The following is a 144,179-nucleotide window of genomic DNA, read 5'->3' as shown; positions in this document are numbered from 1 at the left end:
CCTTCATGGTTTCTTGCATCGGGGCCCTGAAGGTTCTAGTTACGCCACTGGCCCACATCATTAAAAAAAATAAAAAAAAAAAAAAAACTATCAAATGGTGCATTTACATGCTGTTCATACTCACTGAGGTACATTTTCTGTATTCTGCATAAAAAACAAAAAGAAAAACTGGTTGATCCTGCTGCTCTCTGTTCCCCTTCTGTTCATGTACCCAATGACAACTTTGCACATGCTCAGTTTTCAGTGCATTTTCTACCCTGAGCATTTCCTTCCTATCACATCTGAGCAGCCCGTGTGACTATAGAGTCACACATGTGGGCATATACACAGTGGTAAATGACAGTCCCTATCCCCTCCTCCCTGCTTAATAACCAGCTAAAACACATTGGGCGTGGGATATTACATGTCGATTAATAGAGGCTTTACCTCCCTGTTATTTTAAGACACAGGCTGCAGGGGCGTGATACAGCCCATGGTAGAAATTCCCACACACCATGTTATTACCAAAAATAATAAAGATTGGATTTCAAATATAGATTTGTATGCCAATTTAAAAAACAGTTTATGGATAGAAATTATTTTTTACTCTGTATTCCAAAGGCTGCATTTTCTTTATTTTGAACATGTGACCAGCAGCAGAGGACTGGAAGCTCCTCCTGTTTACCTTTCCCTGCAGACAAGCCGGGTCATGTGACAGCTGTAAATCAATTAGGAAAATGGTACTTTGATTTTTTTTTTTTTTTTTTATTAAAATAATTATAGTGCCATCATCCACACACAGAAATAGAAGGTACAAGGTACAATGGTTGTAAACCCTCCAGCATCACTTTTACCTATAGGCAAGCCTAGAATAAGGCTTACCTAGAGGTAGTGGAAATCTCTCCTAAATGTGTTACTGTTAGGAGATATTTACCCTGTAGTGCGCTGATTATGTCACCGGCGCATACGCTGTGAAGAAACGAGCCTCTGTGCCGTTTCTTCACTCGTATGTGCCGTAAATGATGGCCTGTCATGGAGTCGGCGGCCCCCGGAAGGACGAGGGCAGAAGATGGATTCTTCCACCAGTGGGGACAGCGCGGACTTCGATTGCAGGCAAGTGCCACATAATGAGCTAGTATGTGATGCATACTAGCCCATTATGCTTTTACATTGCAGGTGTAGCCAAGCGTTTGCTACTATAGTTATTACAGTTGATGTTATTTTAAATGAGTTTGGCTCCCTCTAGTGACTGTTGGGCTCTGTTAGGATTTGTTTCTTTATTCTTGAGAAGGAATGCAAGGTATTGTGGGAGATTTAGTTTGGAGGAGGAAGTGACTATTAGCTGGATCAGCCCTGAACTACAATACAGACAATGCAAATCGCACAGCAGGCGGTCTGTGTGTGACTAGGAGTGAGAGACTGCGGCCTATACAGCGGAGAGCCAGATCGCCCTACTCTGAGGGATCTTGGAGGACAGCCTTGCTATTCTAGCAAGCGGACCGGCCTTCGCTTCAGTTGCAACTGGAAGCCACCTGCACTTCAGCTCATTGGGATTTGCAGCACCGTGTGGCAGCGTCATCTTCACCAGACGGAGACACCAGGAGGGGATTCTGCACGGAGCCATTGAGGTCCATTGTGGTGAGAGGGCACCTGCCCATTTTAGTAGAGAATACAGTATTACTGAGTGAGTTCTTTCTACAGACTGCTGGTGAGACTTGTAGTTTCACAGAGGTGAATCTACTTTTCCACAGGCATCATACAGCTGGACTTTGGGACCTTGTCTTTCTTCCCTGCGCAGTAAGGTCAGTACTGTATTGCACTCACACATAAAGAGGAATCTACAAGTGGTGACATTTCTTCAGTTAAGCCATCTTCAGCATATCTTTTGCCCTACAGTCATATATTTTCCTTTGTCTTTGTGGATTACAAATACTGCAGCTTAAACATCAGGCTAGCTGAAGATATCCGGAGTTGAAAGAACTTTTACCATCTTCCTCTTTTCCTAAGCATTGCTGTTACACTCAAACTTAACTCTGAAATACAACCTAGGGCAGGGGTAGGGAACCTTTTTGGCTGACAGAGCCATGAACGCCACATATTTTAAAATGTAATTCCACGAGAGCCATACAATATCTTTAAAACTCATTTTTTTTTTTTAATCGATTAATCGACTAATTTCAGTTATAACTGTAATATCCACTTCATCTCCCGCACTGTTCCACATGTCCCCTACAATTGTCTGCTTGCTTAGCACTACACAGGCAGGCAGATCCACAAGCAGTTTAGGCGGGTGACGATGACATCAGCGCGCCGCTCAGCTAGGCCGCTGCTGGATGTACCAAGATGGCTGCAGCTCCGGAGCTAGGCCGAAGCTGCGGCCTTTCCTATGGGCTCAATCCACGGATCGGCACACCACGCAATCCGCAGATTGGGAGGTGAGAGCCAGATGCAGCCATCAAAAGAGGCACATCTGTCTCGAGAGCCATAGGTTCCCTACCCTTGACCTAGGGGGAGCCATCGAGTATATGCTAGACTTTATACTGTGTTTCTGAATGTAAAGATTATATAGTGCATTTTGATCTGTGTGTTGAGCCTCAGTGGGAAGGTATTTAATATATGTTTGAAGATATTGGGTACTTATCCCTCTGTACACCTGTTCACATGTACTCCTGAAAAGTGAATATAAGGTTTTAAGTTCTGTATATCTGCATTAAGTGTTAACGGTTGTCAATTACAATTTTGTGTTTATTCATGCTTTTCATTGTGTTCCCTTATTTACTTTAGTAAACATTCTTAGTGGTTCAGTGACATTGTGTGAGTTTCTCATTGCTAACATCACATTGCAAAATGGAACCCAAGGTGTCAGAGGTAAGAGGATCTGCAGTAGCCAGTGGGGTATAGAGTCAATCAGCCCTCATGGGGGTACCGCTACACGGGGAACGACAGAGGAAGTAAAACCCATCAGGGTTTACTTCCTATATAAGGGGTGGGGATGTCTTGTTACCTGAACTGCACAGGACAAACAGTAGCTGGCAGTTCCCGTTGGCCAAGTGTGATTCACCTTTTCCAGCCCCCAGTGCAGCATGGTAAAATGGGGTTGATATGGGCAAAACAGACCTTTTTTTCTCAGATACCTTGATAGAAGAGAGACACTCAAGATTTCAGCACATGTGGGCACTTGGTTGACAGGGGTTCCAGTTTGGACTTTTTCCATTCTTATACTTGGCCAGCCCTGGGCAGACTCCTGGCAAAGGGCCATTTACATCACCAGGGCTTTTTTGCTCAGTGAATTGGTACAGGAACACCCCCTCTGTCGGTGTTTCCCTGAAAATAAGCCCTACCCTGAAAATAAGACCTACAAGGACTCACCGACAATCACACTAGGTCTTATTTTCTGGGAAACAGGGTAACCAGGACTTTTGCAGTGGGAACATGAGGAAACGTAGTTCCGCCACCACCAGCACTGAATGCATGTAATGGCAAGGGGTGCTGAGGTGTCATGGAGGGTCCATTGATTCTGGCTGCTGGGAGGATCTATTGTTGCCGGGGAGGGTATCTACTGTTGAGGGAGGGGTCTATTGTTGCTGGGGGGATCTATTGTTGAGGGAGGGGTCTATTGTTGCTAGGATGAATCTATTGATGCTGGTGGGAGTCTATTGTTCCAGGGATGGATTTGTTGTTGTTAGGGGCCATTTTGTTCCAGGGGGGTCTATTGTTGCCGGAAGGATCTATTGTTGCTTGGGGGCTATGTTGATGGTTGCAGGGGATGTATTTTACTGCTTTTTATATTATCCTTTAAAAAATTGCATACAAACTACTTGGCACCACAAAATGTTACCTGGTTCTGTTTTCTCTAAAAGGGGTGGTATTGGGAGGTGAGTAGGGTGAGGACCAAGGGTCCATGTTCGGAGGTGGGTAGGGGGTAGAGGCAAGGGATAACTTGGAAGAGTAGAGTACCTGTACCTGTTTTCTGAGAAAAAAGCCATGTAAACAACAGACCAAAAATGAAGCAAACAAGAGATGTTTGCTCTAGGGTTTAAAGGGTTAGTTCACCTTTACTGCATCCCCCTTCTCTGTGCTGCAGATGGCGGGACATACCTTACCTAGCTTTACAGGTTGGTCCTCTACCTGTACATGCGCAGTCTGCTTTTACTCTCGCAGAACACCGAGCTGTAAGAGAGAACGGCTGAGCATGCATGGTTCAGGGCCACACATCCAGCTCTTGGTACGTCTTGCCATCTCCAGGACAGGTAGGGGAGGACAATGAAATGAGAAACGAAAAAAGCATTAAATGTGTATTAGAGGAGTCTGGATTCTTTAAATAGTTTTTTTTTTTTTTTTGATGGTACCAAATCTTAATAAAAATTATAAAGAAAAAAGTAAGTCTTCTAAAAAAATAAATGGAGCAATGCATAGTAATGTGCTAAGGACATTCTAATGCTTGGGGAAGTATTTGACAAACAGTAAAAGGTGAACTCCAAGTACACTTTTAGTTCACTTACTGCCGATTGACTCACTATCGTGTGTTGCAAGTCTGTTCCTTGTATCTACCACTCTTCCAGTAACATACCATTTGCTAACATTACTCGAGTCTTCCTCCTCCTAGGTTTGGGGACATGTCCTCATATCCTGCCCTCTGCAGACCCCCATTTATAGAGCGGACAGCAAAACTGGAGAGGTGTACTTGTAGGTTATTGCGTTATGTCTCCAATAAAAATAGTTCAGCAACAGGTATGTGTAGAGACAGTTTAGGTAGAGGCTGTACACGAGGCCCAATCATTAATCTGTGCCCAGGCAATACAGGCCCTATGCATGGCACGTGATGCTCAATTTAGTCACCGTAAGATAATGGAGCTGCAATGGTTCTAAGGTCACCTTGATTCGCTGGACACATTATAATGGCATTCTTACTCCAACTGAGAATATAAAATAAATATAAAAAAGGTTAACACACCCTTCTAAAGCGACACATGTTTGAGACCCACAGATGTGTTATTTGGTGCTCACAGCTGGGACAGTTGTGATAAACAGCAGACGGCGGTGACATCACAGACAGCTGAGAGACCTCAAAAAAAAAAAAACACGGACACACCCAATGTCTACTGAGGATATGGCATAATACAGATCATCAAAACAAACCTATCAAGCTAGCAATCTCATTAAGCTCAGATCCCCTACCACAATCCAAAAAATATACTGGTAAGTGAACTGGTGGATCATAAGAATGGCAAGAGTGTGCAGATGTACATAATACTTCGCTTTGGACATTAGCCTGAAAGCTCCTCTAGGGCGGGGATGGATGTGGTTGTGTATGTACTCTGCAGAGCACTGGTCAACGTATGCATTTCAGAAGTACTGAAAATAACAAAACCATTACATTATATGTGTAGTTACAACTCTGAAAATGGTGCATAAAATTTTACGTTTAGTTGAATATCTTGTAGATTTTGCAAAATGCTTTGCAGTGCAAAATTCTAAATAAAAATAATGGACTAAGGCTATCCGTTCTCCAAACCGCACCATAAAATTGGCGTTTGCAACTTAAATGAAGACTATGGACAAAACCTCAAGTTTAATACAAGCTCCAAGGCGAACCTTCAAGCGTGCTTTCCCAGTGTCATGATCAACCTTATGAGAAATGGAAAAATGGCTCTGGGACCGTAGGATTATCTTATTGCCTAGAGCAGTTGTAACCGTGTTTGGACCTGGTATCTGCATTCTGGGTTGGAAGCTTTTCCATGCCAAAGGATATATACACCATCTCCTTTGTAACAGAAAAGGTTCCCACTGAAAGTTTGACCATCCAGACACAAATTTATTCTAAGCCCTTGTTCACACGGTCGGACATTCCGACGTAAAATGTCCGATCGGACAATGTTGTTGGATAATCTGACCATGTGTGGGAGTCTCAAGTTTGAGAGTTGGATATAAAATTTTCCGACAACATGATCCGATCGGACTTTGTCCGATTGTTTGTAGAGAATTCCGATCGGACAAAGTGCCACGCATGCTCAGATCAAATTCCTAGACCAAAGCTATTGGCTACTAGCCTGAACGTAGTCCCGTCGTAACTAAATAACGTCATCACGTTCCGAATGATCGGATTTTCTGACAACTTTGTCCGACCGTGTGTATGCAACACCAGTTTTGGTCAAATCCGGCCGGAAAAAATCTGACGAATTTTGTTGTCGGAATGTCCGACCGTGTGTACAAGGGCTTTAACAGGATAAAAAAATTATATTACAAAGACAACACAGTTTGGGGGACATAACAAGCCCCTTTATCAGGGCTGCACCTGGTTGGTAAAAATGCGCATCTATCAGCAACTGGTTTAACCACTTCTCACCCGTCCAATGCATATATACGGCCGGGTGGGAGCCGTCTACTCCTGATAGGCCGTTCAGGAACGTCCTTCAGGAGTAGCGGGATCGCGCTCGCGCAGCGGCGCGATCCCGATGTGCTCGTGTCACCCGGACACGGCACATCTCAGATCGGCAGGAGGGCTCTGTGATTGGCCCTCCTGATCACATGACGGCCTTGTCCAATCACGGCCGTCATGTGATGTAAACAAACAGCCGGTTGCTAGGCAATCGGCTCTCCTCTCCTCACACGGAAGTCACCGCTGAGGAGAGGAGAGCAGAACGCTGCAGCCGGCTGATGATCAGTGAGTATGGGCTGCTTTTTACAGCTTTTTACTCACTGATCATCAGTGTAGTGTAAACACACAACACACCACACAGTACAAACACAGTCCCCACATATGTCCCCAAAACACACATATCCCCAAATAATAAAAACACATGTCCCCTAATAATAAAAACATGTCCCCCACATATGTCCCACTAAAATCACATGTCCCAATGATTATCTGCACACATATGTACGTGATCACCTGCACACATATGTACATGATCATTTGCGTACATATGTCCGTGATCACACAAACCAATTATTATACACTTAACGGAATTTTTTTTACCAAAAACATGTAGCAGAATACATTTTGGCTTAAATTTATGACAAAATTTGATTTTATTGGATTTCTTTTCAAATAGAAAAAAGAAAATATTGTTTTTTTTCCAAATTTCCGCTATTTTTGCGCTTATATCGCAAAAAAAAAAAACGGAGTCGTGAATAAATAACACCAAAATAAAGCTCTATTTGTGCGAACAAAATGATAACAATTTCATTTGGGTACAGTGTAGCATGACCGCGCAATTGTCACTGAAAGCGCTAGAGCGCTGAAAGCTGAAAATTGGGCTGGGAAGGAAGGGGGTGAAAGTGCCCTGTATTGTAGTGGTTAAGGCAAGATGCCTACATAAAGGACAAGCAGCAATGTGGACACCCAATGGAGGACCTTCCTCCTAGATAGTAGAAGATAATAGACTCAGGACCTGGCACAACCATGGATTTTGTTTAGTAAAATTGGGTTAATTAATCCTAGCAACTCATCACAGTGAGTTGGGGGTTGGAAAGGGGGGGGGGGGGTCTGGGGGGAGCTTTGAGTTGCAATGACATCAGAAAGTCACGAAATCCTTAATGACTCATGCTTGGGTGATATCACGCTGGTCAACCGATAGGCAGATGTCTTGAAGTGATGCAATAACCACTTCCTCTATGTACACTGCCAGGCATATAGGGCCATACTGGACAGTAAACATTGATGTATTTAAAATAAAATGACAGCCATTTTAAACAAATTAAAATTTTAGACCATACTAGAATGTCTACTTCAAACCAAAAAGATTAAGATAAGTGGTCCATGTAGGGATGCTACCCCCAAAGGGTATACAAAAAAATATATATATATACATCTCAAAAGTCTGTATTTAACACATAATAAGTAATGTTGGAGGGAAAAAAAAAAAAAAGCGCTTTCACTTGATTGAACATTCAAGCTCGAAACAGCCTCAATTCATTCACAAAATTTCTCTGAAAAAGGTGAACATTCCCTTTCCCAATTGAACAGCCTCTATGCCATCTCCAAAAAGTTCCTTGTGGAATTGGAACAGTGCTATCCGTTCAAAGTATATAAACGGCCAAAACATTTTTGGACTTTAGAGTAGGGACTGGTTAGTTAGGTTTTTGATGTTTCCCCATTGGGAGATTTCCCTTCAAAATTCCTGTTCTGGAGACACTTCATGATAATCTTTCCTGGGACAGTTTTCACCAGAACCGATCCCCCAATGGAAGATTTCTAGTGACAGTCATTACCTGGACAAATGTAAAAAACAAAAAACTTTATTTTGTAGCAAGGTCCCAGGCCTCCTTTGATCTAATGAGAACCTCAAGGGCCAGGTATAGCTGACATCCTTCTGTATGTAGTGGGTTGTGAGGCATGGTGGGTGCAGAGTAGTTAAAGTTATTGGGCGCCAGACACTTCTTGAATGCAAAAAAGTTTGTCTTAAGCTTTTTTGGGGGAGAGAGGGTTGGGGCCAGGACACCCTTAGGTAGATTATTTGTCATACTCCGAGACTTCAATAGGACGACAGCCATGCAGGGAAAATGCTGTCTATGGCAACAGTCTTTAACAGTTCTTAACAGTTCCTTTCTATTCCACTACAATCATTCCTTGTAGTTCTTCAGCCCACTGAGCTCCCGGTCTCTCACTAGACCTGCTGATTCATTGCCACTAAATCCCTTGAGCTCCTTCAATCTTCACAGTGGTATTGTCCTCAAGCGTCACCCCCACTTCTCTGCTGGGTCCCTAGCTTGGCACTCAAGATACCTCTCAAGTTTCACCCCCACTGGCCCGCTCAGTCCCTGGCTTGACACACAAGGCTCCTCTGTAAGCATCACCTCTGCTGGCTGGGTCCCTGGCTTGATACCCACTGAAGTGCCCTGATTCTTCACCGTCCCCAGTTGGTGGGAATGCTGCTCCTGTACTTGCTTCAGTTACTCACTGTGGTCCCTGGCAATTAGGAGGATAGTACCTTACTGGCGGTAGCTTCCTCTCTATCTCCAACCACTGACAGGTTCTCCGGCCTGCAGAACAGTCACTTTTGGTTGGACTGCAAGCTGCAGTCCCAACCCCGTGCTGCTCTCTTGCTTCTGAATAGGCCCTCAGACAGCCTAGCAGGCAGCCCGGGCAGTACAAAACAGGTCCACCCAGACAGCCGTCGAGATGGCACAGAAAACAGATCACCTGACTCCACCCGAATATATAGGCTAACCCAACAGGATAAGGGATTCAAGAAAACCCCTACCTATTGGCCGAGATACCCCATATACCCATAACCTAACCTTACGTTGCCCTTCTCATATCTAGTACCACCAAGTCACCTAGTGGTAGAAGAGAAAAGTGCAACAAGGCCAAACTTAGGGAGAAATCAATAGATCTCTAACAATCAACCAGCATAACTATTCCTGGCAAGTAAATTTGTGAGGAACAACCCTGCCTAAATTCCAGGGTGCTAAATTTTTAGACTTAACATTTTTTTTTTTTATCCTTACTTCGAGACAGCTTGTCATAAAGTATGCATATTGTACGTTATTATTATTATACAGGATTAAGGATGAGCTACGGCGTGTTCGCACACTGCACGTGCAGAGCCCACCAGAGGTAATAACTGTGGGGGATGAGCTGATGGAGAAAAATGTACAGTTGTTAGGTGGGGCCAGATAGGCTTTTCTGAAGAGATGAGTTTTCAGGGATCGTCTGAAAGTAGACAAAGTAGGAGAAAGTCTGACAGATTGGGGTAGAACATTCCAGAGGATGGGTGAGGCTCTGGAGAAGTCCTGGAGGCGAGCATGGGATGAGGTCTCTGTATAATCTGTAAAACACTGTAGTAGTCCCAGGAACTGCAGAGATAGCGCTAGACTTCTGGTCACCGTGTCAAGTGGGTGCCCCTCTACATAGTAACCAAATGGCTGACATTCTGAGACCGCCTTGCATTTTTTCTCAAGGAATGCAAAGTATTCCCTGATTGGACTAAATGGGAATGATATCACCACGCCTCCTCTGAACCTAGTCCAGTCAGAGAATGCTTTGTATTCATTGAGAAAACACAAAGCATTCTCTGAATGGCAGCTGTGCCAAGTGAGCAACCGCCCCCCCCCCCCCCCCCCCCCGTGGTTACTATGCAGAAGGGCAGCTACTTGGGCTGATACAGTGCCAACTTCCACAGAGGCCGATCAGGTAGCCAAGCAGGCCCAATTAAGTATGGAAAATATATAAAATCGCCGGAGTTCAGCTTTAGTGGGGTGAAGCTTTTAGTGGAAGTAAACTCCAGCGGACAATTTTTACCTAAAACGTGCAAGATTTAGGAAATATTTACTTGTGAAACGACTGGCGCCTGCGCTCTGAAGGAACGGCATACCGTGCCATTCCTTCAGAGCCCTGTGCCATGAACAGTGACTACCGTGCTCTTGCGTGGGAGTGACGTCATCATGGCTAGTCCACTCAAAAGGACCGGAGCCCGCCAACCTGGAAGGAAGACCAGGTGAAGATGTATGCGCTGTTAGCGGTGACAGCACACTGCTGGAGGGCTTAATTTTAAAGGTAAGTTTCACATAATGTGCTAGTATGCGATCCATGCTAGCACATTATGACTTTGCCTTTCGGGTTTAAAAAAATAAAAGATAAACGCCGGTTTACTGCCAGTTTTAATCACTTAAGCCCCGGACCATTTGGCTGCCCCAAAGACCAGAGCACTTTTTGCAATTCGGCACTGCATCGCTTTAACAATTGCGTGGTTGTGCGAGGTGGCTCCCAAACAAAATTGACGTCCTTTTTCCCCCCACAAATAGAGCTTTCTTTTGGTGGTATTTGATCACCTCTGCGTTTTTTATTTTTTGCGCTATAAAACAAAAAAATTGTGACAATTTTGAAAAAAATCAAATTTTTTGCTATAATAAATATCCCCAAAAAATACATTAAAAAATATTTTTTTTCCCCTCAGTATAGGCCAATACGTATTCTTCTACATATTTTTGGTAAAAAATGTAAATAAATAAAAATCGAAATAAGCGTTCATTGATTGTTTTTGCGCAAAAGTTATAGCTTCTACAAAATCGGGGATAGTTTTATGGCATTTTTATTAACCTTTTTTTTTTTTTTTTTACACTAGTAAAAGGTGGTGATCAGCGATTTTTATCGTGACTGCGACATTATGGCGGACAGATTGGACACTTCTGGTGGGATTTTGGGACCGTTTCACATTTATACAACAATCAGTGCAATTAAAAATGCATTGATTACTGTGTAAATATGATTGGCAGTGAAGGGGTTAACCACTAGGTGGCACTGTAGGGGTCAAGTACGTCCTAGGGAGCGATTCTAACTGTGGGGGGGAGGGGCTACGCGTGACACGACACTGATGACCGTTCCCGATTACAGGGAGCTGTGGTCAGTGTCATTAGGCAAAACGGAGAAATGCTTGTTTGCATCAGCATTTCCCCGTTCTTCCTCTCCGCGAGACGATTGCGGTTATCCCCGCAGACATCAAGTCTGCGATCACACTCACGGAGCGCCTGGCGGGCACGCGTCCACAAACTGCTTCTTAAAAGGCAACATACAGGTATGTTAATCTACCTGTACGTGCCCCTCTGACGATGTATATCGGCGTGAGCGAGTCACCAAGCTGTTAAAGGCGGTCACACACATATTACAATCTGGTTGTAAAAATCTCTATCCAGCCTTAGATCAACCATTGAATATGGGGTGCACGTGCCAGTGTTTAGGCAGACAGATTATACAACCAGTCTAAGGTTTTGGTTTGGTGTCACTGTCCCTAAATCAGCACACTTAAGTGACTGTTACATGTAATATGGCACCCCCACATTTAGCCAATCTTTACCGGTAAATAGATGAGCTGGCAACTCGATGACTCAGCAGGAAACAGCCATCTTTATTATCGTCTATAACACGGGTATGCCAACCAGCATACAAAAGTGCCAACGCATTTCAGCCCACAAGGGTCTTGTTTCGTAGCTTAGGTAAAAATCTTTCATCTCTGACATTTAAAGGGGTACCCAGAATGTTCCTCATTACACTGTAGCCGATCATGTGAGCATCAAAAAATTAGAACCCTCCAAACCTAGAACTTTGGGGAAACAAGGACCAACAAAAACAAACAAGTGGATTTGGATTGGTCAATAAGAAAATCTGCAAGGAATTACAGTACTGTTTGCTATGTTCCTTGCAAAGTAAAAAGTTAAACTACATGGGATTGTCCTCCCTCCCCCTTCATCACTGAAACCGAAGGTTCACTTTCATTTCTCATTGTTCCAGCTAGCACATTGATGCATTGGGTAAAAGCATATCTGTGTCAACAAAGCTGTGGGCTGCACAAAAAAAAAAAAAAGACACAACGTACAAGTATGTTAATCTACCTGTACATGCCCTTCTGAAGACGTAGATCGGCGTGAGCGAGTCACCAAAAAAAATAAAAAATAAAAAATGTATGACTAAAAAGTCTGAAAGCTCAGACCCCTAGTTAATGATAATAAAAGGATCTACAGTCTTTTTAAAGGCCCGTACACACGGTCGGACTTTTTGACAACAAACATGCAAATTAGCTGTTTTGGAACAACATCCGACTGTGTGTACGCTCCATCGGACAAACTTTTTCTGTTTTCATCGGACTTTTGTTGGCTGTGCGAACAGACAAACTTTCTGGCTACAAAAGTCCGATGGAGCAAAGTCCGACCGTGTGTATGCAAAAGCATCGGACTTTTGTACAAGGTACAAACACGCATGCTCAGAACCAATGCAAAAGATCAGACTACAATACAGAAGTTGACCAAAGGTGGCGCTGGAGTCATTGAACGTCCTCTTTTGAAGTGGCGTCAGTACGTTGTGACGTCACTACGTTCGTGTTTGTTGTCAAAAAGTCCGATCGTGTGTATGCAATACAAACTTGTGGACCACGCCCTTTGTACAAAAGTCCACGGGAAAGTTTGTACAAAGTCCGATCGTGTGTATGAGGCTTTAGAGTGTTTAGCAATTTTGGATTTTAGGTGGAGCCCGGTTGACAGCTCTTGGCTTCTTAACGGTCTTAAATACTTCCAACAGTGATTGTTTTCTGCTTTAATTCTGGACTCTGTTCCTGTCCACTCAAGATATTAAGTATTCCTGCCCACCTCCTCCATAATATAATACCCATCAAGGAGAGTGGCACCCCCTCCTAAAGGGTACAGTAGGTGTGCAGACAAATTTAGATCTTACCAACAGAGTCACAAAAGGTACAGGGACCTGTCAGTTTTCCGCTACCTAAAACGGAAAAATCAATTTTTGATAGACTGATCCTCAAAGCTTTGTACGCCCTGATGCATTTCAGGCAACTTTTACACGTCTTGCTATTTATTCATGTCAAAAGATGCAATGCAGCAAGTACTTTTTCCAACACACCGCAAAGGTAGTAGCCGCTGTCAGAATACAATGTTCTGGCAAGGGGAATATGTGTGGATGGGGTAATCGGTTAAGTTAGCCCTAGATGGATCCAAATTCAGCCCAAAAAAAACCCCCAACTCTGGTTGATCGGCGGCTGCAGCTGCTGATCCGGGTATTCTGAAAGAGGAGTCCCCTTGTCTGAATACAATGCCACAGTGGGGGAGGGCTCTTTCATCCACCTTGCTTATGTGGATAGGGTTTTTTTTTTCCCCCCCTCGCTTGTCCTGCTGGCTGAAAAAAAAAAAAAAAAAAAGGGATTAAAGTTATGGGCAGCTTTAGTTATGTCTATGCTAAAAGCACCTTTAGGAGCATGTTATACTCATATTTAGGGTGTAACATGCTCCTATGCATCCTTCAGCGCTCCCCACTCAGCAGCCAGCAGTAGATCTGCTCCCCGCACCCGCTGTCACCTTTTCAAAACCGGTCGGCTGTGCAGGGCTCCACCCACACACCCCTGTCGTTCATTTACAGGGATGTGTAGATGAATAAACTACAAGTACCATCTTCCACCATGGCGGACGGACTTGTAGTTTGGACGGGCTACAAACACGCTGCTCAGCACGCTTGTAGTTCATTCATTCTTCCTCTAGCTTTGTAACTGAAAGCCTGTATGGGGAAATAGGCACAAAGCTAGAGTAAGACTGTTAAAAAGAGTCTGATCTGCTGATCGCAGGGGCAATACTCTGCAGGCTCCAGTAAAAAAATAAATAAAATAAATAAACAAAGGAATAAGTTAAATGCACATATTTTTACCTGTACACAATATGTGCATTTATTTATAAAATTGACAAAAAAAAATGTTATATATATAATATATATATATATATATATATATATATATATATATATATATATATATATATATATATATATATATATATATATATATATATATATATATATATATATATATATATATATATATATCTCCTTAGGTGAATGCATCCTTTAAAAACAAAAAAAATAAAAAAACAAAAATAAAATAAAAATCTAGCCATCTATGGTTGGTCTTGCTGCAGACTCTCACTGACAGACTTTGTGCAGCCCCTAATGGGATCAAACACCCATAATGCACTCAGTAAACAAAGATTGCCCAGTCCTGGTATGAAGCTCAGAATGGAGCTTATTTTACTCATGGCAAGAATGATTTCATTCCAAAAATATATATATATATATTTTAACTTAAAACCTGCTATTTGTTAATGCCCCATTGATTCACAGAAAAGTGTGATTTTTAATGAGGAAAAGAAAGCCTTGGGACATGCTGCGTTTTGCTTTTCCAGAGGCTCTGAATGGTTATCTGTGCTATTCTTAAAGCCACAAAGTTTAAATAGAAGGTGTAACTGCCCCATTTTGTACACTTGCATAGTTCCATTGCTAAAATTGTATACGGCATGGCTAATTGTTCCGTGTGACTCACAAGTCTAAGGCGTACGTTCTGACCTTTCCCCATATACGATTCTAATTACAACACATCAGTTCACGAAGCGTGACAATGATCTTTGGTTTGTTTTCTTATAAAGTAACTTTTTTTTAGCTTCGTCCAATGAGATTTGAAAGTTAGTCACATGGCCAAAAAAAAAAAAAAGAAAATCTTTATCTTTGTGATATCCTTATCAACTAAGCCTACAGACAGATCTACGTGGATATTGGGTTCAGTTATAACACTTGCAGATTCAATGTATTTTTTCATAGAAGTGGGAGAACTGCATAATGAAGTCCACAACAACAATCATAATTTATGTCTCTAGACTTCATCTTCAAGACAATCCCACTCGACAGCCTGAACTAAATTAAAACCAAAATGCCTTCTTTTTACCATTTCTGCCTGGATAACCAATCCATAGCCAAGTCACAGTGGCAGTTGCATGGTTTGTTGTGCCTAAATTGACCCCCCACCCATTGAAGCATGTCCTTACCAGTACTACGTTGAATCTCTCCTCCAGCTCTCCCGAACTTGGTCTTGGAACTTTTGAAGTGGAGCCATCTTTCGGCTTTGGTGGGGTAGTCCCTGTTGGCGGTTGTGTCTTTGAATCACGGGCCTGGAACATTTCCAGGGTCCCCGCTGCATTCCCCATGATCCAGGCAGCTCCTCGTTTCCACTGTCCTAAATCCAGGCTTGACGCTTTAGCGTAGAACGTAAGACAGAGAGGGAAAGACAAAAAAAACTGGCAGACTATCGAATCAGAGCAATGTATCAGTAAAGTTTGATAGGAACACGCCCAACTTCCGATTACGTCTTGGAGATCTCAACATCACACATTACCGCAAAAGCCACGGGGTGCACGCAGAAAGGAAGGTGTGGCCATATATCATTTGCAGGTCTGAAATAAGATGATTTAGCAGTGGCAGAACAGGCGTCTCCAACTGTCCCTTCTCCTTTTTTTTACCTTTGAGATGAGTTTCTCCTTGATGACTTACTCTGCAGTTCCCCGATTCACTTCTCGTCCACTTGCAGCAGAAAGTGTTTCGCAGCTGACCTTGCAATGGACATTAGCTGCAAACTTGCTAAGATACAAAAACCACAAATGCAAAAAGGAAGTTAGGTTTCAAAATCGGATGGTAGATGGTGTGTGGAGGAGGGAGTTCATACTGTGCGGAAACAAGAGTTCTGAGTACAAAACGTATCAACCCTCTCAACTGACAGCCACAAAAACAGGGGGACCCAGCATATTAATTGCATGTTGCACGCTGTTGTTGTTTGAGAGGTGGAGGATGACAGAATGGCAAGGTGCACTGAATGAAACTAGAAACCATGACAGGTTATAGGATCCTTGGCTCTTCTATGTGCAGGATCTGTTAACCTTCACAATGCACTATTCTGGAGGCGGAAAGGTACTTACTACTACAGAATCACAGTCTACAGTTTGGCTCACTCAATACCAGACAATAATAGTTTTTAAAAGCATAGCTAAACCTAAAGACAAAATTATACACTACTGTGTTAAAGTTTTAGGCAGGTGTGAAAAAAAATGCGGTAAATTAAGAATGCTTTCAGAAATGGAAGTGTTCGTAGTTTAATTTCATCAATTAACAAAATGGAAAAGTAAATAAACAGAAGAGAAGTCCAAATCAAAATATGATGTGACCACCCTTTGCCTTCAAAGCAGCATCACATTTTCTAGGTACACTTGCACAGTTTTTGAAGGAACTCAGCAGGTAGGTAGTTCCAAACATCTTAGAGAACTATAGGGGTGCAACAGATCGGCACCGATCCACGATCCGAACGGGTCACCCCGCTCAGATCGGCACACGTCGCGATCTCGGCCTTAGGAAAGGCCGCAGCTTCGGCCTAGTTCCGGAGCGGCAGTCATCTGGGTACACCCGTCGGCGTTTACAATGTGATCGCTCCGTGACGGAGCGATCACCTGTAAACAAACCGGCGTCATGATGACGCCAGTTCCTCTCTCCCCTCTCTGTACAGTGGAGGGAAGAAATCGGATGGCAGCCACAGCCATCCCAGCAATACCCTGCCAATACTCTGCAATACCCAGCAATAATCTGCAATACCCTGCCAATACCCAGCAATAATCTGCAATACCCTGCCAATACCCAGCAATAATCTGCAATACCCTGCCAATACCCAGCAATAATCTGCAATATCCTGCCAATACTTACCCTGCCAATACCCAGACAATATTACAGTAGGGGAGATGACGTGGATATTACAGTGGGGGAGATGTATATTGCAGTGGGGACTATATGGTGGTGGCATTTTCACAGGTTTTTGCAAATTCAATTATTATTTGCTGATCTGAGGAACGATCCGATCCGTGAGTTTTTTGATCCGTTGCACCCCTAAAGAACTAACCACAGATCTTCTGTGGCTGCACCTCAAATCCTTCTGTTTGTTCATGTAATCCCAGACTCAATGAGACCAAGACTCTGTTGGGGCCAAACCATCACCTCCAGGACTCCTTGATCTTATTTACACTGAATATAGATTCTAATGACATTGGCTTTATGTTTGGGGTAGTTGTCCTGCTGCAGAATAAATTTGGGGCCAATCACACGCTTCCTTGTTATGGCATGAGTATCTGCCTGTATTTCTCAGTATTGAGGACACCATTGATCTGAACCAAATCTCCAACTCCATTTGCAGAAATGCAGTCCCAAACTTGTAAGGAACCTCCACCATGCTTTACTGGTGCCTGCAGACACTCATTGTACCACTCTCCAGTCCTTCACCAACAAACTGCCTCCTGCTGCAGCCAAATATTTCACATTTTGACTTCAGTCCAGAGCACTTGCTGCCATTTCTCTGCACCCCTGTTTTCATGTTTTTTTTGAATAGTTGAGTCACCTGGTCTTGTTTCCACCTTGGAGGTATGGCTTTTTGGCAATTCTTCAATGAAGACCACTTGTGGCCAGACTTCTCTGGACAATAGATAGGTTCTCTGTAAACTGTAAAAATTCTCTGTAAACCCTAGAGATGGTTGTGTGTGAAAATCCCAGTAGATCAGCAGTTTTTGAAATACTTGGACCAGCCCATCTGGCACCAACAACCACTCCACATTCAAATCACTTAAATCCCCATTCTTCCCCATTTTGATGCTTGGTTTGAACTTCAGCAAGTCAACTTCACCTCGTCTAGATGCATTCAGCTTCTGCCATGCGATTAGCTGATTAGTAATTTGTGTTACCAAGCAATTGAACAGGTATACCTAATAACATGGCCAGTGAGCGTATATTTGAAATTAAATCTTTATTATTTTGTGGTAATAACATGGGGTGGGTAGATTTCTACTAGTCACAGGCTGCGTCACGCCCCTCCAGGCTGTGTCTAAGAATAAGAGGGAGGTGAAGCCACCATTAATCTACATGTAATATCACACCCCCATTGTGTTTAGCTGGTTAGTGGGCATAGAGAAGTGAGGGCAGTCATTTATCACTGTGTATACATACACCTACATGTGCGACTTTATAGTCACATGGGCTGCTCAGATGTGATAGGGAATAGACGCTCAGCATAGAAACTCACTGAAAACGGAGCATGCCAACACTGCTCTGCAAAATCCCAAGCTGAATTGGGGACATATACACAATGTGGAGAATGAGAGCAGCAGGATCAACCAGTTTTTTTTCAGAATACAGAAAATGAATCTCATAACGATGGAGGGAGTATGAACAGCATAAATTAGAACATTTATTGATTGTTTATGATGAGGGTTTACTTAAAGTTTCCTTGGCCGACCACTGCATCTCCAGTTCTTAAGAGTTGCCCTTTGTGCTTCTTCAAAAGAGCTTGAACAGCACATCTTGAAACCCCAGTTTGCTTTGAAATCTTTGCTCGGAAGAGACCTTGCTGATGCAGTATAACTTACCTTGTGTCTTGTTGCTGTGCTCAGTCATGGTGTTTGACCTGTGATGGATGAATGAATGAAATACTTGTATAGCGCACAATGCAAACTGAATCGCCTCTAGGCCCTGTGGCGAGCTTTGATCATCTGCTAAAAGAGGAAGGTCTTGAGTTTTTTCCTAAAAGCCAGGTGATTTTCTTCCAGGCGGATGTTGATTGGTAGAGCATTCCATAGCCGGTGCCCTTGGACAGCGAATCTCCGATCCCCCTTGGATTTATACCGGGCTTTGGGCACGAGGAGGAGGTTTTTGTTGGCTGATCAAAGACTGAGGTTTGGTGTGTAATGATTTTTCTCCATTAGGTATTGCGGAGCTTCTCTATGCACGCATTTGTGGGTGAGGCAAAGGGTCTTGAATGTGATCTGATTTTTTTTACGGTTAGCCAATGTAAGCTCCTCAGTGAAGGAGAGATGGACCATGAAATGGTCTTCCAAAACCTCACCTTAGTAGCAGAGTTTGGCTGTTCCTCACCCAGTTTTAAGCCTTCTACACAGCTGTTTGTTTTAATGACCCTTTCAACCTACATATGAAAGTGATCATACACCAGACTCTAATCCCATGAATCTCCTGACTTTGTGCAAGTGTAAAAATTGATGCTGGTTTGAAGCCAAAAGGGTAGCCACACCAAATTATTGATGAGATTTAACCAATGTTCGCTGACTTTTGTAAATCGATTAGAAAACTAAAATATATATTTTGGAAAACATTCTTACTTTACAGAATTTCTTCCCACCTGCCTAAAACACAGTATTTTCACTTATTAGTCCTTCAGATCAGAGTAACTGCATTCGTTTTCTTTTTGAAAACTTTTCTGTCCTGTGTTTTCACCAGTGGATCCTGCAAATAATACACTCCCCGTCCCTGGTCTATGGTTTATTTTTATTTTTTTTCCTCCACTGAATTATGGAGGAACCATGGTTGCCACCCAGGCTGGACTTCAAACATGTTAGTCTTCATCTCCACTACATGGCAGATAGGTGGTACTAGGACAGTGATGGTGAACGGTGGCACTACAGATGTTTTTGAACTACATTTCCCATGATGCTCATGCACCCTGCAGTGTAGCCGATCATGGGAAATTTAGTTCCAAAACATCTGGGGTGCCAAGGCTCGCCATCACTGTACTAGGACAACTCTGTATTTCAACAGGTATTTACTGGATGCGTTGAAAATATCTTGAAAAAAAATAAAAATCAGTTAATCCCTAGCCGCATATATTCACCTATCTCTTTTGTTCCCCACTGCTTCAGTCAGCTCTGGAAAATATTGTGTACTTCCGGGTATAGGGGAGCATGTGACAGTACCGGGCCAATCAGCCTTGTTACTTTAAAGTCAATATCCCGGACTAGGTTAGGACTATGGCGACTTATAGACTACACAGGGTTTTCCTTTCACTGCTGAACAGTGTGAGCATTAAAGCGGAGTTCCACCCACATTTTTCACTCCTCACCATGCATCACTAATCTGCACCCTTAAAAATGAATTGGATTTTTTTTGGTTCAATTAGTTTGTTTCCACATATATAACATTTTCCAGTTCCTCCTTCAGTGGCCATGGCAACATATGTCATTTCTGGCTTTGCACTGGCTTCTGGGAGATGCGTGTCCTCAATCCCAGGAGGCAATGGGCAGCGCTGGCTCATAGAATCGTGTTATTTACAAACTCAGCGCCATTATTAAAAAGGGTTCCTGGAGGGGGGGAGAAGCGGTTTCCATAGCAAAAGGGGTGGTACAGTTGCTATGGAAACCCAACCTACAATCCATTGTGCTTGCATCGCACATGCGCAAGATGCATGCTGGGTAGCTAGCATGCATGGAGTCCAGGGAGGACACTGCAGCTTTGGCTGCCCACACTGGGAGATGGCTGTGCTGTGCAGGAACTTTACAAAGAAAACGAGGCTGCACAAATAGAAATAAAAACTGACCATAGGTTACATTGGGATCTGCAACCGGTCAATCGCGGTCCACCTGTTGACCGCGAACAGGTCCCTGCGCCACCAACCCCTGCCTTCTATGTGCTGGTCCAGGTCTTCCCTCCCAGCCTCCTCCACAACATCTATGTCTCTCTTTCTCCCTCCCGCCTCCACCCTCCTCCGCTGCGGTGATCAGTTAACAGCGGAGACCGGGAGGAAGTACAGCTGAGGATGTAGACGGGAGGAGGAGCCAGCCAAATAAACTTTTTAATGTTAAACCGCTGATGATTGGAAGCTAGGACACAGGGTGGTCCTAAGCAAACAATCACCAGCTTGCTAATAAGACACTGTCAGCTCCCACCGTCTGTCCAGAACTGTGCTGCCTCCCGGTCCCGGCTGTGGAAACAGGTAGGACACCTTGCTATGGGAGGGGAGAGGTTACTGCTATGGGGGAAAAAGTGTGGGGGGGTGATGTGAAGGGAGGCAGTGGACACCCCTAAACCCTGCATTCTGAGCGCAACACCCCCCCCCTAAACCCTGCATTCTGAACACTATGCCTGGGGATCTTTGACTTCAAGTAGATCTCCATCTCTCGAAGGTTGCCTACCCCTGGTTTATAGCATACCTTTATTGCACTGCACAAGTATTCTAGGGGTATTTTTATGTGGAAAAAAAAAAAAAAAAATCACATTTTGGCTGCAACACCACACTGATCAACTTTTCTTCCATGTTTGCCTTCGCAAAAGCGGGAAAAAAATGACCATTATTCTATGGAACCTTTGACACCAGTCAGTTGTGTTTTTAAAAGAGCCTACTGCATTTTTGGTGTGTAAAACAAAAAACACACCAAAAACAAAAAAAACACACACACACACACACACACACACTTCCCTATTAGAATGAATATCGAAAATGTATCAAAAACACACCCACAGTTGCATTTGAGTCACATGTTCCTTTTTCACAAGTGCAAAATTCACCAGAAACATGGAACAAAAAAAAAAAACACATATGCGTTTTTTGCAATGGAGCAGTGTGAAAGTGGCCCAAGTGTCTGGAGGTCCACATTAAAGAGAACCTATTGCTTTGTGCTGCATGGGCAAAATACTGGCTCACTTATGAGAGAAATACATGGGCCTTCATTGCCCAAAATGGGTTGCTCCTTGGTTACAATACGTTTGAGTTACAGACCTGAAATACCTGCATAGATGAGGACATCTCAGTTTTTATTTACTGCATGCTTGCTTCAGATCACCAACTTAAAACTATTGAGCCCAGGGTATCAATGAGAATACCATTAGCAGCCCCTATATTTCACTCATGTAAGTTAATTTAAAAAGGGCCAGTCCAGCCAAACTTGCACTTTAGCCTTAGAGGTAAGCATTTGCGCCTTGCAGCACCAGGGTCCTTCAGTTCCTAAGCAGGACACTACCTGGAGTTCACATGTTATCCTAGTGCTTGCATGGGTTTCTTCCCTCACTACATACATACATACATAGAATAATATTAAATAACCTTGCAGTAAAATTTAATAATCTAACATTCTAATTTTGGTCGCTTTAGAAGGCTTCTTTCGTCACTGGAAAATGTGTACAGTTGACAAACCCCAAGAATGACACAGACAACATAAAACTAAAAAACCATAAAAAACACAGCACTTCAAAATAATTTTATTAAATTTACAGTCACAACATCCACATGGATTTTTAAGGCTGCCAGAGTCACTTTGGGGCCAATTAATAAAGCAGCAATATGGCCCAACTATGGCCATTCTGTTGCTTAAAAAAAAAAAAAAAAAAAAAAAAAAAAAACACCTCTAGCACAATTATAAAGCAGAGTTGTGCATTATAAACAGGTATTTCCCTTTGCATGCTTTGGGTCTCTAAAACAAACTGGAAACCCAACACAACACAGGAATTTGGCGAGTCATGCCACAAGGCTGTCCTAGCCCGGGGTGTTCTCTGCAGTGTTATGCAGGGAACACTCATGTCAGGTTTACACCATCGCCTGCATTTTGCCAGCTAAACATAAAATGTGACATCTGATGAATGGATAGCAGATTCAGCTAGAAATTGGTCACCCTCCCTCATACAATGAGCCCATATATACTTTTTTCAGTGTATCCTTAATTTGTATTTCTATCATCTGACATATGTATACCCAAGGGTACCCTTTAGACTAGCACACATTTGGATTTTTTTTATTTTTTATACATGTACACAGGCATGTATATAGCACTATCAATTTACACACTGTACATTCATATCAGGCCCTGTCCTCAAGCAGCTTACAATCTAAGGTCCCTATGACACATACACTAGGGGGCAATAGAGATAGGAGCCAATGAACCTACCAGCAAGTCTTAGGAGTTTAGGAGACCAATGCAAGGAGAGCATACAAACTCCATGCAGATAGCACTCTGTCCAGAATTCGTTTTTTTTTTTTTTTTTTACAAAGTATTGATTTTTTCCAAGTTTAGAATAAAGTGAAATAAACAGCAATCAAAAGGCACATTGAAATAGTACAAACAGTGTGGCTAAGAAAGGCACATCTCATTGGGGACTAGAGTGTCTCCGTCACATGTATTAACGAGGATGAGTCAAAATGGTTACCTAGGTTTGCACAGGAAGACAAGAACCAAAATGGAACAATGCAGTGGAAGAGTCAATGAAGAATACTTTTTTGGCATTATTAGCCAGCACTGTAAAATATGCTATAGAGAGGGGAGGGGGGGGGGGGGGGCAGGGGAGAAAAAAACCACACAAAAAAATTTAAAATTTGCTGAGGCAGAAAGGAAAGGAAAGGAAAGGAAAGAAAGCAAAAGAAGAAGGAAGCAAAGGAAAGAAAGCAAAAGAAGAAGGAAGCAAAGGAAAGAAAGCAAAAGAAGAAGGAAGCAAAGGAAAGAAAGCAAAAGAAGAAGGAAGCAAAGGAAAGAAAGCAAAAGAAGAAGGAAGCAAAGGAAAGAAAGCAAAAGAAGAAGGAAGCAAAGGAAAGAAAGCAAAAGAAGGAAGCAAAGAAAGGAAAAGGAGGAAGGAAGCAAAGAAAGGAAAAGGAGGAAGGAAAAGGAGGAAGGAAAAAAAGGAAAAAAAGGAGGAAGGAAAAGGAGGAAGGAAAGAAAGAAAGGAAAAAGGAAAGAAAAAGGAAAAGAAAGAAGGAAAGAAAGGAAAAGAAAGAAGGAAAGAAAGGAAAAGAAAGAAGGAAAGATTGAGGAACAAAGCTCCCTCTCATACGCTAGTCTCCAACTTTGGTGAAGATTTGAACCAAGGACTTTCACGCTGGAGGGCAGAAGTGCTGACCACTAAGGCCAGCCATACACTGAGCATTTTTTTTCCTGCATCCACAATGGTGATGTGGGAATCCCTCCTGCTGGGCCATTGTCTTCTCCCGGTGGGGGGGAGGGTTAAGCTGTCCCCGCTGGGCGAAAACAACGATTATTGCGATAATCGTAAGAGAATCCAGCAAGCTGGCTGTACCAAAGCTTATCAACTTGGTACATTCAGCCTGCCCATTAATGGTTCAAAACACAGGTCACCAGTAATTCAAACAGTGTGTGGCCAGCCTAGGCCACTATGGTTTATGGCCAACAGTATATAAAATCCCTTTAAAATACTAACCGAGCCTCAATCTATATAAAAGTGGAAATCTACTTAAAACCTACTTGAGACTGATCCCTATTCTACACCACTCAAAACAGGAAGAAAACCTTTATGGGTGGAGTTCTGCTTTACCTTCTTAATGAAGACTTATAACTCGATTATCTGGTCACCTGATTATAGCTATGAAGACAATCTCTCTGCAGCCTGTTAGAAACTCCTGTGCATGGATTAGCAGGCAGATGGCTAAATGGGTAAAGAAAACAGAGACAGTCATTCCTTTGTCAGTTTTATTATTTTCCACAGTTTATACAATGAATATTAAGCAATACAAAAAAACACCTTTAAAAAGTCAGTAGTATTAGAAGCTACCAGGTTTTCAGAATCTGGCAGCCAGTATACAAAAACAGACGTGGCATAAAAAAATGCATTGTTTAAAAATTGGCAGTCATTCATAACTTGGGTTTCCTTTGCTGGAAGAGAATGTTGTGTCACTCTACTGCCCTCTACTGGCAAAATTACATACTGCCAGTATTGCCAACTCTAGTAGTTAGAATTGGCCATTGCAGCTGGTTCATCAAGGGCTCAGCTATACGAGCGACTTTATCCTCGGGTCATGGAGCTCCAGTTGTTGGCAATAACTGCGTTTTTCAATATGGATTTCAGTGCTTTGAAAAGGGGCTATTACCAACAAAAGGTTAAATTACGCAACAGCCTAGAATTGTCTATTAAAGCATAACCTCAGACAAACTTTTTTTCATTTAGTGCGGGGTAGGGTTAGAACCTCTGTCAGGATTTAAATGCAGTCTAAGATTTCACATTACTTTCTGTCCCAGTGACCATGTCATCTGGACAGGAATTGAGAAAAAAAAAAAAAAAAAAAAAAAAGGGGTTTTCTTGAGATGGATTTTCATTTCTAAAGGGCCTGTTCTTTAAAAAACTTCTTTTTTTCCCCGCAGTGTTGAATATGTGTTCTGAAATAAGTGCCTTGTGTCAATCCTATTATTCTACATCAACTCCGAGTAGATACAAATATGGATTACTCTCCCCCGTCACCCAAGTAGGAAGGAATCCTTAGCCAGTTTATAGGAGTATATTGCCCTCGCCCTAGTCTTGTGTCTCAGGGAGAGCCAATCACATTTTATCTTAGCTACCATCAGCTCAGCAATAATCACAAGGTTCCAGATCCCATCTGACACAGACAGAACAACCCCGGCAATTTGACTGGGGACTATTGCCAACAGAAGTTTTCCCCAAAGTCAAGTCCACCTACAAGACCGTCTCAAACATCTCAATTTAGGTGGGGCAAATAGGACTTTGTGCGTCATGCCTGCACCATTGGCATGACAGAGCTTGACTGCCAGTGTCACCATCTTTACCTCTCCCACCTTACATTTTAAAAACCATAAAAGGTCATAACAGTAGTTCAGCTCAACAGCCAAGCTCCTGACCTAGTACAATCTTGCTGAGGTAGTGGAAGATCTCGCTTCTAGGGCCTCAGGATGCATGGAAACCTGCTGGGGGATCAAAAACTCGCCCTCTTCAAAAAAAATACTGCCCAAATTTAACGTTTTTTCTTTTCTTTTTCAAACAAACACACACAAACATGAAAATAATGGCACTTTGCTGCAGTGTAATCCACAAGTTTTGTCACATCTTTTACTTGGGAACCCAAGAGTGAAAGACTTCAGTAGCGCATGAAATGAACCTGTCATGAGTAGCACGTTCTTCAGAGCTCAGTTTGATATTTCAGAAGCTGGATCACCGACTGGCTTCTAATATCTCTCAGGTTCTTAAGTCTACTCAGCCAACATCTTGAGAACCCATGTCCCCCTGCTGGGCTTTCTGGACTCTTCTGTTACATTGCAAAAGTCTTCAGGGCAGAGCCTAGACCAGTGATGATGAACCTTGGCACCCCAGATGTTTTGGAACTACATTTCCCATGATGCTCATGCACTCTGCAGTGTAGTTGAGCATCATGGGAAATGTAGTTCCAAAACATCTGGGGTGCCAAGGTTCACCATCGCTGGCCTAGACCACTCCTGGAAAATCTCCCAATATATAGATATACATTGTCATTGGTTGATTCACTCTAGCCTGTAAAATGAAAGTCAGTTTGGGGGGGGGGGGGGATCTGACTAAATTGACAGGCTAGAACTCATGGGTGCTCAACCTGTGGCCCTACAGCTGTTGCTATAGTACAAGTCCCATGAGGCATTGCAAGGCTGACAGTTACACGCATGACTCCCCATAAGGCAGAGGCACGATGGTACTTTTAGTTCCTCAACAGTTGGAGGGCCACAGGTTGAGCGCCCATGGGCTAGGTCTTAGTAAGTGGCATTATTCAGCTAGTGAATTATTACAAAAGAAAAGTTAACCATGTTCTGAATACAACGGCAGGTTGCCATAGAACCACATTTGAAGAGTTAGCACTGGATGTCGACCAATACGAGAACCTGGCTTCTGTTTACCAATGTGTTTGCACCATGTTAATATATAAAAACGTATGACATTCCACGATTAGTTTTAAAATGGGGAATGTAAAACCAATGGCGATGTACAATACTCAAAATGTCAGCGACCAAGCGGACCTCAAAGTCCAGTTGTCAAATCAGTGAAACCAATTCAATGGGGATAATGCTTTCTGCCTTAAATCAAGCCCAGATCATGTGTAGTAGGACAGCCCTGGGATTAAATCTGCCATCTAACAAAAAACAAACAGGTTATATACAGACTAGAAGACTTTACAAAAAGAAGCTCATGCTGTTCCCCCCATACAATGCAGTCAGGTGGTCTTCTCAGTCCACTCCCTTGAATGTCGCTGTGCTCGTAATTGGTGAACAGTTAGTCTAGCTGAGGTCTCAGCATGTCCATGGGCATTTGAGGCCTGGCAAGAGTATAACCCAACGTCGCTCAGAGACACGTCCGATATCACCAACGTGCAGCTACCAGAATCCTCATACTCAATCTGAAACTTCTTGGACTCCTGGATCGCCTGTCCAGAGAAAAACCACAGCACTTCAGGGTCTGGGAAACCTGTTGAAAAGAAGAAAAACTTGAACTCCAGAAGAAATATGTAAAATATATATAGCTCTAGTTCACCATTTTATCCAGTGTGGGGAATTTACAAGTCGTTCCAATGAATGTGTTGGAGATGTCATGGTACTGTACACTCAGAAAAGGTTATAGGAAGTGTTATAACAATATGTACAGTTCTGCAAAAAAGGTTTTAGAAACTGCAGATAAATATAATGAATGTACAGTAATGGGGGTGGTATTTCCCCTGGATTTCTGGCAGGATCACAGGTATTTTTCTGTACCTGCAGCATATTTAATGAGAAAAAAACATGGGGAAATATGCATGGTTTGCAGAGATGTACTTTTTTTATTTACTTTTGCCCAGGCAAGGGAGAATAACAGATGATCAAACAAAAATAAAATTACTAAAATATTAGTGTTACTTTTATGACAAATTTACGAAAGCATTTGTGGTTCGACTATGAACTCAATTGTTGGGTACTTTTGGCAAATGTGGAATGCAGGGTCTAAATATTCCAATATGTCCACATACAATACCTAATATGCCCACATACAATGGGCCAGTAGAAGGGGTGGGCAGGAGGGGTGGCTGCCCTGGGCACAGCAAAACAAGGGGACAGAATGGACACAAGGCAGTATACCCATTCTATAGCATGCATTAATAATGGAGAGGGAACACAGTTCTGCATCCTTGCCTGGGTGCTGGATGAACCCTGTCCCAATACTGCTTACAATAGCCCTTGAACTTATTTTTACAAAAGCTGGCAACCAGAACCATCAATGTTGCATGTGAACATTTTTTTCTTCTTCACATAATAGACCCGTCTATGTAAACCTATACTTTTTAAAGAAAGTCATTAGCCGTAACCACCAAGCTTTATTTGCAAGGTGCTTCCACCCAGTCCTGAGAGTTGCACAGTTCTGCTCTTGGATCTTAAATCTGAGCTCCTAGCAATGCAAAGGTTAAATGCTCATTTAGTCTAGGGGTGCTATATACAGCCCTCAAATTTTCCACTCTCCTACTCGTGTTTTGCGAGTGGAAAATGATGGCTGGCGAGTATGGGCTGCCTGGCGGGGGGGGGGGGGGGGTGGCGGGAGCACCGCTGAAAAGGCGGGTTGAATGGGAGCTGTTCTCCCAGTGATGGCCGAGAGGGAAGAGAGGGCAGCAGGATAATCAGAGAGCAGGGAACATCGCTATAACAGCTTTCATTTGCAATGCCATGTGTTCCCTCTGCTTGCCGCCACATACAGCCTGCCTCTTGGCTCAGGTACTTTGATAGACAGATCACCCATCCAATGCTGGGACATGTGGCGTATATCAAAGTACCCAGGCCAGGAGGCAGGGCAGTATGCGACAGCGAGCAGCGTGAAAACATGGCAATTCATTTAATTGGGACCGCGACATTATGGCAGACATTTGACATTTTTGGGACCATTGGCATTTATACAGCGATCAGTGCTATAAATATGCACAGATTACCATAAAAATGTCACTGGCAGGGAAGGGATTAACACTAGGGGGCGATCAAGGGGTTAACTGTGTTCCCTGTGTGTCCTAACTGAAGGGGGAGGGGACTGACCCAGAGGAAATGACAGACCGCGATTCCTAGCTATTAGGAACTCACGATCTGTCTCTCCTCACAGAACAGAGATTTGTCCGTTTATACACACAAGTCCCTGTTCTGCCTCTCGTGCTTGCAGCCATGAGCATCGGCACCCCCCCCCCCTGCAGTGCAGCGGGCACGTGCCTCTGGCGGCATGCGCACCTGCTATCCCGCTTAAAGGAGCCGACGTATAGCTACGACGGCTTGAGGGATTGTGCTGACCGGCTGCAGTATAATGGAGGCGGCTGATCTGCAAGTGGTTAAAAAAAAAATAAAAAAAAATGCAAAATGCACTTGCAATATGCAAACTGCAACCTGCATAACTGTGAACCAGGCCTAAAAGTTATTTTTCACACACCAACAATAAATCTATTGGTGCTCTTAGTGACCTTTACCAGTTTCTGAGGACCCTAGGCAAGGGATGGGAAAGTTCAGATACAAGACTTCCCTTAAGAAAATCATTCTTTAGTGTAGAACTCATTTGTACCTTTTGTTATTAGTTTTTTTTTTTTCCCCCCTTAAAGCGGGAGTCCGCCGGGACTCCGCGTTTTTTTTTTTTTTAAGTCAGCAGCTACAAATACTGCAGCTGCTGACTTTTAAAATAGTGACACTTACCTGTCCAGGGCGCCCGCGATGTCGGCACCCGAAGCCGATCTCTAGATAGACACTCGAGTGCTGCCGCCGCCATCTTGGGTATGGGAATCAGGAAATGGAGCCTTTTGGCTTCATTTCCCGGTTCCCTACTGCGCATGCACGAGCCGCGCTGCGCAACGAGGACGGTCCCCGCTGCCTCTGGGATCTGTGTGTTTCCCAGCAGGCAGCGGGGCACTTGCGGAAAGGGACGTAATGTACGCCCCTTTCCGCAGAGAGCTAGCCCGGAAGTGGGTGCAGTTACCTGGATTATCCAGGTAACTGCACCCCCCTCCCCCCTGAAAGGTGCCAATTGTGGCGCCGGAGGGGGGGAGGAATCCGATGAGCGGAAGGTCCATTTTAGGGTGGACCTCCGCTTTAACTTCAGGATGTGAATACATTTACCCCGACACAGGAAAGCTTCCCATTTCTTCATTAATGACACAACCTTCTCTGAATCCTCCTAGGTCTTGCCTCTAAAAAAAAAAAAAAGTGCCTGAAAGCAGAACTATGCTGCTTACAGCCAATCTGTTTCTAGTGCGCAGTTTAAAAAAAAAAAAAAAAAAAAGAAGGATTTCACAACTTGACAATAGCGAGTCAAACAACCTAAATTGTAATTCCACTTTTTTGTTTTCTCAAAACATTCCCCTCTGAGTCATCTAGGTCGATTGCAATGACTAACACTCTGTAGCAGAGTCCTACCTTTTTCTGTAGCAGTTTGCTTTACTATGGGGGTTATTTACTAAAGGCAAATCCACTTTGCACTGCAAGTGCACTTGGAAGTAAAGTCTCTGTAGATCCGAGGGGGACATGCAAAGGAAAAAAAAAAAAAAAACAGCACTTTTGCTTGTACATGAATGGATGATAAAATCAGCAGAGCTTCCACTCATTTCAGAGCTTCCTCTCAGATCTACAGCGACTGCACTTACAAGTGTCAAGTCACTTGTAAGTCGTGTAGTGCAGAGTGGATTTGCCTTTAGTAAATCAACCCCTATGTCCTGTGAAAACTGATTCTGAATAGAAGGGTCTGGTTTATTATAATCACCTGGTGCACTTTCAATGTCCTGGTGAGAAAGGCTGTAGTGCAAGATTCTCTTTAGAAGTATTTAACCCTTGGCGAACCAAAACTAATTCCTATTGCAGCAGATGCCAAAGATTTGACTTCTGGAAAAATCTGTGAACTAAAAATCACACAAGAAGAAAATGACACTTCTATGGGCGTTCTGTACACCAATGATATACAGAAAACAGGCTGCCATATTGCTTTTAATTTTACAGAAAATTATAGGAGGCTACAGAGTGAAAAAGAACATTTTATTAACATTGAATTACAATATGGCTTGTCTAGCAAATTATATATATCTATAGTTACGTCATGGATTGTGGAAACTAGTGTCGGGGGATTGTATACCACATTTACCACTGACTAATGCAGAGTTGCTCTGCAAGGAAATCAGGTAAAAGTGGTTGGATCTGTATGTGCGTTATATAGAATAAATAATAATAATAATAATAATAATAATAATAATAATAATAATAATAATATATAGCTGTTCAGTCAAAAGCTACATTCTGCAACCTATTGGCATTCAATTTAACCAGTTCAGCCCTTTGAACATACTTTGCACATTCAAAGAGATAACTGTTAATCACAAGCTGATGGCTGCAGTATCTTGTGCTTGATGCCTGCTTGTGATCCATTTGTTCAGCAGGCTGTGGGCTTGAAAGTTAATGTGACGCAACAGCTCCAACGCAACAGGCGGTGGGGTCCCCCACCCCCCCTGGCCAGCCCCTTCGTGATTCTAGAGTTCTCCAGGAGCCTGGGACCACATCTGCCAGTTTCTGGAGGAAGAAACTTGTGAAAGCGAGGTATATCCAAACCGGAGATTATGAATGATGGCTAAAGAGCTGGATAGGTGGCTATAGAGCTGGATAGGTGGCTATAGAGCTGGATAGGTGGCTATAGAGCTGGATAGGTGGCTATAGAGCTGGATAGGTGGCTATAGAGCTGGATAGGTGGCTATAGAGCTGGATAGGTGGCTATAGAGCTGGATAGGTGGCTATAGAGCTGGATAGGTGGCTATAGAGCTGGATAGGTGGCTATAGAGCTGGATAGGTGGCTATAGAGCTGGATAGGTGGCTATAGAGCTGGATAGGTGGCTATAGAGCTGGATAGATGGCTATAGAGCTGGATAGATGGCTAAAGAGCTGGATAGATGGCTAAAGAGCTGGATAGATGGCTAAAGAGCTGGATAGATAAATGAATGGGGATGATGATGGATAATGGATGGATGATAAATGGCATCACTTCTGGTTTCATTTTCTGGCCCGTACATCAGGAGACACATGTAAACAAGCAGATCTGTGCTTGGTTAGATACTGTGAAGGACTGGGGAGGCATTGAGGTCTATTAGTCCATGAAAAGATCTTAAAAAAAAAAAAAAATTGCCATAACCCACGTTGCCTCATGCACAAACAGTACGCACGCCCAGAATGCACATGCGTATGTAAACTGCACATCAAACATGTGACACATCAGAATGAGAATATTTCTAGCACAAGAGCTCCTGTTTAATAAATGAGCTATAAAAGCTTTTTCCAAGTCATCTCTGGAGATTTTTGATTGTCGTTTTTTGCGATGTCACGGGCACAACCTTATCTTATATTTTAGCCAAACAATGGGCAGTATATATATATATTGCATGTGCCTGCCCTAAAATTCATTATATTTTTTCCTGAAAATTTGCTTTATACCACAAGGAACTGGCCCTCAAACACTGAAGGTCTCATAGCTCAGAAAGAACATAGTAAAGAGGTTCAATCGAAAAGTGGACAGCCCTTTAAACTTGTACCAGAAAAGATGACAGAGATCTGGGGGTATGCATGATGCGAGGACCCCACTGGCAGCTTCTTACCTTCTATGTGACAATGGAAGCGAGCAGAACTGCCCACCACCTCGACTTGGTCCTTCAGCTCAGAAGAGAAGACAGGAGGCCTCTGGAGCTGTTCCTGCAGGAAACTGAACACCTCCTGACTTTCACCAACCTCTACAATAAGACAGCAGATGTACAATTATGGAAAGTCGGAATTCACCGATAATAAATGCTCAGACATTCATGCATCTGGTTCGTTTTACACTGAAGATAATTGCATTATTCCCAGGATACCAACACCACAATAGAGAGAAATGTGATCCCTCAACACACAAAGGATTCATATATGGAACCAGCACAGGCAATGTAGTCCATTTCATTTTCAGTTCCTTTTTAGCTTTGGGGCACAAGGTGGAACCATGTGCTTTTTTTTTTTTTTTTTTTTTTTTTTTTATATTGTGAAATAAAAAACATTTAAAATTGAACTCTAGGTTAATGGGTATAGGAAAATTATCAGCATTCTAAAGGGTAATGGTAAAAGGCCACTATAATATTAGAAGGTTGCTGCCATCAATCTTTAACCACTTGCTTACTGTGCACTTAAACCCCCCTCCTGTCCAGACCAAATTTTCAGCTTTCGGCACTATCGCACTTTAAATGACAATTGCGCGGTCATACAACACTACGCAAATTCAATTTTTATGTTTTTTTTCCCACAAATTGAGCTTTTTTTGGTGGTACTTGACCACCTCTGTGGTTTTTATTTTTTGTTAAGAAAAATGTAAAAGACCGAATTTTTTAAAACGTTTTATATATTTTTTTTATATTTTGTTATAAAATTTTGCAAACGGGTAATTTTTCTCCTTCATTGATGTATGCTGATGAGGTGGGACTGAAGGGAATTGATAGGTGGAAGTGATGGGCACTGATGGGTGGCAATAATGGGCACTGATCAGCACTGGTTGGTTACACTGATAGGCAGCACTGCTAGATGGCACCCAGGGCACTGGCAGGTGGCATAGATGAGGCAGAATTGCCTCTTCCTCTTTGGGACTGATGTCCCTTGCACATAAGCCGGCGATCGGCTTTTTTCTCCTCACGCTGACCGTGTGCGGAAAAAAAACCAAAAAACACGACGATTACCGAGCTTGTTTACATCATGTGATCAGCTGTCATTGGCTGACAGTTGACCATGTGGTAAGGGGTCGGGAGCAGCCCCTTACTCGGATCTGTGATTACCCGAGTCTCAGTGACTCTGATCACAGCGTGTGCCACGCATGCCCTGCAGGGGGAGGCAGTCATATGACGGCCTCACGGAAATTCAGGTCCACACTGTGGCCATCATTCAGCTATAGCGCGGGAGCCAAGAGGTTAAACGCTAGAACACCCTCTTATATTCACACTGGGGTACTGGGCAGCACTGCTGTTAGAAATCATGGGCCCCATACAGCTTAAACAGAGCCCTCAATCCCCCAACCCCCTGAAAATAGCAAATGATAACTTTCACTAAAATGCCATGGCAGAAATTATAACACCATCAAACAAGACCCATTCAAGTGAACAGCACTACTCTGCAACTGCATGCCTTGTTTGCTGGTACGGGGGTAAAGCAGGCCTGTCAAATGCTTTCTGAAGAGCGATCCAAATGTTGGCTGCTTTTCAGAGAGCAAAACATTTGAACCTGTCCTTAAAAAATTTTTTTTTTTTTTTTTTTTTATTTAAAAAAACAAGAAGGTCTTCACTTTTAATTTTATAATTAAAATTTTTACATATTTTTTTATCTGCCCTTTTGAAGAGACTTTGGTGAAATATCAGGGGTCTAAACAAGCCCCTGATGTCCCACATTTGAGACAGGGAAAGGGATTGGAGGACATCCTGTAGATTCATCAGTCCCTTTATCTGCAACCTCCGCTGCACTGCCCAGTGAATGAATAGGTACCGTTCTGAGGCTTCCTGTTCATTCAAAACTGAAGCATAGTAAACAATGTACTATGCTTCGGTGATAAATGGACACAGCAGTGACCTTTACCGATCTGTCAATTCAGGAAAGGAAGGGGGCTAAGCCAAGACTGATCCCCCTGAACTGATCCACAAGTGTCACAAGTAAGGCAGTTCAGCTGGCCAACCTTAGGAACTGATGGGGCCCTGTACAGGATAGCTGGCTGTACTGTTTTATCAGCGGCCCTGCTCCTACGCTGTTGCTACATGCTCAACTTCTGATTTGGAGACAAGCCCTGCCACCGAGGAGCCAATCTCCACCCTCCATTCCCATTGCCCAATGAGAAGGCAACAAAAGCACCAATATAAGAGAGGGACAGTGTGTGAGCATGACTAGGTTTGAGGGGGGCAAGGATTATAGAGGAGTCAAAGAAGCAAGTTCAAATTGAACTCCGGCAACATGCAAAAAACCTGACCAGTTCTCTTTAAAAAAATATTACATATGGATAACCGCATACATACAGGTCAAAAGACTATACAAAATGCCTGCCGTTATTTCATTATCTGGTCTAAAAACTGCATTGTTGTTGCAGAAATGTTTTTGAGCTGAAAAACATGCGCTTTAAACTTTAGCCGCACCCCCCCCCCCCCCCACTGCACACTGTGGGAGACCAGATATAGTGAATGCAGGGTCCTGGGCTTAGCAACACTTTGTGCTTACTGCCCGTCAATTGCAACGGAAGCAGTAGCTTATTCAAGTGAAAGGAGAAGCACCACAAATGCCTTACAGCCCATTGTTGGTGCGACAATTACAGGGTTACAACAGATGGTGAAGAGGAGGAGTCCTCACTGCTTGACAAACTGCTTGCCATTGAAAAGCAATCTGAACAGGGATCACTTTTCAGAGGCACAGCAGGTAAGCAACAACAAAAAAAAAAATATTTATCTATATCTATATATATATATATATATATATATATATATATATATATATATATATATATATATATATATATATATATATTTTTTTTTTTTAAGTTACCAAATACAGGGAATGTGCCCATGAAAAAAAAAAAAAAGTAAATACATTTAAAATATTGGTGTTGTGCTTAATTAGCCTCATAGATCGCGTGAAGAGCAGAGGTCTTCCCTTGCCTCCACCCATAGGCATCAATCATATTTAACGTTACCCCATTAGAGAACGTTGTTGTGTGCTCAAGACTGGTGGCTATAGGGAAATTTACAGCCATTCGAACAGCTTGATGCACGAGCCCCTGCGATGATGTCACAAAGCGATTATGGGCTGCGAGCCGATGAAGTGACAGATCATTCTAGTGGGTGTCTCAAGTGACAACATTGCAGTGACTCATCTCACACTGTGTGTATTATAGCAGGAAAGGAAGACGCACCTTCTATGGCAGGAGAGTTGTTGTCGGACCGGTTACTGAGCAACGCCATCCTCTTCAGAGCCAGGACCGCTTTACCCGTTTTCTGCAGGAGAGATCAGGTTGTCATTAAGCCTTCCCATTCTATTACCCATCAAGTGTCAGTGTTTACACACACACACACACACACGATGGAGCAATTTTTTTTTCCTGCAGGCACAGGTTGCAGGAAAGAAAAATATCTAGATTCCCCCATCACAGCATTGACAGGGGATTCCCTCCCTCCTTGTGTTCGCAGGGGAAGCTGCCCCCACCGGCAGAACAGATGATTATAGCTAGCAATAATCATTCAGCCGGAATTTTTTATATATTTTTTGAAGCACCCGATTAGAGCCAGAAGCTCTAATAGGCTTCAAAATAGGATGGGCTCGGGACGCAGAGAACGCGACCCGAGCCCACCCAGGTATGTTACAACAGTGAATAAATACTCGCTGTTGTAGCACTGATCCTCCTCCCAGCCAATCAGGAAGCGGGTCTCGAGACCATCACCCGATTGGCTGAAAAGACAGGCGATCCTATTGGACCTAGGAGGTGATGAGGAGACGCATGGCTGCCATGATTTAGGAAAACACAAAAGCAGCTGCCCGATGCTGATGCCCGCCACCTAGATAGGATAAGTGCCGGAACCACTGGCAGACAGCGAGTGGGGTTTGAAGTGCAGCACCCCAACCCCCCCCCCCCCCCAAAAAAAGAAAAAAAGAAAAAACACACCAGCCACCACTGGGTTTGGGTGACGTGGGTGTGTGTAAGAGGGGTGCCGAGGGAGGGGGTCATACCTGCCACTTCTGTCTTGCCAGGAATTTTCTGATCCGCTCCTTGGGTAGGGTCTTTGTGCTGGAAATGTCTTTGTCTTTGATCCATGGGTGATCCAGAGCCTGCTCTGCAGTGAGACGGGATCTGGGCAGAGATATACAGTAAACACCAATTATAAAATTTAGTGGCATTGTGAAGACTCTTCCCTTTGGTAGTTCTCTTCCTGGCACCATTTTTGTAAACACAGGGGTATCGCAGTGACCGTGCCAGGTCAGTTTTCAGGTCAAGGTCATTCCACACAACAGCCTAAAACCATTCCTGTACAGAGGTGCCTCAGATGTGCACTTTATTTGAACAGCTCGTCAGTATTGGTAACTGGTCCAGAGCTTTAGCTCAAGTGCCACTTCTCAGGTAATAAGCTTAAGACCCCTTTCACACGGGGGGTGGCGTCGGCGGTAAAACGCTGCTATTTTTAGTGGCACTTCGCCGCCAATTTTGCTGCGCTATTCTGCCACTAGTGGGTCACTTGTACGCCCCCCCTCCCAACTAGCAGCCGAGACAGGGTGAAAACCACCACTGTAGCACCGGCAAAGCACCCCAGTGTGAAAGGGGTCTTAGAGCCCAGGGGAAAAAAAAAAAAACATTACAGCCAAAACTTGGTGTACCACCATCTTCCTAGGAAGGTGCTAGAGTTGAGATTTTTATGTACAGCAGGTACATTTTGTCAGGTCTAGCTAAAAGCTAGGCCTGTTTGTTTTGATCTGCGGGGCTGGGAGTGGCCTAGAGCAGCAGCAGGTGGCTCACATGCAGAATCATTTCTGTCACCTCCCTCTGGTTTCTAGAGGATTCTAGAATAGAATAGGAGTGGGGAAGTGAGGTGGAGCTGTCTGGGGTGTTCCAAGGAGCCCTGATCAATCCCCAATCTGGATGGGCAGGGGACAGGCCTCCTTAAATACCTAGAGTCAGCCTTGCTGGGGAGGAGTTGTCGGGTGAAAACTAGGAGGAGATCGAGTACTAGCCATCATGGCCTTTGAGGAAGCCCCCCAGTCTGGGGGGGGGACCTTGGGACTTGAGCCCCTTGTACAAACCACAGGGGTGTTCTGACCAGGAGCAGGAGAGGACGGTGGAGAGTACTGCCGAGCAAGTCTCCAGGAGACATCCATCAGATGTGGGTGAGTGACACAGCCAGGGAAGCTGGGGAGGCATGCCGGAGTGAATTGGGAGGATGCAATCTGAGATGGATGTAGAGCCAGTGGAGACCGGCAACTGCAGCCAGGAGGGCTGGCAGGGCCCGAAGAGGTCTGACTGGGATCATTAGTCCACCTAGGAGAGCTAGCACCAGAACTTTACATTCTTGGTTGCTACACCAGAGGGGCTCGCGGTCCCTGCCTGCAAAAGGACTGTTACTAGGGCCTGGCTGGAACCAGAGTCAGGCCTGTCCATGCGCTAGCCTAAAGAGTTGTGCTGGAGGAAGAGGAAGGAATAGTCTGCAGCAAGAGTTGGGCTGGAGGTTTGTCCTAAACTTTGTAAATCTTCATGGCATCCCATAAATTCCTTAACCCCATCCACGTTCTAATCCCTCAATAAAATACAAAAAACAAAGCCGATGGGCTGGGCAGGGTGACAGGTGGGCCACATCACTCAGCAGCCCCTATGGGGGTACCGCTATATTGGGAAAGAGCAGCGAAGGGCTACACTGTCAGGCTTTATTTTATACACAATTTCCTATTGGAAAGATTTCCCCTCACTTCCTGTTGGGACAGGAAGTGAGGGGAAATCCCTCCCAATCGTGACAACCTCAAAAATACATTTTTAACGTAGCAATGAAATGTTGTCCATGCCTTCCTATGTACAGGTCCTGGTGAAAATTGTAACCTTTTCCCAGTCTATCTGCAAGTTCAGTGGTAATAAACCCAAAAATGTAATATATTGCAGCTTACCAATATTAGAGGTGTTGGCTGAATTTGTTTTTTCAGGCGCACCTCCCTCCTTTTGTTTATAATCTGTTACAGCAAACCGCTACAGTGCATCTGTAAAGTATTCACAGCGCTTCACTTTTTCCACATTTTATGTTACAACCTTATTCCAAAATGGATAAAATTTATTTTCCTTAAAATTCTACAAACAATACCCCATAATGACAACGTAAAAGAAGTTTCTTTGAAATCTTTGCAAATGTATTAAAAAAAATAAAAATAAAAAAAAAATCTTATGTATACAAGTATTCACTGTATTTGCTCAGTACTTTGTTGAAGCACCTTTGGCACCAATTACAGCCTCAAGTCTTTTTGAGTATGATGCTACAAGCTTGGCACACCTATTTTTGGGCAGTTTCTCCCATTCTTTGCAGGATCTCTCAAGCTCCATCAGGTTGGATGGGAAGAGTCGGTGCACAGACATTTTCAGATCTCTCCAGAGATGTTCAATTGGGTTCAATTCTGGGCCAATCAAGGACATTCGCAGAGTTTTCCCGTAGCCACTCCTGATTTTGGCTGTGTGCTTAAGGTCATCGCCCTGTTGGAAGATGAACCTTTGCCCCAGTCTGAGGTCCAGAGCGCTCTGGAGCAGGTTTTCATCAAGGATGTCTCTGTACATTGCAGCATTCATCTTTCCCACGAACCGGACTAGTCTCCCAGTTCCTGCCGCTGAAAAACATCCCTATAGCATGATGCTGCCACCACCATGCTTCACTGTAGGGATGGTATTGGCCAGGTGATGAGCGGTGCCTGCTTTCCTCCAGACATGATGCTTGCCATTCAGGCCAAAAAGGTTAATCCATCCAAAGTAAATTTCATCAGACCAGAGAATTTTGTTTCTCGTGAGCAGAGTGTCCTTCAGGTGCCTTTTTGGAAACTCCAGACGAACTGTCATGTGCCTTTTACAGAGTGGCCTCTGTCTGGCCACACTACCATACAGGCCCGATTGTGGAAAGGAGAACCTTCCAGAAAAACCGCCATCTCTGCATCACTCCAAAAATTCTGGAGCTCTGTCTGAGTGACCATCGGGTTCTTGGTCACCTCCCCCCCAATCGCTCAGTTTGGTCAGGCAGCCGCTCTAGGAAGAGTCATGGTGGTTCCAAACTTCTTCCCCTATGGATGGAGGTCACTGCTCAATGGGAGCTTCAATTCTGCAGAACCCTTTTCTTTTCCCTTCCCCAGATCTGCGCCTCCATACAAGCCTGTCTCGGAGGTCTACAGACAATTCCTTGGACTTGATGGCTTGGTTTGTGTGCCACAATGCACTGCCAACCGTGGGACCTTATAGACCACAGGTGGACTCCAATCATATTGTAGAAACATCAAGGACCTGAGCTCAATTTTCAATGCCATGGCAAAGGCTGTGCTTACTTATGCACATGTGATTTTTTTCATTTTTTTTTATTTTAATAAATATATTTGTAAAGATTTCAAAAACAACCTTTTCTCATGTTGCCATTATGGGGTATTGTTTTTTTTAGAATTTTGAGGAAAATAATAAATATCCATTTTAGAATAAGGCTGTAACATAACAAAATATGTAAAAAGCGAATCGCTGTGTACACTTTCTGGATGCACGGTTATCCCTTTTGGGATAAAGGTTTTACATAAATAAAAAAGATGAGCATTGTAAGCACCCCTGTTGGTGGTAAATGGTTCATCTCTACTCTGTCACTGATACATCTGCAAGAGAGCTTATGCTTTTGAAAATCAGACTTACTGGCTGGCTCACCAGGTGAAAATAAGGGGAAAAAAAGAAATTGGTAAGCTGCAATATAAAAATCGGGTTTGCTTTTGGGTTTAATACTGCTTTAAGGGGGGGGGGGGGGGGAACAAAACAAGCTAGACTTAAGCTTTACAAATCAGCGCATATAAAAATAGTCCAAACTGAAGTGTAATTTACATTCTCCTTATCTCAGTCTCCGCAGCTCACCTCATGTTCTTCTGCAGAAGCCTTCTAATGAAATCTTTGGCAGAGTCAGTAAGAATGGCATCGGTCTCGTCATCAAAATCCCAGCTTCCAGAAGTGATATTCCTCAGGGTCTCCACATCATTGTCACCTTGGAAGGGGGAATCTCCGCAGAGCCTGGAGAGAAGGAAAAGCAGAAGATGCTGGTTTGATGCTTAAAAACATTCCACACCACATATACAGTATAACCTACCTGCTTCTTACATCAAAGTCCCAAGGTGCATTTAGCAGAGCCCAAAAACTGAAGTTAATGCGGAGTTCCTCCCAAAAGTGGAACTTTCGCTCGTTGTACTCATCGCTGGGGTTCACTCCTCCTCTTTTCCCGGCCGCCGGGCCAGTAAGAGAGGAGCAGAGCATCGTGCATGCATAGTAGGGTTCCCAACGTGAAACAGTCAGGCTACACTGCCAGGTTCCCTTACTCGCAATGGAGGCGGCATGCACCTCGACAGCTGATGGAAACACAAGCTGCGGTGCCAACATCGCTGGACTCCAGGACAGGTAAGTGTCCCATTATTAAAAGTCAGCAGCTGCTTGCTTTTAATTTTTGCAGCAGTGGGTATAACTTTTTTTTATAATATATACACACATATACACACACATCTAGCAAACCAAAAAAAAATCACCCCCCCCCCCTCCTGTTACACTTCCCAAGCCCCATTCATTTTCTGTCTGGTTAAAAAATAGCGTTTTTTGATCACTTTCTATTCCTAGGTCAGTAGCCACCAGTACAAAATAATTAAAAATCCTAACCCCCCCCCCTCAAAACCATCTAAAAAGAAAAAAAAAAAAAAAAAAAAAAACACCAACACACACCCACCTCTGACTTTAGTATAATCTTACTATACAAAGATCACTGCATACATCACTTGTATAAATTCCAACTACATTGTGCCAAGGGTAACATGCTGACAGGAGAGAGAGCACAGTGAGCAGAAGGATGACCCAGTTGTACATCTGCTCATTTGCTTTGCCAACAGTGAACTAAGGGTGTGAACCTCCCCCTTGAAAAAGGGACCCTATGAGGCCTTTAAACATCAGCCTGTGCTGCCGGTTGCTTTACGTGACCAAAAGGACAATAATATCACTATACCAAAGTGTGAGATCCTGTGAGATTGTATGGTGGTGCCATCAACCAATTCACTAAACCCCATACACGAACTGTGGGTAAGCCTGTAAGAAATGCGACAGATACAATTTCTCTGTAGCATATGAATCTGGCTGAACAGAATTCCAAATCCCTTTGCCAGTTAATGGGTTAGGTCACCTTTACCTATGCAGGTAAGGGGCGTGAAAGAGGTGGATTAGAGCCCCCCTAATATAGGATTTCTTGTTTTGGGTTACTACTCTACTTTAAAATATAGTTACTCTGCAGTTAGAAGTAAGAGATGTCTCTATAGGAGAGGACGGAAGTCTTGGTTTGGTTTTGTCCCAACCACAAAACTAACGCCTAGATCAAAGTGATGCGATAGCCTGTGTATTGTTATAAAAACTAAACATTGACAGGCGAGAACTGTTATGAATATCTCTACGTACATGGCGGAGGCGTTTGGCATGCCTTGGATTGGTAATATCCCATTGGTGGGCTATATCATGAATGTATACTATAAATATGCTGTACCGGGACCAATAAATTGAACAGTGTGTAGATCTGATCATCTGTTGGGTCACTTTTATATTTATATATATTATATATATATATATATATATTATATATATATATATATATATATATATATATATATATATATATATATATATATATATATATATATATATATATATATATATATATATATATATATATACACACACACACACACACACACACACACATTGTTCCCTGCACAGAATCTGTGTGCTAGAGCGGAGAAGTGCCGGAAATAATAATGTAAGATTAGAAATAATAAGACGATAGCTAGGACTAGAATTTATAAGATCCAGAAGTATCCTATCAGGGCATCTAGATAAAAACAGACGGGGTAGTTTTGACTACCGTTAAATAATTCCATTGCTATAGGTTCATTTGCCTGGAGGAAAAACTCCCGCAGATGGTCTCATCCCATCCTGCCTTGTTGCTAGGAAGTTAAGATATTCCCAGCCGATTTAAACGCTTCATTTGTTTTTCACTGTTGCAGTATCTGAGCTCAGCTATGCTGAATTTGGGGGCGAGTAGTAACAGCTGGAGGCATCTTAGTGACCAAGCATGACGGAATGATGGCGTCTCTGGAGTGCCTGTTAGGCCTTGGGAGATCCATAAATGGCCTACACCTATAGAAAGGGTATTTTTTAACGTCAATCAAAGCTGCACAAGTTGATTTTATTCATGTGTGACCGTTGCCTGCGTTGGGCATTTTTTTTGTTGGTAAATGTGGACAAACCCTTAAAAAAAAAAAAAGGTAAGAAGCTAAATAAAGTCTTGTGCTCAGGTTTATGATATCTGTTGCGGTCTCCCCGACCTCCAGATTCAGGGAGAGCCGACATTCCTCCTCCGAGTGCAGGTTACGAGGCATGGTGGGTGTAGTGCAAGGTGGAAAGATGGGCACCAGTCACTTTTAAAAAAAATGAACAAAGTTTAAATTTCTCTTAACGGGAACAAGGGAAGAGGGGTAGGGCACAAAACACCCATAGGTAAATGCAATAGCAAATTGGCAGACTCCTTTGGCAAAAAATAGAACTAGGTAGACAGCAATACAGAAAAGGGGCCTTTAAACCGAATGCAACTATCTGTATCTTGTAACAACAACTTTACTCACAGTATCCCACTGTACACTTGGACTCTCAGCTACCCGCTGCATCCCTCAAGCTCAACTCACAGCTACCCGCTGTATTCTTCAAGCTTCACCCACCACTAACCACTGGGTTCCTCAGACTCACAGCTACCCGCTAGATACATCAAGCTGTTACCCACTGTACTTGTCTTCAAGCTTTACATACAGCTACCCGCTGTACATCTTGGATAAGTTCTCTCATGAAGCTTTCCCAACACTTCACAGTCCAACTGATGAAGAGTCTGCTCTGGCACTCCTTCAAAACGCCATCCCTTTGACACCTGCCTCCATCAACAAGATTGGTTGACCCTCTGGCAACTTCTCTTGACTCCTGGCATCGACCAGGCTCCCCTCAGGCTGAGCCATTTTACACGTGGCTAGGCCTCAGACACACCCACCCAGGCAGCAGCCCAGGTGGAAAGAACCCTGACCACCTCTTCGAAAAAATAGTCCGTCTTGGCTGCCTCAGTGGCCAAAGAAACTCCTGCGGATTGGCTGAGAAAACACATTCACTCATAACCTGAATTAACTAATCTATCATACTAATGCTAGGAGGTAACAGTGCCATCTATGAACAAAAGAGAAAATCACAGTTCAACTCAAGCTTAGGAGAAAACCATTTGAGCAAACTACAAAATTAGCCAGGCTAGTTGCCACCTAGCGCAACGAGATTTACAAGCACCCCTGTTTAGGACAAGGGTTATACATACATACATACATACACACACACACACACACACACACACACACACAAAAAACCCACTATCAATAAATAGTGCATTACATAATCAGTCACTATCAGTTTTCTGTAGTCTGCAAAAATCCTGGTTGAGCCGGCTGCTCTCCATCTCCCCCTCCTGTCCATGTCCCCAATTCAATTACAGATTTTGCAGGGCAGAGTTGGCAGCTCTGCACATGCTCAGTTTTCAGTGAGTTTCTATGCTGAGCATTTCCTCTCCATCACATCTGAGCACCCCATGTAACTGTCGAGTCACACATGTGGGCATATACACAGAAAATGAAAGCCCACTCTAATTCCTCCTCCATGCCCATTAACCACCTAAACACAATGGGGGCAGGATATTACATGTAGTAACAGTTTGATTTCCCCATCAACACAGTCAATGATGGCGGAATCCTTCCTGCTGAGCTGTGAATAATATTGACATGTAAAATCCGACCGAAGTGCAACCTGCCCATATAGCTGGGTTCAAAAGTTTTGAGAATGACAAATAAATTTTCACAAAGTCTCCTGCTTCAGTTTTTATGATGGCATATACTCCAGTATGTTATGAAGAGTGATCAAATGAATTGCAATTAATTAAAATGAAATTGATGGCCAAAAAAAAAAAAAAAAAAAAAAAAAACACACATTTCCACTGCATTTGTAAAAAAGGCTTCGGGGCACCTAAAAGTCCAGCAAGCGCCAGGACCGTCTCCTACAGTTGATTGAGCTGTGGCATCGGGGCACCACCAGTGCAGAGCTTGTTCAGGAATGGCAGCAGGCAGGTGTGAGGGCATCTACACACACAAAAAAGGTAAAAAAGCATAGCCGAAAATAGCCACTTGGCCCCCAACACTTACAGAATATAGCAGATTACTCCCAGGCTCCACATGTCCGTTGTGAATCCCACAGGTTCATAGGCAATGACCTCAGGAGCTACAAACTCAGCTGTCCCTTGTAACACTTTCAATGGCACACCAGGTTCTATGGAGGAAAAAAAAATAAATAAATATGAATGCTCCAACTCCTGTCCATTACTGCAGTCCACCTATAGGTGGCACTGCATATTGATAGCATTCTAACCTATCACATTAACAAAAAAAAATGTGTAAAACAAAAAAAAAAAAAAATTATATTTATACACCAAAGCCATTCAAACAGAATGAAAAATGCATATCCAGAATATCTTCAGTGAAGATTGGATGTGAAAGCATTCCATGGACATAGTTAGCAGAAGTTATATTATATATAGTTATATGGAAATCTGGACTTTCTGTAAAAATTCAGCTTGGTTCAACCCCACCTAATTTTTCTTTTTAATACTTGATAGGTACATTTACAGTACATCCCCACCATATTAAACAACATTGCCCGCCTTTGTACATTACAGGGATTTTTAAACAAATCTTTTTGCAGATTCCAACCTTTTATTATTCTGAAGAACCAGCTAGCCCATACATGATTGGAATTTGGCATGTGCCTGCTGAACCGAGTAAATTTCAATCCATGTATGGCCGGTCAATTCACTAACAATGTACTCCTATGTCGAGGAAGTCTTAAATGGAAGAAGGAGATGCAGCATATTTACACTGATGCACTAAAAAAGGCTCCCTCTAGTGACTAATCTAAAATTTTCAAATACGTAGGACTGAGGTCCCTTTATTTTTCATTGTGATGAATTTTTTTTTTTTTTTTTTTTTTTTTTTTTTTTTACACAATACAGAAGAAAACACACACAAGGAATCTAACAAGCAATCCAGATATCTGTGCGCTGAAAATGCATTAAAATTCTCTAATTTTTTCAACTCACCAAGTTTCTTGGCCAGGCCAAAGTCCACAATTTTCACCTTTGTGCCGACTTTGCTGACACAGACAATGTTCTCAGGTTTGAGGTCTAGGTGGACAATGCCCTGTGTGTGCATATAACCAACTCCGGTAATAATCTGGGACATGTACTGAACACTGGTGATCTCCGTGTGGTCAAAATCATCCGCCACAATACGCTCAAATAGTTCTCCTCCTGCAATACTGAAAGAGAGAGAGCGGGGAAACCATTAGAGGAACCAGATACAAGTACTGACTACACTCAAGAGGATAGAAAGTGAAAAAGGAACAAAAGAGCGGGACATGTTTAGTGATGAACTAGGTGGTGGAAGGATTATTATGTGACATCACAGAGGTAAGGAAGAGACAATATTGCCCTGTAAAGAAAATGGAGTCAGACAGGCAGATGGTGAGGAACCACAATGGCTGAAAAGGAGTGGGCATTGTTCAATGTGGAAGAAGAGTGGATGATCTATGAGGAGTGGAGAACCTAAAGGACACATAAGGGAATCAACAAACCTAGATGGCAAAAGAGAAAAAAAAGAAAAAAGGAAGAGAGTCTTGTAAAAGTATAAAGATGCTCACTATTCCATCACCAGGATCACCAAGCCCGGTTCCTGGAAAGCAGCTACAAGATAGACTAGCCGGGGATGATGGAGCTTATTCATCAACTCCACCTCTGCCCGAGCATTGGCTATATCCTTCTGCAGCCGCGCCTTTGAGAACTTTCCGGCCCGGATCTTTCCTGTGGCCTTCTCCTGAAGCTTGAATACCTGGCCAAACTTCCCCCTGGAAGAACGACACAAAGATTACAGTCAGGTTACCGCTGCATAACAGAAAGACATCATACAATTGTGTATGTTTTTTTTTTCTTAAACTCACCCTGCTAAATTTAATGGTTAGTTCACCGTTGCCAAAAAAAAAAAAAAACACACGCACATGAAAAACACTGCCTATGCAGGTAAGGGTTGCCTATAAATAAAGCCAAACTATGCATCTTTGACCAAAAACTTCTTAATCCCCCTGCAAACACTTACAAATACCTATTGATCCTGCCAGTAAAGTTCACCCTTCCTTTGTTGAGCGGACAATGTGGCTGCACTGCTCTTGAATTCAGAGTAGCGTTGTCACCTTCATGTAGGCTGAGCCCATTTGAACTACAATGGGATAAGAAGACACTGCGGGGGGTTTGGCTAGGAGCACTGCAAGCAATTATGTAGCTTGTCAGTCAATACCCGCCATTACCTAGTCCAGACCACTGCATTCTGGACCGACTGCACTGCCTCTGTTGCGCAAACCCTCCTACTGTGATCTGCAGCGTCTGGAAGGGGGGCATTTAAGGCATAAATGAAAGCTTTGGCTTACCCTGAAGTATTAAAAAGGTAGTAGTTTTACATTTTTCTTTATAAGGCTTGTGCATTACATCGTAAGTAAATTTGGGACCTGTGGAGAGCCTTCAGATGTACCTTTTGCTACAAGCTTTATAGTTTATAGTTTATAGTTTGAAAAGAAAATCTGGGGATTGGCAGAATGAAGTTTGATAGAAGCAAAGGGCGATCCACAATTAGTCTGGGGTTAAATTCACAGCACTGGAAACTTTACCAATCCAAATTCTCTTTTCTGGCCACTAGATGGAGATGTTCAGCATGTTTAAAAAGGTGGCAGAGATTTGCGCTCATTACAGGTCATCAACTGATGGGAATTGAGCAATATATTATATATTACAAGTACTTCTATTGCGGTCAATTTACGCAGCGCTTTACATATATTATACATCCACATCAGTTCCTGCCCTCAAGGCGCTTACAATCTAAAAAGGTGTCTCACAACCCCCCCCCCCCCCCCCCAAGACCTGGCATCTCTGGATGTCTGTTTTAGTATGCAGTGGGGGGAGATGGGAGGGGGGACATTGGCACCCGTGCCATAGGATCTTTCCCTGGGGCTTGTAGTTTTCTCTCAAAATGTTTACAGTGGAGAGGGGAGGAGCCTCTGACCCAGGCATGTATCGGCTTCACTCTTCAGTGTGTTGCTCTACTTCTACACTCTTGCCGATACATGCCCGGGTCAGAGGCCCCTCCCTCCCCTCTCCACTGTATACATTCAGAGAGAACTACAAGCCCCAGGGAGATTCCACAGCCACAATAGAGCTGCGCATCGCCACCTCCCCCCCAGGTGGGGGGGGGGGGGGGGGTTCAGAGATGTGCTGGGGGTTGGAGGTGCACAGAAAGCAGAGACCAGACAGGTACAGGGGAAGCGGCTGTCTGGGGGCCATGATGTAAGGGGTGGATCCGTACTCGGATTTGCAACGATAAAATATTACACACACACACACACACACACACACACACACGATTCTGGGGAAAATGAGTATCACAATTCTTTTGCTTAGAATGAAGATCATGATTCTCAAAAACCTGAGATTAAATAAGAAAAAATAAGGCCCACTACAGGGCCATGCTGAGAGTTGTAGTCTTTCCATAACACAGAATCAGCCATGATGGAGTTACACTGCTCAGGACTATACACTGAGCGCTAGAGGGCCCAACTAAGGGTCCCCCTACAAAACGATTGTGCTGGGGAGCTGTAGTCCTCCAGCATGACTGATTTTTGGCTTATGGGGGACTACAACCCCCCCCCCAGCATGATTCTGGCTTATGGGGGGACTACAACCCTTATGCCCCTATGTTGGGGAGGGGGGACATATAGCACTGAGGACTGCAACTCCAGCATGACTTATTCTCTATGTGGGACTACAATTCCCAGCAGGGACCTGTGTATAGTAGTGAGGACTCCACATAGGGCCATAATCCCCATACAACAGTAATGCTGGGGGTTGCAGTGCCCCATAATATAGAATCAGCCATGCTGGGGGTTGTAGTCCTCTGTACACCAGCCTTATTACTTAACTCACCCTATAGGGCCATGCTGTAATCCACTCCAGTCCTCAGTACTGTGTCACCACCCCCCTAGAATCAGCCACGCTGAGAGTTGCAGACCAACATCGCAGTGCGCACTCACTGCTGTTTCCCGGTCACTGTACCCACCCATGCCCAGGCAGCGGCATGTTGCATCACGAGCTCCTTTGACCGACGTCAGTTGCGGTGGCTGACGTCAGTTCCGATATCCACCATTTGCGTTCCACACTGGTTATGTGGAACCGGCGCCACCAAATTGAAAATTGCGGGTCATCCAGACTTAAGATCGCGTGGGGGGGTGAATCGAGATCACATTCTTATCGCAATTAATCGTGCACCTCTAACACACACACACACTATATACATGTGTATGGCCACCCAAGCGTATGACTTACTTCACTGCTATGGGCTCTAGCCCAAGATCTTTTGTAGACCTAGAAAAGCACCTGGTGGGGGCCCTTCATGGTTTCTTGCACTGGGGCCCTGAAGATTCAAGTTATGCCTCTGCTAGGGACAATTTAGACAGGAGACAATTAACCTTCCAGCATGTCTTTGGAGTGTGGGAGGAAACTGGAGTACCCAAAAGGAAATCCACACACGGGGCATATTTATAAAACTGAGCGTGGATCTAAGACATAATATTCAAAAAAGACAACAGGGGGTCGACAATTGAGAAGAATAGAATGAGGGCTTGGCAGATGAATGTTACAATTTCTGTCAACGTTTACATCATGAATTAAAGTGGAACTAAACCCACCGATTTAACGGCAGATTAAACCGGCCAAGATGGCAGCTTCCTTGGCTGGAAAGGATAGGAGGGTTTAGTTTCCTTTTAACTAAAAGCACAAGAGCTGTCCTTGTATTTTACAGCCCAACACTTACACTCCGAGTTTCTCCAGTCTGGTGTACAACGCATCCACACGGTCTGTGATGTTCATGGTAACAGTCTTGTATTCCTCAATTTCTTCACAATCTGACTCTCCATCTGCTGAGTGTGATCAGAAAAGTGGCATCATCTTCGTATACATCTGCAACTACTAAAATACATCAGTACAGGCAGCGCCTTCATTCCATATACTATCCTCAAGAGTATAACATTGGGGTATAGTAATAACTTTGTAGTGAACCCATGTGATTGTATGGGCAGTCCTTTTCACTACATAGTTTCTTGTATCTAAAGGCCCCTTTTACATATGCAGACCATTTATTTTTCATCCATACATTACATCCGTTTTTGTACATAGAACTGCTGTCAAACAGTCAATCATTGGTTTACAGAGCGTTTTTTTTTTTGTTTTTTTTTAACATGAATCATAGCACTATTGTTGGTCCATTTAAAAAAAAAAAAAAAACAGAAGCTGACCTAAAAATGGTGCATTTTTGCACTGGTTGTCAGAAGAGGGCACCCACCATCATCCTGACAACCAGCCAGTGACTCATCTCTGCTGTCAGCGGGGCATCAGGACACACCACCTGATGTAAACTGAATCTTTTTTTTTTTTTTCAAAGAAAAAACTAAGGACTGAACTAATTAAACAAAATGTACGAAAAAGGGCCTAAAAAGGAAATTGTGCATGGTCACAGCTGTACCACATGATGAGACAAGACCTCTCTTCACATCTTAATGGGATTATTACCCAGAAAAGCCCTTCTCTTTAAGACGACTGAAAGAAAGGCTTTATACGCATGTATAAAATGTCCGTGTCTTCCCATTTTCAGGACCATCACCACAATCTCAGCTAAGCCGTATTTATCCATCAACTCCAGACTTGCTGGAGATGCTCAGAAGAACGAGGTAATAAAGAACAGCAGGGAGTGCCAGACTAGGTCCAGTAGTATTGGGCACAATTTTCATTAAAAAGACAACTTGGCAACTTTATTTTTCAAATGTGAAAATAAAAAAGCATGGATATAAAATCACTGCTCTCTGTAGGTGGTGCGCAAGGTAGATGGTCAGGATGCGGCTGTGGCCACCAGCAGGATAATTTGCCGCTGTAGGATGAGCCAAGTAATACCTAGAACCAGGCTGGAACACCTAGCACCACCTTGATGAACAGAACTACCATGTTTTGAGGAAGAAGTCACAGGGCTTTGAAACATGTAACCACACACCTTTGCTTCCTATTCCGCCCATAGTGACATCACTTCCTGTCCAGTGCCTGTGTGCTCCTAGCCTGGTTCTCAGCATTACCTGGCTCATCCTACAGCAGCAACGGATCCTGCTGGTGGCCACCGCAGCATCCTGACCATCCACCTTGCGGAGAGAGTGATCTATATCATGGAGACATGCTTCGTTTTCACATCTAAAATGAGTTGCCAATTGCCTTTTAATAAAAACTTTGGCCATACTACTGCACTTAAGCCTCGTACGCACAGTTCGATTGTTGGAAGGGGATTGCCTGTTGACAGACTGTTGGCCAAAATTCTTACCGTTAGTATGCTCCTTTTGACAATCGTCCAATTTTCCTCCAACAAATGTTGGATGACAGGCTAGTAAATTTTTGTCAAACGACAGCTCCATGTCAGATTTTCTGATGGCCAGTACACAAATCTGTCACACAAAAGTCAAGAGTACAAACACCCATGCTCGGAATCAATGCTCGAAACACAAAATTAGCAGAAGGGGCCCAAAGGGTGGCACTCAAGAGCTGAAATTCCTCGTTGTCCATCACTACTTTCGACTTTGTGGCATGAAAATTTGTGTAATGTTCGTATGCAAGACACGATCCGGACACACGCCCTTTTGACAAAAATCAGACGCTCGGTTGTTCAACAATCAAACTGTGTGTACCAGGCTTTAGTTTGGCGCTCTTTTTTTTTTTTTTCTCTCTGAGAGTTACTTCACTCTTACAAGGAGCAGCAACTGGTCTTGTTTGGAACAAGATAGACTTTATGGCCTCCTTTACATGGACTTTTTTTTTGGAGTGAACAAGGAATTTATACTTAACGACATCTTGTTTATGGTTTCTGCTTTTCCCGATTTTTCTCATGTTCACCAGTTTATAAATGGGAAGCTTCTTGCACCATTTGCTTGTCTTTGGTTCAGAAGAACGAGGTACCCATGTGCATATTTGGCATGGCTGTCACCTGCTCACCACCTTTTAGAAGGCTTTCTTTACCACATACAATATGTGCATTTCAGATATTTCTGCCTCCCCCCAGGTGGCTTTGCTGTCGATGATTCTAGGGTCTCCATCCAAAAATCAGAAAGATATCTTGAGAAACTGCCTTAGTGGCTTGAGTCACCATTTCCCAGCATTGGAAAATCAACCTCTTTGTTGAACAACATAGAACGGACGCAGATCATCAATGAAATCATGAAGGTTGCCATCAGCTGCCACCTCAGTGGCAGCTGATGGCAATCACCCAGAGAAGACTTGCTCCACATGGACCTTGTGGATGGCCCACAGAGACTGATGCTTTCCATGCCTTAAGCCATTTATTCTCACTCTAACATTTGAAATATATCAACCCATTCTTTTTCCCTCCTTAAAAAAAAAAAAAAAAAAAAAACCCTAACATCCCATCCTCCCCATCACACCTCAATCGGGGAGAACATGCCCTTACCGTCTTATACCAAATCAATATTTGGCATACCCCACCAATTCATGACCATGGCCTCGTTAGGCCTCCCTTTCCTGACATTTAGAAACAAGGAACTTTTGAAATCACCAAATACAAACATTTCTGTTGCAGTAACTTGTATTCTTCTGATTTCAAAATACAATATGTGGCGAGTTTAGATTCAAAAATTGTGTTTAGCTTAGCTCTTTAAGCACCCAGAGAAATGTGTTCCCTTACCTGCAGTGGACGACATAGTAATGACTTCAGACTCGTCCCCAGGCTCGCTCTCTCCGTAGGTGTTATAGGCCCGTATTCGAAACCGATACTGCTCACCTGGCACCAGTCCTGAACTTACATGACACGATGTGTTGATGCAGGCATCTGTTAGCAGTCTCCAAATGTCCTGTCCAACTTGTTTCACTTCAACTCTGTAGCTCAGAATAGCACTGCCACCATCATAACATGGACCTGACCAGGAGAGGGTGAGCGAGGAGGGCAGCAGGGCTGAGATAAGGGGCTTTCCTGATGGAGGAGAGGGGCGATCTGTTAAGAGAAAGGATAGCAGGTTTTTATATTAAAAAATGTGCAAATTCAAATTACATAGCCAAAACTGGGGGTGGGTGGAGGGAACAACATTCACACCAATACCTGTTTTTTTTTTTTTTTTTTTTTTTTAATCTTCAAAAACATTCCAGGTATTGCATTTGTTACATATACCATACCTGTAGGCACCCTCTAGAAGCTGGATATCATAGTAAACCGTTACTCCAGTGTTCTCTACTAGCTTCTGGGTCCTGTGCTGAGCAGCTGTCCTGCTGCATTGTGAACACAGGTGGTAACTGGCTCAGCACTGATGCCATTCAGATAATGCTTTATATATTACCTCAGTCTACACAAAGCGTTTTCAGTTTGGATGAGGTGGGGCAGCAACGTCATGCCCTCTACTTCATCCAATCAGAGAATGCTTTGCATTCATCAAAAAATAAAATAAAATGGTACCCCATGCCGAGTGGTCAACCTCCTGTGATCACAATGCAGCAAGGACAGCCACTTGGCATGGGACCCGGAAGCTAGTGGAGATCACTAGAGCAGTAGTGTCTGCTAAATTCTAGAGAGATCCCAGGAGGCATGGTATAGTTACATTGGTCCAAGAAAAGCTGACATCACTTACGTCCTATACCCACAGGGGTCCTGGAACTTCTCCAGCCCCGTGAGAGGACATTGGGTGTCAGTCACTTTTGTTCTTTTTTAATGGAGAACATTTGAGGTGAGGGTTAGGGGTCCCCGGATATCATAGCAGATCACTTACAGATTCTCCAGATCAATGCCCAGCTTCACAGTATCAGAACCTTTACGCTGATCTGGCAACATGTTCCCAAGTTTCAGTGCATCCTCAAAGCAATTCACTGGGCCCTTTTGAGAAGCCAGGCTTCTTCCAGCAAGAGGCCTCCTCTGGATTTTCTCCTTGGCACAGGTTCCTCGAGACCAAGGAGGACAGTTTCAGGACCACTTCAGCACAAAACAGGCTACTGGGCCGAACAACAAAGCTCCATCCAGCAGCACCTCCCTAGGCCTCAGCCCAGGAGGAGAAAAGAGAAAGCACATGGCCGGCGCCAAACATTTATATCCTACCTCAGCATGCGCCAGCAGCATAAAGCTCCTACTGGATCGTCTGAAGGAAATATAAATATTCATAACCTAGTTTTGTTTGTGAAATCTTATACTATTAACCAGTAACATCTACTGGGGACAGCGAGAAAAAATTGGCAAAGTAGCCCCCGTTTAGGGTGGAGGGGCTACAATGGTCACGAGAGGTTGCTAATGACCTTATCAGTGTTCTGCTGACCTTCACTGTCTAATTAAGAGACCATGATAAGCATAGGACCAAGCCACACTGGAGGTCACTATGCTATTTGGCAGGGATGTCAGGACAGGTGGCTGAAAAGAATACATTCAACTTTGAACGGCTGTTAATGGATGAAGTGATTCACGTTGACCACATACCAAACAGAATCTTTATTACAGTTGCATAATAAGTACAGAACAAAGATCTCAACAACCCGGGGGATAGAGGTGGTGATGAATTATGATCGGTTCATAGCAGCCTACATATATCAAAGCACTGATCGTCACGAGATCCTTGCACATGAACACAATGATGTCATTCAGCACCAGCTTCAGTAAGTCAGCCAGACGCAATGGTTGGTTTTACATAACAAAAAAAAAATAACTCCACACCCTGTATTAGATTATATTGGCTTTATCTTCTGTGCTTCATGTTACAACAGACCAGTAAACAAATAATGATGCGGTATCACCGTGGTCTAAAACTTATTCATTGTAATCCATGCGACTAAAAAATAAACACAAACATACAGAACTTTGGCCTGCTTCAGCTTTGAGGCCTAAAAGGTGCCTTACCCATAAAGTAAACCTTTAATTTCAACACATTTAGTAGAACGTTCGCCTGAATGAAAGCAGGAACAGTCAGGTGCATTGCACAGATCTCTCAAAGCTTTAAAACGCCAACATGAGAATATTAACTGTTCCCCAAAAAAAAAAAAAAAAAGTCCGTGGCTGACTCGCTCCTCTCCAACAACTCATTACTGGTCCTCAAAGTCACAGGTGGCCTCAACATCCAATATGGTGCTGCAGGAGGCAGGAGGACACCCCCTAATGGTTTAGTAGCCCATCTAGAATTAGCTTTTATAATAAAAAAAAACACAATATAAATAAATAATTGGACACTCCTGACACCACCACACAAACTGTGGCGAGTGCTACATCCCTGCCACTCTTATCAGTAAAGAACCCCTTACTCAGGCTAAAAGAGAAGTTCGTTAAAAAATAGATAGATGAAAAGAAGGTATACTCATTAGGTGAATGCTGCGTTTGTCCCTGCCAGCTCTAAGACCGAGAACTGGGTGATCAACCACTCAGCTCTTGGTTTTCAGGCTGCAGAGAGCTGGCGACTATCAGTCACCAGCTCTATGCCCCCCACTCACTGGAGTGCACAGGCTCTCAGTGGCTCGCTGAGAGGCGGAGCCAGCTGCCACTCCAGGCATGTGGGTGGATCCTGACCATATAGCCAGGATCTTTTCAGGGACTGGATTGGCGCCGACGTGAGCTGACAGCAGACTTTAGCCCACTGTCAGCTGAAAAACAGGTCACAGGAGTGCAGAATGAACTGCACTCCTGTGAACCATAGAAGTACAGCCAAAAAGCTTTGCCTATACTTCTCCTTTAAGGTTAAACCACTGCTCGTCCAACTGGGCGCATGTCTAGGAGACCTGGGACTGAATAGTCCCCCCCCCCCCCCCCCCCCTGCTAGAATCACCATTTAGAGGATTCATAGATAGCAATCATAGCTCTTCTCCAGTAAGGATAAGTTTAAGGTTTGTAGTCGCTCCTCATAACAGAGTTCCTCCAGCCCCTTTATTAGCTTTGTGCCCTTCCCTGGACGTGCTCCAGTTCTAGCACATGCTTCCTGAGAACCAGTAACCAGAACTGGGTGGCATACTGAAGATGTGGTCGAACCAGAGTTTTGTAAAGTGGTAGAATTAGAGTTTTATATCTTCAGTAAATGCTAATGTGGCACTAACCCCCAAAACGGATGCAATTTGTGTCCCAGGTTCTTCTCCGGCTCTGTAGACCATCCAGAGGTTGCCGGTAATTGGCATCAGTGAGTAAAATAAAAAAATAATAAAAATATATATCGGAATCAGTACTTGTATTGCTAAAAAAAAAAAAAAAAAAAAAAAAAAAAAAAAAAAAAGTGGAATCGATGCATCCCTAGTATAAACCATCAAATATTAGCCCTTGTAACCCGGTCGGACATTCCGATGGAAAATGTCCGATCGGACCGTGTTGTCGAATAATCTGACCGTGTGTGGGCTCCATCGGACTGTCTCCATCGGAATATCTGACGGACAACGTTTTAGAGCTGGGCTATAAAATTTTACGACAACGTGATCAGATCTTTTGTAGAAAATTCCGATCGGACAAAGAGCCACGCAGGCTCAGATCAAATTCCTAGACCAAAGCTATTGGCTACTAGTGTGAACGTAGTCCCGTTGTAACTAAATAACGTCATCACGTTACGAACTAACGGATGTTCCGACAACTTTGTCCAACCGTGTGTATGCAACACCAGTTTGACAAAATCCGTCGGACAAAATGCGATAGATTTTGCTGTCGGAATGTCCGGCCGTGTGTACAAGGGCTTAGAGAGGAAAGACTACACCTATGCTACCCTCATGAGATCGGGGATCTTAAAAACAAAGGGCGCAAAGGCCTAGTGCATTACAGTCATAATCTTTTAAAGAAAAAAAAGTTCATCCTCACAAAGACCAAGGAATGAAAGCGTAGTACAAAACCCAGAGTCCACGTGAAAAAAAAAAAAAAAAAAGTAATGAATAATGGGATCAGACAATAGTAATGGCGCTGCTGCTCTCCAATACACCCACCGGGAAAGGGAAGAGCATCTGAACCACCCACAAGAAAAGAGCGCAACCTACCCTAGTGTAATCCAATTTATGAAGAGTATCCAAAACCCAGAATAGTGATCCAAACAACGGAAGTCACAGGGTTATCACATGAATTGGACTACCTCTGACCCGTTTCCAGGGGCATGGCCTTCCAGGGGCTCTTCAGAGCAAAAATCTTTGCTACTTTTTCCATTCCTTGGCTTTTGTGAGTGGGCAAAGGATTGTGATGATAATGCGCTAGGCCTTTACGCATATTGTTTGTTCAATTATACCCATCAGTTAAGCTCCTCCACTACCTAGCAAGTATGCAGCCAGTACGATCAGAACTTAAGTTTACATTCTTGCTCAACAACAATCCAAAACTGGAGGAGGATACAGTCTAATATTAACAAGTCATCAGTTGCATTGTTCCTATTTCTCCGCAGACAGATTCACTGGAATTATATGCAAGGGGCCTAATATTTCCAAGTCCGATGCAGAGCTTTACCCACATTTCTGGTACATATTACAAAAAAAACAGATGTACAGCCAATACAGAACTGGCCAGCAGACTTACCGACAACATTCAATGTGGTTTGATGCTGTGTACTGCCAGTCTGATCTTGTACACAGAGGGTGTAATTTCCTCTGTCATTCTCACACACTTCTTGAATCAGTAAGGAGCTCTCTCGATCTGTTGTATGTATGGATATTCGAGAACCATCAATAATCTGCAAAATAAAAGAGCAGTGAGGAGGAGTTTGAATGTGCAAGTAGTACAGGACACTACATCATTGTACAGCTATGCCCCAATTCTGTCCTGCAATTGTCATTTACAGTACATGTTGTGAAAGTAGTAAGGGAAGGTAGAAACTATCATATGGCTCTTCAGTGAGGTATAGTCCCTCTGCATAAAAATAAATAAAAATATATATGTAGCGCTGGCTCCTGACAAGTGGGCGCTATGGTTTTTGAAAAAAGTTAATTTGCTTGAAGCCACAGTTGGGTTTCGGGACTATTTATCCAAATTTCTGGTCTTAGTACCAGTCTAGCTGGGTTGCACTGGGTTCTCCTTGACCGCAGGTATCACTGCCGGCAAGAGTAGAAACACAGTCTAGCTGGGTGCATTGAATTCCACTATTCTCTATGAAACAGCCCAGTGGAAGTGTTTTCCTGCTGTGCATTCTGGGGGGGGGGGGGTGGTATTTAAGGTACCGACGCCATTTTGGCAGGGGTTCTTGTGTGATTATTTTCTGTCTGTTTGGTTGTGGTGGTCCTCCTGACCCAGCCCCATGGCCCTCCTGGCCTGGGGTGCGGAACGATGTATCCCAAGTCTCGGGGCAGTCTGGCCCGAGGCGATACAACTGAGGGGACAGGGCTGAATGGATTTCGGGGGCCTCCTGATCCAAGGGTGGTCTGGTGCCGTCTCATCTGAAGGGAGAGACCCAGCAACTGAAGAACCCCAGGGGAGGACTCATTCAGGAGAAGACCGTGTGCAAGGCTGGTTTGTCTGAAGGAGCATGGGTGGGAGGAGAGAAGGCGACATATGGATGGGGACAGGGGCGAGAGGGTGAGCCGTGGACAAGGGGGCGAGAGGGTGAGCCGTGGACAAGGGGGCGAGAGGGTGAGCCGGGAACAAAGAAGAGAAGGTAAGCTGTGAGTGGGAGGAGAGAAGGTGACATATGGATGGGGAAAGGGGCAAGAGGGTTAGTTGAAGGACGCAACCTGGATCATCACTCATACGGTATCGTAGGATCGGCTGAGAGAACTTGGCACTGTATGCAAGTTCTTTGAAATTTTTGCACATGTCTCAGTAACACTTAAGTGCATCTCACAAGTCTGTGGCAGAGACTTTGTCGAGCACCCCACCGGCTGCTAGGTCTAGTGAGAGGTCTTTTCCGGGGGTTGTTAAATCCAGTTGTGAAAGTCTCTATTCTCTGGATTTTCTCTAAAGACTTCCATTTTTGCAATCCAAGTACCTGAACTCACTCCTAACCCTTTATTCAAAGACTCTGTTTCTGTTATAAATAAATAACCCAAAAGAGGATTCAGTGTCAGTTTCCACATTCTTTGGGCCATCTACCACGGGAACCCCAAGACAGAGAGGTAACGGTAAGCCCAAATAAAACCAGCAGCTCCTTCGGGGGTTAGTGCTACATATAAATTTCATAAGTGTCAATTAGGAGCCACTCTTGTCCTGTGCATCTGTATTCTGCTTTACATTACATGGCAAGGCTAGGAGGTTAGGGAGAGTTAGGTGTGGTTTGCACAGCTGTTCTTTAGCATCTCAGATCTTTAGGGTGTTGACCAACTTTAATAAAATCAAAAATTTTAGGTTACAAAAGGAGAGAAGAAAAAATAAAAAAAAAAATAAAAAAAAAAAAAAATTAAGGAAAGAAAGTATTATCTTAAATTTTAGAACTAGTTTCAATTTAAACCATTCCCTTTCAAATTAATCCGCAATTTCAAAATAACACCCCTTTCTGTATAACACAACCTACTGGGTTTTTTTTTGGAGGGGGGGGGGGGGGTTCTCATGGAGAAGTCGCCCAAGAGAAAAAAAAAAAAAAAAAAAAGAAGTGTTACCAACTCCAGGTAAGCCTACCTGGATCAAAATCCCAAAAGCCTACCTGGATCAAATCCCAAATCCCTGCAGTAAGCAGCTCAGCAGATGTTGCCTGTACCAGCTTATAAGTAAAATCAAGGGGGTTATTGGTACAGGTTTTCTAGCCAGCTAGTGAACCCCATTTTTATAGCTAGCAAGCAGCTTGAAGGCTCTTTTGCCTGACTTCTCTCAAAATTCTTTGGGTATTAGTTTGTAGCTTCACATACCGGTTTCTTGTTGCGCACCCAAGAAGCAGCCAGAGGGGGAGTCCCCTGGATCACACAACGCAGTTCAGCCTGACCCCCTTTTTTCACTTCCAGATGGGATACACCATTCAGGATCTTCAGAGTGTCCCCTTAGAAAGAAAAGGATAGAACATTGTACAAACATACATATCTACATGTACAGTACACACCCACCAGTGAAAACAACTAAAAAAAAAAAAAAAAAAAAAAAAAAAAAAAAAAAAAAACACCCACACACTTTAATGGCCATTTGAACACCATATACCAGAAAGTGAAAATACATTATGGAAGAAAATTGAAGAAATATTTGAACTCACAACTCCCATTCTTATTTGTTCCCTCCAAAAGGGTCCCCCAAAAACCACAACACTTTCCTGACAACACTGCACCTGTCGGCATTGGGTTAGGCTGAGCTCCAGGAGAAAACCAGATTTGCAAGAACTAGGAATGCCCCAGATCTACTGGACTGGAAGAGCCTTCTGAAAACCTATCCTGGCAAGATATAGCAGGAGCAAACAGGGCAGAGACAGACTGCCAGATATGAACTAATCAGTTATCACAAACTGCAGTTCACAATTACAGTGGACCTTCCACAGAAACAAACATTCCTACAGTACAAGATACTTTGCTCTTTAGATTTTTAATAAGGGGTTAAAAACTGTTGGGCTTATGAAAGTTTTCACCCAAGCATGGCACATATCTCAAATTGAATGTTGGGTGACAAATGAGGTGTTAAAAAGTACTGTGAATATCGCAACCGTCACAGGACTTTGACACTTTTTTCATGATTGTTCATTGTAACATTGTGTCGGGTGGAGTAAGAAGTGGTTTACAGAGAACTGCAGTCTGCTCACATATTATACTGAGATTCTGACCTTAGCAAACATGCTGCAGAAATCTCCCTCCACCGAGTCTGGCTGCAATAATTTTAACTGTGGGCAGCTAAAGCTGCTTCCCATTCAAAAAAAGACAAAAAATAAACCAAAATGGCAGAAGATTTAATAGATAGAAAGATGAAAAAAAAAAAAAAAAAAAAATGTACTGAAGGTCCACAAAAAAATAAAAAAAAATAAAGGACACCAAGAGGTTTGTGGTGGATGCGGAGTGGAATGCATTGCGGATTGCAATGTTGACAGGACTTTGACACCTCGTTAATTTATGGTATATTGTAACAATATTATTACATATATCGCAATCCATAGCATTGCTTTGAAAATGCTGAAAAAAAAAAAAAAAAGGACACCTTAGATGTTGTTTTATTAGCATGTAAATGCATTAAAATACACTAAAATTCAGATATATTGCAAAATAGTTTTTTTTTTTTTTTTTAGCAGGATGTTTGTTTTGTGGTTTTGGACTTTATCTCCTCTAGGGTAGCCAAGTGCTTATTTATGCAAAATGAAAAACCTATGTTTAACACATACTGTATGGCCATTGCTAAAATGTGAGGTTTGATAAGCTGACCTTTTATCTTTCAGTATCCGTTGGCATTGCTGGCTGTTAGGAATGTTCCCTTCCCAGATGGAGAAATACCAAAATGCACTTCGCCTGGGGCAGCCAATTTCTAAAAAGAGAAAGCACCCCTTCTGCTTCTCCAGTGTCCAAATCTCATGGTGAGTGCATATACCCAATTACCTACAGTATCCCTCAGTCAACACCAAGAAACAGGGCTTTGGTTATTCAATTCTACCGGCGCTATCCCATACACCATGTACAGTAAGTGACATACAATAAAATAACTTACCAGATCTGTGAGGTTTTCTCTTCGGTGAAACCACATCTGAAAAACACATACTGATCGTTACCAGTGATTTGGGTTCCTAGTTTTACCATACTGAAGCTCAAAATGCTAATCAGCATTAACATTCTTTTGGATTACTGCAATTCCCTGGTACAACATCACAACGAAACATGGAAGTTTACAATTTCAATCCAATCCACAGTCATATAGTGCAACTGTCTGCTGCCCAGCTCAACAAAGCCGAATCAAAAAAAGGCAGGATTTAAAGTCCAGAGTCCCGCTATTATGATCAGTGTTCAGGGGTGCTTTGCCCAGTCTGATGGGCTTAAATCTAAATACTTTCCACGCTACTAAATGTTTAGGGAAAAGGCAAGCATAAAATAAAAAAAATGTAAATAAATTCAAAAAAAAAAAAAGCGAAAAAAAGGTAAAAACAGTCATTATGAAAACCCAAGATCAATAATATTTATAAAGTATTTTGATATGAACCATATTGCACAGTTGGGCCTTACCAGGCTTAGAGAAATTTCTGCCTGTCCTTGGATTGGCTTATATTTACTGGACAGGATGTTGGTTAATCAAGTAGGAACATATCAATCCCATCAACAAACTCAAACAGTTCTGAAATACACCTAAAATGTTGAGCTGCCAAACCCAATTTACAAATTCCCCCCCAAAGAACACACCAGTTCTATTGGGTTTCATTGGCAAAAAGCCCAGAGTCCTATCTATACAGTCAAGCTAGACACAACAAAACATGCAACTCACATCTGAAGTTAGCAACAAAGACCAAGAATCAGAAGCATGCAGGGAGCACAGCACACTTATCCGGTGTACACTCCTTGCAGGACTGATATTTATGGAATTCTCATCTGTGAGATCAGAATGAGGACAAAGTACACAAGGCAGACAAATGATCTCGAATATGACTTATGCAAGATAACAGCGTACACTGGGGACAAGATCCAAAGTCCAAGTCTGTGCTCCTCTAGACCGGTCAAATGACAAAATGATAGCCTTACTTTTCAGGCTGTCCCACAGAAATGGGTGGTCCACAATGATGCAGAGAGGTGTGGGAAAGTTATCCCTTTCATGACTAAGCCTATTTTTGGAATTTGGTGTTTAAAAGTTAAAATCCATATTTTTTTGCTAGAAAATTACTTGGAACCCTCAAACATTATATATATTTTTTTAGCAGAGACTCTAGAGAATAAAACGGCGATTGTTGCAATATTTTATGTCACACAGTATTTGCGCAGCAGTGTTTTTTTAAACGCAACTTTTTGGGAAAAGGGACACTTTCATGAATAAAAAAAAAGGCAAGACAGTAAAATTAGCCCTATTTTATTGCGTAATGTGAAAGATAATGTTACGCCGAGTAGATAGATACCAAACATGTCACACTTTATAATTGCGCGCACTTGTGGATTGACGACAAAGTACGGTACTTAAAAATCTCAATAGGCGACGCTTTAATTTTTTTTTTTACGGTTACCAGGTTAGCGTTACAGAGGAGGTCTAGTGCTAGAATTATTGCTCTCGCTCTGACGATCGCGGCGATACCTCACATGTGTGATTTGAACACCGTTTACATACGCGGGCGTGACTTCCGTATGCGTTTTCTTTGCTTCGCGAGCTCGCGGGGACGGCGGGCGCTTTAAAATTTTTTTTTTCTTTATTTTATTTATTTTCAAAATGACTAAATTGTTTTAAAAAAAAAAAAAAATGATCACTTTTATTGCTGTCACAAGGAATGTAAACATCCCTTGTGACAGTAATAGGTGGTGACAGGTACTCTTTATGGAGGGATCGGGGGTCTAAGACCCCCCCACCCCTCCTTTACACTTCAATGTATTCAGATCGCCGAAAACGGCGTTTCTGAATACCGGATATTTTTTTTTAAACCGGCGCCATTAGCAGCCGAGTAAACTGGAAGTGACGTCATGACGTCGCTTCCGTGTTTACGATAAGGAGACTGGAACGAAGCCGATTACGGCTTCATTCCAGTCCCTGCCCAGCAGCCGATCGAGCGGGAGCACCGGTAAAAGCAGCGGGAGGCGGCGGGGGGGGGGGGGGGGTGGGGGACGTCCCCTCCCGCTCCTCCGGCCTAACAGCCGAACGGCTTTTAGCCGCATCGGTTGTTATGCCTGGATAGCCAATCGCCTGCTGAAAAAAACGGTACCGGGATGATGCCTGCAGGTGCGGGCATCATCCCGGTATACCCCCCGGAAGCCGAGTATGCACATCTGCGTACGCTCGGCGGGAAGGAGTTAAGACATCTTGGCTATGCATCACTGCAGGGATAAACAGGCCATGCACTGCACTCACAGCATGTCCTCGGTCTTCCAGGTTGATTGATGCTGAGTGTCATTTGACCCAATGACTGAGGGCATCTCTAGCAGCCCTCAGTCTTTGGGTTGGGAAATAGAAGAGACAATGCTTTAAAGTGATATGAAACGCAGACAGTTTAAATTTATACAAACAATATATTGTCAAAAGTATTGTGACACCTGGATTTACTCACACATGAAGTTTAATGGCATCCCAGTCTTAGTCTGTAGGGTTCAATATTGACTTGGCCCACCCTTTGTGCCTATAATAACCACAACTCCTCTGGGAAGGCTGTCCACAAGGTTTAGGAGGGTGTCTATGGGAATGTTTGACCATTCTTCCAGAAGCGCATTTGTGAGGTCAAGCACTGTTGTTGGACAAGGCCAGGCTGACAGTCTCCACTCCAATTCATCCCACGGGTGTTCTAATTGTGGTCAAGACTCTGTACAGCCCAATCAAGTTCCTCCACCCCAAACTCACTGAGCAATGTCTGCACTCCAGTGCACAAAGCAAGGTCCATAGTGATGTTGGAACAGGAAGGGGCCATTCCCAAATGGTTCCCACAAAGTTGGGAGCATGAAATGGTCCAAAATGTCTTGGTATGCTAATGTCTTAGGCTGCTTTCACACTGGGGCGGTATTCAGGCGTTACAGCGCTAAAAATAGCGCCTGAAAAAAACCGGCCCCTTTCCCTCCAGTGTGAAAGCCGGAGGGCTTTCACACTGGAGCGATGCGCTGGCAGGACGGTGAAAAAAGTCCTGCTAGCCGCATCTTTGGAGCGGTGTATTCACCGCTCCTATACTGCTCCTACCCATTGAAATCAATGGGACACCGCGGCAATACCGCCGGCAAAGCGCCGCTGCAGCGGCGCTTTGCGGGCGGGTTTAACCCTTTCGGCCGCTAGCGGGGGTTAAAACCACCCCGCTAGCGCCCGCAGACCGCCGCTAAAACGACGTTAAAGCGCCGCTAAAAATAGCGGCGCTTTACTGCCGACGCCGCTCCAGCCCCAGTGTGAAAGCAGCCTTAAGGGTACTTTCACACGAGGGTGGCGGGTCAGTTAGCGGCAAAATCGCCACTGGAGTGGCGTATTGTGGGTCATTATTAACCATTTCGGCCGTTAGCAGGGGTTAAAAAGCACCCCGCAAAAAACACTAAAGTGCCGCTAAAAATAGCCCCATTGTGAAAGCAGCCTTAGAGGTCCCTTCACTGGAACTAAGGGGCCAAGCCCAACCCATGAAAAATAGGATTTTTATGTCATACTTACCTGTAAGATCCATTTATTTGAGTACATCATGGGACACAGGCCAATATTCATTACTTGCTGGCTTATACTTCATCATTAGGTGAATGGACACGGTAGACCAAAAGGTCTTCAGACAGGAAGTGATCCTATATAACCCCTCCCATACAGGAAGCACTGCAGTTTTACAGCAAGTACTGAATCCTCAAAATATGGGGAGGGATCTCTGTGTCCCTTTATGAAGGCAAAGAAAAGGATTTTACAGGCAAGTATGACGTAAAAATCCCATTTTCTTTTTCATACATTATGGGACAGAGTCAGGCTAATATTAATTACCTGCTGGGATGTCCCAGAGCAATAGCATTGAGGGGGAGGGAGACACCCTGCCAAACAATAGCCACCAGAACTTATACAGCAGCCCACAGTGCACTACAGCAGAGTCCCGATTTAAATGAAAGGCCAACACAATTTTTGGCAAAAATTATGGAACAGGTCGTAACACGACTCATGGTGAAGGATCAAGTACGGTTCCCTGCATGAAAGAGCCACCAACTCCAACACCCTTCTAGGCGAGGCGATAGCCATCAGGAAGGCTAGCTGCCGTAACAGCAAGTCTAATGGAAATTTCCTTAATTAGGTTCAAATGGTTGTTTCTGTAAGGCTCGATTCACACTAGCGCTTTTTTTCATGCATTTTGCAGAAATGCAAGGACATTTTTTTTTAACATGGGTCCCTATGGAACATGTTCACATCAATGCATTTTTGTGCCTCTGCGTTTTTTGGAAAGGGTCGGGGACTTTTTTTCATGCAAAATGCAGCATTTTGCATGCAATAGAAGTCAATGTACCTGCATCAAAAACGCAAGTACTGCTTTTTTACTGCGTTTTTACCGAGATTTGCAGGGTTTTTTTCCTTCATTTTTTTAACTGTATATATCTGGTTGCTAAGCAACCACAGTGTAAGAAAAAAACCTGCAAAACGCAGCAAAATCGCATGTCCAAAAACACGACAAGCACCGCAAAAACGCTAAAAAGCAACATGCATAGATGTGAATCGAGCTCAACACAGACAGCACCAAGTTCAAGTCCCAAGGACACGTAGGGGGGGGGGGGGAAGCAAGCGAGTTGCTCCTTGCATAAAGGTTTGCATCAGTGAATGGGAGGCTAAAGCCTTTGGTAGAATATGGATAGGGCCGAAACTTGACCTCTGATTGTACTCAAAGCCTATTTGATTTCCACAGCTGACTGCAGAATAGGTGATTGGGCGAATTCTCTCTATTTCCAAGGATGTCATTTTCTGGCTTCACACCAAGCAATACAAGTCTTCCAGACCTTATGATAAATCTTCCTAGCGATAAGCTTTTCTAACATTCACTAGAGTAGACACCACTGGTCCCAAGATCCCACGGCCCTTTAATACCTTGGCTTCAATAGCCATGCCATCAAATTTAGAGAATGTAAATTGAGGTGGAATATAGGACCTCAAGACAGTAGATCAGGGTGACGTGGAAGCATCCATGGCCCGTCTATTGTCAGTATTACATTCTCCAGGAACCAGGGCCTTCTGGGCCAGGCTGGTGCTACCAGAATGACTGGAATCCATTCTCTCCAAATCTTGCGCAACAAATGTGGAAGGAGAGGGATCGGAGGGAAAGCATAAACCAGGGAGTACTGGCTCTCTGGAACTATCAGAGCATCTGCTCCAGTTGCCAGAGGATCTCTTGTTTGAGACACAAACTGCTGTAGCTTGTTATTGAACCTGGATGCCAGTAGGTCGACCTCTGGCCATCCAATGTTGGCAAACTTCCTGGAACACCTCTGGGTGTAGGGACCATTCCCCCGGGCAGATCTGCTGGCGGCTGAGAATCTGCCTTCCAGTTCTCTACTCCCAGGATATGGACTGCCAAGATTATTGGCACATGTCCTTCTGCCCAGGCTAGTATGTAGTTCACCTCTTTCAGAGCTGAATGACTGCCAGTACTGCCTTGTTTTATATAGGCCACTGCCGTGGCATTGTCGGACTGAACCCTGATGGGGCAGTCCCAAAGCGCCACCGTCCAGGATCATAGGGCCAGATGTACTGCAATTCTAGGATGTTGATGGGCAGGATCTGCTCTGCCTCTGACTATTTCCCCTGGGCTGTGTGCCCGTCTAGGGTCACTCCCCAGCCTGAGAGACCGGCATCTGAAGTCAGTACTCTTCGAGTTACCGGGAGAAAGGATTTTCCCTTTCGCAGGTTCTTATCCTGCAACCACCAGTTTAGGCTTAAGGATGCCTGAGGAGATAGGCACATCAGATAATTCAGGGCTTTTCTTCCTCTGTTCCAAGCCAACAAGATGTCTTGTTGTAAAGGCCTGCAATGGAACTGGGCATAGGGCACTGCCTCAAAAAAGGAGGATACCATCCTCCCTAGAAGGAGCCAAATGGCAGAGCCAAATGGAGGGTTGTCTGGTGTCCCTTAACTGACGCACCTGATCCTTCAGGGCACAGATCCTTACGGGTGGCAAGAATACTCTTGCTTGGATCGAGTTTAGAATCAGACCTAAATATTTTAGACTTTGAGCTGGTCTCAAGGCTGACTTTTCAGTATTTATGATCCAGTCTAAGCTTTTCAGATACCTCACTGTGTATGTTATGCTCTGTTCTAGAGCCTGTACCGAGTGATCTCTGAGCAGGAGGTTGTGCAGATACCCAAGCACCAGGATCCCTAAAAGACCCAGTACTGGTGCTAGGACCTTTGTAAACCCCCGGGGAGCTGTAGCAATCCCAAAGGGTTCGAGCCACAAACTGAAAAAATGACGTTCCTCTACTGCAAAACATAGGAACCTCTGATGACGCTGAAAGATAGGTACGTCCAAGGACGTGTCCTTTATAATCGATGGAGGCTAAAAAGGCCCCCTGTTAAAGGAACCCGCCCTGACACTGATAAGTTTGAGGAAGCAGCCACTGGGTTTTTAAACTAGGCACGTTTGGTGCCTTTCTTCACAGGAAGTAGTGAACTCTTCCCTCCGGAAATCTTTTGGATATATTTGTCCAAGTGATCACTGAATAAATATTCCCCCTGAAACGGGAAACATGACAATAACTTTTTACAAGGAAGCTCGGCTGACCAGTTCTTAACCACTTCGCGCCCAGGCCAATTCTGACATTTCTCTCCTATTCATAAATTCATAATTTTTTTGCTAGAAAATTAAATAGAACCCCAAAACATTATATATTTTTTTAGCAAAGACCCTAGAGAATACATTGGTGGTTGTTGCAACTTTATCTCGCATGGTATTTGCGCAGCAATTTTCCGCACACTTTTTTTTCAGAAAGAAAAAAAAAAAACCCACACCACAGTAAAAAGTTAGCCCAATTTTTTTGCAAAATGTGAAAGATGAAGATACGCCGAGTAAATAGATACCCAACATGTCACGCTTCAAAATTGTACACGCTCGTGGAATGGCCCTAAACTTTGGCATTTAAAAATCCCCATAGACCCTTTAAATTTTTTTACTGGTTACATGTTTCAAGTTACAGAGGAGATCCAATTCTACAGAGGAGATCCAATTCTAGGGCTAGAATTATTGCTCTCGCTCCAACCTTCGCGGCAATACCTCACATTTGTGGTTTGAACACCATTTTCATATGTGGGCGGGACTTACGTATGCGTTCGCTTCTGCGTACGAGCTCACGGGGACAGGGGCGCTTTACTTTATTTTTTTATTTTTATTTTTTTTAAGTGTCAAACTAAAAAAAATAAAAGATGGATTACTTGTATTCCTATTACAAGGAATGTAAACATACCTTGTAATAGGAATATGGCATGATCGGACCTATTTTCAGTGAGATATGGGGTCAATAAGACCCCACATATCACCTCTAGGCTCAGGCTGGGAAGCCGAAAAAAATAAAAATAAATCAGATCATGGCTTCCCAGCCGAGGCGGAGCAATTATTTGAATGCAGAGGCCAGGCGTGACGTCATAACATCACGCCCAGCCTCCGAACGATCATATCTATGATCGCCATCCGGGGGCCGGTGGATCCTGTGTCCGACTCACCGATGGAAGCGGTGAGTTGGTAGAAGCACCGGAGGGCGGCGGGAGGGGGGGGGGGGAAGATGTCCCCTCCCGCAAGAATGATCAAGTGGCAGAACAGCCGCTATGATCGTTATGGTGCAGGGAATCGCTGGCTGAAAATGCCTATATCTGAATGATGTCTGTAGCCTCAGGCATCATTGAGATATACCCCCGGAAAGTCGAGGCCGTCCCAGGACGTCCTTAAGCCATAAAAGTCTGCTCATATGTACAGATAAGAGAGCCAGACAAGAAACCTGCAAAAATCTGCTGTAATGAATCCTTTAACCACTTGCCCCTTTAGGTCTAGGGTACCCCCTCCCAAATAAAGATTTAACCCCTTGATCACCCTGTCACCAGTGTCCCTAAGCAATCTTTTCTGATCGGCTTATTAGTGCCACAGGTGACACTAGGTAGCCAGATAAGTATTTAGGTTCGCTGTCAGCTTTTTATAGCAGCGGGTACCCCCATATACTACCCAATAAAGGTTTTAACCCCCTGAGTGCCCCTTAGTTAACCCTTTCACCAGTGATCACCGTATAACCGTTACAGGTGTCGAGTCTTAGTTTTTTATAGTGTCAGGGCACCCGCCGTTTATTTCCCAATAAAGGTTCAACTCCCTGATCACCCAGTGGAAGATCAGTTAGTGCCAGTACCGCTAACACCCATGCACGCAGCATACACCTCCCTTAGTGGTATAGTATCTGAACAGATCAATATCTGATCAGATCTATACTAGCATCCCAGCAGTTTAGGGTTCCCAAAAAACGCAGTGTTAGTGAGATCAGCCCAGATACCTACTAGCATCCGCCTTGCCCCTCTGCCCAGCCCAGCCTACCCAAGTGCAGTATTGATCGATCACTGTCATTTACAAAACACATAACTGCAGCATTCGCAGAGTCAGGCCCGATCCCTGCGATCGCTAACAGTTTTTGTTAGCGTTTGAATCAGTTGCTAACAGTCAAGAGCTTTTTTTTTACCTGTGTGAGTCTCACAAGTGTACCACTAAATTTAGAGCCCAAAATGGCAAATTGAAGGTACACTAGTGAAGAGGCCTACACATTTCTGAGCACGACAGATAGTGAAGAGGAAGTCACTCATTTGTCCAATTCAGGCTCAGAATATGATCCTGTAGACAGCAGCTCCATGACAGATAGCTCCGACGACTGAGTTATGGTCCCTGCCAAGGTCAGGTGTACCATCCCCCGATCGTCTTCTGCCGTTGAGGTGCAAGAACTGCAGGGCTCTCATATGGAGCAGAGAAGTACTAGTGCCGCTATTCCTTCTGGTGAACTGGCAAGCACCAGCGGCCTAGTACACCCTGGTAGTAATCAAACCAGCACTGCAGTATCACGTGGTGACGTGACGAGTCCCATAAGTGCCGTTCAACTGGTGAGGTGGCAAGCACAAGTAGTGTCCTGTTGCCACCAAGAAGACAAACACAGGCCCATCGAGCCCATCATGCCCTTCCTGCTGCATTCGCCAATCCTAATTGGGAACCCTCCACTTCTGCAGCACCCGTAACCCCCCCCCCCCCCCCCCCCCCCCCAATTTGTATGCTCATCAATACAATCGCCACTATTCCCCTTGCCAGAGATTGGAAACAAATTACAGTCTCCGAATTTAAGAGCCTTCTGGGCCTTTCCCTCGACATGGGCATAGTTAAAAGGAGTATGTTGCGGTCATATTGGTCCACTGACCCAATTTACCATATGCCTGTGTTCTCTGCCTCCATGACCAGGGCAAGATACGAGCAGATCTTGCAGTTCATGCAATTCGTTAACAACGAACTCAGTCGTCCTCGTGGAGACCCTGGATACGATCAGCTCTACAAAATTCGGCCCCTCCTAAACCACTTCAACCAACATTTTGTGGAATGGTTTACTCACCATCAAGTTGTCTGCATTGAGGAGTCCCCGATGAAGTTTTTCGGGTCACTTATCATTCAAACAGTATCTTCCCAGCAAGCGTGTCAGAGACCGGGTCAAAATGTAGAAGCTCTGTGACAGGGCCACAGGCTATACATGTAGTTTTATGGTTTATGAGGGAAAAAGAGTCTGCCCAGATTACATAGTGAGCGCTGGCAAGAATGTGTGCGACTTGGTGTAACCTTTATTCCGAAAGGTTTACCACTTGTACGTGGACAATTATTACACAAGCGTGGCACTTTTTAGTCACTTATTTGATCATCAGATTAACGCATGTGTGTACCGTGGCTTGTAGATTCCCATTTTAGGCTGGGGGAGAGAGCCTGCTTCAAGTGAAATAACTTGCTCGCTATGAAGTGGAGGGATAAGAAGAACGTTTTTGTTCTTACCTCCCTTCATGCAGACAAGAGAATCCAAATTACTACAGTGACTGGTGTTGTAGAGAAACCCCTCTGTGTCCACGAATTTAACCAAAATATGGGAGGGGTGGACCTCAATGACCAGTTGTTGGCGCTGTACCTAGTTGCCTGTAAGGCCAGACGCTGCTACAAGAAAGTGTCTATTTAAATTGCCTTTGCTGAACGCTCATGTGCTATTCAGAGCTTTAGGATGGACTGGATCCTTCCTTAACCCCTTCATGACTAAGCCTATTTCTGACATTTGTGTTTACAAGTTAAAAAAATCTGTATTTTTTGCTAGAAAAATTACTTAGAACCCCCCAAACATTATAATATACGGTTTTTTTTAGCAGAGAATCTAGAGAATAAAATGGGAATTGTTGCAATATTTTATGCCACACGGTATTTGTACAGTGGTCTTTTAAATGCAACTATTTGGGGGAAAATAAAAAAAAATCTCCACAGGCGATATTTAAAAAAAAAACAAAAAAAAAAAAAAAAAAAAAAAAAAAAAACACAACAACGATTACTAGGTTAGAGTTACAGAGGAGGTCTAGTGCTAGAGTCATTAATCTGATGATCACAGCTATACCCAGCATGTGTGATTTTAACACCATTTACATATGCGGGCGTGACTTCCATATGCGTTTTCTTTGCTGCGTGAGCTTGCGGGGACGGGGAATCGCTTTTTTTTTTTTATCACTTTTATTGCTGTCACAAGGAATGTAAACATCCTTTGTAAAAGTAAAAGGTGGTGACAGGTACTCTTTATGGAGAGATCGGGGGTCCTCTCTTGTTCTGCTCTTTACTGTATTCTATTCTGCAATGTTTTATCATGTTTGCTTTTCAGGTATGCAGTTTGTTTATACTTTACTGTGTTTTATTGTGAACCAATTTTTGTTTTCAGGTACGCCATTCAGCTGTAGCGTGGATTTATCCATCTTGACAGCAACAGTGTTTGCGCCCACGATACATAAAGGCGCAACTCCAGCGTGGCGATTTCACCACTACAGCAAAAAAAAAAAAAAAAAAAAAAAAAGGAAGGAGCATATATGCCGAAGCATGGAGGACAAGCGATTTGCGCCTAACTTTTGTCGAATTGTCAAATTTGTATATTTTAGGCACAGATTGTGTTAATTTTTTTACTATTTTTTTGTATTTGCTTTGCAGGTATGGCAAATGGATATAGTCAGCTCCTGAACAGCACGCGCTATGAGTTTTTCGAAGTTAAAACTTTGATTAAACTGCAGTTTGGTTATATTTGTCTAAATTGGACCTCTGCATCAGTCTGACTGGACTGAGATGTTCAGCCTGGCCACAGGGGGCACCGGCTCTTGTGGCAGGCGTGGAACTATGGTCTGGTTAGGTAATTAAGTTACTCTCTTTCGGAGCCAGGTCAGTGGGAGTGGCCCTCTCGCTGTGCCCTCTGGGAGAGGGTATTTAAGATGCGGAAGTCACGTGGTTCGGGGTTCCGGTCCAGTATGATGTGCCAATTACATGGTCCTGGTCCTCCTGACCAGCCCCCAGGAAGGTATGGCCTGGGGTGCGGATCCACCCGACTTTAATGTCTTGGGGCTGGCTAGCCCGAGGCAAGGAAACTAAAAGGAGGATTCCGAGGTGGTTGGGTGCCGTCTCCGGTTCGGGAGAGAACCAGTGTACTTCAAGCATTCCAAGGGAGGACTCTTTAGAAGAGCACCACGTACGGGTTGGTTTTCTTAAGAGCCTGGAAGGGCTGAAGTAACAAAGAGAATCCGGACTTGTGGATATCGCCAAGAGGGCTGGAAGATCCAGGTATCCTACAAGTGTTCTAAAGCTTAGTTTCCTTACGCGTTCTGCAACAACGTCTGTGACAAAGACTTTGTTCCCGAGTAAGCACCTTGTTGGCCTCTAGGCCTTGTGAGAGAGGGATTGTCCAACTTGAGTGTTCATCCAGCTGCGAATGGCTATTCTCTGGATGCAGTCAAAGTAAGCAAGTTCTCTAACTTTTTTTGGACTTTGACATAAGAGTACCTGAACTTCCTTTTCCAACCCTCTGATCCCAAGTTGAAAGACTGTTGTATTGTCTGAGTTTGCAAATAAAATCCATTCAAGTGGATCTATTGTCAGTCTCAAGTTACTGGGCCATCTACCACGGGACATCCCCTAGACGCGTCACAAGGAGAACGGAAAGGTAACGGTAAGCCCAAAAATAACCAGCAGCTCCTTCGGGGGTTAGTGTAATATTATTATTATTATTATTATTAATAATATTATTATTATAAAATGAGAGGCTTCTCATCCAGGATTACCTGTAGATTGTTCAGCGTAAACCTACATGGATAACAATCCATGTAATAAACAACCCAATCTAAGCGTTACCTTGCTATATTAACAAGAAGTGTTTATTGTTCTTGATTTGGGGTGGGTCAGTTTAGAAATCATAATTAGTTCCATTGAAAACAAATATTCTGTAATGAAATGAAAACACATAATTCACAAACCCACATGAGCGACTTACAGCCCCGGGGAGAATGGATGTTTATTGATACAACAGATTAGAGGCCTGTATTGTGGGAATAGCATCCCCATATCAAATACACAACTGACTTGGAGTGTTTACTACAGCCAGGCTATTTTCTTTAGAAGCGTAATTGTTTTTTGATCTACATGATCTCACCCATGTTCTGTGCCATGTGACCTCCCTTTACACCCCTTATTTTGTACAACTTCTCTTTGAAATGTTTTGCCTCTGGGGTCAACAGTACAAAGGTGTGCATAGAGAACAGTGAGTGTTCACACACAATCTGACCGTCTTCAGGCACCGGTGCACATAAACATGAATGGCAGGTGTTTTGTGACCTGCCCAATATGCCCTCATGTTATGGAGATGAGGAGATGTTGTGTTCTGTAGTCCAGGAGGATAGTAGATATGTTGGGATGTATGGCTGTACTGTCTTAACTGTCCCCGATTTGGAACAAGTCCCTCTTTCCTTCTCATTTGCCCCTCATTTTGGACCGATTTATCTACCTGTATCATAAATACACTATTTTTCTACCAAAAAGGGTTTCATAGTGTAATGCTGCATACACACGATCGGAAATTCGGCCAGCAAAAGATTGAGAGCAGGTTCTCTTTCGGTCGGAAAAAGGTCAGACAGGAAATTCCGACACGCAAAATTCCTACGCATGCTCTGAAACAATTCAATGCATGCTCGGAAGCATTGAACTTAATTTTCTCGGCTCGTCGTAGTGTTGTACATCACCGCGTTCTTGACGGTCAAAAGTTCTGAGAACTTTTGCGTGACCGTGTGTATGCAAGACAAGCTTGAGTGGAATTCCGTCGGAAAAAAAGCATCCCAGTTTTTTCCCCTGACAGAAAATCCAATTGTGTGTACAGGGCATTAAACCTTTGTCCAAGTTCTAAATTGCTGCATTTGTACATTTCAAAAGCCAATATAAAAAAAGGAATAGTAGTGGTTATAAAAAAGAAAGAAGAAGAAAGTGTAGGTTTAACCAATCGTTTTTGCATATGAATTCTCCTTGTAAGGGGGCCTTCTAAGAATACATACTTTTTTTAATAAAAAGGTCCTTCATTCCCATCTCAGAAAGTTGTGAGGTATGGGTACAGCTCATATGGGCTGGTCATCAATTTCACCGCTCACATATACATACATACACAGTGGTTCTCTTGTGCTGGATCACGTACTTAGCACCCCTTAGGGACACCCTCGAAAAGCGTCATCTGCTTTTGGACTACACATCCCACCACTGTAACTGGCCAGCTGATCTTGCTGGATGATGCAATTGACGGACTGTACATTACATGCTTGACTTTATATCCTCGTTTGAGTACAGAATTTTTAGCCTTTATACAGTAAAGCGTTACAAGGCTTGTGCGCCCTCTGTCTTTTTCTTTTTAGAATTTGACTAGTGAAGATTCTCTTATACCATTCTTTTCAGCTTACTGCACAGCCATCTCTTTAGCTCAGGAGTTTGACTTTTTTCCCTGTACTAACCGTTTGATCGCCCCCAATTTTAATCCCTTCCAAGCCAGTGTCATTAGTACAGTCACAGTGCATATTCTTTTAGCACTGAACACAGTTTGTAGTCACTACAACTTTTACGCAAACCAATGTACGCTTATTGGGAGGTTTTTTTTGTTTTTTGTTTTTTTAAACAAGCAAAAAAAAAAAAAATATATATATATATATATATATATATATATATATATATATATATATATATATATATATATATATATATATATATATATATATATATATATATATATATATATATTTTTTTTTTTTTACTGGATATGTTTTATAGCAGGAAATAAAAAATAGTTTCTCCAAATTGTCACTTATTTATAGAGAAAAAATTAAATAAAAAATAAAATACGCAGTGGTGATCAGATACCACCAAAAAGAAAAGTTCCATTTGTGGAAAACAAAAAAAGAAAATAAATCTAAGATGCAATTTTATTTGGGTACAGCGCCACAGCATGACCGTGCAATTGTCAGTTAAAGCAACGCAGTGATGCATAGCAAAAACTTGCCTGGTCATGAAGGGGGTGGGGGTAAATAAAGGGGTCCATGCCATAAGGCGAGAGTGATTAGTTAGACCGGAGGTGGAGGGAATGTCACACTACTGTGGAAAAAAATAAATATAAATAATAATTACATCAGTGCTACAGTTTGAATTTATAACGTATTCGTGTGAACTGTGAAGTTAAGTCATGGACTGTGTCGGGTGATTGTATATAGCGTATACCACATTTACCACTGACTAATGCAGAGTTGCAAGGAAATCGGGTAAAAATAGTTGGATCTGTATGTGCGTTATAATTAATTGAAATTAGACGATAAAAAAAAAAAAAACACAACACACAACACAATAACAAAATAAAACACATACATACGTGTGTATGTATATATACAAGTTATTTTGTTATAATCGTGTTGTGTGTGTTTGTTTTTTTTATCGACTAATTTCGATTAATTATAACGCACATCCAGATCCAACTATTTTTACCGGATTTCCTTGCATTGCAACTCTGCATTAGTCAGTGGTAAATATGGTATACGCTATATACAATCACCCGACACAGTGTATGTATATGCAACAAAAATGAAATTTTTCGTGAGATACTTCCCAATAGCAACACGTCTAAAGGGATGCAGTCCCTGACAATTTCCTCATTAGAACCCTGCAGGTGCAGCAGCTGATTATGATGAAACACTCCCATTAGATTCATATTCCACATGGACACAGACACAAACACAGGGATTTCTTCAGAGCAAAAAGGTGGGACTCTGCAACAAAGTTTGTTTAAATCCTTGTAATGTACACTGATCATCCAGAGGGGGGGAAGGTTATTTTCTCAACAGTAGAGTTACACTGTAAGAACCGAAGAAGAACTGGTAAACCTAAACAGGAGCTTACTTGCATTTTTTTTTTTTTAAAGAGACGAAACATAAGGAAAGGTGTATATATTACAGAAATGGGTTTACTAGCAAGCCAGTTTTGGGTAATGTCTGCACAACTCAGAGGCTTGAGGTATTTTCCCCTGCCCGATTCCATGACTTACATTGTACCAAGGCATTGCCATTGAGGCACGGTTTGCAATAATAGCCAACGATCAGGCATGAGGAAGTGATTATGTATATTTAGCGATCAACCACAGGCAAAGTTAGCGGTCCCAACTAAACCTCAACTTTAGTTAAGTCCAGACGTTTAATATGATCCCTCCATACATCGGTGCTCACCTTGTACAGGGCTGGTGTAGTTGGCCTTGGAGTCAGAGGGTGCAGGCGGTGACAGACAGATGCTGCTCTTCTTGTGGGGCGATGCCAGTATAGTGGATGGTGCCCTCTTCCCTTCTCTCCTCTCCCAGTATGACGACTTTATCTCCCTGCCTAATTGGATAGGAAACAGTCACTTCCTGTACAATTTCAGCCCACAGCAACAGAATTTCACAGAATGCTGCTTACTAGACATGTAGAAGAAATGACCAGTAAGCCAATTCTATCCATAACATACCAAGTAGTACAGATGCACAAAATCTACTACTACATATGATTATAGTCAAAGGATGTGAAAAAAAAAAAAAATTTGCTGCTTTCTTTCCCTGAATTCAGCCTTTTAATCTTTCTCATAAGCCAGTGGACGACAACACTGAAGAAATGACACTTTGTTATAATGTAAAGTAGTGAGTGTGCAGCTTGTATAACAGTGTAAATTAGCTGTCCCCTCAAAATAACTCAACACACAGCCATTAAATGTCTAAACCACTGGCAACAAAAGTGGGTACATTCCCTAAGTGAAAATGTCCAAATTGGACCCAATTAGCCATTTTCCCTCCCCGGTGTCATGTAACTTGTTAGTGTTACAAGGTCTCGGGCAGAAATGGGGAGCAGGTGTGTTTAATTTGGGGTTATCGATCTCGCTCATACGGGTCACTGGAAGTTCAAAATGGTACCTCATGGCAAAGAACTCTGAGGATCTGAAAAAAAAAAAAAAAAAAAAAAGAAAAGAATTGTTGCTCTACATAAAGATGGCCTACGCTATAAGAAGATTATCAAGACCCTGAAACTGAGCTGCAGCACGGCGGCAAAGACCATACAGCGGTTTAACAGGACAGGTTCCACTCAGAACAGGCCTCACCATGGTCAACCAAAGAAGTTGAGTGCACATGCTCAGCGTCATATCCAGAGGTCGTCTTTGGGAAATAGACATATGAGTGTTGTCAGCATTACTGCAGGGGTTGAAGGAGTGGGGGGGTCAGCCTGTCAGTGCTCAGACCATACGCTGCATCAAATTGGTCTGAATGGCTGTCGTCCCAGAAGGAAGCCTCTTCTAAAGATGATGCACAAGAAAGCCTGCAAACAGTTTGCTGAAGACAAGCAGACTAAGGACATGGATTACTGGAACCATGTCCTGTGATCTGATGAGACCAAAATGAACTTATTTAGTTCAGATGGTATCAAGTGTGTGTCGCGGCAACCAGGTGAGGAGCACAAAGACAAGTGTGTCTTGCCTATAGTCAAGCATAGTGGTGGGGGTGTCATGTTCTGGGGCTGCACGAGTGCTGCCGGCACTAGGGAGCTACAGTTCATTGAGGGAACCATGAATGCCAACATCTACTGTGACATACTGAAGCAGAGCATGATCACCTGCCTTGCTAAAGAAACTGAGGATAAAGGTGATGGACTGGCCAAGCATGTCTCCAGACCTAAACCCTATTGAGCGTCTGTGGGGTATCCTCAAATGGAAGGTGGAGGAGCGCAAGGTCGCCAACATCCACCAGCTCCGTGATGTCATCATGGAGGAGTGGAAGAGGACTCCAGTGGCAACCTGTGAAGCTCTGGTGAACTCCATGCCCAAGAGGGTTAAAGTAGTGCCAGAAAATAATGGTGGTCACACAAAATATTGACACTTTGGTCCCAATTTAGACATTTTCACTTAGGGGTGTACTCACTTTTGTTGCCAGTGATTTAGACATTAACCAGTTCCCGACCGGCACACGCCGATGTACGTTGGCAGAATGGCATGGGCAGGCATATTGGCGTTCAGGTACGTCCAATCTTTATTGCCGCCCTGCCATCGCTCGCATGCCGGTTGGGACCCCCGTGAGTCCGGTCGCGGATCCCATGGACTATTGCCGCGGGCATACCCACGATCATGTCACAGGGCGGCTGAACGGAGAAATGCTGTTGTAAAAAACATTTCCCCGTTCTGCCTAGCAACTAGTGATGCCGATCTCTGCTCCATGTGATTGGAGCAGAGATCAGCGTTCACTAAAATGAAAGCCCAGCCCCCAACAGTTAGTAACACACCCCTAGGAACACTTAACCCCTACACTGCCACCCACTGGTTAACCCCTTCACTGCCAGTGTCATTTACACAGGAATCACTGCATTTATATAGCAGAGATTGCTGTATAAATGACAATGGTCCCAAAAATGTGTCAAAAATGTCCGATGTGTCCGCCATAATGTCGCAGTCACAATAAAAAAATAAAATAAAAATAAAAATCGCTGATAGCCGCCATTACTAGTAAAAAAAATTAAAAATAAAAAAAAAATGCCATAAAACTATCCCCTATTTTGTAGACTCTAACTTTTTTTTATTTTGTAGACTCTAACTTTTTTATTTAATATAACAAAAAGTAAAAAAAAAAAAAAAAATCGTTTTTTTCAAAATTGTCGCTCTATTTTTGTTTATAGTGCAAAAAATAAAAACCGCAGGGGTGATCAAATACCACCAAAAGAAAGCTCTATTTGTGGGAAAAAAAGGACACCAAATTTTGTTTGGGAGCCACGTCGCACGACCGCGCAATTGTCAGTAAAAGCGACGCAGTGCCGAATCGCAAAAAGTGGTCTGGTCTGAAAGTGGTTAATGGCTGTGTGTTGAGTTATTTTGAGGGGACAGCAAATTTACACTGTTATCCCAGCTGTACACTCACTACTTTACATTGTAACAAAGTGTCTTTTCAGTGTTGTCACATGAAAATATAGAATAAAATATTTACAAAAATATGGAGGGGCGTACTCACTTGAGATTGTATGTAAAAATAAAATTCTGATCACTTATTGCTGTCAGACGGAATGTATACATCCCTTGCAAGAGTAATAGGCATGTGACAGGTACTCTTTTAAGACCCCAAATCCCTCTTTTGCACTTAAAAGCATTCAGATAACCAATTTTAGCCGTTTTGAATATGGTCATTTTTCTAATGTGGCACCTTTAAGTCTTCTGTAACCCGGAAGTGATGTCGTGACAAAATCGCTTCTGGGTTACAGCTTCGTTCGGGTCTCCAGCCAGCGGACGTGCCGGCTGGTCGCTGAGGCCTCCTGGTGGGACGGGAGAGCACGGAAGAGCAGCAGAAGGCAGACTTGGGATATCCCGCTGCTGTTATCCCAAGAAATCCGACCGGATTAAAATGTCTGTGGGCCGGGTGCACACGAATTTATCACATGCATTGGTGGACCAAAAATTTTGCAGCGGTGGGCTGTAGGTTGCCAACCCCTGGTTTAAACCAGCCTGTCAAAAAAAAAAAAAAATATATATATATATATATATATAATATAAATTTTTTTTTACTTATTAACTGTCCCTCCATTTTAACCCTCAACTTACCCACTTAAATAAGCCTTAATTACCTCCTTATTCTCCTTCATTTAATTATTTTCCTACTTTTTTTTACTTCCATTTTATAAATTATTAAAAATTATATATAAAAAGTTTGCTTCAATCATTAATATTTTTAGACCTTTAACATATTTACATATTTCACATTGGAAAAAATAAAAAAATATATACACATTTAGACCTCATGCCCACTGATGTTTACAGGCACTTCTTTTGAGCATTTTTTGCAGCTTAAAAATGCCTTTCCATGTTAGCCTATGGCCTCATTCCCACCATGGCTTTTTTGAGCTGTAAGGGGCATAGGCGTGTTTAAGCTCCCCAAAAAAATAAAAATAAAATAAATAAAAAAAAAAAACAGGACCAGCAAGTTCTGAGGCTCCAGCGCTAGAGCTATAAAAACGCCAGTAAAAAAGGTGTTCAACGTGATTTAAAAACGGGGCTTATACAGTGTTAAGCGTTTCTCTGTCTCTGTTCAAAATCACTGGTTCCCTATGGGAACCCATTGATTTGAATAGAAGACTCACCAGAAGTTGGATCAAGATGATCTGACTTGTGTGCTGAGAATCTTGAAGGGGAACCCCCCGACAAAATTTTGCATGAGGTTCCTTCCCCATAACATGGTATTGGTGCATAGTTAAAATATACTATACAACATCTGAGGGAGGGCGTTAAGCACTTTGCCCGAAACGGTTGCATTTTGGAAGAGAACATGACTTAACATTTTTATGGACTGGCAAGTGACTTCAGACAGGAGGATTATTTACTACAACAACCCCCCCCCTCCCAAAGGGCAAAAAGGTGGTAACCAGTAAGTATGAGCCGAACACTCCCCGGTTCGGTTCACACCAGAACCTTCGAACGGACCAAAAATTCGTACAAACTTTTTCTATGGGACTCGAACGTTGGAAATCAAAAGTGCTAAATTTAAAGGCTAATATGCAAGATATGCAACAGACAACACCAGCAATAAGGGGCATCTTCAGGTATATACTGTGCTGGAGGTACACAACACCCACTAACTCCTGCAGATGCCTGAGAAAAGAACACTGTCCCTGCCCATCTTGCTCTTTCCCTGCATGCAGGAACACACTACATAAGGCCGCTGCGCTGGCGGCCTTATATAGTGTAGGGCGTGTACTAAACCCCCTGAGCTATAATTGGACACAGGCATCCTGCCTGTGGCCAATTATGGCTCTCCTCACTGCCGGCGCTGTGATTGGCCACGCATGCGGGGGTCACAGTGCATGCTTGGCCAATCATGAGCCAGCAATGCACTGCAACGGCGTGGTGCACCGTGGGCCGTTCTTGCCACACGAATTTGATGAGAACAGTCCACAAAGTTCTAAATTCGCTGAACAGACGAACGGACGATGTTCGAGTCGAACACCGAGCTCATCCCTAGTGACCAGGCTGTATAGTCTGCCTACAATAGAGAAAAATCAGGTCACCAACATCACTCAGGGTTCTGCACCTCTCAGACTGTATGGACAGGGATACTCAATCCTTTTTGCAAGTAAGACTTCCCATAGGTTGATGGTGTTGCAAATTCTGTAGCGAGTTTGCTTTGGGTGATTTTGAAACCTGTGTAGCACAAGGGAGACTCCTCTTGCAGATTAGTGGACACCATAGATTTTAAATATACATACATTTACAGTATATATGGAAAGTATTCATAGCGCTTCACCCTTTCCACATAATGTTGTAGCCATATTGTAACATAATAAAAATTGATTCAATTCATTATTTTCCTCAAAATTCTACAAACAATACCCCATAATGACAACGTGAAAGAAGTTTGAACTCTGCAAATGTATAAATAAAAATAAAAAAAATAGTCCCATGTGCATAAAATACACACAGCCTTTGCCATGACACTCAAAATAGAGCTCAGGTGCATCCTGTTTCCACCTGTTGTAAACTCAGTTGATTGGACAGGATTTGGAAAGACACACATTTGTCTATATAAAAGGTCCCACAGTTAACAGTGCATGTCAGAGCACAAACCAAGTCAAAGTCCAAGGAATTTTCTGCAGACCTCCGAGACAGGATTAAATGGAGGCACAGATCTGGGGAAGGGTACAGAAAATTTTCTGCAGCAATGAGCACAGTGGCCGCCATCATCCATAAATGGAAAGAGTTGGGAACCACCATGACTCTTTCTAGAGTGGGCCGTCTGGCCAAAAACAGAGCGATCCTGGGGGGGGGGGCCCTTAGTCAAGGAGGTGACCAAGAACTCAATGGTCACTGACAGAGCTCCAGCGTTTCTCTGTGGAGAGAGCAGAAACTTCCAGAAGAAAAAAAATCTCTGCAGCACTGTACCAATCAGGCCTGTATGGTAGAGTGGGCAGACGGAAGCCACTACTTAGTAAGAGGCACATGACAGGTCAAGTTTGCCAAAAGGCACCTTTAGGACTCAGACCACGAGAAACAAAATTCTCTGGTCTGATGAAACAAGGATTGAAATGTTGGCCTTAATGGCAAACACCATGTCTGGAGGAAAGCCAGCACCGCACATCACCTGTCCAATACCATCCCTACAGTGAAGCATGTGGTGGCAGCATCATGCTGTGGGGATGTTTTTCAGTGGCAGGAACTGGGAGACTAGTCAGGATTGGGGGAAAGATGAATGCAGTACAGAGACATCCTTGATGAAAACCTGCGCTAGACCAAGACTGGGGTGAAGGATCATCTTCCAACAGAACAATGACCCTAAGCACACAGCCAAGATAACAAAAAGGAGTGGCTAGGGGACAACTCTCTGATGGTCCTTGAATGACCCAGCCAGAGGCCAGACCGTACACAGATGCTCCCCATCCAACCTGATGACGTTTGGAGAGGTCCTGCAAGGAAGAATGGGAGAAACTGCACAAAAATAGGTAGGCCTATTGTAGCATCATACTCCAAAAGGCTTGGGGCTGCAACTGGTGCCAAAGGTGCTTCAAAGGCTGTGAATACTTATGTACATGGGGATTTTTTTTGTTTTTTTAATAAAATTTGCAAAGATTTCAAACAAACTTCTTTCACGTTGTCCTTATGGAGTGCGGTTTGTAGAATTTTGAGGAAAGTAACAGGTTTAATCCATTTTGGAATAAGGCTGTAACACAAGAAAAAGTGACGTGCTGTGAATACTTTCCAGATGCACTATATACAAACACACACACACTAGCAACTGGACCGTTGCTCCCAGAGGAACACCTGAATGGTCAGGTTAGAAAACCTGTCTTTGTTGCTATATTCCTTGTTGTGGTAGCGCAGCACCATAATCCTCCAAACCACAGGTACAGTCATACATATTCATTCTGGCCTTCAGGTTACTCTGCGACACCAAGTTGAAGTACAAAAAAAAAAAAAAAAAAAAAAAAAAAAAAAAAAAAAAAAAGGGGAGAAGCTCTTACCTGTAGCAGATGAGGCTTTAACCCCTTCAGTCGTTGGGGTCTGGTGGTTACAATCAGGTGAACCAAACTCCAGCAATGCAGGAAGCCGTCCCTCCCTGACCGGTCTCTTGTTGGCTGAAAAGAAAAGTTCAGAGGTCAGGTCCTGGACCTTCCAGAAATACTGAATCATTCATCTCTGGCTGTAATAGTCAGGGATCGCGAGACACATTTGAAATGATTTTGCTCGCAGTCAAACAATTCCATTACCTGGGGGCAGATATCTGTGTAATGAGTGCAGAGGAGGGAGCAGGCCTGCCTTAACAAATTATAGAGTAAAGAATCTGTAACATGAGTGACGAGGTGGGGCCACGGAATGTATAGAGAACGTGTTCTACACAGGAGTATAATAAGAGCGTCATTCTGTACTGAGTACATCTAATAATAATAATAATAATAATAATAAATAATAATACCCACAGGTAGTCACGGTTTACACCGATGATTTCATTGCGGCTTGCCACTTCATTTAACAGAAATCTATGCAAGTCACAATTAAAGCGTCGCAATGTAGTGCAGGGACAATTTTTCATAATCTGAGTCGCAGCAATAGAAATGGTTCCATTACTGAAAATAGGCTGTGACTTGTCATGCAATTTGGAACGGTCAGGTACTAAATGAAAAGGACAAAATAAAATAGTTTTAATAAAAGAGGAGTTTGTTTTTTGTTTTTAACCAATAAATGCGTTTGCGGGCCCATTCACACCTTTGACCACTGCCTTGCTAAAGAAGCTGAGGGTAAAGGTGATGGATTGGCCAAGCATGTCTTGAGACCTAAACCCTATTGAGCATCTATGGGGAATGCTCAAACGGAAGGTGGAAGGGTGGAGCAGCGCAAGGTCTCTAATATCCACCAGCTCCGTGATGTCATTATGGAGGAGTGGAAGAGGACTCCAGTGGCAACCTGTGAAGCTCTAGTGAACTCCATGCCCATAAAAAAGGTGGGCACACAAAATATTGACACTATAGGCCCAATTTGCACATTTTCACTTAGGGGTGTACACACTTTTGTTGCCAGCAGTTTAGACATTAAATGGCTGTGTGTTGAGTTATTTTGAGGGAACAGAAAATTTACACTGTTATACAAGCTGTACACTTACTACTTTACATTGTAGCAAAGTGTCATTTCTTCAGTGTTACACTGTGTAGCGATACCACAGCACCCACTCTATAGCATTAACACACGAAAGCTAGTAAAACTGCTCCAGTTTACTGTGTTGGCACTGGGCCTGACTATTAACAAAATAAAAATATTCAAACACATAAAAAGCACTTTGCCTACTCAGGCACACTCACTAGATCATATACCAGTGCAAAGTTGGCAATTAATCACTTGCTTACTGGGCACCTATGTCCCCTTCTTGCCCAGGCCAATTTTCAGCACCGTCGCATGGCCATGCATCACTGTATCCATACAATTTTTTTTTTATAATTTTTCACACAAATAGAGCTTTCTTTTGGTGGCATTTAATTAGCACCGTTTTTATTTATTTTTTGCTAAATGAAAAAAAAAAAAAAAATAATAAATTACCAAAAACATTCCCCTCCCCCCCTTTTTTTCCAAAAACACCTTTTCATAGTGTGCTATAAAATTTTCCACCTTGACTGATGTGCGCTGATGAGGCTGCACTGATGGGCAGCACTGGTGGGCACTGTTGTGACTGCACTGATAATAAGTGCCGTTGTCTTTAACACAAGCCGGTTATCGTGTCTCTCTCTCTGCAGGTTGTCAGCAGGAAGAAAAGTGGATAACAGGCTTGTGTTTACTTCAGTGATCAGCTGTCATTGGACACAGCTGATCATGTGGTAAAGGGCCGCTGTGCTTGGCTCTTTGCCCCGATCACAGTACATGGGCAGCGCGATCACAGGATACCTTCCCGACAAACTGTAGCCGCCTTTCGGCTATATCGCAGGCAGAAAGTGGTTAAAATGAAAAGATCACCAAATGCAGACAGCTGAACTGAAAGCAAAAGCACTAATCTTTGTTCAACAAGCCACTAATCTCCCTATTTACCATGAAATGGGGGTAAACAAAGGCAGACATGTTTGATAGTCTAATCCTTCTAGTTTAGAATAGGCTGCTAGGTAAACTAAAATTTAGTTAGCTCCTATATAAACAGGGGCTGATTTCTTGGGGCCGTTCAGCGTCCCATAGGCCGCTGTTGTACTACTCCCCATTTTCTAGAAGAACAGTGGGAGGGAGTGCAGGACAGGCAGCCCGATTATTAATGGAACTCTGGCCAAAGGGAGGTGTGCCCAGAATGTGGAGGGAGAGCCCATAAATATTCTGAGTCCTGCCAGCCAAGCTGCAGAGTTCCTGGGTGCAGTCCTGCAGAAAAAGACCCCACATTTAGGGGGCTTCGTCCCTGGAGCAGAGCCAGCGAAGAAGCCAGGAAGAGGAGGTCTTTGAAGAGATTGAAGTTCCAGCTAGGCTAAGCTGGGGGGGGCCTACCAAAAGAACTGTATCCAGAGACTAAGCAGAGCCAGAAGGGAGTTGGTGGGAGGAAGCCCAACCATGCTGGGACTGAGTGAGTAACTGATCCTGCTATACAGAGAAGTGATTATCCAAGTTACTGTTCCAAGAAACACACCCCCTCCCCCCCCAAAAAAAAAAAAAAAAAAAAAAAAAAAAAAAAAAGCTGCATTTGGAGGAAACCGGACAAAAATTCCCAGCGATTCCTGCAGGGGTAGTGCTCATAGGTGTGCGTTACCTATTGCATTAGGGCATGCCCACCAAAGCCTAAAGCTGCTGAGAATGGTGGGTGTGGCCAGATTGCGTTTACAGTGGGAGGGGCTTAAAACAAAGCCTATCTGTACCCACAAAATATCCTCCCTCCCCATAGGGTGCTTTCACACCGATGTGGTGCAGTTTTCCCTCACCATGGGTGCACTGCAGTGTACCTGTGATTTGCATAGACTTATATTATGACTCACGGTTTTGGTGCGCTTTCTGAAACACAAACAAAATAAAATATAATAAAAAACACCACACACTGAAAAGCATGGTTTTGGTGCACTTTCAGAAAGCACATCAAAACCGTGGGGCATAATAGAAGTCTATAGCAAAGCTAACCTACATGAAAACTGCAGGCACACTGTGCTGCACCCATGATGTGGGAAAACCACACTGCATTAGTCTGAAATACAAGCCGACCGTTAATTACTGACCTCTGAAATTACTACTAGTGACCCTGGAACTCTGCTTCACTTAATACTGAGCCACTTGTGAGCTCTGCGTTAATACAGTAGATCAGAAGTCAAGGTCAAGTGGGGGCAGAGGTCAGTAGTGACTGGTTGACCTCTGCACTGTTTACTTCCAGTCTCCTCGCCCTTGTACTCAGGATACTGCAGCTCCAACTCCGTCCAGTAGAGAGGAGCCAAACTACAGCTACTCATAGCGCCACCCACTGTACTGTGAAGAGTCCCAGGAAGAACAGACATAAGTGAATCCTCTTTCTGCATCTCCCCTACAGCTGTGCTTGTTACAGGCAGCTACAGAGGAAACGCTGTTTATGCCAGGGAGTGGGCGGGTGCTAAGGACAGCATGGTGGGTAGGGACGAGGCTACGATTGGCCCACATTGGTTTTTAGCACCCACTCCCACTGGTACGTCGGCATTTAGCACCTGCCCCCTCTTGTAGAAAGCCACTCACTTAATCATGGCCTTGCCTCCCTACTCCCTGTGCCGGTGTTCTGTCAAAAACTTTCCGGCAATCGGATAGTGTCTGCCCCTACTGCGCAGGCGCAGCTCTTGCGCAGTACAGAGGAGACTCCGAAAGTGTCCGAAGAACGGCGCATGCGCACTGAGTCCAGGTGAAAGCCCCACCATCCAAGTGGACATACGGTTAGCATAGTAACAGGGCCCCTCGCGGGCTCTCCACGCTTCGGGCACGGCCTCGCTTTGCTCGGCTATTTTTATTCTAACCATGTCCACTTGGATGGTGGGGCTTGAACCTGGACTCACAGTGCAGGCGCTGTTCATTTTCGGAGACTTCCGCATGGATTGGCGGGACAAAGATTACATTGAAATGTCAGGATGGTCCCGCCCAATCCAGAGCACTTGGGCGGTATATGCACAGGGGGCGATTTATGCACTCCCTATAGTATTGCTAAAGAGTTAGTATATCTCTCTCTCCCTCCCCCCCCCCCCCCCCCATGCATCTACTGGACTTTTGGCCTGGCCCTGATAAAAAAAAAAAAAAAAAAGCTTTTAATGGATCTCCATGGACTATTAAACAAAGACATTTCACATAAAATGTAATCTTTTACACAATCCTCTGCTCACCATTAGAAGCATTAGTGAGGATAGGCACAGGGGACTCCACACGGCGTACACATAGGCCTCCTCCACTGTGCGGGCTGAGCTCAAACAGGACCGTGAGGTATCTATCGGATGTCTTTACCACTCGGAGGTTAGGTGGTTTCTCTCCTGTCACCTTTTCATCATCAACTGCTAAGAAAAAAAAAATAAAAAAAATATGGATATAATAAATGAACATTCCAGCAAGGTTTATGGATTTAGTTCCTGTATTTATACAGTGGCAGAATATCACAACACATCATACAGAGTACATGGAACTATTCAAATCAGTCTGGGATCCCTGATGGAGCTCAGGGTGTGGGCATGTGATATGGATCTTGTCGAGACCAATTTAGTCACATACCAGTTCACGCAAAAATAATATGTAGAGCACGCATTTTTTCATGCAAGCCAGGACCCAGAGATACAAGAATGCAACAACCGCTTCGCAAAATGCGGCATTACACTATGAACTAGGTAATAAAGTATTACTAAACCCAGGACCCTGCATTCACCATCTCTGATCTCCCGCAATGCATAGTAATGCAATTATTTTAGTAAATATAAACTACCAATACCTTTTCTCATCAGTATATAGCAGTTTTGTCGCTTCTAGCAGTGTCTGGTTAAAGCTTGTAGGAGGAGTTTTCATTCTCCTCCGATTGTCCTATGAGGCTGCAGGACCCCTGACCCTCTGTCTGGACAGTGCTGATTGCATGTGATCAATACAGAGCCACTCCCCCACGAAAAACACAAAACACAACTCTAGCAATAAAACACCAAACTGGGCATGTGCAAAGTGCTCCCAAGGCTCTGTTCGATTATCAGATATAGATTGGGGACTGTGGAAGAAGGGGGAGGATCAGAGAAGACAGCATCAAACTGCCTCTTTACACAATACAGAGGATTAACCACTTAGGTTCCACAGCAAGTTTAACAAGCATGCTTAACTGCATATACAGACTTTTACGGTTGTGGGTTTAGGAACACTAAGTGTAGTTAAATTCCCTATGGTTGTTGGTTTGCCTTACCTTGTAATGATGGGCCCATGTGTGTCTGCATTATCATGGCTGATTAATTCACCATGTATAGCTAGCCTGTCCCCATTTAGTAAACTGACAGGACAACATCTGGTTCCAGGTCATACTAGGTTGGATTTACTAAAAATTTAGAGTGACAAATCTGACACAGCCCTTCATGGAAACCAATCCGTTTATTCATTTTTATTTTTTTTGGTCAAAGCTTAATTGAACAAGCTGAAGTTAAAAGCCAATCGGCCACTATGTACAGCTGCACCTGATTTTGCACTCCAAACTTTCAGTAAATCAACCCCGCTGTGTCCGATGCAGGACTCATGTCTTCTGTGTTGCATTGCATGGTGAGCTCTCAGTAAAAATTTTCTGAGAGTTTGTGTCTCTGTCATATCCAATTACAGTTTAGCTCTCACCTGCAGAGCCCTAGACTGTAAGGCTTGCTTCACACCTATGCATTTTTAGTGCTTTTTGAATTTTCCAGATTTGCACTACAGTCCATTTACCATGGTTTCCTATGGAGCACGTTCTCTAGTGCAAATATGCATTTTTAGTGCTTTTTGCAGATTTGCACTACAGAACGTGCTCCATAGGAAACCATGGTAAATGGACTGTAGTGCAAATCTGGAAAATGCAAAAAGCACTAAAAATGCATAGGTGCGAATCCAGCCTAAAAAAAAAAAAAAAAAAATGGCCCAAATGTGTGGTCAGTAGAAGTGCCCATTGAATAAAAAGATGCTTCCAAGTGTAATCTTCAGGAAGGTTGGTCTAGTTTAGTGTACAGTACACATTTTAAATGGAATTTGGGAAACCGAATCCCGTTTTTGCAACCTCATCCTTTTTGCCATTGTTCACAACCCTAGAGCAGTGCAAGAATTTCTGGAAGACCCAGATGAGCACAGAGGGGGAGACCACGTGCCGACCCCCCCCATCGTGTAACTCTCCACATGTGCTACAATAGATTGCTTGACCCTACAAGTATCTAGCAAGCTTATGAAAAAGGGAGTACACACTTTTTGCCACACTTTTCACAGACAACTGAATACTACTCTAAAGCCTCGTACACACAATTGGATTTTTGGCAGAGAATTGTGTAATTGCCTAAAATCCGACCGTTAGTATGCTCCTTCAGACAACTGTTGTCCAACTTTCGGCCAACAAATGTTGGTTTAGCAGGCTAGTACATTTTCGGCAGACAACGGTCGGTTGTCAGATTTTCGTATCATGTGTGCACAAGTCCATCACACAAAAGTCCAAAGTACAAACAGGCATGCTCGAAATCAATGCTCACCAAACACGGCATAAGCAGAAGGTGCCGATCAAAGGCTGAAATTCCACATAGTACGTCACTACATTCGTGTTTGTTGGCCAACAATTGTGTGACCTTAGTATGCAAGACACAATCCAGGCACGTGCCCTTCGTCTGAGCGCTTTGCCAAAAATCCGATTGTGTATACTAGGCTTTAGAAGGATCTCTTGTGGTTTTTTTACCCCTCTTTCTCCTCTGCTCACCTGGAGAACCACTGACTCAGATTGTGGGATATGTAGTTTCTTCAAAGGAAATGTCAGTTCTCACACTATAGACAGGCATTTTTATAAATTTTTTTGGTTCGGGTTCCCCTGTGGGGGAATCCCATGCCATTTTTTATCAGTGAACTTTTATGTGCATTGCCGGGGACCGACAATTTATTATAGCCGAGAGTAGTTTTAAATGACTCTCCCCCCCCCCCCCCCCTTTAGAAATGTAATTTTGCTGTCAGACTGTTCTAAACACAGGAAACATGCGCCACTTTACAGGCATACTATAGACACCCCCCGGGTACAAAAGTTAAAGAAATATTACTTTTTTTATTATTTCACTTTAAGCATTAAAATCACTGCTCCCGAAAAAAAACAGTTTTTAAAACTTTTTGCATTGATACATGTCCCCTGGGGCAGGACCTGGGTCCCCAAACACTTTTTATGACAATAACTTGCATATAAGCCTTTAAAATTAGCACTTTAGATTTCTCCCATAGACTTTTAAAGGGTGTTCTGCAGCTTTTGAGTTTGCCGCGAACACCCCAAATTGTTCGCTATTCGGCATAACGGGCGAACTCATGTTCGACCCGAACATAAAGCCCATCTCCATACACTTTCTCAAAATTTTCAGCTCCCCTATGTACTTTTTTGCAAAAATATCCATGATTTCCTTTAAATCTATAGTCACTTAGTTTTCTTGTCCAAATCCACGTTTCCATGAGTAATGTCTTCTTCCTGATCAGACTGTAGGTCATGACACAGGAAGGAATTGACCAGCTGACCTCATTAGTACTCACCCTGCATCATCCACCCTCCCACTCACTGGGGCACTTTTTTTTTTTAATGAAATGCAAATCAGTTATCAACTCTCACACTAAATACACAATATACAATCAGATTGCATAGTGTATGGACAGAAACCCATTCATAACTCGGCATAGCAGGAATTCGCAATCCTACTTTTCTCATTTTAAGCAAGGTGTGGAGGTGTTGGAGCATTTTCACTCATCACACATAGGGCAGCCCTACACATAGCAAATCGCCCAAAAGCTTAAAATGTTTTTTTTTTTCCCCTTCTTTTGAGTGATCTTGGCGCGTTTTTTTTCACTGCCATTTTTGGTGCAACGCATTTCTGAAATGCAAGGAAACGCACATGTGAATGGAGCCTCGTTCTTGTGTTATCGCAATTTCAATTTCAGGCCCCATTCACATCTAGCATAGCGGGAGTGCACATTTTTGTCTTTTTTCCTGTGACACGCATAGGGCAGCCTGCCGATTTAAATTGGCTGCACTACATGTGGTTAATGGAACATTTTGGCATTTTGTGTTTTTACTGTGCGTTTTGTAGCATTTGCCCCTAGTTTTTTCACATGGCAAAATGTGTTTGCTTCTGTGTTTGGTGTGCCATTAACCACTTCCAGACAGCCGCACGCCGATAAACGTCCTAACTTTGAAAAGGGGAATATCGTTATGGCAGCAACTAGATTGCCATAACCCCGGTAACCTCTTCTTCGGCCGAAGGTCCAGTTTCTAATAGTGGTCTCTGTGGTGGATTTGCCACGAGATCACTTTTAAATCCGTGGCAGGAGAGGATCCCCCTCCCGCCGTGGCGGAGGGCTTGTGCGACTTGGAGACAAGTGAGGGGGGGAAGATGGCCCCCACCCATCCATAGGGCGGAAACGTCAAAACGTCACTTCTGCCATTAGGTATTATAAAGGGCAATTTTTAAATTGACAATTTTTTTTTTTTATTATTGCATTTTAGAGACTCCAGATCTCATATTTAAAGGAGGTCCTCTCATGCTCTTTTTTTTTTTTTTTTTTTTGGGACAATAAACAATAAATAAGAGCTCACGTGCAGAATCGAACGCATACGTGAGTAGCGCCCGTCTATGAAGACGGTGTTCAAAGGACATATTCATGGCATCGCCGTGATCGGTAGAGCGAGAGCAATAATTCTAGCCCTAGACCTCCTCTGCAACTCAATACATGCAACCTGTAGAATTTTTTTTAATCGCCGCCTATGGAGATTAAGGGTACAAGTTTGTCGCCATTCCACGAGCGGGCACAATTTTGAAGCGTGACATGTTGGGTATCAAATTTACTCGGCGTAACATTATCTTTCACAATAAGAAAATAAAAATAAATTATATGTAAATTTATTGGGCTAACTTTACTGTTTTTTTATTAAAAGTATTTTTTTTCCAAAGTGCGCTTGTAAGACCACGGCGCAAATACAGTGTGACAAAGTATTGCAACTACCGCCATTTTATTCTCTAGGGTGTTCCTCCCTAGCTCCCCCCCCCCCCGGTAATTTTCTAGCAAAAAAAAAAAAAAAAGGGTTCAAAAAGAGGCTCGGAACTTAAGTGGTTAATGGCACTAAAAGTACAACTAGTAATTTTAGGTGTATAAATATGGCCACACACTATGCCATCTGATTTATTTTTTATTTTGAATGAAATGCAAACACACACACACACGCACCTGGGAATGGGTGGGTGGACGACGCAGGGTGTGTGCTCATGAGGTCAGCTGGTCAACTCCTTCCCATGTCATGACCTAAATTCTGATCAGAAAGAAAGACATTATGACCCCTTTCACACTGGGGCGTTTTTCAGGTGCTTTAGCGTTAAAAAAAATAAAATAAAAAAATCCTGTAAAGCGCTTGAAAGAAGCCTCAGTTACAATCCCAATGTGAAAGCCCAAGTGCTTTAAGAGCCCTTTCACACTGCCAGCAGCTGAAAAACACTCGTAAACCCCTGCTAGTGGGCAAATAAAGGGTTAAAAGCACCCACAAAGTGCCTTGCAGGCGCTTCCCATTGATTTCAATGGGAAGAGGCGCTTTAGGATGCAGATGAGGCTTCTTTGAAGCGCTTTTTTTTATTTTTTTTTAATGCTAAAGTGCCTGAAAAATGCCCCAGTGTGAAAGGGGTCTAAGGGCCAGTTCACACCAGATGCAGTTCTGTGCAGTTCCGTTTTTTTCTGCACCAATACAGTCAGTTCCGGTCAGTTTCTGCACCAGAAACGGACTGCATGGTGTGAACTAGAGCCACTTTAATACATGGAAAACACTGTGCATGCATTTTTAGTGCAGAAAAAAAAAAAAAAAAGCGTACAGAACTGAACGGAACTGCGTCTGGCGTGAACTGGCCCTAATAATGGAAAAGTGGATTTCGACAACAAAAGTAAGACTCTAGATTTAATGGAAAGCTTTGATATTTTTGCAAAAAAAGTACGTGAATGCTATATTGGTGCATAGGGAAGCTGGAATAAAAAAAAAAAAAAAAAAAAAGTACTAAATTGAACCCTCTTCCCTTTCATCCGCCAACCCCTGCAGTGATGCAGAGATCAGAGAATGGAACCAGAGCATACGGTGGTGGCTGTAGTTACCCGACTTTCCTAGAAATGTTGAAATGCTGAAGAGTCTAAAGTGCTTCAATAAAGCAAAAGTAGTGGACACAGGCCAAACGAGAGTATAAATCCTCTATTGCAGGTAACTGTCATTTTAGTCAACCGACAGGGTGACTTCAAAATGAGGAGCTGTGGAAAGGATGGTCAACTGCACACTCGTTAACATGCATAAAAAAAATTTTTGGAGGTCTAAATAAAACTCCCTGCTTCCAGTAGGTGCAGCCATTTCCATACTTATCTCAGAAGAACCAGAATTACCTTTCCCAGGTTTCTCCTTGACTTGCGGGCTGGTGTGCATGTGTAGTTCGTCAGGTAAAACCATCTTCGTGTTCCCTAGAAAAAAAAAAACACATTAAATTTTTTTAAATTTTGAGTATTCTCTTATAGTAGCAAGAGTAGAGGTCGACCGATATATCGGCCGATATTTGCCGTTTAAATAATCGGCATCGGCCGATTGTGCTGATAAAAAGCCGATTTATAACTACAGCGCGACTTTGAAATGACTTCTGTAAGAGCCGGTTCACACAGCGGGCGATGCGAGGCGACACGACTCGCCTCGCTCTCGCAAGTCGCCCCCGTTCTGTACAATGGAACCGTTCTGAGAGGAGCGACTCGAGTCGCTCCGACTCAGAAAAAAGGTTCCTGTACTACTTTTGGGCGACTTGCATTGACTTCTATACAGAAGTCATCTGCAAGTTGCCGCTGAGGTCGCGGCAGGTCGCGGCGAGGCAAGTCGGAGTCGCCTCGCCTCGCCTGCAGTGTGAACCGGCCCTAAGAAGTCAGTGTGAGTTGTAGAAACGTCTTTCCTCCTCTCTGGGCTGCCAAGAAAAGAACAAAAAGATACAATGTTTACACTTGAATGAATGAAGTCATCTCTGTGTGTAGAAGTTCTCAGTTTAACCATTTAAAGACTAAATCTTTTCTGACACAAGTAAAAATCCTGTATTTTCTGCCAGAAAATCACTTAGACCCCCCAAAAATTATATATATTTTTTAGCAGAGATCTAAATCATACATACAAGTAAACTGATTGGAGGTTTGTTTTGTTTAATAAATGTTTAAAGCGGAAGTCCACCCTAAAGTGGACCTCCGCTCATCGGAACCCTCCCCCCCTCCGGCGCCACAATTGGCATCTTTCAGTGGGGAGGGGGGGGGTGCAGCTACCTGTACAGTACAGGTATCTGCACCCACTTCCGGGATAGCTCTCTGCGGAAAGGGGCGTAGATTACGCCCCTTTCCGCAAGTGCCCCACTGCCTGCTGGGAAACACACAGATCCCAGAGGCAGCGGGGACCGTCAATATTGCACAGCGCGACTCGCGCATGCGCAGTAGGGAACCGGGAAATGAAGCCGAAAGGCTCCATTTCCTGATTCCCATACCCAAGATGGCGGTGGCAGCACTCGAGACGATCTAGAGATCGGCTTCGGGTGCCGACATCGCGGGCGCGCTGGACAGGCAAGTGTCACTATTTTAAAAGTCAGCAGCTGCAGTATTTGTAGCTGCTGGCTTTTAAAAAAAAATTTAAATAAAAATAAAAAAACGCGGAGTCCCGGTGGACTCCCGCTTTAAATGTAAGAAATTTTCTGTATCACTTATGAAGACTGCTTTCACACTGGAGCGGGCAGGCGTTGATGGTAAAACGCAAGTTTTAGCGGCTCTTTACCATCATTTTAGCGGTGCTATTTGGCTGCTAGTGGGGTGCATATAACCCAGCTAGCGGCCAAGGAAGAGGTTAAATGCGCCCATGAAGCACTGCTGCCAAATCGCATTGCATGCGCTTCGGCAGTGGTGCCCATTCATATCAATGGGCAGGAGTGGTGGAGGAGCGGTATACACCACTCCAAACGTGCTGCTTGCGGGACTTTTTTTTAAGATCCTGCCAGCGCATCGCCTCTGTGTGAAAGCACTCTGTCTTTCACACAGACTGCAGGGGAGCCATTTTGCAGGCACTTTACAGGCGCTATTTTTAGCCCAAAAGCGCCTGAAAAACGCCCCAGTGGGAAAGGTGTGTTAAAAAAAAAAAAAAAATATATATATATATATATAATTTTAAAAAAAGGAAAAAATAAAGAAATAAAAAAAAAAAAAAAAAAAAAAAAAAAATCGGCCTAACATATCGGCCCTAAATTAAAAAAAAAAAAAAAAAAAAAAAAAAAAAAAATCGGCATCATATATCGGCTATCGGCCGCCATGATTTCTAAATATCAGCATCGGCCAGAGAAAAACCCATATCGGTCGACCTCTAAAGCAAGAGTGAACAAGATTTGTACAACGTACTGTATACAAAATGACAATCTGATCTCAGACACATGAAAAGCAAGACTTCATCCAAAAAAATAAAAAATAACCCATCTGTGGACTCATGCGATCTTCATGACTGGCCCTACCATAGGTCAAGCTGGGTCCATTGGACCCAGGCGGCACTTTAAGAGGGGCATAAATTGACACCCAAGATTTTCTTTCCCAAGCAGTTGTGTGTCACCCAGATGCGGAGTGGGGGCAGGATCACAGCTGCACCCGGGCCGCTCCGCTATATAAAGGCTGCTCTGATGCCCTCAACATGCATACTCAGTTTCCAGGTGCAACGGTGCTCACACAGTCTTAACCAGACGCCGACCGCCCCACACACATCTACTATGGCAGGGCGACCACTCTGGCCAGAATAATGTGCCTGTATCAGATTCTGCGCTCCCAGGTCTGGGGTGTATATTCACTCCGCCGGCAACGTGCTGCAATTGGACACAGCATGAGCCAATCAGTGGGTCTGGCTGATGCAATGTCACTCCACACAGTAACCAAGCACTCCCTAGGAGCACAGTTAACCTTAACCCTTTGATCCAGGGGTCAAGTCCTGGGAAAAAAACAAAAGTGTGGGAACTCACCCAAGATTCTCTACATGCATACATTTAAAAAAAAAAAAAAAAAAAAAAAAAAGAAGGGTAGGTGAAGAGATTGCCATGTTGGCAGTTAGGCCAGGATCTACAGTGGAGAGAAATCCTACATATTTTGCAAGCACTGGCAACTATACACAATACCAGTGGCTTAGCTCGTTATACCTGGGTCCTAGAGCAATATATCAGTCAGGGGCCTCAAGTTTAATCCCAGACTCAGGGTCCCCTCCACCTCTACCCCTAATCACTCCTAGCACCTCCTTTGTACATTTTGATTATCTTCATTTGATGCAATCATGGAACATCTGTGACATCCACAAAAATGGTTATTGCTCAGATATTTGTTAAACTGTTACCTACTGGCCCACATGCATGGAAGCAAAGAATATTTAATTTTCATCTTGCATACACCCCGATTTTGTATGTAAACTCTTAATAAAATGACTTGAAAACCAGAAAATCTTCATCAACCTCCACAACACTCCCAACATTGTCTCATTAAGGAAGCACTTTAGTAAATACTAACAAAGCCATTCACAACTCTGCCTCGAGCTACATCGCCAGTCTCGTTTCCAATGATCACCCAACCTGTTCTCTCCACTCCTCTCAAGCTCCCCCGGTGCTCTCTGCCTCAATATGTCAGGCTATCTCCTAGTCTGGCTGCCTTTAGGTGATCCTTGAAAAAAGCATCCCTTCAGGGAAGCCCATCACACCTTAAACTAATCTCATCACCATCAGCTCATCCCCATTTTGTTCCACCATATTAGATTGTAAGCTTTTATGAGCAGGACCCTCTTAAAATGTTATTGTAACCATACGGTCTCCCTTTTATATAATGTAAATGTGCTGCATAACCTGTTGGTGCTATAGAAAAATCGAACAACCACCACCACGCACAAGGTGATTAAGTTCACCAACAAATAGGTTTATAATGCTCATAGGCTCCACTGAAAAACCTCTGGGTGCCCGTCTATCTCACTGCACTACAGAAATCAGTCTGAAAAGGAAATTAAATTACTGCACGCTGGGTGCAGCAAATAGAAAGGAAAAAAAAAAGGGGGGGGAGGGGGGAAGGAGGGAATTTGTAGAGGGTTGGCTACACAATTGATAAAGCACTGCGGTAAAGGTGTTCATTCTTCCAATGCTGGAGAGCCAGTCAGTTCTCCCATTTGTGATGGTCCTCTCCTCAGATCATTCTGGAAGTCCATCTTCCAATTAAGCCACCTAACCACAGGTAAACTATAGCCAGAAGTAGCTCTTCCATCCATGATCCCAGGATCTAGCGAGAGAGGTCTCTTTCGATTGCTCATCTTTGCTGGCCATGCCCTGATCCCCAGGCACTGGAAATCCTCCTCTGTCCTCACAATCAGGGAATAGGTAAACAAAACCATATTATGCGGATGGAAGAGATACTTACTGATGTCACTGAAACCTTTACGAAATTTAGAGACTTGTGGTTGACGTTAATGGAATATTCCACATCACTCAAACTACTACCTTTGCTTGGTGAACTGACTTTTCACCTCTTAGCTCAAGTTGGTCACCCCCATCCTATCTGAACATTTCCCACTTTTTACCCCTTCCCGCCCCCTCATGTTCTTATTACCTTGCTCACTTTTTTGCCCTCTAATCCAGTCTCCCATAGATATTTTTCTTTATCAGCGTCCTCACTACCACAGAATTGGAGCCTGGTCTGATACAAGACCAGGTCTTCCCCCAACCTAGTCAACCCCTTATACATTTCTGTTGCCGTTTAGGAGGTAACCTGGGCCTGTTACCTTTCGGATTCCCATTCACACAATAAGATTACCTCCTCGGGACCAGGCCAGTGTTACAATGTTGTGTTTACCGGTATAGGTTACTTATTTTGGAGGAAGGAAGAAAAAAGGCAGAAAGGGGAAAAAAAAAAAAAAAAAAAAAAACCCTCATCAAATCTGGCATCCAACTTTCAATTTGCCATTTGGCAACTCAGTATACCATTCTTTGGGAAAGGTGTGTCTGTGTGTCAAAATATATATACATAAATATCTAAAATGCACAATACTTTAAAATAGTACACAGTAGTGGGCGTGGCTTGGACATGGCTGGATAGAGATGTGCTTTGCTCAAGCTCCTGGTCGTCTCCCGACTATTCCAGCTAAACCCAGCACAGCATGCACTCCTCAAAGAGGAGGATGACAAAGAGGAACAAAAAGCCCACAAAATCTACTCCTCCTGCCCCGCCATCAAACAAAATTAGGCGCATGTTCCTACTATCTCAGCTGCACTCCCCGGACTCTAGAACGGTGGACAAACGTGCAAGCATGGCAGAGACCCAACAGGCAGACGTACGCCCACATTCAATGTAGAGCCCGAGATCCTGGAGTCACTCGTGGACACACCATTGGACTTCCACCCAGATTCTGGCAGCTCGTCACAGCCCTCATCACTCCTATACCGAGCAGACCCTGAACTGTGCTCTGCTCCGGGCGCTCCCCACAAAGGCAGACATTGTAACCTTAATTGGCACTGTGGAAGCAGCACACAGAAAAGGAGATTCCAAAAAGGTGAAAACAGAGTTAAAGGGACTGGCGTCCATGATGACGAAAGGAGAATCTTCCTTAACCTCACTAGAAAAATAAATATCGGGTGACAGCACTAGAAGAATTGCAGCAGACACACCTGGAAACTCTGGTAGACCAACAACTACACCAAGAAGATATGGAAGACTGGAGCCAGAGGAACAACCTCCAACTCCGGGACCTGCTGGAGGCTACAGGAGCTGAAGATCTAGCAGACACGGCACTCGCCATCTTCCGCAGCATCTACGGAGTGGAATTACCCATGCATGTGACGATTGACCTCAGACAGAGCACTGGTTCCCAGATCAGCAGAACCAGAGACATGATCTGCAGACTTCATTACTACACACACACAAAAAAAAAAAAAAAAGAAAAGAAACAAACATTAGAAAAGCATGTGAAGCAGGAGAACCGGAGTTAGATTGGGTCTTTATCAAGATACTCCCAGATCTCCCACATGCCACACTGCATTGAGGAGCACTGCTCAAACCATTGCTGGAACTCTCCAGACATGATGCCACATACATATGGGGATACCCACTCTGACTTTCAGGAAGAACCAGAGGTCCTTTACCATCAGATTCAAGCTCAGAATATGATCCTTTAGATGACAGCGGCTCCATGACAGACAGCTCTGACAATAAAGTTGTGGTCCCTGCCAAGGTCAGGCGTACCAGACCCCGATCTTCTGTTGTTGAGGTGCAAGATCTGCAGGTCCCTCGTATGGAGCAGAGCAGTACTAGCACCACTATTCCTTCTGGTGAACTGGAAAGCACCAGTGGCCTAGTACAACCTGGTCATACATTTAGCACTGCAGTAACACTTGGTGACGTGGCGAGTCCCATAAGTGCCGTTCAAGCTGGCGAGGTGGCAAGCATAAGTAGTGTCCAGCTGCCACCAAGAAGACAAAAACAGGCCCATAGTGCCCTTCCTGCAGCATTCGCCAATCCTAATTGGGAGCCCACCACTTCTGCAGCACCTGTATGTCCCCCATTCACTGGCCAATCTGGCATTCAGGTGGAAACCGTTGATTTTACGGCACTTTATTTTTATTCGCCGGTTTTCACCGAAGATCTCTATAGATCGATTGTGGACCAAAGCAATTGGTATGCTGGTCAATACATCGCGGTTAATCCCCAGTCCTCCCTTGCCAGAGATTGGAGACCAATTACGGTCTCCGAATTTAAGATCTTCCGGGCATAGTTAAAAAGGAGTATGTTGCGGTAATATTGGTCCACTGACCCAATGTACCATATACCCGTGTTCTCTGCTTCCATGGCCAGGACAAGATACGAGCAGATTTTGCGGTTCATGCACTTCAATGACAATGAACTCAGTCGTCCTCATGGAGACCCTGAATAAAATTCGGCCCCTCATAAACCACTTCAACCAACGTTTCAGACTTGTTAACCCCCCCCCCCCCCCATCAAGTCGTCTGCATTGATGCGTCCCTGATTAAGTTTCCTGGCTTGTACCTTTCCAGCAAGCATGCCAGATACAGGGTCAAGATGTATAAGCTCCGTCAGGCTATACATGTAGTTTAATGGTTTACGAGGGCAAAGATAGTCACGTAGAGCCGACAAACTGCCCTGACCACATAGGAAGCGATGGCAAGATTGTGTGGGACTTGGTGTCACCCTTATTCAGAAAGGGGTACCACTTGTACGTGGACAAATATTACACGAGTGTGTAACTTTAGTCACTTGTTTAATATCAGATTGAAGCATGTGGCATCATGCAACCTAATTGCCGGGGCTTTCCCCAGAAGCTTTTAGACTCCCGTCTTAGGCTGGGGGGAGAGCCTGCTTCAAGTGTAATAACTTGCTCGCTATGAAGTGGAGGGATAAGAATGTTTTCGTTCTTACCTCCCTTCATGCAGACACGACGGTCCAAATTACTTAGGCGACTGGTGTTGTGGAGAAACCCCTCTGTGTCCACGAATATAACCAAAATATGGGAGGGGGTGGACCTCAATGACCAGTTGGCACCGCAGCTACCCAGTTTCCCTGAAAATAAGACCTAGCGTGATTGTCAGCGATGGCTGCAATATAAGCCCTAGTGGGACTGCTTTTCAGGGGAAACCGGGTAGGGTTTATATTGCAGCCATCACTGACAATCACGCTAGGTCTTATTTTCGGGGAAACAGGGTAGTTGCCCGTAAGGCCAGATGCTGGTACAAAAAAAAAAAAAAAAAAAAAAAAAAAAAAAAAAAAAAAAGTCCATTTCAATTGGCTTTTCTGAACGCTCATGTGCTATACAGAGCTTCAGGACGGACTGGATCCTTCCTTTAAATTCCAGGAAGAGATAGTCAGAGCCCTTCTGTATCCAGACAGTGCTCCACCTCACCAACCAAATGCAGTAAGCCAGCTGCATGAGAGGCATTTTCCTTATGTCCTCCTGAGTACCCCCACCCAATGAGCCCCCCCGCCCCAAAGAAAATGTTGGGTCTTCAGAAAGCATGGCTATAGGCATGACAGAGCTGCACAATTAATCGTACAAAAAAAAAAAAAAGGAAGAAGAAGAACGCAATCTCAATTCACCCTCCCGACGATCTCTCCTGCCGAGTTTGCCGATTCTTTCATATAAACAAGTGGAGATTATCTGCTCACTCAGCTGTCAAAAGAAAGCATCCAGGCAGTCTGCCAAGTTTAGAACTTGAAACATTGCAACTAAGGCTTCCTTCTTAGAAGAAAGGATAGAACTTCTGTGTAAACAAATAATCCAGGCAATCTGCCAATGCAGGAAGTTTAACCACTTAAAGTCTAAATCTTTTTCTGACACTTCTTTCTTAAAGTGGATGTAGAGTGATGTCATGATGCAGAGTATAAGATTTCCCATCATTTGAGCCCAGTCTTGCCACAAAGAGTTAATCCAGCTCTGAGCAATCCTCTTATTGTTCAGCAAGATAAATCTTGACAAACAGAAAAACATTGTCCCCCCCCTTGCTGTGAATGACAGGTGATTTACACATCTTGTGCACTAGCCTAAGAGACATGCATTCTTTTTTAATTCCCTCCCACTCCTTTCTTCTGCTGCTCTGCAAGGATTGGCTGTTCCACACTTCAGCATGATTTGGCATTCTGAAGTCATGTGGGGACTTTTCTGGGTTTTGACTGGATGTTAGTGATCATAGCAGAAGTTCAGTGTAAGAAATACACAGGAGAAAATGCATGTTGATAAGGGGAGCGTAGAGGTGGGCAGGGAGTCTATTGACATGACTCCACCCCCAAAATCTGCAGTTTTTCAGGTCTCATAGCAGACAGAGGGAAGACATTTGACAGATAATTATACATGCAGGAGGCATGTATATCCTTATAGATAACCAATGTGGCAGTAGTTTATAAAGGATGAGAGTTGGTTTACATCCACATATACATATATATATATTTTTTTTAGAAGAGACCCTAGGGAATAAAATGGCAATTGCTGCAATATTTTATGTCACATTGTATTTGCCCAGCGGTCTTTCAAATGCATTTTTTTGGGGGGAAAATACACTTCAATAAATAAAAAAAAGAAAACAGTAAAGTTAGGAAAAAATTTTTTGTTTTAATGTAAAAGATGTTACGCCACGAGAATCGTGAGAGAATTGCGATCTATACTCTAAGCAAAAAAATTCTGATTCTCATTTTAGCCAGAATCGTGCAGCTCTAGAGTGACGCCCATTATTATTGTCCCCACTGTCCTGACATTCCTGGTCTTCCTGGATTGGGGTGTCTACTTTCCAAAATTGGGTCATTTGGCTGGGTTTTGTGCCATCTTGGCATTTTATGGCCTTCAAAACTGTGATGGGTAATGAGGAGTGAAATCAAAAATTTAAGCCCTTAGAAATCCTGAAGGCAGTGCTTGGTTTTTGGGGGCCTGTATGTGGCTAGGCTCCCAAAAAGTCACACACACGTGGTATCCCTGTACTCTGGAGAAGCAGCAAAATGAATTATTTTCTTTACAAAGAAAATATTCAATGGGCTCAACATGCCTCTCAGCAATTTCCTTAGGGTGTCTACTTTCCAAAATGGGGTCATGGGGGGGGGGGGGGGGGTGTACTGTCCTGCCATTTTAGCACCTCAAGAAATTAGATAGGCAGTCAAAACTAAGCTGTGTAAATTCCAGAAAATATACCCTAGTTTGTAGACACTACAACTTTTGTGCAAACCAATATACACTTATTGACTTTTTTTTAACCAAAAGACGTGTGGCTGAATACATTTTGGCTTAAATGTATGACTAAAATTGAGTTTATTGGATTTTTCTTATAACAAAAATTCGAAAATTTTCAAAATTCAGTCTTTCCGTTTATAAAAATCGGGTGAAAAAAACAAACAAACAAACACAATCGCTGAGGCAATCAAATACCTTTAAAAGAATATTTGTGGGGAAAAAAAAAAAAAAAAAAAGATGCAAATTTAATTTGGGTACAACATTGCATGACCGCGCAATTACCAGTTAAAAAGGGGAGGGCCAGCTTTAAAAGTTTTTTTTTTTTTTTTTTTTTTTTAAAGTCAGCAGCTGCAAACACTGTAGCTGCTGACTTTTTATAAGCAGACTTACCTGTCCAGGGCGCCCGCGATGTCGGCCGCCCGAGGCTGACCCGTCCCTTGACTCTCGGGTCCCGGCGCCGCCATTCCAACTAAGGGAAACAGGCAGTGGAGCCTTGCGGGTCACGTAGTGCTTTGTGAATGGGGTGCGCTGTGTTCTGGGACACACAGTTCCCAGAAGACGCCGCACGGAGGATAGAAGACCGAAGATCACCGCGGAGTAGGAAGAGGCAGATTAGGACGATATGCCTAGCAACAGGCATTTCTGGTAAGTTTAAATTATATATATTTTTATGATTTTTTTGCAAAAATTTTATGTACTTTTGTTTTTCAGGGTTGCCCTCCACTTTAAAGCAGCACAGTGCCAAATTGTAAAAAGTCCTCTGGTCTTTGACCAGCCAAATAGTCCAGGGCTTAAGTGGTTAATACAAAGATACTGAAATATAATTCGCCACCCCCAGAAACACTCCCCCTCCCCTTCTTTCCTCCCTTTCTAACCCCCCCCCCCCCACTTTCTGCTAACTCTACCCGATCTATCTACTCTCTCTTTTATCTCTTTGGGAATTTTTACACCTAATTTACTTAATAAATGGTATTTGAAATGGAGAACGATCTTCCAGAAATATAGTTGGAGAATGTACTATCCCTATACCACAACTAATTACTATATTAAGACGGCAGGAAGTGTCATCAATGGAAATTCCAGACTATAGAAATTATGCTGTATTATATATTCAGATTTATTATTTCACATACCGGTATTTGGAAGGCTGCGTCCTCCTTACACGTGGAAGATATTGTGAATATCCACTCCCCCCCCCCCCCCCCCTTTTTCTTCTGTACACCTTGTTCAGTTTTCAAAAAGAAAAACCCTAAATAAAGCTATAATTTGGGGGAAAAAAAAAAAATCTAAACACACACCATGGTGTCAACTCAGACCACAAGGTGCACAACCGCACTTTTATGGGTTGCTAAACTCGACAATGAGGTCCAATCCATGTTATAGATTATAGAACAGTAGAATACCTCTTTTAGCTGTTTACGTTCCAGTAAGCACACAAAGCACAAGATCCCCTTTTGAACAACACCAAGCCCAAGTGTAATATGATGACAACTACTTCCATCCTGCTCTTTGTAGAGTCCATTAATGGGATGTGGGACTCTCAAAAATTCCCTAAAGACATTTCACGTAAGCACATTTCTGAAAAAATGGTTTGCAAATTGTAAAAAAAAAAAAAAAACAAAAAAAAACACAACAACAACAACAACAACCACACACACACACACACACCAAGCTTAACGTTTATGAGCATTCTTGGATGGAAACATTTCCCGACACCAATTCAAATTTATGTAGCCAATAGGGATGAGCGAAACACCCCCCGGTTCAGTTCACACCAGAACAGGCAAAACATTTTTACCAACAAGCGAACACTGTTAACATCTATGGGAAACGCACGTGAAAAAAATAAAAAAATAAAATCAAAAATGAAAATGAAATGAAAATTTTTAAAGGCTTACATGCAAGTTATTGCCATAAAAAGTGTATGTGGGGACCTGGGTCCTGCCCTAGGGGAAATGTATAAAAAAAAAAAAATTATTTAAGGTGCAGCGATTTTAATAAAGCTTAAAAGTGAAACAATAAAAAGATTAAATAATTTCTCTAAAGAGGAAGTAAAGGCCATTAAAAAACAAAAAAAAACGCAACGGCATAATGAGCTGGTATGCATAGCATACCAGCTCATTATGAATAACTTACCTGAGAACTAAGCCCCCGAAGCGGTCCTCCGTCTTCATCTTCACCGCTGCCATGTATCCTAGAGTGACTTCCGGGTTTCGCTGCTCCGTGATTCGCCGGAGCCATTATGACGTCATGCGCACGGGAGCCGACACAAGCGGCATATCACCGTGATCTGCGGCCTGCTCAGTGCACCGCTGTCTACGGCACATGCGCCGTAGACAGCGGTGCCTGTCTTTTTGTAAATATCTCTTAAACCGTATAGGTTTAGGAGATATTTCTTGGACCTATGGTCAAAGTGGTTTGTAAGGGTTTACAACCACTTTAAATATCCTGCCTGGGGATGCCCTTAGTATGCCTAGAAAATAGCACATCTTTCCCATGTTTAGAACACCACAGAAAATTACTTTTTTTTTTATAAAGGTCATTTTGCTGTGGTATTGTTCCAAGCATGTGGAAAAAAATTGCTACTTTACAGGCATACCAAGGACAGCCCCCAGGCATGATATTTATATTTAAAAAGGAAATTTCCATATTTTTTTTTTCCACTTTAACCACTTTCAGACCAGACCATTTTGCTGGCCAAAGACCAGACAACTTTTTGCGATTTGGCACTGCGTCGCTTTAACTGACAATTGCGCGGTCGTGCAACGTGGCTCCCAAACAAAATTGACGTACATTTTTGGTGGTATTTGATCACCACTGCATTTTTTACTTTTTGCTCTAATAAAATGTCCCCCCAAAAAAAATTTATAAATACAATAAAAAAAAATAATTGCACAATAAGTGTTTGATTGTTTTGCGCAAAAGTTATATCGTTTACAAAATGGATAGTTTTTTGGGCTTTTTTTTTTTTTTTTTACTAGTAATGGTGGCGATCAGCGATTTTTATTGCGACATTATGACACGGACATTTTTGGGACCATTGTCATTTATACAGCAATCAGTGCTATACAAATGCACCGATTCCTGTGTAAATGACACTGGCAGCGAAGGGATTAACCACTAGGTGGCGGTGCAGGGTTTAAGTGTGTCCTAGGGGCGTGTTGCCAACTGTCGGGGGCATGTCTGTGTTTTACACGTCACTGATCTCTGCTCCAATCACAGGGAGCACAGATCAGTGACACTGTTGCTAGGCAGAATGGGGAGATGCTTGTTTACTTTAGCATCTCCCCGTTCTTCCTCCCCATGAGACGATCGCGGGTATCCGAGGCGATAGAGTCTGCGGACCCGCGTTCGAACTCACCGGAGGTGGAACGGTGGCAAATTTAAAAGGGGACGTACCTGTATGCCCATTTGCCCGTCCGTGCCATTCTACCGACGTACACCGGTTGGGAAGTGGTTATGCATGATAAAAAAAAAAAAAAACACACACACACACTTTTTTGCATTGATACATGTCCCCTGGGGCAGGACCCAGGTCCCCAAACTCCCCATACCACACACACACACTCTTTATGGCAATAATGTGCATTTAAAGTGGTTGTAAACCCTTACAAACCAACCACTTTGACCTACAGGTAAGCCTAGATTAAGGCTTACCTGTAGGTCCAAGCAATATCTCCTAAACCTATATGGTTTAGGAGATATTTGCCCGAAAACGGGCCCTGCTGTCTACGGCGCATGTGCCGTAGACAGCGGCGCGCAGGCGCACTGAACGCGGCGGTTCCAAGAATGGAGCTGCCGCATTTGTCGATTCCCGTGCGCATGCGCGGGAGTGACGTCATCGCGGCTTCGTCGAATGACAGCGGCGGAGCTGCGAGACGCCACCAGCAAGATGGATGCGGCGGACTACAGGGGACAGCGGTGACTTCGCTGGCTCCTGTGTCAGGTAAGTGACACATAATGGGCTACTATGCGATGCATAGTAGTCAATTATGCTTTACCTTTGCAGGGAAAAAAAGAGGAAGTAAACTTTACTTCCTCTTTAAGCCTTTAAAATTAGCACTTCTGGTTTTTCGTGTCAGTGTCCCATAGAATTTAACGGTGTTCCGCGGCTAGCACTTTGCAGATCACCGGTGGCTGAACAATGGACCAAAACATTTCAAATGACTAAAAGACACACTTGAACATAGTGGTAAATCCAGGTCAAACAATAATATTTTACATTCAAACACAGAGAACACCATCTACTAGCCAAACCAGGTATTAATTCATTTTGTTTCCTGAAAGTTAATGATCTGTGGATAGCTGTACGTCATTGAATAACCCTGAATCTGAGAACTGTAAGCCAAAGTCCAAACACTGCCCTCTCCATCACCCTGAGCCCACTGCACCCCCGGCTATACACCCTGGGACATTGGAAGGTGGTTGTACAAAACAAAGTCATGCGATAATGGCTTGCCATACCGGTTAATACTTAAGGTCCGTTAAAAAGTATTCCATCACTGGGTGGCTTGTCAATTTCAGCATCGGGAAAAAGTGCTTCTAATGCATGTCATTACACAGACTCATTTTAGACTTTAACGTTACTGAAGCTCTCTCAAATATGAAGTCCAGTTTTCTTTACCCTACCCCCCCCCCCCCCCCCCTTCTCCACAGAAAAAAAAAAAAAAAAAAAAGAAGAAGTTTATACACAATCCCCTCTGGGCCATCAATATTCTTTGCAGGCATTTTAACAAAATTTGCTGCCGATTCCAAACTTTTTTGCTCTGAAGGTATAGATATTTTACCATGTCATTTGCAGGCTGATTTTGAATGAAGTCTGGTTCATTATGGTCACCTGGTACACTACAAAGTATTCTGAAAGGATGCAGATCCTGTAGATTCTCAGAAGCATTTAACCTTTAGGGATTATTCCACCAAAATTAAAAAATACCTATTGCAAGGTGTGCCTATATGTTGAATTTAAAGTGTGTGTGTCACTTAACCACTTACGGACCACCAGCCGCAGTTTTACGGCAGCCGTTTGAAGGAGGATATCCTTATGGTAGCAGCTAGCTGCCATAACCCCGGTATCCCCTTCTTCAGCGGGCGGTCCGCTACAGGATAAAAGTAATCTCTGTGGAGGATTTGGCACGAGATCACATTTAAAAATCTGAAGTGGGAAAGGAGGCCAACATCCCCCCCCCCCCCCGATCCAGTGCCCTCCGCCACTTACCGGAGCCGTTGGCAGCGGCGGAGGCGATCTCGTCTTGTCTCCTGCTTGGTATGGAGACGAGTGGGTGGGGGAAGATGCCCACTCATCTCCATACAAATGCTGGGCGGAAGAGACATCAAAAACGTCACTTCCACCCACAGCTCTTACAAAAAAGGTCCAATTTTTTTTTATTTTATTTTTTAAATTACAATTTTTTTTTATTGCATTTTTAGTCTAAATATGAGATCTGAGGACTTTTTGACCCCAGATCTCATATTTAAGAGGGCCCGTCATGCTTTTTTCTATTACGAGGGATGTTTACAATTTTTTTTTTTTTTTTATTAAAAAAAAAAAAAAAAAAAAAAAAAAAAACACACACACACACACACACACACACACACACACACACAAAAACCACCAACAACCAATGCCCCCCGTCCCGCCGAGCTCACGTGCAGAAGCGAACGCATACGTGAGTAGCGCCGCATATAAAAATGGTGTTCAAACCACACGTGAGATATTGCCGTGGTTGGTAGAGCAAGAGCAATAATTTAAGCCCTAGACTTCCTCTAACACAAAACATGCAACCTGTAGAATTTTTTTAATGACGCCTATGGAGATTTAAGGGTAAAAGTTTGTCGCCATTCCACTAGCGGGCGCAATTTTGAAGCGTGACATGTTGGGTATCGATCTACTTGGCGTAACATCAGCTTTCACAAAAATAAAAAAATTCAGCTAATTTTACTGTTGTCTTATTTTTTTATTCAAAAGTGAATTTTCCAAAAAAAGTGCGCTTGCAAGACCGCTGTGCAAATACAGTGTGGAGAAAAAAAAAAAAAACACCACCACACACATCTGTTTTAAACATTTAAACACCAAAATCTAAAAACCGAGGCTGGTCCTTAAGTGGTTAAATAACATTAAAATTGCAATGCGACTTGCAGAGCAATTGTGAAATGCCAATTATTTTCCCAGTGTGGAGTTATGTTTTAAGTCACTTCAATAGTGTGTGGATGATAGCTCTGAGGCTGCCATTGACTTGCAGTCAATTTCTTTGAATGCCACGGGTGCAATTGAGTAGCAAATGTACTGCAGGAAACTTGGGTCAAACGACTTGCCATCTCTTGCGTTTAAATGAAGTGCATCTCAAGTGTCTATTTAAAGTGCAAAGGGAAAAGTTTAATACAACCAACCACCACACATTTACATGAGCCCTTAAAGAGGAAGTAAACCCTGATGGGTTTACTTCCCCTTTCACTCCCTGCAAAGGCAAAGCATAATGGACTACTATGCATCGCATAGTAGTCCATTATGTGTCACTTACCTGACACAGGATCCAGCAAAGTCACCGCTGTCCCCTGTAGTCCGGAGCATCCATCTTCTCGGTGGGGTCTCGCAGCTCCGCCGCTGTCATTCGGCGAAGCCGTGATGACGTCACTCCCGCACGGGAGCAGACATGCGCGGCAGCTCCGTTGTTGGAAATGCCACGCTCAGTGCGCCGCTGTCTATGGCGCATGCGCCGTAGACACCGGTGCCTGTCTTCAGGCCAATCTCTCCTAAACCGTATAGGTTTAGGAGATATTTCTTGGACCTACAGGTAAGCCTTAATCTAGGCTTACCTGTAGGTCAAAGTGTGTTGTAAGGGTTTACAACCACTTTAAGCTGGCAGTCATCAAATGGAAGGTACTGGAGACAAAAAAAAAAAAAAAAAAAAAAAAAGGAAGGTGGAGGGATGGAGGATTCTGGTTCACTTAATCTGACCACCACAACTTCTTCCACCCATTTCCATTGGCATAATAACACTCACTGGCCACTTTATTTAGGTACACCTTGCGAGTACTGAGTTGGACCTCCCTTTTGCCTGCAGAACTGCCTTAATTCCCCATGGCATAGATTCAACAAGGTGTTGGAAAACCTTAGACATAATGGCATTTCTCAGTACAGCACAGCTACACCCACTTTCCCAGGAAACACTGCAGTCAGTTTTCGCTCTAGACCGGACACTTCCACCATGGCCTCAGTTGTTCATAGAGTACCTCCAGCCATGCTGAAATTAGATAAGCAGAACATAGCAATAACACCACATTTTATAACACAAAAAGGCTGGGTCTTTGGTGCTGTCCTGAAAGACTCGTATAAATACCGTTACCAGCAAGTCTAACTAAGGTTTGCCCTTGTCATCTTTCAGGACAGGACCTGGAGATAAGAGTACTTACTGTAGCGTGTGACCATCGTCTGTAGGACTTTTCTGCCGAACGATTGCTCCGATGCTGAAAGCAAGTCCAGCCTGTATTGGCGGGTAAAGGTGGAAAAGCTTGTCCACGTAGCCACTTTACAGATATGACCCGGAGAAGCCCCTGCTCGTTCCGCCCAGGACGTTGCTACTGCCAGTGTTGAATGGGCCACTACCCCTGCGGGAGGATCTACCCCTGAAGATTTGTAGGCTTCATTGATGGCCATTCGCAGCCATCTTCCTATGGTGTTTTTAGAAGCACTGTACCCTTTACGTGGGCTTGAGAACAATATAAACAGTGAATTTGATTTTCTGAATTCTCTTGTGACTTCTAGACTGTGTATACTGCACTCTCACATCCAGGCTATGGAAGGTTCTCTCCTTAGTGCTTGATGGTGTAGGGCAAAAGGTTGGGAGAATTGTTTCCGGTGCCCTATGAAATACGGTTGAAACCTTTTAGTAGAAAACCCAGGTCTAACTAATTATAAAGTTATTTCATAATGGTATAGAACACCAGAAAAACTTCAAAAATATTTCCCGGGTACACCAAGCGAGTGCTGGAGATGTCAGAAGGAGCAGGGAATTTTTTGCATATATTCTGGTCAAACCCAAGAATTGAGAAATACTGGAAGGAGGTACGAGAGATCATTCAAAAATTTAGTGAGGTAGAAATACGCGAGGATCCAGCGTTATTCCTTTTGCATCTGTCAGAGATCCTGAGGAAAACCTACAGTAATTCTATCCTGTGTCACTTGGTGACTACAGCAAAGGCATGTATAACACTTAAATGGAAACAGACACAACCTCCTAATGTGGGCATGTGGCTTAAGAAAGTAGAGGAAGTGAACAGGATGGAAGACCTAGTATGGACAGCCAGGAAAAGAAAAATTAACTTAGAAGTTTGCTACATTTCTTTAGAGGAAGAAAAAAAAAAAAAAAAAAAAACACAGATTGATGCGATTTAGAGGGGGGTGGGGTTGGAGGAGACGAGGAAATATGGGTGGAGAAGGAAACCTCCCCCCCCCCCTTTTTTTTCTTTTCATTTTTGTTGGTTTGTTAGTAGTTAATTTTGGGGAAAGCAAGGAGGGAAATGAACTGTTAAGGGAAGTGGATGAAAAGCTAGAAGGCGATAGTCGTGTCTTGGCCCTCGCTGGGGGATAGCGTCAACCCAGGGTACGGGGGGCTGAATTCAGAGGGAGGCGTTACCTCGTTATCGACCCCATACTCTACCTCCCTCACTTGCCAATTTAGCTGGAATGAGGATAGATTAGATTAATGGACTATCTCTATATAGCAAGTTTCCATCCTTGTTTAAAAGAGAGAAAAATAATGAAAAAAAAAAAAAAAAAAAAAAAAATATCGAAAAAAGAAAAACAAAAACCCAGGTCAGTTTTTTTTTTTTTTTTTTTTTTTTAATGATCTGTTTAGCATCTTCAGAATTAATCTGAATGCCCCTGATGGTTTCCTTGTTACTTTCCTAGTAATACGTGCAAATAGCACCTTCGTCCTTCCTCTTCGGGGGGGTGGGCAGTTATGATCACTTTTTGTTGAATAGGTCTAGGAGAGCCTGGGTTATGTAAAACAGAGTTTGTGGGGGCCCCGAGAGAACACCACTCTGTAACCCTCTGATATTTTGGGAATAAAAATATATTGGTTGTGGTCTTCCACTGTGGGAAAAAAAAAAAAAAAAAAAAATAAAAAAAATTCTTGCAGTATCTCACATATTGTGTGTTTTTTTTTGGGGGGGGGGGGGGGGGGGAAGCCAAACACTTCCCCTGACTGGCCCCTCCCTCTGGGGCCTCCAGGGTTTTTTGTAACCCGTCTCTTTTGTGTCCTGGGCTTGGCGAAAAGCACAAGAATTTTTCTTGCCCCGAGGGAGCACCTTCACCGGGAAGGCCTCTCTTTTCTGCCGTTCTAGCGAGCACGGCTTCAAGATCAGGGCCAAAAACTAAATTCCCCTCAAAGAGCAGACCACATAGGCTTTTGAGGCCATATCCCCTGACCACATTTTAACCCATAGTGCTTTATGAGCCAAGTTTACCAGGATCTTGCTGACATAGATTCAGCAGAGGCATCTGCCGGGTACCCTACTGCTTTCTATAGTGAAGACAGTGTATCCAAAAAGGCCCTTACGGGAAGTTCCTGCTTCAATATGGGCTTTCAACTGTTCATTGATACAAGGCAGGACGGATCCATGCTTTCACGTTTACACAAAATTCTGACCCTACCATCTGAATGGGACAGCTGACAACGAGACTCAGACCAGGCAACATTTTTCCAGTCTTCTGTTGTCCATTTTCAGGGAGCCGCAGTTCCCCCATTCTTAACCACACCAGGTGCCATTCCTGTCGGCTATCTCCTGCTGTAGCCCATCCTTAAGGTTTGATGTGTTGTGCATTCAGAGATGGTATTCTGCATAACTTGGTTGTAATCTCAAACCAGTCTGCCCATTCTCCGCCGACATCAAAAAGGCATTTTCCGCTACACAACAGATATTTTCTCTTTCAGACCAATACTCTGTAAGGCTACTTTCACACCGAGTCGCTTTACAGGCGTCTGTAAAGCGCCTCCCCTATGTCTCCAGTGTGAAAACCCGAGAGCTTTCACGCTGGAGGGGTGCGCTTGCAGAACAGGGAAAAAAAAAAAAAAAAAAGTCATGCAAGCTGCATCTTCTGCGGCGCTATAGGAGCGGTGTATTTACCTCTCCTAAAGAGCCCCTTCCCATTGAAAACAATGGGGCAGCGCCGCAAACCCAACCCTTTTTCGGCCACTAGCAGGGGTAAAAAAAAAAAAAAAAAAAAAAAAAAAAAAAAAAAAAACACAAACACCCCGCTTGCGGCCGAACAGCACCGCTAAAACGATGGTAAAGCGGTGCTAAATATAGCGCCGCTTTACTTCCAACGCCCCAGTTTGAAAGTAGCCTAAAATTTAGAGATGGTTGTGCTAGAAAATACCAGTAGATCAGCAGTTTTTGAAAACATTCAGACCAGCCCGTGTGGGGCCCAACAACCATGCCACATTTAAAGTCACTTAAATCCACTTTCTGCCCCATTCCGATGCTCAGTTTGAACTTCAGCAAGTCATCGTCACAATGCCTAGATACCCAATTGCATTGAGTTGCTGCCATGTGATTGACAAATCATCAATTTGTGTTACCAAGTTATTGAACAGGTATACCCAATAAAGTGGCCAGTGATTGTACATCTACCAACCATTGCCATGTGTTCACAGTGGTCACCCCAAGCACACACACTTTGTTCTAGCAAGACTGGTTTTACTAGACAGGAATTTTTTCCTCGTAATGAGCATTCGGATGGTGGGCAGGCCCTTGGCATCCTCACTTGCAGGACTGTTAGTGCCTTTGGGGCAGAAGTGGCATAGCTGGAGGGGGACCTACGGAATAAGGGGAGTACGACTGCATTTTCTGCCCTTTCAGTGTAGGGAGAGCCACAATGCAAGTTAAATTTTATTCTACCCGGAGTTTACCTTTAAGGGCCGGTTCCCACTGGTGTGAGGTCCGAGATCGGATGAGATTTGCACCTCAGTGCAAATCACATGAAATCCCTGTGCAATGCAATTTCAGCCATAAAGATCATATGGCTTAAGTCGCATCAAACTCACACAGGACCCTTTTTTTTGGTCCGCCGCAGAATCAGATCGCATGGGTGTTCACACCCATGCGATACGATTCCTGAGTTTGCAGATCGCAGTGCGATCTGATTTGAGGGAGGCAAATTTTTACTGATCCCCAGGAAGCTTATGCCATAATGTACTAGCATGCATATACAGTGCCTTGAAAAAGTATTCATACCCCCTTGAAATTTTCCACATGGTCATGTTACAACTGAAAACAAAATGTATTTTATGTGATAGACCAACACAAAAGTGGCACATAATTGTGAAGTGAAAAATTATCAATTCTAAACCCCCCCCCCCCCCGAGTCAATACTTTGTAGACTCAACTTTCACTGTAATTACAGCTGCAAGTCTTTTTTGGGGCTTTGCACATTCTCCTTTGCAAAATAGCTCAAGCTCTGTCAGATTGGATGGAGAGCATCTAAACAGCAATTTTCAAGTCTTGCCACAGATTCTCAATAGGATTTAGGTCTGAACTTTGACTGGGCCATTCTAACACATGAATATACTTTGATCTAAACCATCACCCCGTGTAGGGTCGTTGTCCTGCTGAAAAGGTGAACCTCCACCCCTGCACCTCTTTTGCAGACTAAACAGGTTTTCTTCCAATCAACTGACCGGCTTCCCTGTCCCTACAACATGATGCTGCCACCACCAGGTTTCACGGTGGGGATGGTGTGTTCAGGGTGAGCAGCGTTAGCTTTCCACCACACAGTCTTGCTTTTAGGCCAAAAAAGTTTGTTTGCTGTGTCCCCCACATGCCTTCTTGCAAACAGGACTTCTTATGGCTTTAACAATTACTTTCTTTGTGGAGTGCACGATTAATAGTTGTCCTGTGGACAGATTCTCCCACCTGAGCTGTGGATCTCTGCAGCTCCTCCAGAGTTACCATGGGCCTCTTGGCTGCTTCTCTGATTAATGCTCTCCTTGCCCAGCCTGTTAGTTTAGGTGGACGGTCATGTCTTGGTAGGTTTGCAGTTGTGCCATACTCTTTCCATTTTCAGATGATGGATTGAACAGTGCTCTATGGAGATGTTCAAAGCGTGATAAAAATATATTATATAGGATTTTTTTAAAATTTATATATTAACCCTGCAGAGATCTGCGATTTTTTTTTTTTTTTTTTTTTTTTTTTTATCGGGACTGCGACATTATGGCAGACACATTGGACAATTTTGAAACATTTTTTTGGGAGCATTGGCATCAATACTATTAAAAAAATAAATAAAAAAGCACACCAGCGGTTAAGCTCAACTAACGTTCTCTACCTTCATTTAAAAAAAAAAAAAAAACCCACCACACACACACACACACACACACACACACACCTCTGTTCTTGAAAATTTAGTTAGGGGTATCAGAGTAAAGGGGGCTGAAGACAAAATGCACAGATATTCATACATTTTTTGATATCTCTAATTTTCCACTTTATTCACGTACAAAGATGAACTCAGATTATACCACATTTTACATACATATACACATATATACATACACACACACACACAGCAATGCCGATTGTATAAGACAGCCAAGATCGCCATCACAGATAACGACCCTCTTATTGAGTTTTCTCTGATCAGCCCAGAGGAATGTCACTCTGCAGCAGGAAGGCCATAATTACAGAGCAATGCCAGTCAAAGGAGAGCCTGCTTTTACAAGATACTTTTTTACTGTTTGCTTATCTGGTTTCTCAGGCATGTGGGACATGTACACAGCAGGGAGGTCACAATTTTAAAAGCCTCCCAGCTTTGCCAATAAAGAAACTACATACATACATAATACACACACAAATTTCAAAATTGGTCGCTCTGTTTATAGCGCAAACAATAAAAACCGCAGGAGGTGATCAAATACCACAAAAAAAAAAAAAAAAAATTTATATATATATATATATATATATATATATATATATATATATATATATATATATATATATATATATATAATTTGTGGGGGGGCGGCGGAGACGTGAATTTTGTTTGGGTACAACATCGCACGACCGCGCAATTCCGGTCCTTAAGTGGTTAAATATTTCATAGCCCATCAAGAGTAGAGAATTCATGCTAAAGTTGCAATTGGTTAAAAAAATAAAAAATTATTATATTCTTTTTCGCTCTCATTTAAAAATACTACATTCGAGTAGGACATCCCTTGTCTGCCAATAAACTACGAGATGTATATGTATGAGTGTAGTGTTTTTAAATGAGAGAGAAATAGAATATAATATTTTTTTTTTTTTTTTAAATGCTATAGAGATATAGTGTAGCGTTTTTAAATGATATAGATATAGAGTAGTGTAGTGATAGATATAGTTATACATGTGTGGTGTTATAGATATATAGTGTAGTGATATAGATATACACACACACACACACACACACACACACACAGATTCTGTACTTCCCAAAGATGCTGCAGAAATCTCCCTCCAACAAGTCTGGCTGCAGCCATTTTAACTGTGGGCAGCTGAAGCTGCTGCCTGTTCACTTCCTGGATTTACACAGAGGCACACCTCCAGCTTTCATTGGCCCTTATACGACTCTCCCCTCCCTAGCAAGAGAGCAAGGCACACAAGAAACAGGAAGTGGGCTGTATAAAGTATTTACCGGCAGAAAATAAAATGTTTAGTTAAAAACGTCCACGAGGTTTAGGAGTGTCGATGGGAATTTTGACCATTCTTCCAGAAGCACAACTGAGGTCCAGCACTGATGTCGGACGAAAAGGCCTGGCTCGCAGTCTCCGCTCTAATCCCAAAGGCGTTTGTAGCAGTGGGTATATCGCTGGGTATAGTAGTTCCACCTGTCACCCTGCTCAGCCAGACATTGACTTCCAGTCACTTTACCAGACAATGAACAGTCCATCAACTTGTTTTGTTTGAGGGATTTAACTTGGATGGGGAAAGGGGAATATGGAATGCCCAAACAGATGAAAAAGATAGGTTGTAATCAGTACTTGCAGTACTCCCCCAGCACATCACATATGAGTCAATTCTGCCTTCTCTACTGCAATGCTCAATTCCTGGCACAGCTAGCACATTGTTAGGCCCCACACTGAATAAGCCAACAGTTTAAGATTCACCATTTGCTGGCAGGGGTCTGCAGTCCCCTTTGGTTTAGCAACCAATAGCAATGAAAAGTACTCTGTGCTAGCTTCAACTTGGTGGACTACTGGTTCCAGTCAGGCCTATGTAAGCTCTGCCAACCCTCCTGGCTGCAGCAGCTTTTCTCCAACCTCAGCTCTACATCCACTGCTGGGAGAGACATGCCAGATCTTCTGACTATGCCCATCAATCACAGACCCCGGATGGATTCCCTCCCGATGACTTGCCCAGCAATAGTCCCCTCTGTCCTCTCCTGCTCAGGACACCCCTCGTTTGGGCCGTATGGAGGGGTCCCTTCCCAGCTTGCCGAGCTTCGGCCCAAGGACAACACATTATCACTCCTTTCTTCCACCTGACAACTCCTCCTCCAGCAGATTGACCCTGGCAAATAGAGGCCTGCCCCCTGCCAATCCTAGTTGGGGGATTGGTCAGGGCTCCCAGATAAACGTCATGCCACTCCAATCCCCTTTCTCCCCCCCCCCCCCCCTTTGCAGAACCTTCTGGAAACCAGAGGGAGGTGCTAGAGAGATGAAGCCACATGTCAGTCACCTGATGCTACTCTCAAACCACTCCCAGCCCCCAGATCAAAAAAAACAAACAGGCCTAGCTTTTAGCTGGGCCTACCTAAATTTACCTGCACTGGCTGTAAAAAAAAAAAAAAAAAAAAAAAAAAAAAAAAAAACCCGACACCATAATCCCCCCTCCACCAAATGATTTGGACCAGTGCAAAAAGCCACGTCCATAAAGACCAGTATGAGCAAGTTTGGGGTGGAGGAACTTGACTGGCCTGTACAAAGTCCTCAACCCCATAAAGCACCTTTGGGATAAATTAGAGCAGAGACTGAGCCAGGTCGTCTAACATCAGTGCCTGACCTCACAAATGCACTTCTAGAAGACTGGTCAAACATTCCCATAGACACACTCCTAAACTTTGTAAACAGCCTTCCCAGATGAGTTGAAGCTGTTATAGCTGCAAACGGTGGACCAACTCAATATTGGACGCTACGGACCAAGATTACACGCACATTAAATTTAATGGCATCCCAAAGGCATGTGTCCCAATACTTTTGGTAATATAGTTGTAGTGCTGGCATCCTTGCCTACTAAATCATATTAGCATTTATAATGAAAGTCTATGGACGTTTCTACAGCTTAGTGTTTGGCGCCATCTAGCTGCCAAACACTGATAGTGGACTTAAATGATTTTTGCTTTATCAAAAGCATTGACCTTGGTACAGGAAGTGACTGTTATTTACACTAGAGAGTTGACCTTTTTACCTAGGATGCCGGGTGACCTACCCATGGACCCTCTCTCTCTCTCTCGTAGAACATAAAAAGGAGCCCAAGCGGCCACCTTAGCTCTCTTGGGAATTGCATGGCCTGCCTGTGAGGAGGAAGCGGACTATTGCCCTTGTGGCACGCAACCCTGCTTGGTTGTGTGAGTGACCTGAAGTGCCAGAGACACAGTGATCGGATTGGGAAGATCCAGAAACACTCGCTGGAGCATAGGAAGACCAGGTCCACCTACCAGAATGGAGTGACGGAGCCGGCTGACATAGAAGCAAGCTGCAAACACAGGACCAAAGTTGCCATACCGAGCTTCTGATCCAGTTGGTGAGCAGGTTGTGGCCCACAGTTTACTAAACTTTGCACCGAGTCAGACTTATATACAGGCCTTACTGGAATCCATAGTCCCACAGAGGAGGAGTATAGCAACTGACACTAGGCAGGCACAAGGCCTACTTACTATTGCATCTCAAGTCTTGTATTACAATTATGGAAGCAACACCAAGATCATCCTCAAACGCAACTTTAATCCTTAGATTACAAAATGCATCATCATTGCTAGTGAAGACCAAAAAGACTGAGTACGTTAAGTGAGATCTCACACATAGCTATAAAAGTAGGGGGAGCTCCCTTGCAATTATATTGTTTATAATTGTTATATCAAAAGGTCATTATGCTGTCATTCTATGTTGGGATGACAGCACAATTGTAACCACCTGTTTGCCAATACTTTTAGTAAAATATACTTTGGTTAAGTACCCCGTTGTGTGGAATATTGTTTTCTCCCACCAGGTGGAGCCAGTGGATCCTGAAGTGTCAATATGGTATATTGTGTTATATTATATTGCACCACAGCTGCATCAAGGGGACCGAGTCAAGTTAGTGAGGTTTATTGGCAGAATGCAGGCCCAAATCAAAACAGCAGCTCCTTCAGGGGTTAGTGCTACATAGTGTACACATTCAGATATAACCACATAGAAGACAGTTACACAGGTTCAGAAAAACCTATACATCATGAAACTATGAGACTTGTACACAGTTTAGTATGTGAGCGTCCCCATGGTTCCGATCAGAACCGCAAGGACACCCTTACACCACAGGACTCCAGCTCCTTATAGGAACGTCCTGTGTCAGAAACGGTCCTTGTGCCCTCTTCCATCTCTGCAAATCAGGCTAATCTGGTCCTTGTCTGCCTTCAGTCTTTGGTGGACCTTTTTGCATTCCATGATCTCTTGATTCACCATCGACTGTAGTCTTATGAGATATCTTACTATTCCGAAAAGGGCAACGTGAACAGCATCCTCCCCCTCCCCAGGAAGCCCGGCTTCAGGGTGAAACGTGTTAGGAACCACGCCAATATCACTGTGCTCACAAGGACTATAGTATACGAGTCGAGTGTATTACAATTATGTCCTCATAAAAGAATACTTTTTAAAACTAAAAATGTTTAAATAGATACAAATTTTTAAAAATGTAATTTTTTGGAATCTTTTCTTGAAATGCAAATTTATATTTGGGATACACACACACACACACATCCTAAAGTATAGACCCAATGTATGTAGGATCATCACCAACATAGGATTAGACATGCGTCCCCCTGGAGACAAAGGACAGACAGGTTTGCATCCAAATGAAGGACTGTCCATTCAAAATAAAGGACGGTTACAACAATATAAAATGCTGAACTGAGCCGTCCCATTTACATGCCAGCCCCAGGACTCCATGGCCTGCTAGCTGGATATTGCCTAAACATCTTACAATCCTTGGGGTTTGCAAACAGACTGTTCATTTAGGAAAAAGAATAAGAATTTTTGCTTACACGATTGGATGATGGAAGTCAGCAGAGTATTCACTAAGCTTTAGGTTGGCCATACATTATACAAAATTTTCTTATTCAATTTCCTTTAACTATGTAGTGCAAGGGCCTGCCGGATTGCATACAAATTACGAGTGTTTAGGTTTGACCTCTATGGTTTTGGTAAATCTAAAAGAAAATTGTATAATGTATGGCCAGCCTTAATGCCCTGTACACAAGGTTGGACTTTCCAATGGAAAATGTGCGATCGGATCTTGTTGTCGGAAAATACGATCGTGTGTGGGCTCCAGACTTTCCGACACACAAAGTTTGAGAGCAGGATCTAAAATTTTCCCACAACAAAATCCGATCGGTTAAACAATTCCAACACACACAAAATGCCACGCATGCACAGAATAAATTAAGAGACAAAAGCTATTGGCTACTGCCCTCTTTATAGTCCCGTCGTACGGGTTTTACGTCACCTCATTCTGAACGTCCAGATTGTCCGACAACTTTGTGCGACTGTGTGTATGCAAGACGAGTTTGGGCCAAAATCAGTCAGAGAAAAAAAAAAAAAAGACGGATTTGGTCATTGGAATGTCAGACTGTGTGTACAGGGCTAAAATTTCCTTGCAAACTGTTCAGTCTATTTAATCACCCCTCTGCATCTATAAGGCCGCTTTCCCTTTCTGTTGTGTTATCAGTCATGCAGACTTCAGGACAGTCTGGGGACTGGCAGGACTCCATATGACCCATGGATTTTGCCCAGGAGAATTGTGTTGTGTAGCTGCCAGCTTGTTTTATCAGAACACGGTCTTCAATGAAGAGCAAATGATTAAGCTTAAATGGACATTAAAAAACGGGGGGAGGGGGGAGTTTTGTGAATTTCTGCAGCCTGAAGCTGTTGGTGGAGTGTCAGTCCTCATTCACACCTCCCTCCTGCGTTTTTATTTTATTTTTTTTTATTTTTTTATATAGTTTAAAATGAACAAAAACAAATGTTCTCGGAATATAGTATTTGTTTCTCATTCATATTCCGCGCCTACATATAATAAATCAGTTTACATGCCTTTTAAGTTATTCCATGCAGGCATCAGGCATTCCGATGCACAGATTTCGTTTTTTCCCCAAGCAACAAATTGCACTTGATGCATATGAACACAAGTACATGCAGTGGGCCTTATAACAATTCAAAAATGATGACAGATTAGGATTAGATTTTATATTACCACAGGGATGATGTAGTCCCTGTTTAGGGACTTTCTTACAATGAATTTTGGGAGGTTGGCAACCTCTTTGAGAACTTGAGTGTGATGGAGCCATGTTTTCACGTGAAATCATTTATATACATTCTAAATGTTTTTTCTGATTTTTACCTACTATGGTTTGTCTGGAAATCTCTCTCCCCCCCCCCCCCCCCCCCATAGTCCATAAAAGGATGCTGGTATTAGGAAGTAGTCTGCTAAATCGCTGTCACATGGCTCCAACAAAACATTGCCACCCCCACCCACCATCCCTCCCTCCACAGATCAGGTAGTCTTTACTGCGATCAATGCACCATGACAAAGATCATTTAAAAACCCATATACAAATGCATGCCCAGCGAAGCGTTCTCTTTCCACTGAGCTGGGATGCCAGCTATCTAAATTCATGGACAGTTTAAAAATAAATAAAAATCTTTTACATCTGACCATGAATGTCCATTATGGACATGCAAACTGCATATTCATAACCACTGTCCCTGAATTTACTAATAATTGAGAACCCAGACACTGAGCACTACTTCTGATCCATCAACCAGACACTTGCCACCATGCCAAGGGATACTAGGAATAGAAATATTACTGGCAAATACACCTCAACTACAGCAATCCCCATAACATTGGAGGTATTATGGGAGAGAAACGAAAATACCCCCCCCCCCACAATAATAATAAGAGTGAAAAGTGCGAGTACCCCAGTCTACCAGACACCTCTGCACTGTCCTGACCGGAGGAGAATAGCGGGCAGAGAGCGTGGTCTTTGCTCTCATTTTTATAAAGCACATATTTACACATTCTGGGAAGGGGCCGGGTTTGAAAGTTTGTCCTTGTAAAAAAATGTACCGGATTGGAACACCGATTGTACTACTGTAAGAATGACATCTCATGCCACCGAGTCCGCTCAGCTTGTAGTGGAAATGGTACAATGTGATTCTGTAAATTTCATAGTGTCATACAAATGCATAAAGTAATTTAAAGAAGAAGAAAAAAAAAAAAAAAAAAATAGCTAGAATATAGATTTCATAAATAACATTCCAAGACCATAAGACCCCTTTCACACTGGGGCATTTTTCAGGCGCTTTAGCGTTAAAAAAAGCGCCTGTAAAGCGCTTGAAAGAAGCCTCATTTGCAGTCCCAATGTGAAAGCCCAAGTGCTTTAAGAACCCTTTCACAATGTCAGCGCCCGAAAAACGCTCGTAAAGCGCCGCTTAAACTAGCAGCGCTTTACCAGCGTTTTTCAAGCGTTATTGGGGCGCTTTTAACCCCTGCTAGTGGCCAAATAAAGGGTTAAAAGCGCCCACAAAACGCTGCTGCCAATAGCGTTTTTCAGGCGCTTCCCATTTATTTCAATGGGAAGGGGCGCTTTAGGAGTGTTGTATTCACCGCTCCAAAAAGCGCTGCAAAGAAGCTGCTTGCAGGACTTTTTTTTTACGCCCTGCCAGCGCAGCACCTTGGTGTGAAAGCACTCAGGCTTTTACATTGGGATTGCAGTTGCAGCTTCTTTCAGGCGCTTTTTTTAACGCTGAAGCGCCTGAAAAACGCCCCAGTATGAAAGGGATCTTGGTGTGAAAGCACTCGGGCTTTTACATTGGGATTGCAGTTGCGGCTTCTTTCAGGTGTTTTTTTTAAACGCTAACGCGCATGAAAAACGCCCCAGTGTGAAAGGGGCCTTAGAGTCGTAGGAAGTGTCATGGTTGTTTCAATAAAGAGCGGTAATGTAAATACACTTTTATCACATAGTAATTAAAGTAAAAAAAAAAAAAAAAAAAAAAATTTATAATAAATATATATATATATATATATATATATATATATATATATATATATATATATATATATACATACATACACACACACACACACACACACACACACACACACACACACACACACACATATATATACACACACACACCTCTCAATATCAAGCATACACTGACAAGATCTACTTGCCTTTTCTGTGTATGTGTATCTGCATGGGCATAATGTATAATTGTTCGTTTTACTTAAAAACCATAAAACATTGAAAAAATAATAAAATAAAAACCCCCAATCAATGTTTAGTATCTTTCATAGCAGTATTGTGAGCATGGATAGGACACTACAGTGGTGAGAGGTCTCTGGAAAGGAGGTTATAGTTGTAGCATGCAACAGATATCACACTAGACATCAGTATAACAGATAGTGCACAGAATAGTTGTGCTGATCCCTCTTCCATTAGTACATACCCATGTGGTGAAGCCCTCCACAGCCATTCTCTGAGCCCCTGGACTGTCCCCCAGGTGTGTTCTTGATGTGGATCCGGAGGGTAGAAGTATAACTCATCCTATGTCTCAGTCCTGCTCATTCAGAAGAGTGTGAGAGATCAGATCTCTGTGGACTATCACAGCACACCCAGTCTGCCTGCTGCTCTCAGAGGACTAGTTATAAGGAGTGCAGCTCTCACCAGTCACCACCAATACATGTAAACACAACACAGGAGACCTGCTGGAGCTAATCACTGGCTTTCATTCCCTGGGGGCACCAACACTACACATCATTGCCATATAGGCTGATAGCAGGAGGAGCTACTAGCACCAGATTTAAATGCACTTCTTTGTGTCTTGACTAGAATAAAAAAAAAAAAAAAAAAAAAAAAAAAAAAGGGGAAGGAGGATAGGAGAGAGACACTAAATCTTATCAAAAAGCAAGTAAAAAATAATTTTCAAATTGAGAAACTTCAGTACAACCAGCTTAGCAAGTTTTTTTTTTTTTGTACGACGACTGCCAGCAGCTAGAGAACCCATAGTGTAATGCAATCCTACATCAAACATCTTCTGGTCAGAGATGCCGCTCCCACCACAAACCTGAGAAACTTGTCCCTTTTTTCGGCTCAAAAAACGTCCCAAAGATTAAAGCAGGGTTCCACCCTAAAGTCAGAACCCCCCCCTTCCCGTGTCACAGTTGGCACCTTTTGGGGGGGGGGGGGGTCTAAGACAGGCATTTGCACCCACTTCTGGGCATAGACGCCCACGTATGCCGTTTCCTGTCCCGGCGCGCTGTCTGCTGGGAAACACACGGGTCCCAGAGACAGCGCGGACCATTCCCATTGCGCTGTGTGACTCCCGCATGCGCAGTAGGGAACCGGGAAGTGAAGCCGCAACGCTTCCCTTACCAAGAATGGCGGCGGCAGCTGCCAAGAGATTGATCGGCTGCCATCGCTGGACCCTGGGACAGGCGAGTGTCCATTTATTAAAAGTCAGCAGCTGTAGTATTTATAGCTGCTGGCTTTTAATTTTTTTGCAGTGGACTCCCTCATTAAGCGGCTTTGTGCCCGTTAACTGGAAAAAAAAAAAAAAAAAAAAAAAAAAAAACACACCACACCACACATCTAAATGACCGAATTTCGGCCAATTTTTCGTATAGTGTATGGCCAGCATCATTGTTTTCTGACAGTGGGGAGTCCTCTGTCAGAATACACAGATAAGGGCTGCAGCCAACTGATTGATAAAACATTTCCAATAGTCTCGTCGTGGGAGAATGACCATTAACTGAATTTCCATCTACGGCCAACCTAAAGTGACCATACACATACACTGCCTACAATATATATATATATATATATATATATATATATATATATATATATATATATATATATATATATATATATATATATATATATATATATAAAAAAATCTAAAGCTGGCCATAAATGAATCAAAAGTCAGCTAGGTTAAGCAGGAATGGCCAAAAATTTCCATCAGTGTGTGGTCCACCCCTATTCAGCCGAAGTTGCTTTTTCAATCGACAAGCTGGAAAACCATAAGCCAATTGGCTGTAGACACTGATCAGTGTGCCAGGGATGGAGAAAAAAAAAAAAAAAAAAAAAAAAAAAAAATAATAAATTATATATTCATATGCTAACAGTGCAAATGGATCAATTTTCCACCGTGGGCTACTGCATTCTGGTAGGTGATGGGTCCAGGCTGCATGCCACTCCTTGCGATGCACTGTCTGCACCACTATTGCGGTTACAACTTGTGAGTGCCCCCGGTTGGGTTGCTTTCCCGCTGGGTCCGTTTTGTATTGCTGGACTTCTGTTATAATATATTCCTGTTACTGCACCTGGACACTGTATGTCTTGTGCCACTGCATCATGTTGCACCTACCCACATGCATAATTCCTAGTATTGAAAATCTGTGCCAGATGCAGCCCCATTTAGTTGCATATACAGGATCTCACAAATGATTACACCATACCTACCAACTTTTTGAGCTAGGAGTGAGGGACACCCATCAGCAGAAGTATGCAGGCATAGGACACACATCCTTTAAAAAAAAAGGGCTGGGGTATAAAGATTGAGAAAAGCATAAGCAGCTGGATGCCGGGTCGGTGTAAAACTGCAGCTCAACGACCTGGCTTTACTGCTCCCCTGCTGGACAGCTTGATCAGTTAAAAAGGAAGAACCATTGCAGGGCAGATCACATGGTACCGTAAAATGCAAAGGATATTAATCCTGAAAGAAGAAAAAAACTAAAGCAGCCACTGCTTCGAAGAATTGTTAAACTGCAATAAAATACATAGTTTTGTTTTTGGGTTTAAACACTTTAAATATAAGGATTCTCCCAAGCTGTAGAAACCTGTACAGCACAGATCCATGTTTAGACTTCAGCCCCGGAAGAATTTACCCCCTTAACCACTTCAATACAGGACATTTTTCACCCCCTTCCTGCCCAGACCAATTTTTAGTCTTCAGCGCTGTTGCACTTTAAAACTGCCAATTGCACGGTCCTGCGACGTTGCACCAAAAACAAAGTGGACGTCCTTTTTTCCACCCACAAATAGAGCTCTCTTTTGGTGTTTTTTTAATTACCTCTGTGGTTTTTATTTTTGCGCTATAAAGAGAAGAGCGACTATTTTGAAAAAAATAAAACAAAAAATGTTTCCTCAGGTTTAGGCTGATACGCATTCTTCTACATATTTTTAACCAAAAATAAATCGCAATAAGCGTATATTGATTGCGCAAACCAAACGTTATAGGGTCTACACAATAGGGGATAGATTTATGGCTTACAAAAAACAAAAACACCCCACGCACACACCAACTAGTAATGACAGCGATCTGATTTTTTTTTTTTTTCGTGACATTATGGCGGACATATCAGACACTTGACACATTTTTTGGGACCATTCACATAGGGACCAGCGCTATAAAATTGCATTGATTACTGTGTAAACGTGACTGACAGGGAAGAGGTTAACACAGGGGGGGGTGGGTTTAATCATGTTCCCTGGGAGTGATTCTAACTGTAGGGGGGGGGGGACTCAAAAGGGGAGGAGACCACTGTTCCTCTGTACTGGGAACACACCATCGGTCTCCTCTGACAGGACGTGGATCTGACGCTTCCTTGCTCATCTCAATCTTTTCCTAGCCCATTCATATACCCATACAGGGATTAAAAACTCAAAAAAAAAAAAAAAAAAAAAAAAAAAAAAAAAAAACTTTCTTTCTATAATAGAGAGTCGTGAACCCATCCGGGCCCGGGCTTTTGCTCAGATGGGTGTCCCTCAGCACCTCTCCAATCTCCTCCTCTGTAAAAGATCCACGGTCCTGCTGTGTTCCCGGGCAATCGCGGGTGCCCGGTGGACATCCCGGGCATGCGCACTGGGCCCCGAGCGAAGCGTCGGGCACGCACGCGTGCCCCCTAGATGGCCGGGAAGGGGGAGGACGTCATATGGATGTCCGCCCAGGATGGGAGATCTCATGTGCGGGCGTCATATTACTATAGCTGGGATGTGAAGTGGTTAATGACCAGAATTTTTTTTTTTTTTTTTTTTTTTTTGAGATGCGGCACGTTAACTTACAATTGCGGTCATGCAACGTTGTACCTAAACCTCTGCGGGTTTTTATTTTTTGCACTCTAACAAAAAAGCCTGACCATTTTGAAAAATAATGCTATAATGCATAATATACATACATCAGTTTAGGCCAATATGTATTCTGCTACTTTTTTATTTATTTATTTTTAAACCAAAAATAAAATTGCAATAAGCACATAGTGATTGGTTTGCACAAAAGTTATAGCGTCTACAAAATAGAGGAGAGATTTAGGGACATACAATTTTTTTTTAGCAGGATTGCAGCAGACAAATCCAACCCCAATACAGTGATCAGTGCTACAAAAATGCACTGATCACTGTATAAATATCAGGGAAGGGGTTAACACTAGGGGTGATCAAAGGGTTAAGTGTTCGCTAGTGAGGTACTTTATAAACTGTCAGAGGGAGAAAAAAGGAAATGTTCCTGATCACTAGGAACAGCTGATCTTTCTCTCCTCCCGTCAGAAGAGGGATCTGCAATTCTTCACTGCGATCGTGGGTGGCCAGCGGACATCAGAACCACGGGCGAGCTTCTGCAGCATGTCACAGCAGTACCACATGCATAGGTACGTTGGTTTGGGCAGCCGAGCCGCAGTATATGTGGAAGGCAGTCAGCAAGTGGTTAAAATGAATGGATTTATAACTGGTGGGGTAAATGCCAAGTATCAAACCCCAGCCTGATGGATGAAGGTATAGTTGCTGTTGGGGGTAATCTGGAACCACATATCCCAGCACGTCCAATAGATTCCTAGGATTGAATGGCACAGGATCCTTTGTGGTATGTAAAGTGGGATGTAGCTGTTATCAGGATGACTACAGCTGGTCTGGAATTTCCTTATTTTCTTCCCATAGACCATGAAAGACCCAGGACATTGAAATGGGGGGGGGAGGGGGCGGTCCCCATTCCTGAAAATACTAGCAATCAGCGTCAGAAGCTGTGGCCTTCCTGCGACAACATTTTTTTGTTTACCGTGTGAAAGAAATGTTCCAAGATTTTATAGATCTTTACAGTCAAGACTTAGGAATTTCAGTGTCTACAGGCAGCCACAATGCTGAAAGGAAGCTGGCACTGACCGATATATGCAGGCTGCCATTGTATTTACATAAAAGGGTTCCACAAAGGCAAAATTGATGGATTCCCTTAACCTGAACCAATGGCCGCGTTTGCACGGCCACCGATTGGAAGTATTGACAATTGAAGACAGCCAGGCAATTGGCATCATCAGAAGACATCAATGACACTTTGTATTTGGTTTGCTTTAAAATGTACAGCCATGGCCAAAAGCGTTAAGACTGACACAAATATTCATTTTCTAAGTCTGCTGCTTCAGTGTTTGTGAGATGTTACCATGGTATACTGAAACATAACTACAAGCATTTAATAAATGTCAAAGGCTTTTGACAATTACAATAAGTTATGCAAAGAATCAATATTTGCAGTGTTGACCCTTCTTTTTTCAAGACCTCTGCAATTTGCCCTGGCATGCAGTCAATCAACTTCTGGGCCACATCCTGACTGATGGCAGCCTATTCTTGAATAGACAATGCTCGGATTTCATCAGAATTTGGGTTTTCTCACCGGCCTCAAGGATTGACCAGAAGTTCTCAATGGGGATTAAGGTCAGGGGAGTTTCCTGGCCATGGACCCAACATTTTGAGGTTTTGTTCCCCAAGCCCCTTGTTATTGTCAGGGCTGGGCTCTCAGCACTGCCTGCTCAGTGCTCTGGTTGCTCAGCTGTCTGAAGTGCCAGCACTCAACGTTATACAGGGGCTCACCAAGTGATCATTTCCTGCTCATCAGTCCAGCCTACAGCCAGCCCCTTCAGGCCATTTAAATTGCCTGGTTCATTCCTTCCTTGCCTAAACCTATCTGGAGACTCTCTGCTGTGTTCCTGTTGAAGACTTGCCTGGCTGACATCCCTTCTGGTTCTTGATCCTGTCTGCTGCCTTCGACTATGCTGATCTCTGGCCTCCTGAATTACTGGCTTGCTCCGACTAACTTTTTTTTATAAAAGTGTGAATTTTCGTTTTTAAATGGATTGCCTGTCTCAGTCTGATTCATGGTTCCGTAGAGTCATCACTTTTGCCTTATGGCAGGTGCTTCATTATGCTGGAAAAAGACTTTGTTCATCACTAAACTGTTCTTGGATGGTTGGGAGAAGTTGCTCGGAGGATATTTTTATACCGTTCTTTATTCATGGCAGTGTTCTTAGGCAAAATTTGTGAGTGAGCCCACTCCAATGGCTGAGAAGCAACCCCACACATGAATTGGATCATGCCAATAGTAAAGCATCCTGAGACCAGACTGATGGTAGTGCTCACCTTTTCCTTCTCTGGAAAGGGTTCCCCCCCCCCCCCCCCCCCCAGATATTTAGATGTGGATTCAAAGAACCCCCCGTCCTCAGCAGTCCAACCTCTGATACTCTTCAAAAAGTGCAATCTGTCCCTGATTTTTTTCCTGGAGAGAAGTGGCTCCTTTGCTGCCCTTCTTGACACCAGGCCATCCTCCAAGTCTTCCCCTCACTGTTTGTGACTGCCCGACCCAAAAGGGAACGTACCTGTATGCCCTTTTGCCCACTAGTGCCATTCTGCTGACGTCTATCGGCGTGCGCTGGTTGGGAAGCGGTTGAAGGGTCAGTCTGTTCCAAACCCAGAATTCCGTTTTGGTGGGTGCCAACAGCTAGGCCCACCCCGAGGCATTTTGTATAAATTTCCTGGAGCTTCCAGCTTTGTAAACATGTGCCTGGCCATAGGAAATTTAATTTTCCCTCCTTTGTTTTTGGACTACATTCTATGGATTAGGGTGGATTGGACCTAGACTGGACTTTACTATGCTGTGTCAGCGACTCAAAGTATCATATCCAATGGGTCAGCAGAACAGCCAAGCAACTAGCATTTTCAGAAGGTGGTCCACAGTGGCAGCTCCTATGTTTTCTCTTATGACCGGTTTATTTTAAAACATTGAAGGTGTGGTCCATCAGTCATACGGAGGCGTTTCTTTGCAGCCCGACTTATGCACATAACATTTTTGTAAAAAGGAGCAAAGTTCTGTATTTTACAAGAGGGGTTTTACAGCTTCTTTTTAGATTACTATTTATTTTTATATCCATAAACTTACAGGACTAGTAACCTTTGCTGTTCCAAGTATCTCACAAAAGTGAGTACACCCCCACATTTTTTGTAAATATTTTATATCTTTTCATGTGACAACACTGGAGAAATTACACTTACAAATTTAAAGTAGCAAGTGTACAGCTTGTATAACCGTGTAAATTTGCTGTCCCCCAAGTGAAAATGTCCAAAATTGTCAATATTTTGCATTGCCACCATTTTCCCCAGCACTGCCTTAACCTTCTTGGGCATGGAGTTCACCAGAGCTTCAGGTTGCCACTGGAGTCCTCTTCCACTCCTCCGTGATGTCGTCATGGAGGTGGACATTGGAGACCTTGTGCTCCTCCACTTTCCAATTTGAGGATGCCCCACAGATGCTCAATTGGGTTTAGGTCTGGAGACATGCTTGGCCAGTCCATCGCCTTTACCCAGGCAGCGGTTGTTATGTTGGAATACTGCCCTGCAGCTCAGTCGTCGAAGGGGCGAATCGTGCTCACCTTTATTATGATGTCACAATACATGTTGGCATTCATGGTTCCCTCAATGAACTCCCCAGTGCTGACAGCCCCAGACCATGACGCTCCCACCATCATGCTTGACTGTAGGCAAGACACTTATCTTTGTACACCTCATCTGGTTGCTGCCACACACGCTTGACACCATCTGAACCAAATAAGTTTATCTTGGTTTCATCAGACCACAGGACATGGTTCCAGTAATCCATATCCTTTTAGTCTGCTTGTCTTCAGCAGACTGTTTGCGGGCTCTCTTGTGCATCATCTTTAGTAGAGGCTTCCTTCTGGGATGACAGCCATGCAGAACCCCACCCCTTCAACCTCTGCAGCGATGCTGGCAGCACTCATTCATCCATTTCCCCCAAAACAACCTCTGGATATGACACCGAGCATGTGCATCCAACTTCTTTGGTAAACTACAGCGAGGCTTGTTCCGAGTGGAACCTGTCCTGTTAAACCGCTGTATGGTCTTGGGCACTGTGCTGCAGCTCAGTTTCAGGGTCTTGGCAATATTATAGCCTAGGTCATCTTTAGGTAGAGATCCTCAGAGGAGTTCTTTGACATGCTGAACTTCCAGTGACCAGCAAGAGTGTGAGGAGTGAGGAAGTACCAAATTTGACACACCTACTCCCCATTCACACCTGAGACCTTGGAACGCCGAGTCACATGACACCGGGGAGGGAAAAAAAAAAAGGCCAGTTGGGCCCAATTTTGACATTTTCACTTAGAAGTGTACTCACTTTGTTGCCAGCGGCAGGGGGTGTGTATTTTGAAGTACGTGTAGGCTTCAAAATAGGGTGAATGAATTTGCTATTTTCCCATTAACGTTCATCCCCGCTATTCAGGAGGCAGGTCACTGAGACCCGTCTCCTGACTGGAGAAAGCATTAGGCAATCCTATTGGATGCCTAATGCTTAAGTGGAACAGGAGGCACGGTGGAGGAAGCCTGAGGACTGGAGCCAAGCGGACACAGGAGTCGCCGCTTCCTGCCACCACAGATGAGAGCCCCATCACACGAGCAGCAAGTGCCACTGGATCAGCCACGGGGGGTTGGTTAAAGTGACAGCCGGGGGACACACCTGGCTGCATATGATGGGCACAGTGGCTGAATGCGATAGGCACAGTGAGGCTGCAATTTAAAGTTTTTATTTGTCAGCATTTCCGTTTGCACCCCCCAAAAAAAATTTTGAGCACCAGCCGCCACTGCTCCAGAGGAACCCTTCAAATCATTTTCAGGCCTCAGGGAACACCTGCAAGATTGGTCTATCGAGGGTCATCGGGAAAATAACCCTTACTTTGGTGGTGGTAAAATGGGAAGAATGCCCCTTTACAAGGGTGGCCAGCATGATACTCTTGCAGTTCTCTGGCATTGCACCTGGAACTATGCAGGACCAGCAGATCAAGAAACCCCTAGCTGTCCCTGGAGGGACACTAGGGTTCCCTGGAACCCCAGGTGAGAATGGCTGTAAAATTTTTCGCTCTATGAATGGGGAACGGGCAGATGAATGAAAGGTCTGCCTCCTCCATTCATATGGGAGGGAAGCTATAGTATAGCTTATATGAACGGAGAGTGGGGGGGTTAGAAAAAGCCGACGGTTTGCACTGTTGACAAGTGTCAATGATGGACAGGTCCATCGGATTATATTTATCCCTGCAAGATGAGAACTGTGGTGGAGAGGTTCAAATGTCAACTAAGAACAGCCACCAACACAAGACACTATTGAATGCAAGTACCATCCCTTTTGCTTAAATTTAGGGTCTAGGAATGCTCCCTTTTCTGACGAGTCCCTGCTGCCTGAGGAAGTCCTCAGTAACCCCGAAACAAATATATGGGATGGAAAATAAATATGTATTTTTTTTTGCAAAACGTTTGCTGCAGATATTATTCTATCTGGACTTCTGACAACAAATGCTGTTTTGCGCTGTATTAGGACAGGAAAATGACGAACAACCACCACCACTGAAGCCCACTCCTGAATACTGTGAGGGTGCAGAAAGTGGTAACCAGTGTTATTTAAGAAGGCCCAGAATCTGGCGCAGTTTTTTTTTTGCCCCCCCTACAAAATAAATAAACCAAAAAAACACACACACACACACACACACACACACACACACACACACACACACACACAGTTTTCTAAAAAAAAAAAAAAAAAAAAAAAAAGTTTGCTTTTAGCTCAAAAACAAAAGACTCAGTTAGACTTACCGTTGACGGTATTTCTAAGAGCCTTTCAGGACAACCCCGGAGAGAGTAGCTCCACCTTGCAATCAGGAAACACATGCCCACTTTAAAAACACCTCCTCCTCCTCCATGGCTTCAGTTATTGTGGCCTTCCGACGCTGGAAAACAAAGCACAGAAAGCACAACACCATGGTAGAACTTAATACATTTACTAAGCATAACCTAGGGAGGGAAGTAACGGTTGTCCTGAAAGGCTCTTAGAAATACCGTCACCGGTAAGTCTAACTGAGTCTTTCTCAAATCGCCTTTCAGGACAACCCCGGAGAGGATAACCGAGAAACTTACCCTAGGGCGGGACTACTGCCTGCAGTACCTTCCTGCCGAAGGCCTGATCTGCTGCAGACAGTAGATCTAACCGGTAATGCCGGAGAAATGTCGAATAACTGGACCAAGTGGCAGCCTTGCAGATTTGTTCAGGCGTGGCACCGGCCCTTTCAGCCCAGGAAACTGCCGTGGATCTAGTAGAGTGGGCAGCAATACCTGAGGGAGGTATTTCTCCTTTTGCTTTATAGGCTTCTGTTATAGCCAACTTAAGCCACCTACCCAGCGTACTTTTAGAAGCTTTCTCCCCCTTGCGTGATCCAGAAAAAAATCACAAAGAGGGCGTTTGATTTTCTAAATTCTTTAGTAACTTTCAGAAACTGAAAAAGACATCTTCTCACATCCAATGTGTGAAAAACTTCCTCTCCTGCATTTGCTGGGCTTGCAGAGAATGTAGGTAACACTATTTCCTGTGATCGATGGAAAGTTGAGGATACTTTCGGTAGGAATGCTGGATCCGTCCTCAGTACCACCCTGTCCTGATAAATTCTAAGGAAGGGTTCTGTAATAGCTAGAGCTTGGAGCTCGCTGACTCTCCTGGCCGAGGTGATGGCCACCAAAAAGATTGTTTTTAAAACCACCTTCTGTAAAGAAGCTTCTTGTAAGGGTTCAAACGGTGCTCCCGAGAGACCCTGTAAAACTGTAGACAAATCCCAACTGGGAAAGTCTTTAAGGGCTACTGGTCTATTTCGAGCAAGAGCCCTAAAAAATCTAGAAATTAAAGTTTCTTTAGATAAAGTCTTTTCAAAGAAAACTGATAAGGCAGCCACCTGAGTCTTCAGGGTACTGGCTGCGAGACCCTTCTCCATTCCTTCATGGAGAAACTCCAAGACGGACACCGTGCTCTTGACCTTGAGTTCTCTAGAACTGCACCAGGAGTTGAACTTTTTCCAGACCTTCATGTAAATTGCCTGTGTAACTGCCTTCCTACTGGACAGCAGGGTCTTTACTACTTTATCTGAGAGACCTTTAGCCTTTAACAGGTCCTCCTCAGAAACCAGGCGGTTAGCTGCAGGAGTTCCACTTCTGGATGACTTACTGTCCCCTGGGATAACAGATCTTTTCTGAGTGGTAACCTCCATGGGGGCTTCGAGGCTAGGTTTCGAAGACCCGCGAACCAGGGTCTTTTTGGCCAAAAAGGAGTGACTAGTATTAAGTCTGTCCTTTCTTCCCTGAATTTCCTCAGTACTAGTGGAATTAGAGGAAAGGGGGGAAAGGCATAGCACAGCTGGTAATGCCAGGGGTGAGCGAATGCATCCAACCCTATTGCTGCATCTCCTCGGTGAAGAGAAAAGAATCTGTCCACCTTTGAGTTCTGCTGACTGGCAAAAAGGTCTACCTGAGGAACCCCCCAGGCCTCGGAGATCATCAGGAACACTTCCTGATTCAGACTCCATTCTGCCTCTAGCAATTTGCGCCTGCTTAGGAGGTCCGCAAACAAATTCTGAGAGCCCTTCAGATGCACTGCCGATAGTGAGGCTGTGTTCTGTTCTGCCCAGGCTAACAACAGATTGGCCAGCTCCATCAAGCTCCTGCTTCTGGTTCCCCCTTGCTTCATAATGTAGGTAACCGCTGTTGTGTTGTCTGACAACACCTGAACATGGTGGCCTCTCAAACTCTGCTGAAATGCCACTAAACCCAGAAAGATCGCCTTCAACTCCCTCCAGTTGGATGATCTTTGAGCTTCCTGTTTGGACCAGACCCCCTGAGATGTCTGACCATCCAGATGGGCTCCCCAGCCCCAGGCACTTGCGTCTGTAGTAAGGCGCTTGTCCACAGGAAAGGTCCACACCAGGCCCCTTGAGAGGTTTGCCTGGTCTCTCCACCACCAAAGAGCCCTTTTCGTCTTTGACTAAATTTTTAGCTGTTTTTCCAAAGGATCCTGATGGGACCAGCTTGACAGAACCTCCCTCTGAAGGGGTCTGGAATGGAACCTGGCCCACTGAACAGCCGGGATTGCTGCCGTAAGCAGGCCCAGAACTGCCATAGCCATCCTGACTGAGACTGTCTGGTTGCTCTGTATCCGCTGTACAGCTAGCTGTAACTTTTCCTGTTTTTCCAACGGCAGGAAAACTTTCTGGAGAATCGAATTTAATGTATACCCCAGAAATTTCATTTCCTGTGAGGGGGTCAGGATTGACTTCTCTAGGTTTAGAAGCCATCCCAGGCCCTCGAGGTGAGACTGGGCCCTCTGGAGATTGACTAGGACCTGCTCCCTGGAGTCTGCAAAAAACAAAAGGTCGTCCAGATAAGGAACAACTGGAATCCCCTTCAATTTCAGGGGTTCCAAAGCCTCTGCCATAATCTTCGTAAAGACCCTGGGAGAGGACGAGAGTCCGAACGGCAGAGCCCTGAATTGGAGGTGCCATACCGAACTCCCTACCTTCAATGCCAGGCGCAGGAACTGCTGCGATGCCTGATGAATTGGTATATGAAGGTAGGCATCCCTTAGGTCCAGGGATGCCATGAAGCATTCTGGGGTCAACAGCTTTGTGATGGAGAAAATTGTATCCATCCTGAAATGTTTGTACCGAATGAACCTGTTCAGGAATTTCAGATTCAGGATTAGACGGTACTTCCCTGAGGGTTTTTTCACCAGAAAAATATGTGAATAAAAACCCCCGCCCTGCTGGCTTACTGGGACTTGAATCAGAACCTCTTGCTGTATCAGCTCCTGTAACAACAGCTTCATTGCAGAGGCCTTCTCCTGATCCCTTGGCAATGTTGTCACATAAAACCTGCTCGGGGGTGGTTCTGAAAACTCCAACCTGTACCCCTGATCGACAACGCTCTTCACGAACAGATTTGGAGACAGCCTGTCCCATTGTTCGCGAAAAGCTGACAGTCTCCCCCCCACTGGGGAGATATTGTCACTTGTTCTTAGGGGACTGCTCTGGGGGAGATCTAAAGAGGACTCCACCCCTGCCTTTGCCCTTCTGTGAACCCCATCTGCTCTTGTGCTCCTGGTCTTTTTTATGGGACTGCTGAAAAGCACGAAAATTCTTTTTAGCCATCTGCTTTTTCTTAACTGGAAAAGCCTTCTTTTTATCGGCTGTTCTATCCAGCACAGACTCTAAATCAGGACCAAAGAGCAAGTCACCCGAGAAGGGAAGACCACACAGCTTGACCTTAGAGGCAGTGTCCCCAGACCATGTTTTCAGCCAAACTGCTCTCCTGGCTGAATTTACAAGAGCCGAAGACCTAGCGGCCAGTTTAACTGATTCTGCTGATGCATCCGCCATGTATTTGACTGCATTCAGGATCAGTGGAAAGGACTCTAAGAGATCCTTGCGGGGTGTCCCCGCCTCAATATGGCTCTTCAGCTTCTCTACCCAACATTCCAGATTCCTGGCCACCACCGTAGCTGCCATTGCTGGTTTTAGACTGACTGACGCAGCATCCCAAGCTTTTTTAAGGATGGAGTCAGCTTTTTTGTCCATTGGGTCTTTAAGGATCCCCATATCTTCAAAGGCTAGATCCGTTCGTCTGGATACCTGCGAGAAAGCTGCATCGACTCTGGGTTTCTTATTCCAAACCTCATCTTCGAAGGGAAACCTTCTTTTGAGAGCTTTAGAGAAGAAAGGGGCTTTTTCTGGGTCCTTCCACTCCTTTCTCACTGAGTCTGAGAGGACCCTGTGGACAGGAAAAACTCGCCGTTTTGTTTCGTCCAACCCCTGGTACATTTTGTCATGAACTGACAGTTGTACCCTTTCTTCCTGAATTTCTAGAGTAGTGTAGATTGCTTTTAAAATATCATCTACTTCCTCTAGTGATAGCTTGAATTTGGAGCCCCTGCTATCTTCTTCCTCTTCCTCCTCCTCAGAATCCCTGAAGGAGATGAGAGTACTACCCCCTTCGTCTCCAGACTCTTCAGTTTCCACCTGTCTGGATGACGACGCCCTGGGGCTGGGCGGTAAGTTCTGAGGCTCGGTCTGTGCGGGAGGGTTTTGTATCAGGATGGACTTGACTGAACTCAAAGAGTTTGTCAGCTCTTTAACCGAAGAAAACAAATCCTTATATTGTTGAGATGTTTCCTCTTCCACCAATTCTCTGATACAATTTCTGCACATTGCCTTCTGCCATGAATCTCTGAGGGGGGTTTTGCAGGAAGGACATTTTCTCTGACCTGGTCTAGCTTTTCCTAGTGATTTTTCCTGAAACGACATACAGGTTTAATTCACTAAAAGCTCTCAACAACCAGTTGCTTAACACCAAGCCAGTGCAGAGACCCACCACCAAACAGACCTACTAGTGAGACCCCAGAACTAGGCTGCAAAAGGTCAGAGCGAAGTCCACCTCTGACCTGCAGCGACAGGCCCCCAGAGGGGGGAACAAACAAAGACATACCCACAGTAAAGCAGAGGGTGCCAGTGCACCTTACGTACCTGGGCTGGACCGGTGCTGGGGGCGCCTGTCTCCGCCATAGCTGGCTTGCACTCTTCCATCGTTTGAGTGAGGCAGCTATTTTACAAACAGCTCTCATTTTAAATTTTCCCGGCCGCCGCGTCATCAAGGCCGGCCGGAAGCGGAAGCACACGGTCACCTGACCCGCCCCATGACCCCTGCGTTCCAGGCGCTGAACCACGGCGCCACGCCCCCTCAGAGCGCCCGCGCGTCACCGTGAACGACGCCGTCGCCGCCCGGGACCCGGCGCCGAAAACGGAGCCATGCCGCTGACCTGCAGCGGCCTCCGCCAGCAACAGAGCCCTCCCTGCGCTAACAAGCGGACACCGGGCACCCGACGCCGGCACTCCGAGGGTCCTTACTCCCGTGAGATGGCGGGACCAGGAGCTCCAGGAGTCCTCTCCCCGTGGAGATGCTGCTGGGGGTCAAAGAGAAACAACCTGCAACAAAAGGTAAGCCTTACTCCCCTGCAGAGAGTGTAGCTCTCCCTGGTTCAGGCACATGCTTCCTCCAAGGAGGAAACACAATAACTGAAGCCATGGAGGAGGAGGTGTTTTTAAAGTGGGCATGTGTTTCCTGATTGCAAGGTGGAGCTACTCTCTCCGGGGTTGTCCTGAAAGGCGATTTGAGAAAATTTGTTATGGCTAGGGTTTAACCTACAATTTTGACCATTACAAATATCAGTTTGCCTTAATATTCACAGAACTGGAATAAAATTGTAGATGGGGGGGGGACACTGTAGTGTAGTGTCCATCCTCTACTAAAAGAGCTTATGGTCAGAGAGATGCCTCAACCACCAGTTAAACTCTTCTTGATCCCACCACAACCGAGAAGCGGCTCAAGGCCATTATAAGGTTGCACCCTATAACCATGGGAGGTGACAAGTATTGGGGTTTGGAGACATCTGGAATAGGACTGAGGGAGAACAATATGGGTTGTACATTCCGTACATATGAAAGAGGTTTGAAGCCTACACATATGGAATAAACGTCAACAACAGCAAGTCACGCCTCGAGGGCTGATATACATACATACATACATACATACATTCCTTCCCGTTTGTGCCAAACCAAACAAAAACAGTAGAATAGACTTTGATGGTGGAGATGTGAACTCTCAATGCCACCATCCTACTCTCAACTGAAAAACCACCAACCCCTTCTATGTAAAGGTTACAAATGGTCTGGGAGTAGAGTAGTTCTTGTAGTAAGTGACTGTCCCAATGACATTTGTTTTTTGCTACATTATGAATGAGACCTGATTTTTGAGAATTGTAATAGTGAGGACTTATTGCTCAATTAATGAACATTTATTGTATACACATACATAATTATATTAAATTATGCTTAGTCACCTTGAAGGTACATGGATGTTAAACCTAAACGTCCACTAACAGGTCAATTATTCACATGCATAGCTCTCCAATACTGCATGAGCATACATAAACCAGATAATACATGCATCCACACACCTTCATACGTGAGAAACAAAGTTAAATACCATTACTTACCAAATATATAGCAATAAAATCCAAAGTATTTCTCCCAACAGAAGTAATAAATTATTGTAGGATTCACATATCAGTAGACGATTGGATCAAACAAGGCTACCATTTATACAGTAATCTGCCCATTAACTTCAAGTCTAATTATGCCTAAGCTTGGAAAGTGTAAACATTTAAAAAATTTCAACCCCAATAACTGGATAGAATTTCCATCAGTAGTATGGGAGCATCTTGCTCACCAAAATAGGAAAGGAATTTCCCTTTTCTATGATCTACTGTCCTCCCACCCAAATAGCAAAAATGCTCATATGTTGAAATGGGAGAGACATTTAAATCAAGAATTTTCCTGGGATCAATGAAAAAAAAAAATACTTTCAAATAGTTAATAATTCATTATAATTTATTGAACACTGGGACAACGTGCAAAAAAAAATAACAAAACAGATGGTATTTAACTCCATACAAAGTTATATCCATCCACAGCCAATGTTTGTTGGAGATGTAATGAGCGTACTGGTAACCTCCTACACACTATGGAGTTGTAAACCCCTAAAAAGCTTTTGGAATTCAGCATCTTCCTTCATAGTAGTTGTTATCACAGGGAACCTTTCCACGCTTACTCCGGCTACAGTATTTATAAACCTTGAGAATTTCCCATAATATACAGAATAGTGGTTCACATTTTAATAGCATCAAGGCTCACAATAACAAGCCTGTGGAAATCCAGGGAAGCACCTATTCTAACTATGGTTATAGCCAGATTAAATACCCAGGCCCAATTCAAATTGATGCCAGCTTACAAAGACAATTTCACCACCACCTTTAGAAAGAAATGGAACAACTGGTTATCCCACCCCAAAGCCTCCAATTACTTAAAAGAATGTACATTTTAACCTTAACCCTCAGATTGGAATACTATGGGTATTCATTTAAAGCGGAAGTAAACCCATCCATTTTCCAATTTTAAAAAAAACAGGTTAATTTCCGGCATGTGCAGGAAATGACACTCCCCATTGGTTGTGCCCTCAACCAGACTGTCAAACCAGCCAATGGCTGGTGTCATAACTGATCACATGTGCATCATCATGGCAGATGTAGATTAAACAGAGACAAAGATGGCAGGTTCCTTGGCGGGGGGGGGGGGGGGGGGGGGGTTACTTACACTTTAAGCAATATGTTGGTGTAGATCAGCAATTCTGATTATCCTATATATCAATTTCCCCCCCCCCCCCCCCCCCCCCCGCTTCTAATACTCCTTCCCTATTTTAAGTATGAATGGGCTGATCTATCGATTTACGTGGTCACCTTCCAGGCCTACAGTATGAATCCATGTGGGGTAGGCAGGACCAGGTCATCAAGAGCTGAACAGCTCTATACCAAGGGCCTTTCAGTTTAAAATGTAAAATGTTACTACAAATCTTGTTATATAAAGAAATTTTATTTGTAATGTTCTAACTTGATAAAATAATTGCAAAAAACCCATCACCATTACTTACCATGGTAGGATATTACAGAGGCCTACCAAATACTCCCTGGAATTCATAAAGATTGTCATAGATTCTCTTTCAGTCAGCTTCCTTGTGTAGCACCCTGATGTTTAGGCAAGGCTGCGATTAAATTTAGTTGCCAGGCGCTAGTTGCAGTTGCCTTGGCCAATTGTTAGGAGATAAATTGATTCTCTCTCCACCCCCCCCCCCTCCCCCCCATTCTGGAATTGCTGCACTTCTCTCACTAGGTGGCCGGGTATCTGGAGACATTCAATAAGACAAGGGCATAGCAAGGACAGATTATGAATTAGTGGAGGGTCTCAGCCAATGGGCAGGGATTTTCTTGGTCTGATGGGAGAGCCTATTTATTTGGGTGGATTCAGGCAATCCAAGTTTTCTGTGCCACCTGGATGGTGGTCTGGGTGGACACGAGTCATGTTGCCCCAGGCTGCTAGGCCATGGGCCTATCTCGGGGACATCTGGCTGCTAGGCTGTCTGAGGGCCTATCCAGAAGCAGGAGAGAAGCGTAGGGTTGGGACTGGTCTTTTAGTCCAACCAGAAGTAACTGTTCCGCTGGCTGTCGGTGGTAGAAGGGAAGCCGTCGCCAATAAAGGGACCAGTCACCTTGCCACCTGAGACCACAGCAAATGAGCCGAGGCCAGTACTAGAGCAGACTCTCACCAGCTGGGGACAGTGAAGAAGTGGGAAAACTTCAGCAAGTGCCAAGCCAGGGATCCAGCAGGGAAGCGGGGGTGATGCTTGAGGAAGATACGGAGTGCCAAAATGGAAGAGCTCAGGGGATCCAGTGGATCTGAAGTCTAGTGAGAGACTGGGAGATTGTTGAGTGAAGACCCACAGTGAGTGAGTGTGGGGTAAGGAGAACTGTTCAACTATTTGCAACTTGAATACCATTAGTAACAGCTACAAGACAGTTACCATAAGAGACAGCGATCCTACCTATACAGAAGTGGTGTCCGGCTGGAAACCTTCACCTGTAGAAGTCTGAGACTGCGAATTAGCTTTGCATCTACCCAAGGGTGTCAAGACAATAAATCTCTTTGCATTCAAAAAAAAAAAAAAAAAAAAAAAAAAAAAAAAGTGTCTGGCACCCACCTGTTCATCTTGCATTACACCCAGCTTTGTAACCCAGTCTACAATGAAGGATGTCAGCTCTCCCCAACTCTGGGAAGTAACCATTAGGCCTAATGAGGCTCAGGACTTTGCTATACTGGTAGGGTAGCAAATGGTAGACTTTGCAACAGATTCATGTATACAATCGGTAAGGTGTATATGATTTGTTGCAATTTTGACTTAACCTGTCACAAGCATGTCTCCTGCTAAGTGGTGGATTTTTACAGGCAGAGACGACATTCAGGGAAGGTGGGAGTGTAAGGGCCCTTTTACACCGATGCGCTTTCAGTGCTGGAACGAGTCTTTCCAGTTGGGCAAAAGTGCATGCAAAATTATTTATCTGCAAATCCTGCGAGACTTTTCACATCACTGCGATGCATTTGCACTGCAGCTTGAAAAGTCCTGCATGCTGCATCTTTGGTGCACTTTTAAAAAGGCGCACCTTCCATTGAAGTCAATGGGAAAGGCAGCAAAACGCACACAGGGTTTATTGTTAGGCGTTTTTTGGGATCACCATGCTGGTTGTTAAGCAGCCACCCAGAGTCCTTAACCAGTGAATAGCTGACTTAAAGCAGAGTTCCGCCGAAAAAAAATAAATAAATACCCATACACAAACCCTATACCTCAGCAGCTACAAATACTGCAGCTGCTGACTTTTAATATTAGGACACCTACCTGTCCAGGGCGCCCACGATGTCTACACCTGAAGCCAACCTGTCCCGACACCCAGGTGGAGGCCCTGGCATCTTCAGTAAGGGAATCAGGAAGTGAGGTCTTGCAGCTTCACAGCCTTGGTCCCTACTGCACATGCCAAGTTGTGCTGCGTGTCCTGACTGGTCCCTGCTGTCTTCTGGGATCTGTGCGTCTCCCAGAAGACAGCAGGGTTTGGGCCCCCCCCAGACATGGTGTAGGTCACCACAGAATCTACGGCAATCTATTGCTGGAGATGAGAGCAAATACCTGTATTAAACAGGTATCTGCTCCCCCCTGGGAAAAATAAAAAAAAGGGACAAATGTGACACCGGAGGAAGAACGAACCAGATAAGCGGAAGTTAAATTTTTGGGCGGAACTCTGCTTTAAGGAGCCAGCTGTAAGGATTAAGGTATGTGGAAAACAAAATGGTTGACCTTATGCCTTACTAAATACATGTATTTTTCTATCCTTCTTTGTAAAATAAGGATTCGTCATCTATTGTCACGTACTCATCAAGAAGAGGCCGCATCAGCCCTAAAAAGCAGTCTACGCCCAGAAGATTGTCTTATCAGCTGATAACACCCGGAGAATTGTCTTTTCTTTGAAAATGTTGTTTTCTTTACATTTGCTGATGTTTGCTCTTTTCTGTCTATAAAAGATGTAATAAAGAAGCCTCAGAGCCACAGTC

The 144,179-nt window shown here is 43.6% G+C and overlaps 2 protein-coding genes across 5 annotated transcripts in view; both read right to left on the bottom strand.

The window, feature by feature from the left end:
* The window catches only part of FMNL1 (formin like 1), a 124,799-nt gene extending 108,751 nt beyond the window's left edge, over positions 1 to 16,048 (bottom strand). The window contains exon 1 of one of the 2 annotated variants that reach the window (XM_077460069.1): positions 15,292 to 16,048. In XM_077460069.1, coding sequence (XP_077316195.1) covers positions 15,292 to 15,450 — 159 coding nt within the window. In that variant the 5' untranslated portion in view covers positions 15,451 to 16,048. Of the gene's footprint in view, positions 1 to 11,777; positions 12,120 to 15,291 lie in introns of those variants that run through there. The other variant, XM_077460070.1, reaches the window with a different exon arrangement.
* Positions 16,049 to 24,511: 8,463 nt separating this feature from the next.
* Positions 24,512 to 124,683, bottom strand: LOC143935893 (myosin light chain kinase, smooth muscle-like). Of its 3 annotated transcripts, none has more exons than XM_077460065.1 (18): positions 124,448 to 124,683; positions 94,352 to 94,426; positions 88,117 to 88,284; positions 83,797 to 83,910; positions 77,017 to 77,166; positions 61,318 to 61,353; positions 59,556 to 59,683; positions 57,301 to 57,454; positions 52,495 to 52,800; positions 49,576 to 49,681; positions 46,364 to 46,567; positions 45,765 to 45,982; positions 44,815 to 44,938; positions 40,427 to 40,579; positions 36,541 to 36,661; positions 35,729 to 35,810; positions 32,424 to 32,555; positions 24,512 to 27,271 (listed from the first exon to the last, which is right to left on the bottom strand). In XM_077460065.1, the coding sequence occupies exons 1-18, from the start codon at positions 124,542 to 124,544 to the stop codon at positions 27,021 to 27,023; spliced, it is 2,619 nt and encodes an 872-aa protein (XP_077316191.1). In that variant the 5' UTR covers positions 124,545 to 124,683; the 3' UTR covers positions 24,512 to 27,020. The 3 variants fall into 3 exon arrangements, with proteins under 3 accessions (XP_077316191.1, XP_077316194.1, XP_077316192.1); XM_077460068.1 differs by having other exon boundaries at positions 49,576 to 49,678; XM_077460066.1 differs by having other exon boundaries at positions 88,117 to 88,281.
* Positions 124,684 to 144,179: the final 19,496 nt, after the last annotated feature.

This window comes from Lithobates pipiens, unplaced genomic scaffold (assembly GCF_037356315.1).
Source record: "Lithobates pipiens isolate NorthernLeopardFrog02 unplaced genomic scaffold, aLitPip1_a1.2 Scaffold_28, whole genome shotgun sequence".
In the NCBI taxonomy this organism is placed as follows: Eukaryota; Metazoa; Chordata; class Amphibia; order Anura; family Ranidae; genus Lithobates; species Lithobates pipiens.
The sequence above is the reverse complement of the archived record's forward strand: the minus strand, read 5'-3'. Positions and strand labels throughout refer to the sequence as shown.

Bases quoted from the DNA above. Each gene is read 5' to 3' on its own strand.
- LOC143935893 (XM_077460065.1), bottom strand. From the start codon at position 124,544: ATGAGTTATACTTCTACCCTCCGGATCCACATCAAGAACACACCTGGG. The intron at 88,285-94,351 runs GTAATTCTGGTT...TTTTTTTCTTAG, and splicing joins CAAGGAGAAACCTGGGAAAG to CAGTTGATGATGAAAAGGTG. The intron at 44,939-45,764 runs GTGAGTTGAAAA...TTTCCTCCATAG, and splicing joins TGGCCTGGCCAAGAAACTTG to AACCTGGTGTGCCATTGAAA.